We start from the raw sequence: 123,905 nt of genomic DNA, 5'->3' as shown, positions 1-123,905 counted from the left end.
GTGTCCAAATCTAGTTGTCACTGTTTGGATCATGACAGCATTTGTCCATGATCAAGCTCTTAACTTATAGTTAAGCATTAGGCACTTTGGCCAGGCCCATCTCGATGCCAGGGTAGCACACAACTCACCGCTTGCCCTGGGTCCGTCCCGTCCCTCTTCGGGACCCTGCTTTTGGGGGTGCTAGGAAGTAAGGGCAGCTGAGGCTTAGGTCTAGAGAACAGATGCCCAGGAGGAAAATATCATGTAGAGTCAAATGACTCCCAGGTTACAAAAGCATAGCATTTGCTACAGTCTTCCTGTGTCCATACAAAAAGGACATGGCTCTGAATAAACTATGCCAAGGACTCAAGGAGAAGAGAAAAACAGTATTTATAAGTCAACAGAACACTAAGAAAGAAACTACAAATAAACACAGAGGAATGGGAGCACTGTGATGGGAGTAACCCAATAAACCTAAACTACCTGACGCTATATTATCCTACAGTAAAGTTCATGGAGAGGTCAGGTTTTCTCTGTGAGCATGTGAGAGGCTGAAATGTTGCTCAGCTCCCCAAACAGAGGTTCCTCTCCAGTCAGACACAGAAAGACCCGCTGGACAAGGCTCAGATGACAGTACAGTACAGTGGTGTTCCTGCAGAAAGCATGTCTACACTTCTTGACACTGAAGAGGGCCCAGTCCTCCTCAGGCCTTGCTGCTGTGGCCAGGAAGCTCTTCTCGGGGACCATGTGGGTCCCACCGGTGGACTCTGAACAAAACCCAGAAACAAAGGAAGTTGGTTTGATGTAGGCAGGTAGATAGGGAAAGGCCCTTGGCAATGAAAATTGAGATTTAACAGAGTCTCTGGGAAGGAGACTCTTAAGACTTGCAGATTCAAGAAAACAAAATACCCTGAGGAAACCATCAGCAGACCCGAGGATAATGGGCCCCACCCCAGGAGGTTCCCCAAAGAAGGCCATCACCACTCCCAACCTCCCTGGTAACCTTAGCAATGAACTTTTGCCTGGAAATAAGCCCCATGTGAGGGCAGGTTGAAGAAACCCTATAAAAGACACCTTGAACAAAGGAAGGGCGTGCATATGCTGCCTGAGCCCATGTGCTGCTTGCGCCCACGTGGCCGAGCACATGTGTCGCCCGCATCTCCCCTCTTGAGATGTGTACTTTCGTGCTTTCATACCTTTGTGTCTAAAGCTCGGTTATGTGTAAGGGCTTCCTCCACCCTTGGAGAAGCCCGTGTTCTCCCATGAGCGCGTTATTTTCACTATAATCTCTCCCACTTATCCCTTCCTCCTTCCCTCAGAAACCCCTAAATAAAATCTATTTACTTCACTGCTTGTCTACTCCTGAAATTCTTTTCTGTGAGTGAGACAAGAACCCAGTAACCCTGGGTCCCAGGTGTTAGAGGCAGTTGGAGAGAAAGTGACTGTCTTTCTCCTCCCCACTTCACGTAAGTCACCCGTGGGGCCCACGACATCAGGTTGAGAGTGGAGAATGGCATCCCTATAATCATACCCCGCTCCTTCCGTCTGTGGTGATGGAAACTCCTTGGGGAAGACCTGAGGGGGGTCTTGGTATTTTTATAGTCATGAGTTTTTATGAAGTAGACCTAGAATTGCTGAGGTTTGTATCATTGTGTTGGCCCTATCCTAAATCTACCTGCACGAAAAATTGGGAGATATCATCTAGTTCTAAAACAGAAAGGCAAGTAAAGCTGGCAGCCTCCTAGCGTCTCTTTCAAACTGTATATGATACTTTTTTCCTTATAAATTCACTCAATTATGGTTTCTTTTGATCTTAATCTTCACAGTTCTGACATATCCGAATGGCTTTTCTATAGGTATATGAAGCCTGATTTTAAATGATTTTTTTTAAAAAGTCACCACCAGAACACCCCGAATGCTGCTGTTGTTGCTCTGTGTGTGTGTGGGGGGGTGGGCTTGTGTGTGTGTGTGTGTGTGTGTGTGTGTGTGTGTGTGTGTGTGTGTGTGACTCCTAGAGTGAATGCTAGACAGGAAATTAAGAAGAGTGGAGCTAGTGTCTGCTCTGCCATTTATTCGCCATGGAAACAAAAAAAGTGATTCATTTCTCTTAGCTCATGTTCCCTTATCTGTAAATGGGGGTCCTGCCCTTCAGATTTTAGAGTTATGGTGAGTAAGGGATGTGAACGGGCTTTGAATAGTGTGGCCTCCATGCCACGGGGTGGCAATCCTTATTATATTCACACATCACGAGATAATAGATCAACCTTAGGTGAACTCCTAATTTGCTCAGGTTCTATTCAAGACACTGTAGAGTGATAAACATGAATTAGGAGCCATAAGTTAAGTGTTCAAGATAAAAGAAACCAGCACAACAGTATGATAAGAGATAAAAGATAGAGGCTCAAAGAAAATATGAAAGCAGTTGTAAGCTAAAACAGTTTGACAAGTGATAGGGTGTGAGAGATAATCCTCTGATCAGCCATGACGTGGAATGTGTGAAGGGGCCGCTCCCATCTCCTCTGCTCAGTTGGTGGTTCCCGGCTCCCAGTTCCCCACACTACTGGACCTGTCCATCGCAAGCAGAGTCCCTGTAATAATCCCCTGGGCATAAAAGTTGGGGATTTCCTTTCAAGGACCCAGGGCCTGAACCCTGAGTAAGTATCAGGATGGGTCTCAAGCTCATTTATAACGTCCCCAAACCATCATTTTTGCTCTAACAGAAAGTTCGTCTCTATATAGCAGCTCTTTTGGAACCATCCGTGGGATTCTAAAGATCTTGTGGCATTGTGGTGTGTGCAGTGAACTTGCCTTTGCACAGGAGTGGAGAGAAAAGTCACGGGGTTGCAGTACAGGCAGTTACTTGCCATAGCGGTCAACTCAACTTCAAGGGCAGGACCACACAAATGACCACACATGGTTGAAGGTCTGGATGACAAGGAAGTGTGTAGCTGTGTGGCACTGTTACCTGGCATGGGTACAAGTCCTGTCATTTGTTGCTTGTATCTTAACTGCGTCCTTTCATTCTTTTTTGAGGGGCTGAAAGTGTTGAAATATTTCATAGTTGAAAGTGTTGCCCACACAAATATTGGGGGAAATGATACTGGCTAATATGAATATGTAACAATAATAATACATCAGATTATTTTATTTTATTTCATGGATTATTTTAACTCCCAACCAGAAAAGAAAGGGAAAAAATAAGATCAAATCATAATACAAGTTTTGTTCATACTTGCATATGTATCACTGAGCGCAGGGTGGATCTACCTCTGTGCTGGTGAAGTCACTTCTGGTTTTTAAACACGCGTCTATGCTTATTCTGCACATTGACGTCAAATCAGCAGCTACACAGAAAGAACTGTAACCAATATTCTTATGAGTTAGACCTAAAAGCACCGTCTGTCACTTTCTGTCCCGGTGTTTGGTCATAACTCAGCGGCCAAATCAAACTTAAAAGGATGCTCTGAAACAGTCTTTGTGTGCTCCCGAGGGACGAGGAACAGTCTCAGAGATTTGGAATATAAGACACATTTGGAATATAAGACATATTCCAAAAATAATCTGACATGACTTCCTATCCTGGTCTGCAAAATGGATTCCATCAAAAGATATTTCAGTTTCTGAGGTCTGGTGTATCCTCAGTGATCCATGGAGATTATTAAAAAACAACAACTCTGGAGGAAATAAAACAGGAAAACCCTTCAAACTAAAACACTGATGAGGGAAGTAAAGTGGCTTGCCAGGTTTAGAATCAGCCAATGTATAGTGACTACCTACTAGAAACTAGAGACTTCTGATCTCATACATACTACTTTTTTCAAATAAAATTATGTAGAAACAAAATAAAATTTCTATGGCCTGAAGGTATAAATTATTTATGTTATCCTTGGATCTCTTTATTTACATTATCCTTGGATCTCTTTAGTTTGGGCAAATTATATTTGGCTTTAGTGTTTTTTACCAGGTTGCTGTAAACTTTCGAAAAATTGGTCCTATTTATTTATTTATTCATTTATTTATTTATTTTCAGTAGAGCCATAAATAATGATTCAGTGGGATATATCTACAGAACAATCACTTTGCCTCTCCTACCCCCAGGAGGCAAATGCCATTTACCTTCCTACTAGGGAGGCAACTAGAACAAATCACCTCTGTGTGCCCCAGGATCTCCCGTGGTAAATGACAGGACTGATAAACTTTTCCTGCTTCAGATGCCTCTGGCTGAGAGCATCAAACGTTCATCATGGTTTTCTAAACTACTGCACTGTGTCCCTACCAGGTGATGTTTGTTCACCCCCAGACAGATGTGACTTCAGGCTCAGAGGAATACCAGGGCCTGATAAACATCACAGATTGGGGGTGAAGCTGGTGGAAACCTACCTGATTCCAGAACCGCCTTTCAATGTTTTGCTTTTAACCAGAGCCTGCATTGCCTCTATTCAGATGACTTATGTGGAATTGTTAGTTTCCCTTTCCCACTGGGAAAGTGGTGAAAGCACCAACTCAGAATAGTTTTCTTGAGTGAAAAAAGTAGCGTCAGTGACTTCTTATTTCAAGAAAGTGTCGGTTCCATGATCCATCATTTGTGCATTTTAATCACAAAATGGAGAGAGAGCGAGAGAGGAGAGAGAGAGAGAGAGAGAGAGAGAGAGAGAGAGAGAGAGAGAGAGAGAGAGAGAGAGAGAGAGCGCCCTATTTAGTTTGTGTGTTAAGTGCTGAGGAAATTGAAGCCATCTCTTCTGGACTGGAGGGTCTAGTGCGCTTGGATCCGTGTCTTCTGGTGGAATAAACATTAACTCTCCCTATATTGACACTGCAGTTAGTGTCTGAGATCCATGCCTGCTGGTCATTGTTGAGAACGCAGCTCATGTTTTGGTAAGAATGAGCCAGTGACAGTCTGGAACGGAGGATTTTGGACAAACAAAGTCTCTCAAGACAGGCTCTTCCAATAAATGGGGGAAACAGCATTGGTAAGTGTGCCCAGAGTCATGGTGGCTTTAGGGGTATTTTGATCAGTCGAAAGAACAAGGTAATTGACACCCACTGCGGGTTACAGCAGGGAGAAGGGGGACTCGCCACCCACTCTTGGAAACTTCTGTCTTCTGCAAATGTTGTGTTGGAGGAGAGCTATCAGGAAGATCAATGTGCTTACATGGAAATCTCTTACAGGAGGAGAAGGCCTGCAGGATGTGCCTATAAATCAAAATGTGCATGTCTGTCTGTCCTATCAAGGAGACTGTGCTCCAACAGTGTCAATGCCAAGTGACACTCAGTGCTGCTGAGCAGCATTCTCTCTTATTTTCTATGTTAAAAAATGAAGGGGAAGGACCAGAAAGATAGTTCAGTGGGTAGAGCATTCACCTTACAAGCAGCCGACTTGGGTTTAACCCCCGGCCCCCCATTTGGTTCCCTGAGCACCACCAGGAGTGATCACCCTTTACACAGTGCCAGGAAAATCCTTAAGCACTGCCAGATATGAGCCAAAAACCAAAAGAAAAACAGAAGAGGAAGCTTTTGTGTGCCTGTAAGTGTTAAGGCTGAAATCTTTATACTAGAAAATGGGCTGTGTCCCTACAAAGCATGGATATGGATGTCTTCGCGCCATTTTCTCGAAAAGTGCACATATTTGGCAACAGAATCTTTAAAGAGGCAATTAAGTTAAAAAGAGATTACAAGGTCCCCTGCTACTCCAAAGAAAAACTTTTCTTTTTAAAATTGGGTATGACTTGGTAGGTTATTTCCAGCACCTGGAAATCCTATTACTAATAATTTATCCAAATGCTTTTTTTTTAAACATTGTCAGTCCCCTGAAAGAATAGAGTCATACCCAAATCAGATGTGCTTGCCAGTAAACCAGGAGTTCTGAATGAACATGGACATTGACCTAATAGAAGTAGTGTCCTTTAGGAAATTAGGACTCAGGCACGCACAGAGAAAAGAAGAGGCCCAGGAAAACTTTCTTCAATCCTGGGAGAGAGACACCCCAGGGAAACCAATCTTTCGGATCTGGATCTTTTTATCTCAGACCCGGAACTATGAGGAAATGACTCTCCCCAGTCTGTGGACCTTTGTCATGGAGCTGTTGCAAATGAATACACTTGGATTCCCAATTCCCAGGGATACAAGAGCCCAAATCTTCAGTTCCTTCTGTTGAAGGGAATGTGCAGCATGACCTGAAACAGTGTGTCAGCCATCAAGGTTGGTGCTAGGGATTCAACAGTGAGAGTCTAGCACCCTGCTGCTGGACCAGTGTCGCTTACCAGAATCTGGTCCCTCCCTCCTGCAGAGAGAGAACAACTGAACTAACATCATAAGTGTAAGAGCCTCTGATTCCATAGTGCACAGCATGGGGCTATAGTTAATGACGCTGTATTGCATATTTGAAAGTTGCTTGAGAGAATAGATGTTCAAAGTCTTCATCATAAGAATGAAGAGAGAAAAACAAATAATGTGCAGACGTGTGTATTGGCCTCATTTGCTTCAGTGGTCACTGTACAGTGTGCACAAATAACAAATCATTTCACTGTACCCTTGAAATGAATATAGTACTGTATCTCATTAAAATAACTCACAATTCCAGAAATTGTCATTAAAATTATAGAATAGGAAAGAAAAAAAGGAAAAAGGACCCAGGAAATTATCTATTTTATACATAAACAAAAGAACAGATTTTTCCATTGTGTTTGGAAAAACATAAACCCAATCCTTTGAATCTGGAATGGTTGGGTTTTGCCCAGAATCTAGAATTACATATTTGTTGTCTGAGATTCTCTGGGGGCATCCAATTCCTCTCTTCAAACTGCTATAGGCTCAGCTCATGATTTTACATTCCTTGCAAATAAATGTTATGCCGAAATTATTAGGTTTATCAATGTTCCCTGTTCTACTATTACATACCTGCTAGGCTTCTTAGAAGACTGTATTTTCCTTTCCTTATAAAAACTCATTCATTGAAGAAAAGTTAAGATACCTTAGAAAGAGAAAAGTCACCTATACTGTCATTTCCCAGAAAAAAAAATTACCGTATTCATTTCAGCTGTTTTGTGTCAACACATGTTGGCACATGTTTCTGTTTTATTTTCCCATGTTGGGAGCAAAATTGTTTAAGAACAATTTATAACCTCATTTCTACTGAATATTAAGTCACCCTTACTTTAGATGTGGTGTACAGTCATTAGTGCTATTCAGCAACTACATCTAGTTTTCTTAAATTTTTAACTACATGGTTGGATTTTGGAATCTGTTAGGTTTTAGGCAGAGTCATAAATATAGACAGGTCATTGAAATTTAAGTGGATGCAGTATGTATTATTTCTGGGAAATAACAGTTGATTTCTAGAGTGTAATCATTGTGCCAACCCTTTTGTCCTTTCTGCCATGACACCAAGAAGAATCAAGATAATGCCTATTCTGCTAGTCTGTGTATAAAATTGTTATTGCTACAGTGACAAATCACCATGAACTCAGTTACTTGAAATGCAAATAAAAAATATTTTTTTTAAGTTCTGGGGGCCCAAGTTCAAAGACAATTTATGTAATCAAAATGTTGGCAAGGCCATTTTCTCTGGGGAGACTATTGGGGAGAATTTGCTTTCTTGACTTTTCCAGCATTTCTTGTTTGGCTCTTTAAATCAGAGGGACTCTTTAGCCTCCAAGACCATTTGCAAAGTACATGGATGCCAGAAATGTTCTATTCATCGACACCTCACCAATAGTAGTTCAGCAGAAACCCTGTTTACCACACTCTCTGAGGTAAGTATTTAAAGAATAAAAGACAAATAGCACATAGGAATTTTAACAGGTTCAGTCAATCAGATGGGAAACTGATCAATCCTTTGGAAAGTTTCAAAAGTCCCTTGTGAATTAGACTAAATAAGGTGCAGCTTCTTTTCATAATTCTGTTTCTAAAATGATGCACCTCACTACATCTCCCACATACAGAAAAATAACATTGGGTTTACATGGAGGGGAAAAAGATGACTAGAGATGAAAATGAATGAACGAATAGAGCCTTGCCCGGCTGGATTGTGATGGAAAGGGAAAGCATTGCAAGCTAACAGTGATATCGATCACGTTTTATGGGACAGTCTTCTGTGGCAAAATGTCAACAACCTTTCATTGGCCCCTCGTCTTTGCCTACCCCCTTGGAACCCTTGAATGCCATCCATTTCTGTTGTGGGACCAGTTCTCTGCTGAGACTCTGAGCGCTGTTGGGCCAAGGAACAGTAACTTTCCTGCCACCCCATCAATCACCAAGGAGGAACTGACAAAGCACAGCGACCGAGCTTCCGGCCCAGCAGGGACTAAGCATCTCGACTGTGCAAGCACCTGATCTCCACTTGCTAGGGAGGAGGAAGTCCAAGAACCCTAGGAAGGCAGATGTCAGAGGAGACGCGGCCAGGTGGAGAGGGCAATTTTTTCCTCCCATAACTTGACTCCTTCCCACTTGCATCCGCCTCCCCCAGACCTGCTTCACTTTCCAGTACTGCTTCGAACTCCACTGGGCCTTGGCCTCTTGGCTCACCTGCCCCTTTGTCAGGCCTGGAGAGCCATTTGGCGGGGGTGGCAGTGGCCATCTGGGGTGTTAGAATGAGGCTCTTTTTCATGGCATACCTGTCTCTTCCAATCCAGAGACTCTTGGCTTAGGGAGATCAGTGTCTCAGTTCTCTGGGCTTCCTGCCACCAGCTGGGTGTTGCATTAAAGTCTTGGATCTGTGCTTTCATTGGAGATTCTATATGATATTTATGTTGTCTTGGTAATTTTCTTTCCATTCCCAGCATCCTGCAATTTACTTGCTGCCCTCATTGAGTTGTTTTGTTGAACTCTCAGCCTAAAAGTCTGATTAGTCAAATTAAATGATATTTCACATTATCTGAACAATATGGAGTGAGGGGTTGGCTATGTTCCATTTAGGGGAAAATCTAAACCCATATAATGAAGATTATTGCACTTGGCTTTCTGGGTTTTAAAATAGTACTAACAGTCCTGTCGGAATAATCTGAGTTAAGTGTGTGCCACTCACAGTTTTTCGTTTATCTTGGGTCACATGTGCTTTTATTTTAAATAAAAAAGCAATCCTGGGAAAACAACGTCCTCTACTTTTAGACAGAATCTAGGGAGCCTTTTTACCTCCTGGGGCAAACAATCTTCATATAACTCAGAAACTACATGAGTTCAGCAGTTTTCTATCATGGTTTAATTTTCTCTTTGAAAAATGTAGGCAAAGATCAGTACGATTAGAGGCTGACTTGGAACATTTTTAAATCTAAAAGCTATTTGGTGAAGTAGGATCACCACATGGAAACAACCTTTGTAGGGCAAAATGGAGTAACTGCCCAGGTTGGAAAACTGGATCTTTGACTGGTCTCTAGCGCATGGATGATTTTAACAAGTTATTCAAGCTTCCTCACCTTTTATTTCTTTATACTTAAATCAGGAAAAATGTTTCTTTCCTCTTGGACTCATAAATAGTGTAAGCATATCATTGCAATGCCATAAAAATGGGAAAAAATTGCTAGATTGTACTAATTCCTCGTTCTGCTGCAAAGGTTTAATTTAGAAGTGGAAGTGATACAGAGACATCTGAAGTTTTTCACTTGGAGTATATCAGTAGTTTTCTTATCAAATTTAAATGATAAACAAAATTATTAGAGTAATATATAAAAATATACAGAATTAAAAGATCCTGAGTTGTTACTTTAAAATCAGGGATAAGATCTCCAAATTAAATTACTGACATAACCATACCTTAAAGAGATGATTATCTACATAAGACAAATCAGTACAATAGTAGAAAAGTGCTAGATATTTATTAGTAATTTTCTCTTCCTCATATGTACTTAATTAATTATTTGTTTTTGGTTTGGGGGCTTCACTTGGTGGTGCTCGGTCTGACTCTTGACTCTGTGCTCAGGGATGATTCCTGGCTGGACTTAGGTAACCATCTGGGGTGCCAGGGATCAGAGCCACGTCAGCTGCTGTATGCAAGGCAAGTGCCCTACTATCGCTCAGGTCCCAAACATAGCACCTCTTGAGAACTTTCGATGCCACAGAAAAGAATTAGGCCATTAGCATTTGATAAATCTAAAGTCATTGATTGCAGAACCTCCTGCCCTCACACCAGGCTTTCTTCACTGGGGGAACCCTAGGAGGGGGGTGGATTGAGTTTCCCTCCCCGTCCCAGGCAGAACCTTGGCAGCCAAAAACCTCCAGAAGCCAGCCACAGCCATGCTCAAGGCCACTCTCCACACACTCCGATGAGCCTCATGCATGAAGGAACTGATAGAGGAACCCCCGTATGCGGGTCCTGTGGCTGAGATATCCAAGCCTGCTCAGATTGGGACTGGGCCTCCTCCACACAGATCCCCAGTTTTCCAGTAACTTGGAAGTCACACCTACAAACTGCCCCTGGCACCATGTAATCTCATCAATGGCCAAGATCCAGAGACTATAAAACAAAGCTCCCAGAAGAGAGTGACGCAGAATCTCACGTGGCAGAGCCTGGCGAGCTACCCGTGGCATATTCGATAGATATGCCAAAAACAGTAACGATAATGGGCCTCATTCCCCTGAATGTGACAGGGACAAATTGAGACATTACTGGCACCTGCTTGAGCAAATTGCTGAGAAATGGACAACAGTGTTACAGTGATACAATGAAAATTGTTGATTATCGAAAGCACAATTTCAATGAGAAAGTGAGAAGACAAAATAGGAGATTGGGAAGTGAGAACACAGTGAGGGCTTGAGTGACAAGCACCAGGAGAAGAAACAGTTTTCATCTAAAACAAATGAGGGCGAGAATGAGGTCATTTGGAGCTGATTAACGCAGAGGGTAAGAGGTCTTCAATGCAGTTTATGCAGACAGTTTTATGGGATGTAAGAGTGGATGGTTTTGAGGGCTTGGGTGCAAGTGTAATTCTTGGAAAGGAAAGTGGCTTCAATGTTCTTAGAGATATGAAAAAATGGATTATTGAGGCTATGGGGTTTTGAAATAATGATGAAAGAAATTGGATGGATTCACATCAGTTGTACTTGCTTTTCTTCCCTGAAATTGAGCCCAGTGAAAGAGAGAGATTAGGAACCAACTGGGGTGAAATGAAACCATTGCTGGTAGTATCTGGAGCAAAACTGAAGTGGAATCACATGGCCTTTGTTTTATTAAGCGTATTGATCTTTTTGTAGAAGTAAGACATGTTCGGCATGAAAAGGTAAAATGATTACAAAACTTAGAAGTCAACATATGTCTATATGTACCTTCCAGGCTGTCAGTTTATATGCAGATGAATGTGTGTCAAAGAGTGATCATCTATTAGTTAGGATCATGGCAAGAAATAAAGATGACACACTATTCAATCGCAGTCACTGGGAAGCATGTCGCAAAATGTTCATTTCTAGAGGTGTTCTCAGGTAAAGGGAGCTTGAGGAGCATCGGGGTCTGGACACAAAGGAGCTCCTAAGGATGAACAGATATTAGGCAGGGCGGGAGGCTAGGTAGGGAGGAGGAGAAAGCGTTCATGATCTGTCTGGGACATTGGTACCCTCAGGGCCATTCCAAAAGGAAGTCCAGCCCGAGGGGGACGCGGGGGACAGAGCAGATCACCAAATGCCGAGAAGCCGGTCTCTCGCACTGCACCAGTGACAGACTGGATCCGGGGAGGCCAACAGGGTCTTTAAGAGACTGTGTCATTTCCAGGGTGGGGGTTCTCCTTTTCTGCACAAAGACCAATATAAATCTATAGTCTTCTCCCCAATTTCTGAACTTGGGGAAAGCAGGGAAGGGATTCTGAAAAGGCAGCAGGAGTTTAGAGGGAGACAGGAGTAGCAAAGGAGAGAATCTTGAATCACTCAGATAATAGATAAATGGTGCTCCAGGTCAAGTGCTCGCTTTCAAGGAGACGAGCAGTAGCTTGTTGGACGACAAAGTCTTTCATGGCATTTGAGAATGTTCTTTGTTATTGGGGGAGGGGAAGAACAGACATCTGCTAGGTGGTGATGGAAACATCCCAGATAAAAATGCATGTAGGGTTAAGAATTGCTAGAAGGGACCCCCCACACACACACCCCATATGTTTCTTATAATAAAAGCATTTTTTTCCTTCCTCAAACTTTTTTTTTTATTTTCACACTAACTCTGAAGAGTCTAAGACACTTTCCCATATAGGTAACATTAGGGTGGAGCAGTTATTTTAAAAGGAACAAAGGCTGAGGTTGACATGATAATTACTAAAACAAAATCTCAATCAAGATGCTTCTGAATATTCTTTTGGCAGGTGCTTATTGATGCAAATTGAAAGGAAGTTGGCGTAAGCAGATTGCCATTAAAACTTAATTAAATCTAAGACTTAAACATTAGTCTGATCATTTAGCATTTTCAATAAGCCAGGAACAAAATACGCAGTAGCCAGTGGGAGAAGAGAAACTTTAAGTAGCACCTTAGTTTTCTTTAAATATGCTCTTCCAGACCCAGTGAGAGATGAGAAAGGATAAGGACAATATCATAAAGCTTCTTTCATGATAGTCTCTTGTATGCTAGAGTACACCATCATCCTATTCACTGCCTACCCCCTGCCTGCCCCCTGGTTCCCTAAAACTCCTTCCTTGGTGCTCATCGGTGCATCTCTTAGAATTGCAGAGGAACTCAGCAGCTGTGGACAATGTTTGCTAGAGCAAACGTTGCTCTGAATCTACTGCCAGTTGCAGCCCATGCTTCACCAAAAAACATTAAATAAATCGGGAAATAAATAAATAACCAAACAGTCAGGATTAGATTAGTTTTAGGGCTGCCCTGCATTGAATCTGTGCCGTGCTGTCCAGTGTGCCTATGTTTTAGATTCCCCGAGTTGACTTAGATCTTGTGCCAGTCTTTAATAATCCAAACGTAAATGATTGATGTTTAATACTAATATATCGAGCATCATTAGATACACTGCTTTATTCAGAACACACGGCTACGGAGATAAAACACAATATCTCCCTGTCAAGGAGTCTACATGCTGTTTTTAGAAGCAGTTGTGTAAATAAATAAATGTCACACGGAGTGCCGCATGCTGTAATTCCAGCAGAGTTCAAAGTACTCCAGGAGGGAAATCAGGCAGGAAGTGCCTGACTCTATCCAGGAATATCTGCAGAGACTTCTTAAGTGAGACAGCGCAATCGGAGTCCTAGAGAACTTGAGTAAAATGGGCTTTTCAGCCTATTCGATTCAAGGAGTCCCTTATATCTCTTGTGTGGTTGTAATAGCACCTGCTTAGAGTTTTAAAGGAAGCCAGTGAGATTACTTCAAACACATCTTTATTATAAATAATTGTACCTGGGTATGGGTCTCATTCTGCCAGAAAAGGGACACAGCTTGAGGAACTTTAAAATAAAAGCTGCTCTGATTAAGTTATATTTAGCCTCTATTGAATAGAAGCTTGTGTGCGAGAACTGATAAACGTGAATTATTAAAAAATACAACGGCAAAGACCTTCACCCCCTCGGGCTTTCTGTTTGAGTAAGGGAATTGTGCGAATACAAGAACAACATTTGTGTCTGCAAAGCCTGGAGAGCAGCTGTGTGCAGGCCCAAACGAGTCTGAACTGGGGCTGAGGTGGGAATGCTCTGCTCGAAGCCGCACAGAAGTTTCCCCAAGAAAGAGAGGATTTCTAGCCCAGTGCTCCACAAGGTTTCCCAAACTCGAGTAACAGCTTTGTTCCAGGGGTGGATTGCACAATCCGCGCGTGTCCTGAGGAAGCCGGGAAAGGATCATGTTTATAAAGTGGGTGTCCATGGCCGTGTATTCAAGCTGTACGAAATGCAGCGAAGAAATGGTGCCATGCTAGAATCAGCCATGACCTTGATGCCATTATCTTCGAGATTTCTAGACCACAATGCTAAGCCATGCAGATCAATGATTCCTTACGTGTGGGAGGAGAGGGAGGGAGGAAAGGCATCACTCCCTCCCAAATCCTTGTGAAACAAGCACTATTAATGAGTGAGCGTCTCTATGCAGCTACTTCTAGGGATTCTACATGGCTGGCGGAGTGACTCTGCCAATGGGTATTATTTCAAGCAGGGATGAAGTGAAGAGGACAAGGGTTTACTTTTGACTAAATGTAAGGAAAGATTGAGGCATTTTGAGGTGTTGATTTCTGTCATAGTGTATTTAGTGACTTAATAAGAAAAGGGAGAGACCTTGTAGGCCAGACAACAGACATAGATAAAGCACAGGGGTTCTTCGTGTCAGCAGAAACTTGAGTTTATACAGTGGTGTCAGCGGTGAAAGGGGTAAACCCTGTTGGTCACAGTTCATGGAGCAGATTCAAATGATTCAACAGAATAGTTTTATAAAGCAGAAAGTAAAAAAAAAAAGGCATATCAATGAATATAGCATTACATTTCTGGACAATAACACAAGAGACAGTGTATTAATGCTAGGTAGATTGGCTATTTGTTTGGCATTGAACTTTTAGAAAATGGAATAATTTTCTTTGTAAAGACGGTAGTGTTTGAAGTGCCACCCATCTTGTCTGTGTCTCTGAGTCTCTGTGAAACTCCTGATGGGAATAAAATGTAGCATCTGGTTTCTGTGTGGATGTTGCTTGAGCTAAGAGGAAAGCAAACATTCCCTGGGCTACAAAAACATACAAGGTACAGTTTTCTGAAAAGCCTTTCCCTAAAGCCAAGTTTTACTGCCTGTTGCCACAAGAAGTGAAATTGTGTTTTCCTGTATAAACTTAATAGATAGCTTGCTACTATTTGGAGTGGAAAGGCACATTGAAAGACGCATGAACTAAATTCTGCTGCTGAATCTTATGCACTAACCTACTTCACTACCGTGGAAACCGGAGCATATTCTGAGTGTCAATAACTGAACTTTTTAATCTCTACTCCAATAGTAACTTCATTCGTTAGCTTGGTACAGGTCATTGAAGCAAGAACTAAATGCAGTTGCTACATAATCTCATTTTGTTTTTCCTTTGTGACCACAACCAGTGGTGCTAAGGGGCTACTTACAGGCTTAATGTTCAGGGTTTCTCCCCAGTGGTGCTCAGTAGCCCGTGTACTGCCAGAGATTGAATCTGGGCCTCCTGCATGCAATGCATGCATTCAAGCCCCTTGGGGAATTTCTTCAGTCCCACATAATCCTATTGTTTAGCGTGTTGAGGAACTACCATGTTGTTTTCAATAGTGGCTGCCACCTCCTTACCAAGCTTCAGTGTTTTCTGAATTTTTTTATAGTAACCTGACTAATAGATGAGGCAATACCTCATTGTGGTTTTGCTGTATATTTTCATATTAATGAGATTGAGGATTTTTAAAAAATATTGTTCATATGTATATCACTTTTGAAGAATATCTTTTCCTATCCTTAACCTATTTTTAATCAGGCTATTTGATTTTTTGTGTCATTGTTGTAGCTTTATGGATACTAATTTGGCAGATATGTGATATGCAAATATTTTCTTTTATCCCATCTATTATATATATGCATTCTGTTGACTGTACTTTGATGCACAGAAGTGGAGTAGATTTTTTTAGTTTTTAATTTCTTTTTCTTTTTCTTTTTGGACAAAACTTAGTTGTACTCAGGAACTGCTCACAACTTAAAAGACTCTCCTGGCGGTGCTCCAGGAACAGAGGTGCCGGGGCCTGTCCCCAGGCCTCCCCCATGTGAAGCCCGTGGCCAGCCACAGGCTTTGGGAGTTCCTGCTACTCCGTGGTGTCTCCACTCTTGGTGTCGTATTCCAGGAGCCCTTGACAATCCAAAGTGATGATGCTTCCCCTGTGCTTTTCCCCTAGTGCTTTCATAGACTTAGATCTTAAATGTAGGTCATCAGTGCATTTTGAGTTGTTTCTGTGTGTGTTTGAAATAATGTAAGAGTGTAACATCATCATTTTTTCATGTGAGTGTTTTTTCCAGCACCATCTGTTGAAGAGTCTGCATTTCCCCATAGAACCGCATGGACTCGTGTGTGAAAACGGTTTGACCATCTATTGTAGCAGGTTCTTTCTCTTTCTTTCTTTCTTTCTTTCTTTCTTTCTCTCTCTCTTTCTTTCTTTCTTTCTTTCTTTCTTTCTTTCTTTCTTTCTTTCTTTCTTTCTTTCTTTCTTTCTTTCTTTCTTTCTCTCTCTCTCTCTCTTTCTTTCTTTCTTTCTTTCTTTCTTTCTTTCTTTCTTTCTTTCTCTCTTTCTCTCTCTTTCCTTCCTTCCTTCCTTCCTTCCTTCCTTCCTTCCTTCCTTCCTTCCTTCCTTCCTTCCTTCCTTCCTTCCTTCCTTCCTTCCTTCCTTCCTTCCCTCCTTCCTTTCTGTTTCTTTTCTTTCTGGAGTGGTGTGAGCCACACCTAGCAATGCTTACTTCTGGCTCTGTGTTGAGGGGTTACTACTGTATGTATGAGTCAATGGAATGTATAGACTCATGTGTGAAAATCGTTTGACCATCTATGTAGCAGCTGATGCATTCAGGGGACCAGCATATAGTAGATTAGAACAGAGACTTCAGGATATACTCATATTAGTTTAATACTGATGTTTATAATTGTAACTAAAATTACACATGGAATGCTATTGATAACTATATTATGTCATCTGGGATAGACTAAAAGAAACCATACCTCAGTGATAGCTAGCATATCATCCAGTCCAACCAGAGTTTCTAATCATAATGCTAAAATGAAAGAACGTGAAGTGTTCTTGGAAAATGATTCTAGCACTGAAAATACGTAAGGTCCTGGAGCACATTATTTTGGCAGAAGTAAAGACGGTGATAAGGAAACCCAGAGGCCCACTGAAAAGCATTTCCAGTTACCAAAAACAATTTGAACAGCAAAATTTCCAAAGCAATATTGGATCATAATCATAACCAACATATTTAATAAATATCCTTACATCCTTACTGACAAAAATAAATCATTCATTAAATTAGCTCAGGAAAATACAGAAATCTTTACAGAAACAAAATGCTGAATTTTTATTTTACTTTACTCTGAAGTGGTATTTCTCAACCAGCAGTCAGACAGTCCCTTTGTGGACCACCAAAATATTCCAAGAGGGGGTCACAGGTGAAAAATCACGTAAATGAGGGACCATGGCATAAGACTGAAGGACAGGGGCCACAGGAAGGAAGGAAGGAAGGAAGGAAGGAAGGAAGGAAGGAAGGAAGGAAGGAAGGAAGGAAGGAAGGAAGGAAGGAAGGAAGGAAGGAAGGAAGGAAGGAAGGAAGGAAGGAGTATAAACTGTGCTGTGACTTCCTCTTGAAGATTGTCAAAGGACGGAGGGGACTTGAGTAAGTTGCTAAAGAAGAAATGTACCTCGAACAGGAACAACAGCCGGGACGGCAGTTTTCACTGATGGGGAGAGACAATGGCTGGCTGTCTTGTGACCATCCTCCGAATCACCCACTGCCCTGGCTAACCAGGAGACGAAACGGAGACCCGTGGCAGCAGAGGAGCAGAGTATAACACACCTGACCAACGTCGTCTCCAGAAATGTGTCAAGGTCATCCCAAGAAGAAAAAATGGGAACTCTCTCACAGCCCCAGAGAAGCCGAAAGAGATATACAGGACAGATATGTCTACACATATGTGACCTTTGGGGATGGCCTCTGGGGGCAGGAAAGGGCACTAGGTAAAAGCAAGGAAGTGCAGACATTAGTTAACAACATAATGCCAGTTTATTATTGTAAAAATAATCATTCCAGTAGGAAACAGTAGTACTGGAAAAACAATGTTCACGGTACATTAGAACTCTACTATCTTCTATGTAAATCCAAAATTTATTTTTTATTGTATATTTAATAAATGTAAAAACACTAAAAAAATAAGACATAATTAGAAACCCTTTTAATTTCAAGATAGGAACATACAATAATTATATATGATTTATTTTGCACCTTCGCAAGCTTTATTTTATTCATATTATATTTAGTAATTAGCCAGTGAACATCTCATTAGAAATAACCTAAAAAGTGCACAGGTTGGCCAGGCAAATTACAGTTCATTCGCTTGTGACATTTGGGGTCAGCAACCTAAATATTAAAAAAAAAAGAAGGGGGGAAGCTAACTTTGAGGCGAGGAGAAGAGTAAAGGTCAGTTCTTAAGCCTAAAAGTTACCACATTTTAATCTGGAAATTTCAATCTGACCTTGGCAGGAACATCTTTTTAATTTCTCCTCTGACCGCTGTGAATGCCCGTCATTCATTCATTCTCCTTGCTGCCATCCTACTCTTCCATTTCGTGTCGGACAGGGTAGAACTTCAGAGCTCCACAGGTGAATTCCCGAGAGTGAAAACTCCTCCTCGTGCCCAGGAAGCACAGGCCCTGGGAACAAGGAAACGCAACCCGCAGGGAAGGCCCCAGCACCCCAGCGCCCTCCCCAAGTGCCCGTCCCGCTGCTGCTCGCGTGGTCCACCCGGGCTTCAGATGCCGGCGCTTGTGAAATCAGTGTGTGTATCAGCAGCCTCCACGTCCCGTAAAAACTACCTTTGCTCCCGTGTGTTTGCTTCTAATGGGATGATCAAGAGGATGTTTTCCTCTTACCTGTTTGATCCCTGATTACCGCCTTTGTGGAAGCTGCGCTTTGCTCAGCAGATTATGAATGTGGCTGATGCCTTCTGTTTTGCCAAGTTAATGTCAGGTTCAAAAAGGGAGACATTAGTGCTGACTCTTTGTGTAATGATCAGACAAAAGACAGTTCAACTAATGGGAAAAGTCAGGCAGTTGCTTCTTATTATTTTTGTTGTTGCATTGCCATTTTGTGACTTCTCATTGAATTGATGTTTCTATTTAGAAAGTAAGTTCTCTATTCCTCTCTGTAAGAACTAATGTCGCGTGTATGTACACATATGCGTGTGTGAGAGAGAGAAAGAGAGAGAGAAAGGGAGAGAGAAGGACAAAGAGAGAAAGAAGGAGAAAGACTTTTATTAAAAAAAAATAAGCAACCCAGGGTATATTACAATTGATTGGGATGTTCTGAGATTTTCTTCATTTCCTAAAAACCTTTGCAGAGAAAACCTTCTTATTTTATCATGCTTATTCACTAGAACAACTCATGTTCACTAAATATGAAATTAAACTGACACATCATAGGCCTCAAAATTCATAGCATACCTTAAGAGTACTCTGGATCGTTCTATGGAGTTCAGTAAATATACCATACCTACAGATGTGCACAAGTATAGATATAAATGTAGATGATCAGTCTGCTATCATGATAGCAGTCTTTTTATTAGCCTAAAATCTTGTCTCCTATTATCCCTCTTTCCATCTACTTTCATTCCCTGGCAACTTCTCCTTTTATTTCTCCATTGTTTTCCCTTTCCAAAATGTCATCGAGTGGGAATTGTTTATTATACGTAGCTTTAAAAAATTGGCTTATTCAGGGCTGGAGCCATACATAGTACAGCAGGTAGGGCATTTGTCTTGCACGCGGCCGACCCAGGTTCAATTCCCAGCATCCCATATAGTCCCCTGAGCACCACCAGGGGTGATTCCTGAGGGCAGAGCCAATTCCTGTACATCGCCAGGTGTGACCCATAAAGAAAAAATAAAGTGGCTTATTTACTTAATAACATGTCAAATATGTGAAATATGAAATATGAAAATAAACATAAATTAAACATACATTTGTATTTATATCTCTCCATCACTCTCTTCTGGGAGCTTGGTTTTAAGTCTCTGGATGTTGGCCGTTGGTGGGATTACTTGGTGCCTGGGGGCAGTCCCTGGGTGGGACCACCTAGCTACTGGAAAATGGGAAATCTGGGCACAAGAGGCCCAGTCCCGATCGAGCAGGCTTGGAGGTCTCAGCCCTGGGTCCCACACGCCTGGGTTCCTCTGCTGGTACCTTCATGCATGAGGCTCGTCCAAACATGTGGAGAGGGGCCTTGAGCATGGCTGTGGCTAGGCTCCTGAGGTTTTCTGGAGCATCTTGCCCACATTCCTGGCTGTCTTCCCCGGGGCCCCACGGAGTGGGTGGGCTCCACCTTCCCTCCCCGCCCCAAGCAGAGCTCCCATGGTCAAAGACCTCCAGAGCTTAGTCACAGCCATTCTAAATATCATTCTAAAATATCAGGGCTGGGAAGAATAGAGACGTTACTGAGACTGCTTGAGAAATTCGATGATCAATGGGATGATGATGATGATATACTTACATTTGCAACTTTAAAGAATAAAATCAAAGAGAACTAAATAAACGAAGTAATAGTCCAGGCTCATGGATCTGAACTCTCAATGTTGTCAATATTTCAATTCTTACCAACATGATCTATAGATTACTTTCTATAAATTATTTCAACTGCCACCAAAATCCAAGTTATTTCATGTATTTTGGCTCAATAACTATAAATTTCATTTGGGAATGCAAAAGAGATCAAGTACATTTAACAGAATAACGAAGAAGAATACGTTTGGAGGACTGATGCTACTGTATTTTAAAACAATAAAACAGTGTTGGAGAGAGGGTTTAAGAAACTTAGCTCATAGTCCACATGAAGAAAGCCTGAATTTAATCTTCAGTACCACGTGGTCTTCAGATCACTATTGGGAACATTCCTGATCACAGAATCAAAAGTAACCTTGAGCATCACTCAGGTAGGTATAGCCTGGATCACAAAACAAAGACAATAAGACAGCAATCAAGAAAAAAGTGCCATTGCAAAACAAATAAACAAACAACAACAACAGCCCATGTCTGCAAATTATCATTCCACACACTCATTTTCTCTATTATGAGCTGAGAATTGGTAAAATGTACTCACTTTTGATTTATTTTGAAAATAATATTTAGTATCATTACAAAGATTTATTTGTAAGTTATTGCATATTTTTAAAGTTATTTGTAATGCTATTGCATATTATTTTTCAAAAAGTGGTTGCTCTCACATATAAGAACAACCAGTGGAATGGAATGAGATCCCATATATAGACTCTCATAAATATATTCAACTGGTCTTTGACGAAGGGGCTAATAAAAAGTCTTTTAACCCTTTTGGACCCTGCTGCGGAGCGAGCATGATGGAAGAGCCCAAGGAAGCGCTCTTGGACTCCAAACAGCCCACTGAACTAATTCCGGCATGGGACCAGAGAACCCACGGTGCGCTGAAACAGTGGGAGCCGGGCATCCCCCAATTCTTTTAACCTCTCTCTCTCTCCACACCTCCCCCCTGAGCACAGCGCAGGATCCGCGGTTTTCCTGAGCGCAAAATGGTGACGGCGACCCAGCTGAAACGGGAGGCGCGCGCGCTTGCGGGAGGCCCCAGGGGGCGGGGGCGGCGACCCCCGCCCACAGCAGATAGATACTTAAACCCACCTCCCCCACGTGTGCTTCCCTTTGGACCCTGCTGCGGAGCGAGCATGATGGAAGAGCCCAAGGAAGCGCTCTTGGACTCCAAACAGCCCACTGAACTAAATCCGGCATGGGACCAGAGACCCCACGGTGCGTTGAAACAGTGGGAGCCGGGCATCCCCCAATCCTTTTAACCTCTCTCTCTCTCCACACCTCCCCCCTGAGCACAGCGCAGGATCCGCGGTTTTCCTGAGCGCAAAATGGTGACGGCGACCCAGCTGAAACGGGAGGCGCGCGCGCTTGCGGGAGGCCCCAGGGGGCGGGGGCGGCGACCCCCGCCCACAGCAGATAGATACTTAAACCCACCTCCCCCACGTGTGCTTCCCTTTGGACCCTGCTGCGGAGCGAGCATGATGGAAGAGCCCAAGGAAGCGCTCTTGGACTCCAAACAGCCCACTGAACTAATTCCGGCATGGGACCAGAGAACCCACGGTGCGCTGAAACAGTGGGAGCCGGGCATCCCCCAATTCTTTTAACCTCTCTCTCTCTCCACACCTCCCCCCTGAGCACAGCGCAGGATCCGAGGTTTTCCTGAGCGCAAAATGGAGACGCCGAGCCTCTCTCTAGGCTTCTTCATCTTATGAGCACCATAAAAGGGTAAAAGTTTGTAGTGATATTTCTGGTTGTACTTTTCCTGGACTTTATACAGAAACCCAAAACTGCGCGGCCGCTGTCGCGGCCGCGCAACCTAATGTCATCTTAGCATCAGCAATATGTAATATGTCCCTTTTTAATGGGTCGGACTTTTGTGGGAGATCCTAACAAGAATAGTAAGTCTGTTGCTGAAATATTGAAGGCAATCAAAGTGGTAGCCATCTCTCTAGACTGAACTAAGCTATATCCCCACGCCGGCTGAGAAGAAATATCCTTCTTTCTCGGGAAGAAACGCGGCGTGGTGTCAAACATAGTGTGATGTCCATTAAGCAAACAGACCTGGTGGCGTGGGAATGGGATATAAGGGGAAAAATTATGTACATGGAACAGTGGGACGCTGGTGGAATCTCGAGCCGGAGCCGATACCAGCGCAAGACCTTTGGTTCCAGAAACTGCTTGCAGACACTCTACTAGTCTATCAACTAAGCCAGAGCCCCACGCCTGCCGATGACGGGAAATAACCATCCTTTTCGGTTTTTTTTTCCCTTGTCAGGCAGCGTGGCGATTACCAAACAGGCGTGAACTCGGTGGCGAGGGGCAAGGGGGAAAAAGAAAAGTTATGTAACAAACAGCGGGACTTAATATCTCTATATTCTTAGCAGTGGAGAACTATCAAATGCCTCCTTGGCAATAGGACTGCTTTCCTTTTTTGGGGGAAACCCCAACAATGGTAGTGAGTTGTGTGTTGAAACATGGAATGTAATCGAGATAAGGCATAAACGAAGTGGAACTTATCATGTACAAGGGTGGGGACTGGGGAGGTGGGAGGGGGTGGCAGGTATACTGGGGGGGTTGGTGATGGGAGATGGGCACTGGTGAAGGGAAGGGTGTTTGAGAATTGTATAACCGACATAATCCTGAGAACTATGTAACCCTCCACATGGTGATTCAATAAAATTATTTAAAAAAAAAAAAAGTCTTTTAACAAATTGTGGTGGATTGCTGGACCATCTCCAAGCAAAAATGTGAATCTAACAAAGACCTTACACCCCTCACGATAGTACCTCAAGCTGAATCATAGACCTAAAAGTGTAACATAGAAAAATAAAACTCCTACAAGATATGCAGGAAAAATCAACATAAGCTTCTGCATGCAGGGTTGCCTTTTCAGATGCAACACACAGATGCAGAGAAAGAATAGAGACCCTGGACTTCTGAACATTTTTGAACTCCGGCTCTGTGAACAACAATGTCAAGAGAGTGAGCAAACAAGATACAAGCTGGAGTGAAATGCTTGCAAACACACGGGATAAAAGGCTGTGACTGGAAAACGTACAAAGAACTCTTGTAACTTAGCAAAAAGAAAACTAACATACCATGTGAAAAAAAAATAATGCACCATAGACATCAGCGGACATGCTGCTAAAGATAGCAAACAGACTACGGTCAAATGGTGCACGTATATACCATCACGGAAATAAACATTTTTCCTTTTTTTTTTTTTTTGCCCACCAAAGCATTAAAAGGTGATCTGGATAATTATGCTGTCATTTTCAGGCCACAGAATGCAAGAGGAAGAGCCACAGCCAACTAGCCCGAGGCATTTGTGCCTGTTCCTTTATGGACCAGGTCAAACCATTGAATTTATCAGACATTATGTGGGTCCACAGGTTGGGTGTTCCCCACCCTGATCTACACAAATGACATGACTTATAAACCATAAAAAGATCTGGAGAAATTTAACTTTTTGGTTAGAGAAAAACACTTGATTCTTATACACTGGGTCTGTATTCTGTAATTTTAGCTCTTATAATTGATTAGGTTTTTCTTTTTATGTCAGTTCTTTCATTTTTTCACAGAAGATGCTTTCTTCTGTAAATGAACAGTTTAATGTTTTTTCCTCAATTTCTATATTTTCATCTCCTTTATTTGTATAACCATATTATATTAGCAAGGATTTCCAATCTGACGTTGAAAAGGAGTAGGGAGAGAGGGCAACTTTGCCATGTACCTGATCTTAGCACAAAAGTTTCAAGTTTCTTGTTAATTATGATGTTAAGCGTTGGATTTTATAGTCTTTACAGAGATGACACGTATTCTACTCAAATCCTGCCCTGCAAGGATTGTTTATAACATTAGCTCATGCTGAACGTGTCAGTGATTTTATCTCCATCTTATTGCTATGATGATGTGTTTTATCTTCTTTTTATAATACATTATTGATTACATCGATTGATTTTTTGACCATTACTCCAACCTTGCAGACCAGGGTCATGTTACTAAATTGCTTTTTAAAAAATATATTTTATTGAGGGTTTTTGCATTTACGTTCATGAAAGATACTGATTTGGAGTTTTATTTCTTTGTAATGACTGTCTGATTTTGCTCTGAGAGTAAAGCCACAGAGAATGAGTTAGGGAATGTTTTCTCTGCTTCTGTCCTGTGTAAGAGATTGCAGAGAATGGTATGATTTTATTCCTAAATTTTTGGTAGAACCCATCTGGACCTGTTTTTATTTTTTGAAGGTTAGTAATTAAGAATGAGTGGTTTAACAGAATATTCAGATTACATCATCTGTTTCTTCTGTATGAGTTTTGGCTGATTGTGTCTTTTGGGGAAGTGGCTTACTTAATCTGGGTAGTCTAATGTGTAGCAGAAAGCTTACATTGACCATGTACATTTCAATGTTCACATGCTGTATGTAAAATATGGAATTGCCTCACCTCTAATGTTTATGATGTATCATCACTTCTGTTGTCTTTGACTAGAGGCTTATCATGTTTAGTGTCATTTATTTAAAATTTTAATATTCTTAAGAGACATAGCTTTCTTTGTGGTGATATATTATATGTTACTTTATATCATATTATATAAGAGCCTGGCAAGCTACCCGTGGTGTATTCGATATGCCAAAAACAGTAACAAAAAAAAAAAGTCTCACAATGGAGATGTTACTGGTACCCACTCGAGCAAATCAATGAGCAACGGGATGACAGTGACAGTGGCAGATGTATATTTTACATTATTATATAAATTTATATCAATATATTTCTAGAATAATAGATATAATTCTTCGCACTCTCCTGAACCCTGCTAACAATCTTGCCTTAGACAATGCGTGGCTCAGCACACCAGGCACGGAACTCTACACGTGATTCCTGCTGGGTACCGCTGGTTGTTTTGCAAAATTCGGACAGAATGGTGTCTGCAGGGCATGGAGAAACTGTGGCTGCAGCCTCAGCGTGGCTGCCTGCCCCAAGTTGCAGTGCCATCAGACATAGAGCCATGGCAGCAGTGTGCACATCCATTGTGGGGTGCTGTCAGACAACCACCGGGTGACCTGGGACTCGGCACAGGTGTTCGACCTGGCACAGACCCTCCACGGTAGGGTCCTGCTCTGCCAGCTGCTCAACTACCTCCGGGCTCACTCCATCAACCTCAAGGAGGTCAACCTGAGGCCACAGATGTCCCAGGTGCTGCCCAGAGATGCAGGCAGGTGCATATTTGTCAGTGTGCAGATTGTTACAACATGACAGTTGACCAAAAGCTTACATTCGGTAGACTGGGAACTCCTGTAAAGGTGATTAGAGGCCGCCCCAAAAGCCTCCGTCCCTCTCGGAGAGCCCGACAAGCTACTGAGAATATCCCACCAGCATGGCAGAGCCGGGCAAGCTACTTGTGGCATACTCGAGATTCCCAAAACATTAACAACAACGGTCCTCATCCCCTGACCCTGAAAGAGCCCCCAGTATGCCATCGGGCTACACTAACATTCGACAGGGATGAGTAGAAACATTACTGGTGCCTGCTTGAGCAAATTGATGAACAACGGATGACAGTGATACAGTGATACAGTGATACAGTGACAGAATTTTCAATTGAGATTCTGTGGTTTACAATGCTATTGATAATGGGTTCTTGTGCATAGAATTCCAACACTACACCCATCACCATGAAGCCCCTCCCTCTACCAAGGACCCGAGCATCCCACCCATAAATATAATTTATTTACTTATTGTTATCCAGCTTCTCGCCATGATGAGGCAGTGAACTATCATGGCTTGATGATGGCTTGGCTCTTCACATGCTACCTGTCTGAATGCAAGTTTCCATCCCAATGGAAAACTGGCAGGACCATTCTGTTGTACAAGAAGGGAGACATCCACTACAATGGCAACTATCTGCCTGATCTGCCTGTTGTCTATCGTCCGCAAGTTATTCACTCAAGTCATCCTGAATAGAATTGGCAGAACACTAGATGGAAAATAACCATGCGAGCAATCTGGGTTCCGAAAAGGATTCAGCACGATCGACCGTATCCACACAGTGACCAAGCTCATTGAAGTTTCGTGAGAGTTCAAGATGCCGCTCTGTCTAACGTTCATTGATTTAAAGAGGCCTTTGATTCTGTTGAGACTGAAGTGGTCATCGAAGCCCTAGCCAAACAAAGCATTCAAACTCAGTACATCAGGAGCCTCCATGAGCTGTATTATGGATTAACCACCAGGATCTCACCATTCTACATGGAAATTATTACTGACATAAAGAGAGGGGTTCGGCAGGGCCACACTGTTTCACCGAAACTCTTCAGTGTCACCCTCAAGAATGTCATGTGATAATTGGAATGGGAAGGAATGGGAGTGAAGATAGTCAGCAACTACACCACCTCTGCTTTGCTGATGACATCATTCTAATAACACCAAAAATAAGCAAAGTGACACAAATTCTGGTCAGTTTCAACCTGAGTGTGGAAAGGTTGGACTGCAGCTAAATCTCACAGAGACAATGTTCATGAGAAATGGACTAGTTCCTCATGTTCCATTTTCTCTCAATGGAACAAACATCTCCAAATGCAGTGGCTATGTGTACCTAGGTCAAGAACTCAACATGATGAACAATTTGGCACCAGAGCTGCACCAGAGGAAGAGAGCAGCGTGGAACGCCTTTAAGAGCATCGAAGAAGTTGTTAAGAGGACAAAGAACCTCTGGCTCTGGGCACATCTTTTCGACTGCACCATTTTTCCTGCACTAACATATGTCTCAGAGACCTGGGCCCTACGAAAACAGGATGAGAACACTATTCAGGTCTCCCAAAGAGGAATCAAAAAAGCTATGCTTGGAGTATCACGTTTCACTCAAGTGAGAGAAGGAATCTGGAGTTCTGACCTACAATGATTGTGAATCAGGGACGTTGCCTGGTTTGCCAAGATGTTGAAAATCAGATGGGCCGGACACATAATGTGATTTGGAGACAACCTCTACACTAGAGCTGTTACTGGCTGGATTCCATGGGACGTCAAAAGACCGCATGGCTGCCCACCTATGAGATGGTCAGATTTCTTTGTCAAGACCCTGAATAACGTTTTGATGCTCTTCATGTTCCTGGAATGAACAGATGCCATTGGGCTACACTAGCATGCAACAGGGATGAATGGAGACATTACTGGCGCCTGCTTGAGCAAACTGATGAGCAACGGGATGACAAGGGCTACAAGTGATTGTTATCATGAGCATGGTATCCAGGATTGGTCTGGGTACATGTGGGACTCCAGGAGGTTGAACTCATGTCCATGGTTTTAAAGTTTTCTAAGATGCCTACTCTGAGGAACTAGGCTGATCCTCTGGGCCCTTAATGATCTTTATAAAGAACCTGTGAGCTTTCTTTACCTTTAGTTGGTAGTTCGGCCTGCACCCAGGGAAACCAGCTGTGAAAAACCCACATGTGTTGGTGTGTAAACTTCTTTGCTCGGACATTACACATTACCGGATGTTCGTGGGCTCTCTGAGCGGCTCTCTCTTTTGCTGCCAGCATTCGGTGCTCTCGAACTTCTTCCCCATCCTGGAAGGCTGTTGCCTTGGACAGACGAAGGAGGAACAAGGGCCAAGCTGGCTGGTGATTAGTTGCCATTTATTAAATCTCTCTTCACTCCCAGAAATCTCCAACCCTCTCTAACTCACTATACAACTCTCTCCATGACTCCTGTCCAGTCTCCCCAGCCACTGTCACTCAGCCCTCAGCCTTCTCTCTAACTCGCAACCCTCTCCTCTAACTCTGTCTCTTCTCTCCATCTCTGTCTCTTCCTCAACCTTCCTCGAACTCTCTCAGCCTATCTACTCCTCTATCTCTCTCTCCCCCTGTCTCCCCGCACTTGCTCTGAAATAACTAACCATGCAAAGGGTATTGAGAAGAGAAAGATAATATTTACAAGTCAGAGCCTGATCAGGAGACAAAGGTAATTGACAGGTTGGGGGAGCAATCAACAAACACAGCTCCCAGCAGCCAGGGAGGGAGGGCAAACCAATATTATTCTACAAGAACCGATTTTGGTTTCTTTCGTTTCTGAGGAGTCTTGGAGTTTTCTCCAAGCCCAGAGATTCTCCGTTGAAGACCATCTCCATTTCTGTTGGAGCTGTTAGAGCATTTGCAAAGCCCAGACGCACTTCAGGTTTCTCGGGCCCCCCATCTCTCTGCTTATCTTGCCCAACGCTCTTGCCTGTGGTCTACTCCATCCGTTGCTCTCCAGGGCAAACTTAGTGGCCTTGTTGGAAATCCCCCATCCAAGCGTTCTCCCTGCCTTGCTGGCGTCTGGTTCTCGTGCTTGCTCTCTTTCAACAGCACTTTTCACCTTTCCTCTGCCTGGAAGTTTTTCTGATTGTGTAGATTTGATGTACAGGCCAAAGCCATTGGCCACTTGCCTTGGGTGACAGTGTGTGGGAAATGAGCAGCATCTGGTCACTCTATGGGCCTAGACTCTGGCCTTTCCTGGGCCTGCGGGCAGATGTGGTGGCTGCCGAGGTTGGTGTGGGCAATCCATTCCCCAGGTGCCTCATGCTTTGATAATGCCCACGGGGTCACTAACCTGCTTCACTTGTTTCTGCTGAGGCAGGTCTGGTTCCAAGGGCTCTGGCTATTTGGAAGCAGATGCTCCCAGCCCCCCCAGCCCAAAGCCCACAGATCTGCCAGTATTCATTGTGGCAACCCGGACAAGTACCTGTCGGTGAGTCTGCCCGGTTCTTGCCCGGACCATGTCATGTTTATACCCGCCTCCAGCAGTCCCGGACTTGTGGTCGAGCATTTCCTGCTACGTCGCTGCTGTCTCTGCTCAGGGCACAAGCCGAGCTGCACCCAGTCTCTGTGACTCTGGTCCTGGGGCCAGCGCTTGTTCTGTGTCTAGTTCAAGCGCTTGTTCTAGTGCGTCCTCTCTCACTTATGGCCAAGTCGTGACTTCCAGACTCCTTTCCTGTGGAAAGGGAAGCTGGGAGTCCCAGTGAGATCTCGTTTCCGTTGTGCCACACAGTTTTCATGGAACTATTGGGGGAAGGCGGCCAGCTGGGTGGACAGCACTGCACTGCAGAGGCCGGCCTGGTGGGAGTCTGACACTCCGATTGCCGAAAGTATGTGATGGACAATCTCTGTTCTTAGCATCTTCAGTAGGAAAGAAAGAGCTGAAGTGAGACTAAGATGCACTGGCTTCATCTGTGCCTCAGATGCGGTTGTTTATATTCAGGAGAGAGCTCGTGTCTTTCACATAGTAGGACTCGAGTAAATATTTATCATTTCCCTTCCACAGTTCCTTTTGAGAGGATACTTTCCTAATAGATGAGAAATAGGCCTCAGGTAAGATGAGAAAGAGAAAATTCAAAGTTTGGATCTGTCCCGCCGCCACCCCCCAGAGTGGCTCCTGGTTTTCTCCATCTCCCAGGGTTGTGCCCCCCCCACCTGGCACCCCACCATCACAGTGGGCATGGCCTACTTCGGGGCCAAGCAGTGGCAGTTATTTTCCCCTTTCCTGGCATTCTGGACTCACACCTTCATTTTCATCCTCAATTCTGTGACTGTAATTGTATGACTGAATCACAAGCAGGAAAGTTTGTGAGTCTGTAACTGTAACTCATGGTGATTCACTAATAATTTTTTTTTAATTTAAAGTTTGTATCTGATACCACCTCACACCACAGAGACTAGCACACATCCAAAAGAACAAAAGCAACCGCTGTTGGAGAGGATGTGGGGAGAAAGGGACCCTTCTTCACTGCTGGTGGGAATGCCGACTGGTTCAGCCCTTCTGGAAAACAATTTGGACGACTCTCAAAAAATTAGATATTGAATTCCCATTTGACCCAGCAATACCACTGCTGGGAATATATCCCAGAGAGGCAAAAAAGTACAATTGAAACAACATCTGCACATGTATGTTCATCGCAGCACTGTTTACAATAGCCAGAATCTGGAAAAAACCCGAATGCCCCAGAACGGATGACTGGTTGAGGAAACTTTGGTACATCTATACAATGGAATACTATGCAGCTGTTAGAAAAAAGGAGGTCAAGAATTTTGTAGTCAAGTGGATGGGCATGAAAAGTTTCATGCTGAGTGAAATGAGTCAGAAAGAGAGAGACAGACATAGAAAGATTGCACTCATCTATGGTATATAGAATAACAGAGTGGGAGACTAACACCCAAGAACTGTAGAAATAAGTACCAGGAGGTTGACTCCATGGCTTCGAGGCTGGCCTCACGTTCCGGGGAAAGGTCAACTCAGAGAAGCGATCACCAACTACATTGTAGTCGAAGGCCATGTGGGGGAAGGGAGTTGCGGGCTGAATGAGGGCTAGAGACTGAGCACAGCGGCCACTCAACACCTTTATTGCAAACCACAACAGCTAATTAGAGAGAGAGAACAGAAGGGAATGCCTTGCCACAGTGGCAGGGTGGGGTGGGGGGGAGATGGGATTGGGTAGGGTGGGAGGGACGCTGGGTTTACGGGTGGTGGAGAATGGGCACTGGTGAAGGGATGGGTTCCCGAACTTTGTATGAGGGAAGTATAAGCACAAAAGTGTATAAATCTGTACCTGTACCCTCACGGTGATTCTCTAATTAAAAATAAATAAATTTAAAAATAAAAAAAAATAAAAACAAATAAAGTTTGTATCTGATAAGTCTTGGAAAGTAACATTGAACTACAGCTCTTCAAAGCCTAGTTTGCGTTCTTCATAGAGCACATGGAGTTTGGGGAAATAAATGTCCATTTTACATATATGTCTTATAAAGTTTATAAAGTTCTTATATACTTGATGCTGGAGAGTGAGCAAGGTGCTTGTCTTGAAACAGGTGACCTGGGTTCCAGCCCCAGTACCCCATATGGTCCTCTGAGCACTGCCAAAAGAGATCCCTGAGTGCAGAGCCAGGAGTGTGCCCTAGCATTTCTGGGTGTCGCCTATAATCAAAAAATAGACAAATAGTTTCCATTTACTTTTACATATGAGTCAGAATTCATAACTTTTTTCTTTCATATGTTATGGGAAATACTTTATATATATGCTATCTGACTCCAAAATTAAGTTTTCTTACATTAATTTTGTGTATGCAAAAAGTTGTGTACAAACTTTGTGCAAAGATATTTGTTACAATATTCTAGCAACAAATGTTGGGAATTTGGTAACTGAGTGCACACAGTTCTCAGATTTGTTTCCTGGACATCATTAAGAAATACAAGCAGTTATGGATGGGGAGGAGCATTCAGACGGTAAGGAAGCGACATTTGTTCTTATAAAGACATAATGCCAATCAACTGGAAAAACCTGGAGGTTAAATATTTGAACCTACACCTCAAATATCCACTTTACAACGTGGTTAACGGCGGCCAGAGTGATAGTAGGAAGGATACAGCGCTCGCCTGGCATGGGATCGACCTGGGTTTTTCTTCTACACTCTGTGTGGTCCCTGAGCACCCCAGGAGCGATCACTGAGCACAGAGTCAGACGTAAGCTCCGAGTACCTGAGCAGATGGCACAGAAACAAAACAAAAGGAAGTGCTCGATATCACACAGGAGAGGCCTCACGGGGGTAATAGCTGGGCTTGCCTGGCACTCGGCCAACCCCGTTTGGAACCCCAGCACCGCAGTCCCAGGAGCTCACAAGGACTGATCCGAGAGCACCCCTAGGTGTGGCTCAAGCTGCCACCCCCCTAAAAATTGATCAAATTTAATAGGGAAATAAAAACTAAAATCACAATGAGATATCACCACATATCATGAGAATAGCTAAAACTAAAAAAGAAAGAAAGAGAGAAAGAGAGAAAGAAAGAAAGAAAGAAAGAAAGAAAGAAAGAAAGAAAGAAAGAAAGAAAGAAAGAAAGAAAGAAAGAAAGAAAGAAAGAAAGAAAGAAAAAGAGAGAAAGAGAGAAAGAGAGAAAGAGAGAAAGAAAGAAAGAGAGAAAGAAAGAAAGAAAGAAAGAAAGAAAGAGAGAGAGAAAGAAAGAGAGAGAGAGAAAGAAAGAAAGAAAGAAAGAAAGAAAGAAAGAAAGAAAGATAGAAAGAAAGAAAGAAAGAAAGAAAGAGAAAGAGAGAAAGAAAGAAAGAACGAAAGAAAGAAAGACAGAAAGAAAGAAAGAAAGAAAGAAAGAAAGAAAGAAAGAAAGAAAGAAAGAAAGAGAGAAAGAAAGAGAGAAAGAAAGAGAGAGAAAGAAAGAAAGAGAGAAAGAAAGAAAGAGAGAAAGAAAGAAAGAGAGAAAGAGAGAAAGAGAGAAAGAGAGAAAGAAAGAAAGAAAGAAAGAAAGAAAGAAAGAAAGAAAGAAAGAAAGAAAGAAAGAGAGAAAGAAAGAAAGAAAGAAAGAGAGAAAGAAAGAAAGAGAGAAAGAGAGAGAGAAAGAGAGAGAGAAAGAAAGAGAGAGAAAGAAAGAAAGAAAGAAAGAAAGAAAGAAAGAAAGAAAGAAAGAAAGAAAGAAAGAAAGAAAGAAAGAAAGAAAGAAAGAAAGAAAGAAAGAAAGAAAGAAAGAAAGAAAGAAAGAAAGAAAGAGAAAAGTGATGGTACCAGGTATTTACCGAGGAGATTGCACCACTTTACCTCCCGGATTCCTGGTGTGAAAATAAGATGGCATCAGTCCTTAGAGTGCTGGAAATTTCTGGAAAGGTAAAGTTAACCAGACATCTCCTATCTAGCGATTTCGCATTCAGGAGCACATGCCCAAATAACGGAGTTCGTATGTGAATTATAAAGACTCACACATGACTATGCACAGCATTTTTGTTTGCACTGAGCAAGAGACTAGAAATCCCCTAAGGAACTGTCCTTCCCCGGGACTGTGCCCTGTTCATCAAGCGGGACATCCCTGCGCAGCAAAGGACACGATGACCGGCCACTGCGGGAGGCCGGGCTGGCCTGGGGCATCACTCCCCACAGCCGTGCGCCGTGCCTGCGAGGTGCGGCCGCGCCCCGGGCCTGGCTGTGGCCTCTGCTCCCCCTGGCCTCTGGCTGACTCCCTTTGCTGCTCCAGGTCGGGAGAGGCGGTCCTGGGGCCTCACGGTGCCGGGTGAGGCAGGAAGCCGCGGTCCCTTCTTGGAGAGCAGACGTCTCTTTCCCGGAAAGCACCTTCTCTCTCCGCAGGGCGCCCACCTGGTGCCCGCGGGTGACGAGGCCAGCGCAGACGCGTCTCCTCTTGTGCCATTGTTCCTCACTGTCCCGGAAACGTCCTGAGTGGATTTTACAGAATCTTGAAGCTATTTTTGTTTATGGATAGCTCACTGTTGGGGAGGGGAGTGTGTGGGGGGGTAGGGGGATTGGAATTCCAAATCACCATGTTTCCACTCCCGCCCCCCAGGATCCTCAAACTTGTTTGTTTAGTAAAGGTATAAGTTACACAATCAATATATAAAAATCACTACTTTCTTATACAAGCTGTGAACACTCAATAGTTGGATTAGTTTAAAATGTCATTTAGCATGCAATTGAAAAGTAGGAAATATTTAGAAATATATCGGATAAGAGGTGTACAAGACCTGTTTACTAAAATCAATCCAACTTTTGCTGATATTTAAAGATCTGAGTCACTGAAGACTATGACTTAACCATGGTCGGAATGAGGAGAATCGCTAAAATGTCAGGGCTTCCCGAGTTGATAGGGAGAGTCAATCAAATTCCAACCAAAGATACCAGCAAGCAGTTTCTTATTTTGTGAAATTTTCTATCAAGGTATAAAATTAATATGACAATGTAACATATCTAGAATAAGCAGAACAGCACTGAATAAAGACAAAGTTGTCATATTAACATTACCTGATTTTAAGCAGTGTTATGTCCATAGCAATGAGTATCAAATTAACAAGTAGAGCCAAGCAAACAGATCAAGTGTGAAGCACCACTCCATACATACAGATATAGATGCTGATAGGGATACACATGCACATGAAACTGTGTTTTGCAAAGTTTAAAATCAAATGGGGAATCATCTTTTCAACAAATGGCACCGAAACATTTTCCCAATGTCCATATTAAAATGTGACTCTCAGGTGTTAACTGGGGAGATAGTTCAGAGGTTAAGGTTCATGCCTGGCGGTTCTGTGCCCAGAGCCCTGCCCTGGAGGCCTGGCACATCGGCACTCCAGGGCATGAGCAGCACTGCATCCTCAGCCCCCGCCAGCTTGTCCGAGCATCCCTGGGGTGGCCCCGGGATTCTCAAGCACCATTTGGGAGTCTCCCTTAACAATTCAACTCCAGTGCTGGAGCAATAGCGCAGAGGGTAGGGCATTTGCCGATGCAGCCGACCCGGGTTCGATTCTCTGCATCCTATGTGGTCCCCCTGAGCACGGCCAGGAGTAATTCCTGAGTGCATCGCTGGGTGTGACCCAAAAAAGCAAAAAAAAAAATTCAACTCCATATTTTATCAGTGAAAATTAACATTTCATATCTCATGTGCAAAAACCAGACCATAGACTAATATACAGCAAATAAAGGAACACAATAGAATAGAACATGAAACCACAGAACTTCTAGAAAAAAGCAGAGGAGAAAATCCTCATGTGTGATTAGGCAAAACCTACTGACTACACATCAAAGCTAAAGATCATCGAAAATTGGACTGCACCAAAATTAAAACTGTTTTGTTATTTTTTTATAGGCTGCATCTGGAGGTGCTCAGGCCTTTAGTGCTCAGGGTTCACGCCTGGGGATCAAACTCAGGCCAGCCGGGTGTGAGCCAAGTTCCCTGACCTCTGTGTTATCACTCTGACCCAAATTGTTTTCTCTTCAAAAATATGGTTAAAGAAGGGGGGGCTCATTAAATTTATACTTAAAGTATCTGATATCTTATTGTAGTTTTATTTTATATCGTATTCGATATGCCAAAAACAGTAACAAGACTCACAATGGAGACATTACTGGTGCCCGCTAGAGCAAATCGATGAGCAACGGGGCTACAGTGCTGTAGTGCTATTTTATATCCATACAAGTAGTGGGAGGTCACAAACAGAGTTTCCCGAGAATGTAGTTTATTCTGAGCCCTCACTGTGAATGATCCGGGTCTATCGAGTGCCCACTGTGCTCCAGCATCCCCAGCAGGAAGACTGAGGGGGAGAATTCACTGATGGAGCACAAGTGTGTGTGTGTGTGTGTGTGTGTGTGTGTGTGTGTGTGTCCTACTGCTCCTAGTTGTCTCACAGCTTAAGCTTCCTGTCAATAAAAGATCAACCTTTCCTTGATGGCTTTTAAAGTACCTTGCATGTCATGCCCCCCCCCCGCCAGAGGGCTAATACATTATCTGCACTGACTAAAATAATATAATGCCTTACCTTATTGATCCTTAAAATACTTCATTCAGCTACAATTGATGATAATGAGTTTGGTGATATACTAGAAACCCCTGTTCATCTTCCGTCTGGGCCCTTTGGACTTAAACTCAGATCTTGTCAGAGAAACTTGGATGAATGGCAGCACCTTTGACCAACCTTTTCTCTTCACTCAAGCTTCAGAGAAAGCTGAAAAAGCATCCTGTCCAAAAGCAGCTGCTGGCCACTCTGCCACTCTGCTCTATGACGTAATTTAGTGCATTACGTCATACTCAACTGACAGCCAGAAGGGCTGCTCCTGCCAGGTCGGGCATCCTCGTCCTTTCTCCCTCCTTGCCCCACCCCAGTTCTTCCCCTGCTTCCCGCTACTAATCAAGGGAGAGACAGAAAGGGGTCAATAAAAAAGCAACTTAAGATTTTGACATGTTGTAGCTATTTGATACAAGTTTCATAACATACTAAAATAATTGATGCACAGTCCCCAGATGGGTGAGTGAATTCTCAGAACTTGCTGCCCTCCCTTGCATTTCAAGTTTTTGTTAGTCTTTGGTTTTGAGTCACACCTGATCAGGGATTACTCCCAGATCATGCTCAGGAATGTTTCCCGGCAATGCTCAGGGGACCATATGGGATGCCGGGGATCAAACTTGGGTCAGCCATGTATAATACAAGTTCCCTGCCCACTGTAATATCACTCCAGCCCCACATTTCAACTTTCTATATTATAATTTTATGATATAAGCAAAAATATTGAAAGGTTTTTTGCCTCCTCATTATAAGAATTTTGAAAAAAATTCTCATGCATATTTTCAAACATTACATTTTATGCTACTTTTTGTTAAGAAATAATACTTAATAAGTATTATATCAGATTAAGATGGATTAATAATTAGGTTATTTTTCACAACTTGTTAAAATGTTTTAATTTTATCATGAACATTTAATTAAATCATGGATACCTAATTTGTAAGCAACCACACAAAACTCTACTTGTTTTTATCCAACGTGAAAGGATTGGATAAAAAGAAAATTTCAGTGGCATTTAGAAATATAAGTACCCTATATATGCTGGTTGTTCCAAATTTAGAAGATTTATCATGAGTTCAGCTTTCTAAGAATATATGAGGAGAGAGAGAGGATGGAAGTCCTACAGGACTAAGACTTTCCCTGAGCCAACACTTAGAATGTTCTAGTTGTTCTGGACCTTGTAACCTGAAGAAGTATGCTCTCATAGATTTGTGTCTTGAGGATACTGTTTTCTGGGGAAATAGTAAGGAGACCAGGAGCATCCGTGCCTTTTCAGGCTGCTTAAGCAGGGGTGGGGCTAGACCCCTATGAGACCATTATCCCTTGAGTCCATTATCCCTCTGGCTAAGGCCAGCTAACTGCAGACTCAGAAATTGCCTAACCCTCAAACCCCCCACGTTAATGGATGGACTCTACGAGTCAGGGTTTAGTGGCATCCCAAGAACCCAGCCTCCCTTCATGAGAGGCCTGTTTGTTCCCAAGCTCAGTGCTCTGCATAACCTCGAGACAGAGAGAGTTGGCGAGTGCACTCCTGGCAGGAGAGAGGGGCATTTTCCCCGGGGGTCTGTCCCTGCTGCCCATCTGCGGGAGACTGCTGGCTGTGCAAGCAGCTTCCTGGGGGAGAAATTTCGAACCTTCTCAGAATGCCAAGGCAGCTGCACAGTTTTACTGCAGTCCTTACTTCTTTGGGTTTGCCCTCAACATTACAGCAGGGAAATGGCACCCCTCCCCTTCATCTCGTGAAGCCAATGGGCGGTCCACGGTGCAACCAACTCTTCGAGCATATCTGGAGAGTTTTCCCCAGTGTCTTATGAGACATAGAATCCCGAATCCCTGGTATGTGCACCTCTACACAGTTGAGGTGCAAATACACGTATAGTCCATCCCTGTTGCATGTGTATTAGTCTCTGCTGATAAGGGTCTACCACCTTTTGCAATGTTTCTTGGCTTATAGGTTGGTGCTCATTTCATTTGGTTTAGCTTGGACTTAACCAACCGCAAGTGTGGAGGTCCTAAGGAATAGAGCCACTCTGGAATAGCTCCCCCACCCCCAGCCCCTTCCAAGTCAGTCTCTTTCTGGCATCTTCTCCTCCAGACTCTCTGCATAGCTGCCCTCCTCAGACAGGGAGAGCCTGGCTGGGATAGAGAAGGGACAACTGAGTCAACGATGGTTGGAGGGATCGTTCTGGATGGGAGATGTGTGCTGAAAGTAGATAAAGGACCAAACGTGATGTTCTCTCAGTATCTGTATTGCAAACCATAATGCCCCAAAGTAGAGAGAGTGTGGGGGAAATTGTCTGCCATAGAGGTGGGGAAGAGGGGGAGGGGGAGAAAGGGTACTGGGGACATTGATGGCGTAAATGTGCTCTGGTGGAGGGATGGGTGTTTGATCATTGTTTGACTGAAACTCAAAAACTCAAACATGAAAGCTTTGTAACTGTATCTCATGGTGATTCAATTATTTTAAAAAATAAAAAAAAGAAAGGGAGAATCTTATGTCTATCAAGGGTTGAAATTGCAGAATTCCATTTTTTCTCTAATATTTTAATGTAGTAATTAATAAATATGCTCTTCTCTTCAGGCCATGTCTCCCTGACTTAGCAGAGACAGAGAAGTTTTAAAAATGCACCAAATCTGGGCTCTTACTAGCTTCCCCTAGGGTTACCAGATACCTTCTCACAGTGCTCCTGAGGGCACCAAGCTCCCTGGCAATGCGCCCTTTGTTGTTTGTTTTCCCAGTTGCTTTCATCTTGTTCTGGCAGATTGAAGGCTTCAATGGGTGATAAACAGTGCATTTTACTAGAAATAAGACATGAGCTTTAATTTTCAAGATTTCTAATTTTCTCTGGAGTCTTTACAAAGGTTGTTTTTCTCACCTGGTCATTTTTCCTGTAGACGATCTCATATTTCCCCATTCTTTGGTGAGAAGAAAAGTCAGTGTCTCTCTTATTTCTGAAAATTAGAAAAAGTAAGATTATGTCTCTAGGCTCAGTTTCCTCCTTGTACACAAATGAAATGGATGGAGAGCGGCCTTGGAAAACTATTCTACTAGCAAGGTTATTCTGCATAACCCACGGTTTTCCTTGATACCACTATTCATCATCATCATCATCATCATCATCATCATCATCATCATCATCATCATCATCCCATTGATCGTCGAATTTCTAGAGCAGTCTCAGTAACGTCTCCATTTGTCCCAGCCCTGCCTGAGATTTTAGCAGCCTCTCTTTACTCGCCCTTCCCAACGATGCCACATTGGAGGCTCTTTCAGGTCAGGGGAATGAGACCCAGCATTGTTACTGATTTTGGCATATAAATACACCATGGGGAGTTTGCAAGACTCTCCCATGTGGGCAGGAAACATTCCATAGCTAGCCAGTTTCTCCCAGAGGGAGAACTAGGCTTTAAGATATCAGGAGCTTCCAGGAGCTTGGTTTTAAGTCTCTGGATGTTGGCTGTTGGTGGAATTACACAATGCCAGGGGCAGTCCCTGGGTGTGACCGCCTAGCTACTGGAAAATGGGAAATCTGGGCAGAAGAGGCCCAGTTCCTATCCAAGCAGGCTCAGCCAGCCCTGGGTCCCACACACCTGGGTTCCTCTGCCGGTACCTTCATGCATGAGGCTCGTCTGAACATGTGGAGAGGGGCCTTGAACACGGCTGGGCTAGGCTCCGGAGGTCTTCAGCCAAGGGAGCTCTGCTCGGGGCTGGAAAGGAAGCTGGAGCCCACCCCTTCCGAGGGGCCCTGGGAAAAATAGCCGTGCGGGCAAGAGATACTATGCCATGATTATTTAGATTAATGAAGGAAATGTACAATATCCACATGATTTTATCCTATAAGTCATACTTTTGGCCAAAATGTATAACAAAGATTCTACCTTAAATATTTTAAAGTAATTTAAAAATAGATGCATATACTTAATTAGAATTTTAAAAAAATTGTACGTATGCAAAAGTTAGATGTAAGGTGAAGAACAGACTTGCTGTATTTAAGTATTATTGCAATATTCTCTTAAATTATAAAAGCATAATTTTCAAGATCTCATGATATAAGATATATGATATTTCTGCCCACACTTGCATAATCGAGTCTCAGTGAAGTCATCAAACACCCTACATAAATACAGCTTCTGTAGAAGTAAGAGTATGTTGCAAATAAATAGCCAAACAAAACCTTCCCAGTAGTTAATTGTTCACCATCTCCTGATATACCTTTTTTTATCTCTCAAAATATCTTAGAACGTATGGTTTAAATGAGCTTGGAATTTTAAATTTTTTCCCACACATTTTATGAGTTTAATTAGTATTCTGCAAAGTCCTTAAATATTTAAGAGGGGTTTGGTTATGGGAAATCTGTTATCTCCTTCAAAATCCAGGGACATAAAACCGTCTTTAAACACATTTAAATGAAATTTAAATGCTTTAAAAATTGCAACCCAAAGTGTATGTTTTTAAGAGCTGTGAGTAATTTAAGAGGCTCGGTGGCTTTGTCGTGAACAGATGCAGGAGAACAAACTGAAAGGGAGCACATCTAACAGTGAAACAGCAGATGATGAAATTATGTATGTATTTATAGGACTTACATTGTTCACTCGCTCTTTATATAACTACCTTTTCACTTTGAGGTTTTCTTCATGGTGTATGTTGTGATCTTATCTGTTTGCTTTTCTTTTCTTTGGGGACAATGGGTTATTTAGTATCTCTTTTTAAAAATGTGTTTAGGGTTGTGCATCTTAACTGCCTTTTCTAGTCGCATTATTTGCTTGGTTTCCTCCCTGTAACATCTCTCCCTTATAAAGCAAACAAAGAAAATAATTGGGGGTTTGGGTATAAGATAGGAATCATGTGATGTGAATGGGTAGGGGAGATGTATCTTAAATAGATCTTGCCAGAATTTCTAGCTCCTTGTTTTTTCCCTTTTTGCATTTATCATAAATGTAATACTACTAAGTGTGACTTCTAGAAACTGTTATTTATGGGAGGCCTTTAGCGTGAAGATACTCTCTGTGGTACTTTATGTATTTTTTCTGTATGATGTACTCCGGGTCCACAGCAACTCAGAAGACAGATACGAGACTTTCATTTTGCACAGATGAAGAAACTGAGCTACAGAGACCAGAACTTTTTTCCCCATGATCCTTTGGACCCTGCATGTCAGAACTGAGAAGGTGGTTGGGGCGAAAGAAGCTCTGTGCAGCAGATGCAGCTGCTGGCCAGGAGCACGTGGGCAGCACCCGGAAGAAGAGTCCATGCTTTCCAAGGGGTAGAGGTGGTGAAGGAAATGGGATCCGAATAGTGACATGGTTCTCCAGACAGACCCAGGACAAGCCAGGCATCAATCCCTGGACTTGACATGCAGTAGAGGTATCTTCCCCACAGCCCTGGGGGATGCTGCTGTTAACCCCATTCCAGGGTCACAAAACAATGCCTGAGTGATAGGACCACAGGAAGATGCTGGCCTTACGCGCTTCTCCTCTGGGTGGTCCCTGGCACCGCATACCATCCCCCGAATGCAGGAGTGATCCCTGAATGCAGAGCTAGAAGTCCCGAACACAGCCAGGTGTGACCCTCCCCGCCCCCCCACCAAACCTCAAACAAAACAAAAGCCAAGATCACAACACTAGAGTCAGGAAAATGAGGTATCTCGCTCAAAGTCACATCGTGACCTCATAGATGCAGGAGTATACAATTAAATCTGGGATTCCACGTTCTTTGCTCAATCTTCTGTTCAGTATCTATGGTTCTTCCTTTTGAACTTCTGATCTTGTCTCTGAAAATCCTCCTGCTTGATTAGTGATTAAAAAAATAATTCCTAGTGTAACGTGACATTTCCACAGCACAATAATTTAAGATATCATGTTTACAGACATATTCATTCCAACTGTTTCAGTGTTTGTTTGCTTCAAGCTTTCCATAAATAGTAGAAAGGGACTGGATGCAGGTGTAAATATCTTCTGTATAAATCAAAGCTCTCACAGCAAGTTTTCCCATTGGACAAGAATAAAAAGTATGAAATTGGGACACCAAAATTTTTCACTCTTTGTAGTGCTAAAAGAAAATAGAGCAAAGAAAATATAAAGTTACATACAACCGAGAGCCCCGTCAGAAGGTCAGATTGACTAATACAGGTAGTAGCATGCAGGCCAAATTATTTCATGGTGAGCCAGAAATACCAGTGCTAAAGGGAAAAGTCTGAGTGAGAAGATCTTGACCATTTTTGAAAGTTTTGTTAGACATCTGAAGGAGAGGACCCAAGAGTTGCAGAACTAAACATGTGGGTGGAAAATCACTTGTTTCTATTTCCGGTCAAAGTTAAAACGGGCTCATTTGATTGTGTGTGACTGGACTGCAAGAACAAAATGTGATGGCCTTAAGCCAGAGAAATGCCGTTTCTTATTTGGCAATATGGAAGCTCAAGTCCCAGTGCCAGGCAAGGCAGTTCATTTGGAGTCTCTTGGCCATCTATCTACCTGTGTCACACGTGCTATCTCCCTGTGTCACACGTGGCCTCTCTGCAGGGGGACAGAAGACAGTCTTTGCTGTTTCCTAATCACTCTCACGCCATCATGTTCTTCTCCCACCCCGTTTACCTCCCCCAGACGTCATCTCCCAATACCATTCTATTGGCGTTTAGTTCTCTCATATCTGCATTCAGAGTGATACTGACATTCAATCCAGATCATTCTGTCCCCAATCCCGCCACCTAAAATGTATGTCTTTCTCACACACTGAGATACATCAATTTCATCTCAACATCCCCAGTATCTTCTCTGCCATCTAAACTCTAAAAGCTCACCGAAATCTCATTTAGAATAGATGAGACTCCAAGTGTGATTCTTTCCGAGGCAAATTTCTCTGAGGCTGTGAACCTGGGGGAGCAGACGAGGCTGTGCTCCTAGGGAAGAGATGGCAGGCACAGGAGGAAGGGTGAGGAGAGGGCATAGTTCCCCCGCACGTGCCATGCTTGGCGGGCAAACGCCATTAGGTCCTAAGGCTGGGAAACAATCCTCATTGGTTCTTTCCCTTCATTGCCCTCTGGGGTGGCACCAACTTCCACAGGGTTCAGCCCAGTGGCTCCCAGAGATCTCTGTGCCATGGGCCTGGGGGTGAGGTGGTGGCACATGTGAAGTGCGGTGCATGCTGCAGGTGACCCTGACGGCTTCTGAATCCCTTCTGGAGGAGACCTCCTGTCCCCCGCATGTCACTTCACATTCTCGCTGGCTGAATATGAGGGCCCGGGCAGCGCCCGCCTTCTCTGTCCCCTGCGGTGCCAACCAGCTGCCTCTCGTATAATCCCATCTCAGCTCCTGACTCTGCTCGGATGCCTGATCAGACTCACGGTCACAGCCAGAGTCTCCATACCCAACTCACGTTCAAGCACACCCTAGTATCCTCTTTGAGCAAGCTTTCTTACTCCTCTTTGAACAAGCTTTGTTATTTTTATACAACATAGATAGACTGAAAAAATTTCAAACCTGCAAGTCTGGTTTATTTCTTTCTCAACCTTGCCTTCCTCGGTTCATCTCTATCCTCTCACATTTCACTTTGAAATGAACAGGAAGAACCTGAGATTTTCTTTTTAAAAAAATTTTTTTTATTTATCGACTGGATCGATAACACAGCAGGGTAGGGCATTTGCCTTGCACACGGCCAACCTGGGTTCGATTCCTTTGTCCCTTTCAGACAGCCCAGCAAGCTACCGAGAGTATCCTGCCTGCACAGCAGAGCCTGGCAAGCTACCCGGAGCATATTAAATATGCCAAAAACAGTAACAGGAAGTCTCACAATGGAGATGTTACTGGTGCCCACTCAAGAAAATCAATGAACAATGGGACAACAGTGCTACAGTGCCTTATTTATATTTTGCTTTTTGGATCATACTTGGCGATGCACAGGAGTTACTTTTGACTCTTCACTCAGGAATTACTCCTGGCGGGGACCATATGGGATGCTGGGAATCTAACCCGGGTTGGCCACGTGCAGGGCAAATCCCCTACTTGCTGTGCTATTGCTCCAGCCCTGAACCTGAGATTTTCAGTACTTAGAAATCAGAAATCCTGTTATCATTAAATACCAGGAGCCAGGCAGCCAGGTTCTTTAACACTCTATACCAAGGATTATCCATCCCCCAGTGTCCAGAGACCCAAGGGTCACTCATCCGCTAGTGTTCAGGGACCTGAAGGTCACCCGTGCCCCTTTGTCCAGAAGCCCGAGGGTCACCTGTCCCCATGTCTAGGAGCCCGAGGGTCACCTGTCCCCCTTTGTCCAGAAGCCTGAGGGTGTCCTGCCCCCCTGTGTCCAGGAGCCTGTCCCGCATTTGCATCTGAGACCCCACCAGAAACGCCTCCCCCTCGGGCTCTCCGTGCTGACCTCACGGTTCTTTCCCTCTCTTCCCGTTACTGAATCCCATTGCTGCTCCCACACGCGGAGTCTCCAGCCCGCAGCACTCAGACCCACCTGTGGGCCGCCAGCTACGCTCCCAGGGACGGGGGGACAGGATGCACAGTGCTCGCTTCTCTCGCCCTGGAGCTGGGTGCTGGCCTTTGGAGTGTGACTTGAGCGGGCTGCCTGGCCTGGCTGTCAGGGGACGCCTCTCAGTGTCCTCAGGCAGAAGGAAAAGCACGACCCTGTCATGGCACCAGACTCCTTGACCTCCTGGGAACTAACCATGATCCAAAGGTGCCCCCCACGGAGCCCCACGCTGCACGAGAACTGCGCCGAGGCTTCAGCATGAACTTCTCGGGAGCATTACACATGCCATTGCGTGTACATGTAAACACGCACATACATTTACATGAATGCGTATGTGTGGATAGGTTTATATGTATTTATATATATAATATATTGTAATGTACACATGATAGACACATAGATTCATGTATATTTTTATAGAATAACTACATCTAGTCTAACTACAGATGCAAAAATGACTCTGGTGGATCACGTATAAAAATAGAAGTGATGACATCTCCTTCACTCCTTCCTTAAATATAGCACATGAACTGCTTTGGAAACAGCTGGCAGAAGTGTGACTTTTTCTTCGGAGAAACAGAGACTGAGCACAGTGAAACCAGCCGTTTGGGCCTAATCAGTACCCTGGAGAGGCTGGCACAGGCGCTCTGACCTATTACACCCCCGTCTCCTTTGAGGAGGAAGAACCGAGTTCCAGAGGGCTCTCTTAAGTCTGAAATTCAGCATCCTCTGGCCACATCAAAATGGCGCTGTGCGTTTTCCCAGGAGTATTATGGGTGGTTTCTCTCCCAGCATGCGTGAGTGCAAGTCATCACGGGTCTCTACAAATATCCACCTCCCAAAGTGGGTCTATTCGCCTGTCATTGACCTTAGCAGTACAGCCCACGTATCAGACGGCAGAGGACGTTTGAGTGTAGCACTGTAGAAACTTCTGTGTCATTTAAACGATAGCCTTGTTTAAACAGATGATAGAGCAGAAAGAAAATAGAGTCCAAGTGGGTTTGGAAAGAGCAAAGGGAACAGAAGCACTGGCGTTTTCCCTCTTTACCCAAATCTTGTGAAAGTTCAGGTATTAATTTTTGTCATTGTCATTTAAGGAAGTTGTCATGGCCAGATATATGTAGCTAGGTGAGAGAAGTTCATGTATGAAACCCTAAGTCCATGGAAAGAAAGGAGGAAGGAAGGCCAGGAGGGAAGAGGGAAGAAAGGAGGGAGGAAGGCCAGGAGGGAAGAGGGAAGAAAGGAGGGAGGGAGGGAGGGAGGGAGGGAGGGAGGGAGGGAGAAAGGAAAGGAGGGTGGGGGAAGAAAGGGAGGGAGGAAGGGAGACTTTTCTGAAGAGCATCATTAAAGACTGGCACCAAGGAAAGCATGCTGTTAACTGGGAACTGAAACTCTCAGTGCTTAACTAATACCCTACTGAGATTTGTGTGCAGTGTTTAAATTTAGATATGTTTTTACAATTAAAAAAATCTTAGTAGAACTGAATTTCTATAAGGAAACAATAGTGAAACCAATATCAAATAAGCTAGAATACCAAAAATTATCTTCCCAGAATATAGCCATCATATTTCTTGGGAAGTAAACAGAAAATATATAGTATTAGTTATACATAGCATCTGTGCAGAAATTTTAACATCCAATCAGCTATACACTATTTTGAACAACTATATGTACAGCACACACATATATTTAAGTTACAATAAGTTTTAAATATGAATGAAAGAATATGATCAATAAATGATTATGAGGCTTTTAAAATCATCAAACTAAGTTCTTTTGACTTATTTTATTTTTCGTGTTGGTTTTGGGCCACATCACTCAGTGTTCATACTTACTGCTGGCTCTGGCCTCACCCCTGTCAAATGCCTTTAACTCCTATACTACATCTCTGACACCAAATGAAGCTTTGAAGAATTGAGAGATGCAAAACATATTAATAAACTACTAAACAAAATTTAAGGATGGGAAAGCTTGTAAAATGTGTTAAAAGACAGAAAGTCATATTAAAATTAATTATTTAATAGTCATTGGAGAAATTTTAAAAACTCGCACTGGTGAGAAGTGGAGTTAAAAGAAATACCTAAGACATAGTAGCACAGACCATGGTTGGAATCGCTGCAATTCACCAGTGTTCACATCTTGGAATTCCAACAAAATCAAAAAAGAGTGCAGGAGAGGGAGAGAAGGAAGAGGAAGCAAGAGGAAGGAAGACAAAGCTCTGTGTCCTTGAGTAAACGCTTGCCAGCAATGGGACAGCAGGATGGGACTGGACAGTCACACACCCTTGAGTGGAGACCACATGTGACATGAGTGCCAGTACCACAAATGACTGCTGGCACCCACGAGGAAACTTGGCGAGCAAGCGTTCAACTGTTTCTGTCATCTTCACCAGAGACAGAATGGATGCAGATAACTGCTTGCTTTGATTTCTACACTCACCCAAAGTACCGTTTCATTCTGAGCTTGCAAAGCAGGTGACTTCAAGGAAAATCTGAGAACCACGTATCTTTAGGTTTGGGAAAGTAAAGTCATGCAGGAATCTGGCCCAAAGAAAATTATTTGAGAAGAGAAGAAGTCTAACATGCAAAAAGCCTGTTGAAACATTTGTAAGGGAATTGAAATTAAGCCCCTAATCAAAGAATACCACATTAGAAGAATGGATAACAACAGAAGGAGACATTAAAGAAGAGTATATAGATTGGGAAGGGGTCAATCAGAACCTACAACTCTGACAGGTAACTAAACTAAAGTGAGAGTAGACATATCTAAAAAGTATAGACTTTGTTAAATTATGAAGAAATTCATAGTCCTCAAATACCAATAAATACTGCAAAAGCAAGTAAATAAAGCTAGAAGAAATTGCACCATCAATATGAAGAGACTAGGAAAGAAAAGTGGAAGAACACAAACAGGAAAATAAGTGCAAGTAAGTGGAAAATAATAAGGAAGAACTATCTGTTCAAGCAGAACACAAAGAACAAAAAAGAGAGAAAATTAAGACATTTAGAGACTTTTAGAATGATAGAAATAAAACAAATCAGCACAAATGTGTTAAATAATCTAGACATAAAACAAAGATTTTCTGAAAGGCTTAAAAATAGAGCTAATTGCTATCACCACATACCCATTGGTTTGCTAATAATTATTTGGGTTCTATTCTAAAAGTAGTAGTGGAATGTAGATTTATTTCTTTATAATCTATTTTGTTAACAAGATAACGCTAGTTTCATGAGATGGGATCAATATGTAGTTATACCGTTATTTGCTTTTCCCTGCTCTGGCAAGTCTGTGCCATGTTGGGATTTTCAGGGCCAAGAGACAGTGCTGCTGAAGCACTTCCCTGCACACTGCTTACCGGCTTTGATCCCCGGCATCCCAGGTGGGCCCCTGAGCCCACCAGAGGGATTCCTGAGCATAGGGCCAGGAGTAAGCCCTAAATGCAGCCAAGTGTAACACCAAAATGAAACCAACCACACTAAATTGTGTCTGTGTGTATTCTCTCACTAGAAAATTCCAGAAAAGGCAAATGAACGTGATTATTTTAATTGATTTTTTTAAATCTCATTTTTTTTATTTTGCTTTTTGGGTCACACCCGGCGATGCACAGGGGTTACTCCTGGCTCTGCACTCAGGAATCACTCCTGGCAGTGCTGGGGGACCATATGGGATGCTGGGATTTGAACCTGGGTCGGCCGCGTGCAAGGCAAATGCCCTACCCGCTGTGCTATCGCTCCAGCCCCAATCTCATTTTTTTGAAAGATAGATTTTTCTCTATGGATTAAACATTTTTAATCGTGTACTTATAATCCAAATATAACACTGTAGAACTGTTGTCCTGATGTTCATCGATTTGCTTGAGCGGGCACCAGTAACGTCTCCATTGTGAGAATTGCTACTGTTTTTGGCATATTGAATATGCCACGGGGAGCTTGCCAGGCTCTGCCGTGCAGGTGGGATACTCTCGGTAGCTTGCCCGGCTCTCCAAAAGGGGCAAATGAATCAAACCTGGGTCGGCTGCTTGCAAAGCAAATGCCCTACCCGCTGTGTCATCGTTTATTTTTTCTTGGGAGGGGATGATTTGGGCCATACCTAGGGTGCCCAAGGATTAGTCCTAGAATCTGTGCTCAGGGATCATTCCTGGTGGTATTTGGAAGACCATATGCGATTGAATGAGGGTAAGCCATGTGCAAGGCAAATGACTTAACCCCTGTACTATCTCCAGCCTCAAGATTTACTATTTTAGAATGATTTGGGGCATTATATTTTCTAAGAAATAAAAATTTCTATTTTCAAATTTGACATGTGTGTGTGTATTTTCTCTTACAAGTATCCCATCTTACATTTCAAATGTGCTGGTTCTATGTGGTCCTTGGTCAAAATTTGCTTATTTCTTGTTGATCTATTCTAGCATATCTTAATTTTAATTGTATTTTTTTTCCTGCACATATCTTTAAAATGTTCTCTCAAGTTTTATTGGTTTTATTCTCTTACTGCAAGAACAATTTCAGTTAGGATAGAGAAATATAATCTAGTTATTATATTTCTAGCTTAGCTATTCTGCCGCTCATTAGTTTTGGGGAAAGTTCTGTCAATCTTTTGAATAGTGGTTTTCTCATTGTATTATAAAGATCGACATCATTCTTCTTATGTCATCAAGTTTAGACAAGAAAGGCCAACTCTTATTATTCAGTTGGGATTAATAGTTGCCAGTTTAAAACATGAATTTTGGAAAACCATGTAGAAGTTTATAAATTAAAATCAGCATAAGCTCACTTACAGAAATCACCTCAAAGTACTTGATTAAATTTTAATTACTCTAAACACCCCTCAAAGTTTTTTAGTACCAATTAAAAATTATTTTGTGAAGTTTATATTCAGAGTATCTTTATTACTTGTCTTACATGGGGATACTATAGAAATAGGTTAATTCCATAAAGGAGTTATATAAAGTTACTTAACTATAAAGGGAATAGTTAATTTTCATTTTATAAAAGAAAATTAAATGTTTAGTCGATAAGCAAAGATGCTGGCATGATGTTTTTGCAGATTCCTTGAAAGACATTTTATTAAAATACCATACAAATTAAATTCTTAAATTAACATTGATACCCCTTCCTTAAGGGAAGCATATTTAAAATTAAATTTGTGTGTGATTACCTCAAACATAGCCTTATTAACAGCCACCTAGATGTTTGTGGGTTTTCATGCATTAAATTTTTGTTCAGATTATTCACGGTTTGTTAATTGGTGTGATACTTGATGAATATTGATGGTGCATATTGTGGAAATAATTTCCATATGAAAGGGGGAAAAGCATTTCCTGCCCAGGCAAAACTCTGGAAATTAAAATAAAAGAATTTGGAAAGCCTGAATTTTGAATATGAGCTGACCCTTTTCATTTATTTAACAATTAAGAATTCTCTGTAACCAAGGTCCAATGTATGTATGCCATATTATCACTGAACTCTTTAATGTGTCCAAGGTAAATTAGGAATTTAATTGATTCTTTAGGGACCTGTTTAAATGTCTAATGTTGAGGTTAAATGTGTGCTTTGTTTAAATGAGATATTCAGGTTTTATAAATGTCTACTGGACTTAACTTCCATTTCTAAAATGACGCATTGGAAGGGTATTTACAGTGCTCATCTTACATGTTTTATGACAGATACATAGATTTAGCCCTTATGCTTATATAAGGAAAATCAATTCACAAAATCTTTAGCTGGCTCATGATTATCACATATCAAGCTGAGAAATCCACAGATCACTATATTTATAATTTTTATTACAATTAATATACATTCAAAGAGATTAAGAGTCTTTTCAATGTTCGTTTTATAGAATAACACATTAAGTGTTCAATAAACATTTAAAAATTACTTTTTTAATATTTAAGGGAAAAAGACTGAGATTGTGAACTCTGGGTCATTTAATCTTGATCTTCCTACTATACAAGCTGGAGGACCCTAAAGTGGGTAAGAACTGAGATTGAGCTGCTTGCTCTTTTGAAAATTCCAATGTCTTATAATCATTTTATCTGTCACACTTGCAAGAACAAAGAAGAGATGATATGACCCAAGTCCAACAACCCTTTTCTTTGCTTGGTATTTTCTGAGATACCTTCTTTATAAGTGCTCTACTTGGAATCTCACGCTCGCCCTGTACTCTCTCTAACTAAATAATTCTTGTGGAAGAGAGAGTGGATAACACTGAAATAAAAGGATTCATGGGGAAATGAATGAATGTTAAGTACATTCCCTTATTCCTTTTTTGGTCTATTTTCATTGCTTGCCCTTGTTTTCCCTGCAATGCAGCTTTCATTGGTTCTGCTACCTTCTTTGTGAATCGTAGATCAGTGCTTCACCATTTGGTTCACTTTCCCTTCAACCAATAAAAATTAAGTAATCCTAGGATATACCCAATGCGGCCACTACAGTTAGAATCAATGGCAAAGTAAATTCTCTTCTCGAAAATGAAGTCTTTAGAAGTATTGGGCCTTTAGATTTTAACCGTATATGATATTCTGGTGAAAACACAACCGTGTTTTAAAAATAGACTACTAACACAGCCAAAAAGACAAATGCGTTCCACATATCCTAAAATGATGTTGGTTAGAAATAATTTTGGCACTCAGATACCTTTTGAATTTCAATGTCCTTCCCTGCTCCCATTTATTTACATGGTATCAGGCCAATTATTCTTTGGAAGCCAACTTTTCCCAATTCCCTCGTCCCTTCCCAGTAAGCTCATGAAAATGTAGTCACGGGGATCGGCAGCCCCCAAACATGGCCTTACACCTTCTAAAATGGACCTGCACAGAACTGCTGGCGACTACCTCGCCTGCCAATAGCAGAAACCAAGCAGGCACGTGGTTCCAAGTGCAATCATCTTGAAAGGGAAACGCCTTTATTTTCACTGTAGAGTAGACACTTACTCTAGATGTGGATTTGCCTTATCTGCTGGAAACTCTCACAAAAGTTGCCTTTTCTGCAAACACAGAGTGGTTAGTCTCTGCCATCGTGTTTGGTTCTGACATGGTGACTCTATTGGTGCCTAAACCCCCCTGCGATGCATAATGTCGGCTTACTAAAATGACAACTTTCTTATCTCTTATGATTGTGTGATTCCCTTAAATAATTCTTCTGGTTCTGGTGGTGTCATTTGATACTGTCATTGGGCTTCTTAATGGTGCCTGGAGATCTCAGGCATCTGACGCGAGGCAGTGGTCATTGTGACGGGACTACTCTCTCCCCATACTGTCTCACAGTTTTTCCTCTTCATGTGTCTTCCCTACATATCAATTCTTATAGATCATATATATTTTAGATGATAGCTCAAGTCTTGAAAAGAACACACCAAAAAAGGGAAAAAGTTATTACATTATTTTAAGGTTTAGACCCAGAATGACCTCAGCTTATTTATAGCAATTATATTCCAGAAAAATTTAAGGGAAGGAAAAGTAAATTCAGCCTCCGGAAGGGAATAAACAATGCTGGTTATTGAACTGAGGTGGGCCACATGCAAGGCAAATGCCTAGGCCCATGCTGTATCTCTGGCCCCCGTAGCGCTTCTGTTTGAAAGCATCGTGTTAGCCAGAGAGATAGCAGGATGGGTAGGGCACTTACCTTGCATGTTGTCAACACCCACTTTGATTCCTGGCACCATATGTGGTCCCCCAAGCCTTCCACGAGTGATCCTGGAGTGCAAACAGGTGTGGCCCAAACCCCAAAATCAGGTGGAATAAAAATAAATTATGAAAAGCACCATGTTGACAGAAGAATAAGAAAAATACAAATGAGCTACAGAGTATTATACAACTTATATAAGTTAAAAGAGCATGCACATATCATAACAATACCACAGATATTTTGTGAATGACATATAGATATACATATGTATATATGTATATGTAAATGAATGTTTATAAGTTCTGTGTCAGTGTGCATGTATTTATGTAAGTATGATTTATATCGCTCCACCAACTAAGCGATATAAATCGAGAGAGTCTCTTGCCCGTGCACCTGGCTGTCTTCCCTGGGGCCCCTTGGAGGGGGTGGGCTCCAGCTTCTCTCCCCTCCAGGAGCAGTGCTCCCAAGGCCGAAGACCTCCAGAGCCTCGCCACAGCTCAAGGCCCCTCTCCGCATGTTCAGACGAGCCTCATGCATGAAGGTGCCAGCAGAGGAACCCAGGTGTGTGGGACCCAGGGCTGAGACCTCCAAGCCTGCTCGGATAGGGACTGGGCCTCTCCCACCCAGATTTCCCATTTTCCAGTAGCTAGGCGCTCACACCCAGGGACTGCCCCCTGCGCCGTGTAATCCCACCAATGACCTACATCCAGAGACTTAAAACCAAGCTCAGAATTGCAGTACAGAACTGCAACTACAAACCAAACTGCAGCACAGACGAGCTGGGACTGATGAACTCCCCTCCGAAGTAGGTACAATCGTGCTACCCTCTGAAGTCCAAACCATCCGCCTTGTTGCATCCCATTGACTTTCTTGACTTGTGTTTTGCTTGTCTCCGACTTGCTTGCTGGAAACAAAGCTTCAGGTAGGTCCAGGGCTGGGGCAGGGAAACTTTGTATCCTAAGATAAGCATCTTGCTTCTTCATCTCTAAGAGTTTTGAACGATCCCCCCAGCTTTCCTGGGTAGTGCCGAAACTTCTGCAATTATTTTGCTAGTACTTTTCCACATTTGCATTTGTTCTGCTTTTTATTCCTCTTAACAAGTGAAATATTATCAGGAAAAAGAACAGTCCTCTTAAGAGAAATGTGGGCTGTAGTTCCAACCCACTGAGAGAAGCTGCCTTATGCCTTTGCCTTAAACCTCCTCATCGGGAAGGTCATGCCTGGTGATTGCTTGGGACAAACTTTACTTCTTAGAAAATTGAGACTTTTGTCATCAAGAGAGAGAACGGTTGCAGTGGAGGGAGAGTGACGCTGGAGGGGATATATGTCACTCACAACAGTTGGGTGACTCTCTGGCAGTTTATCCTCAACAATTTAAAGCTTATTTTCCCCAATCATCTGAATACCTGTAGAGGGTTTGCCCACGTATGACATGGTGAGTTGAGAGTGAGAAAAGCCTAAATCTCAGTAAGACAGTCCCTGAGAGAGTGTGCCCCCGGCCTGGGGCTGCACCAGCCTAGGTGGGTTTTACAAAATAATCCCGAGTTCCAATTAGTTTTTATACACCCTATTTTTTGTCTTATGGCTCACTTTATTTTTTGAAACATCCCTCCAGCCCATTTAAAATGAGAGTTTTCATGCTAAAAGGCAGGTAACAAAATTTCAGCAAGCCCAAGAGAAGTACCAGAGATTTGCTCCTGATTCCATCCTCGCCCTCCCTCCCCGCCCCGGCAGCACTCGGTGTGTCTGAGACACAGCTCGGAACGGCAGAAGAACACAAGTCTGCAGAACAGGCCTGTCAGGAACCTCAAACTGGCTGCTCAGGAGCTCCGTGAACCTGGACACACGCAAAGAAAAGCCTTGGAGACTCTCCGTGTTTGCCACAGGGAAATCGGGAAACCGTGTCCCTCCACCAGGGCAGAGGCCAGGCACGGCGGGGACTGGATGGCGAGTCTTCGCCGCTTTCCTCCTCCGCTCCCCCCTAATATCTCCTGGCCCAGCCTTCATCACTGGCACCTGAAAGGAAGCTTATCGTGCCGCTCACCATTCACTGCCTTATCGCCCTCTCCCTCTCAATCTTTTGAAATAAAGCCTTTATCATTGCCCGGAAGGGGGTGGGGAGGGGCCCTGGATTTTTTAACACTAAGAGGAGTGAGCACTGACTGTTAGAGATTTTAGAAAAGGTGGAGCCTTTCCACACTACGCAGAAGTGCTGTATCGATGACACGAGGATTTCCAAGGGACATGTCAAAGAAAGGGGGTTTCCTCCCCGCAACCCCCACCAGGGCCTCCATCGTCTTCCTGGCTGAGAAAGAAGGCTTCAGCTCTGGGCCGTGGGGCGGGCCTGCATGGCGGCAGCCAGGACACCTGTCGTCCTTCCCTCACAGCCGCAGCTCTCAGCAAGCCCCATGGGTGCTCAGACCCTGGTCCTAAGGACCCCCGCTTCCAACACAGGGAAAGGCCTGTGGACTCTGGGGGCCACTCTCACTGTCACTGTCACCATCCCCGTATTCTCTGACAGTCTCCCTGTCACTTTCTATTCGCTGTCACTTTCCCACTATTCACTGACCACTACCACTGTCCACTGTTGGCCATCACTATTGCACTCTTTGCTGCCACTGTTCCACTCTCCATTGCCACTGCTCTACTCTGCCACTGTTTGTGGCTCCCGGGGCCACTACTCGCCCAGAGGGAGTGTTCTCCAAATACTCTCTACCCAGGAATTGGCCACCTCACTGGGTACCCATTAGACTTTACTCAAAACCAAAGCCTGTGCGGAGGTCACCTCTCAGGCCACTGCTGCTCTGACTCTGGCCAGTTAGCATGTTGTAATAACTCTGAAGACAAAGACTTCGGAATTCAGAAGCAATATACACACTTCCTGTATTTTGGAGATGAGCAAGGGAACTCCCTTCCTTTCCCATCCCTTACGTCTTCGCTAGCAAGGTGGTAATGCAAAAGTTAGCCCTTCAGCAATCTCATCAGCCCTTTGCTGAGCTCCCTTTCGGGGTGATACTTGACTCACCTCTAAGCAAGCCCTGATACATGAGTTCATTCTTTAATCCATCACCTTACCTAGGTAGTGCTGTCTTTCTAAACATATTTTCGGCCACACCCAGTGTGCTCAGGGCTTATTCCCGGCTCTGCACTCAGGGAATCAGCCCTGGTGGAGCTCAGGGACCATACCTAGTGCCAGGGATCAAACCCAGATCTGCCAAGTTGGCAGCATACAAGGCAAGTTACTGATTATCCAATGTACTGTCACCCCTGGCCCCTGCTTTTCTAAACCTTTTAAAGTTAAGAAAATTGAAATTCAGACACAGTGATTTACCACAGTATCCCTACTGGCTCAATAAATGACTCTCATTCAGCTGTATCATGCTACGCTTCAACGAGAGAATCGCATTCCCACTATCCTTGTAAATGTAACATTTGTACATTGGGATTGTATCATTGTAGCACTGTCATCCCATTGTTCATCGATTTATTCAAGCGGGCGTCAGTAACGTCTCCATTCGTCCCAGCCCTGAGATTTTTAGCAGCCTCTCCTTACTCATTTTTCTCAATGATTAGAGGCTCTTTCAGGGTCAGGGGAAGAAGAACTGTTATTGTTACTGTTTTTGGCATATTGAATATGCCACGGAGAGTTTGCCAGGCTCTGCCATGCAGGCAGGATACTCTCAGTAGCCTGCCGGGCTCTGCGAGATGTACGCACACACACACACACACACACACACACACACACACACACACACACACACACACACACACACACACATATCTCCCTCTATGACTTTATGGAAAATGGGTCGGGAGTGTCTTACGATGTGTTGTGTGCCTGCTTTGCAGCTGCGCAGTCCAGGAATATGTTCACTCATGCATGAGGCTTGGCCCGAGCGTGTGGAAAGCGGCCTGGAGCATGGTGGCGGTTGGGTAGTAGGGGTCAGCTGCTGGGCATCGGTCCCTTGGGTGGGGAGTGCTCTCACCTGCCCCCCTCTGCGGCACCCCAAGTGGAAACAACCTCTGGCATGGAGTCCGTGGCATGGTTATGGGAGCCTCGGTTTATGCTCCCTTCCGGGAGAAGCAACCGTGAGTTCTGGAGGGTGGTGGGTGAGGAGATTATCTGGCGCCAGCAGGGTGGCTTATAGGTGTGACCTCTGGGTGGCTGGAGACGGGGAGAAGAAGGCGGATCTCTGCTCCCGGGTCTCGGAGTGCCCAGAGTCCGAGATCGCAGAGTCCTGCATTAGCTCCACTACCCAGCCGCCGTCACACTCCAGGCCGCTTTCCACACTCTCGGGCGAGCCTCACGCATGAGCGAAGTCCCAGGAAACCCAGGTAATGCAGGTACATTGGGATTAGTGACAGAATGTCCAGGTTTCCATCAGAGTCTTTTGCGTGTCCCCTTACTGCAACTCCAGAATCTTGGAAGTGACTGTCACTTCTCTCAGCCGTCTGCACATGAAGGCCAGTGGCCGTGACCTCTCAGAGATGGAGCTGAAGCTTATTCCGAAATAGTTTGATAATATCTTCCCTGGTATGTTGACTGTATCATTATAGCTGAGAACCTACCCAGACCACACATGTTCCTTTGCCCATCTGGCCACTAAGGACATATTTGCAAATGGCTATTTTGCCATGGTCATTTACAACTTGACCTTGGCTTCTCCTACTATCTTGAGGGTATCACACAGTATCACAGTATCCTGTTAATCACCGATTTCTCGGGCGGGCTCAGTAACATCTCATTTCGTCCTTTCCCTGAGATCTTAGAAGTCTATCTCGACTTGGCCCTCCTAACGATGTTGCACTGGGGGCTCTTCAGGGTCAGGGGAATGAGATCCAGCTTGTTACTGGATTTTGCGTATGAATACACCATGGGGAGCTTGCAAGGCTGTCCCATGATCTTGAGGGTAGGTTGGTCTTAATGTTGGATCTGTGTAGACTCATAATCTGGGTAATTCATAGCAAATTTTGTGATGCTGGCGGGTAGAATTTAAGATTAATGCACTGGTCAGAAGTTCATATCCTAAAATTGAGGTAACTAGGTAGTCGAACTGGTTCTCCTGACAGGTAGCTTAACATTAGGCAAATTGCTCAACATTCCTAAGCCTCAGTTTCCTAGTGTGTGAGTTGGGGGTGACAATAACATGAACTCCATAGGATTGCAGTGGGCAGGGTGGGGGTAATGATTATCACCACTACAGGTCACAGTGATCCTGATGTGATCATTTTGGAAACAGAGCAAGTGTATGCACAGAGGCTGTCTCATCAAAGCTCTTCATTCCTGTAATAATTTACACTCTCTAGTGGGCGTTTGGCCCCCTGTTTCAGATAAGCTCCCTCTTTCTTTTGGAGACCCCCCACGAAGATTCCTTAAGACCCTGTATGGAATATCAGAATGTCTCAAAGATCCCATGAAAGAGAAGACATGCTTCCACTGCAAGGCGCCACACGGTTCCTTCCAAAGTGAGTGTTTGTATGATATCCATTCCAGGGCCATTGACTTGGTCTTTCCAAACACTTTGCTCTTTGGAGGTATTATTTTCAAATTCTGATTAAAATATTGTAAAAGGATCCTCCTATCTCCCCATTTTCACACACCAAAGAACAACTTTTATGGCTTTTCTAATTCTATCAAATTTCCCCTTAGTTCTTAGTTCATGCCGGAGATGCACTGGGGCTCATTATGCAAATGTAAGTGACTTCCCAGCAACCCAGATCACCTCAGGTTATACTAATGAGTTCTAGATAAGAAAGAATGAACAGAAAATTGCATCAAGGGTATTTAGGAATAACTGCCCAACTGAAAAAATAATGATGTAAATTGTAAAGGGGAGCTGTGGAGAGATTTAAAAAATTATCATTTCACATCTTCAATTGTTTTGAAAAATAGGTTCACCTACTAATGTGTAGTACACCTGAATTGTGTGCATGAGCAGGAAGTATTTCAGAGTGCTAAGCCATTCTGGTGTGGCTAAGGTATGATGTCAATGAGAAAAAGAATTTTGGTTTTCTGTATCATCTGTCATGAGAAAAGGAGCATGCAGGCACCCCAAAGTCTTCAAAGTTGTTAACTGCAGATATCAATGAAGTGTGATTTCGCTGGAACTACCAAGCATTGGAACCACTGTAGACATGAACTCTTCTTATAGTGACCAGCCACGCAACACACCTAGGAACCATCCTCGAAACACAAGGATTCAGAAGATATGAGTATTTCAGAGTCAGAAAAGTATAAAGAGTGGTGTCAAGCTTTACTCAGAGAACAAGAGATTTGTCAGACTCAGCCCTCCGGAATTGCAAGTTTTGAGAGTCATCTTTGCTCTGTCCTTTGAGATATGTTAGGAAAGGCACCGTGTGAGAGACTTTCAGCAGAAGGAAACGTCCTCAGTAGGGTTGGGGCACACCCAGTGCGAAATGATTGAAACACTGCAGAGGGTCAAGAGTAAAAACCCCTTCCCTCCACTCCCAGCCACTCTGCAGCCACAGTAAGAAACTGTAGAACTAGGAAGTCCCAAGCTCTTCTGGATCCCCCAACCCCCAGTGAGATGTGTTCCACCACCACTCCCTTGGAGTCCTACCTTCTGTGTTGATTTGACTCCTTCAGCAACAGGACTCCGGAGTGACATGACTGGCTGGACCTACAGTGGCCCGGGGGTGTGGGAATAGGCAATTCAGTCTGTTGGGCACCGTTCTGGAAGGCTTGAGTGAAGAGCTTCACCTGCCCTGCTGTCATTCGAAGCACCAGAAGGGCCTGATCTAACAGAGGATGGTTCCAAGATACAAGTCCTCAAGTTAAGCTGCACTCTCTGAAGGGAAGGGAAAGATGCCAAGAAAGATCCCTCCGTCCACACCAGAGTGAAGGTTTCTCTCCATACCAGGTGCAAAGGAGAATAGGGTCATTCACTCTGGCAATGCCAGCTTTGTGGCGATCTTTAGATCACTGAAGACCTATTAAAATTGGGAGTGGTACTTGGTGTTTGTCGCAGATAGTGAATTTAACTACCATCCTTACCAGTAAATGTCATGCCAGTATTGAGAAGATGGTCTTTCTAAAGAACTCTTTCTCCAGAGTTTTCTCTCCGGAATTTGCGGGCAGGTATATTTAGGCACAGGGAGTGAAGACAGAGGTAGATTAAGGTAAGTATTATAAACACACAACTTATTATCTTTTTAATTTTAATGAAATTAAAAAAAACTTACAATAGGTATAATGAAGCTACACATATGAGAGAATTGATTGATGCCTGACAGAGGCAGGTGTGGGAAGCAGGGAATGGGTGAAGGGGAGCAAAGGTTCAAGCTTCTAGGCAGAAAATAAGCTCTGGAAGATGTCATGTGAAGCATGGGACAAAAGCTAATAAAACTGTATATTTAAAAGTTGTTCAAAGAGCAGGCCTTAGAAGTTTTCATCACAAGGAGAAATTATTGGCTGTGAGGTGATGGCTATTCACCAGGCTTTACTGTGGAATCATGTCCCAAGACATATGAATACTGAGTTTGCATTGTAGCCCTGAAGCTAATTTGTTGAATATATGTTGATTACAAAAAGAGTGAAAGAATATAAAGCATACTTGGTGATGATCACTGTATCACTGTCATCCTGTTGTTCGTCAATTTACTCAAGCGGACACCAGTAACGTCTCTATTACACTCGGCCCTGAGATTTTAGCAGCCTCTCCTTACTTGTCTTTCCCAACAATTGGAGGCTCTTTCAGGGTCAGGGGAATGAGACCTATTGTTACTGGTTTTTGCATGTTGAATATGCCACAGATAGCTTGCCAGGCTCTGCCATGCAGCCAGTATACTCTCAGTAGCTTGCCGGGCTCTCTGAGAGGTATGTATATATCTTTTACTGTATTTGGGATATGAATACGCCATGGGGAGCTTGCAAGGCTCTCCCGTGCAGGCAATAGACTCTTGGTAGCTTGTCAGGTTCTCCAAGTGGGAGAACAAGGCTATGAGATGCCTCTGGGAACTTGGTCCTATAGTCTCTGGATGTTGGCTGTTGGTGGGATTACATGATGCTGGGGCAGTTTGTGGGTGTGGCTGCCAATCTACTGTAAAATGGGGGGTCTGGGTGGAGAAGGCTCAGTCCCAATCTGAGCAGATTTGGGGATCTCAGCCCTGGGTCCCGCACACCTGGGTCCCTCTGCTGGTCCCTTCATGCATGACACTCGTCCAAACATGTGGAGAATGGCCTTGAGCATGGCTGTGACTGGGTTCCGTAAGTCTTCAACTGTCAAGGCTCTGCTTGGGGTGGGGAGGGAAAGGCAACCCCTCCTTGGTGATGATAAAAATAGCTAATATTTTAGGGGGGGGGAAGCAGAATAGTCAAAAAAATCTGATCAAGTTTTTCTTCCAAAGTTAGCTCAAAAAGTAAAAATTATGAAAAATGAAATGACATTGAAAATTTTTAAGTCACAGATTTAAAGTAAAATTTTCAAATAATTTATAAAATATGCTGTTGAGTGTATAAGTGTAGGCCTAGATTGCAGTTCTTAGAAAGCCTTAGATTAATATCCATAGTGCTGGACAAAGTGACTAAAGGCCACCCTACAGTCACATATCTAAGCACCTAAATTACTGTCATTTGGAAAATCCAATTGTAAGGAGTGAATTCAGGTGAGATGAACTCTGAAGTGCTTTCCTGAAGGTATTACTTCCAGAGTTTTTTAAAATCAAGAACATTAATTGTAATTATGTTATTATTCATTATTGAGGATGAATCAAGCCAGAGATGTGAGATCCAAGAGTGGCTCTGAATCATCTCTAAAACCATGGGCATGTGGAAAGACAGGACTGCTTAGCAGGAACTTGGAATGTAGGGGTTGGGATATCATCGCTGACTTTACCACAATGCCTTCGGACAAGGCATTGCCTTTGTTTGTTCATCTTCAGGTCCCTTCTGAGAAGTAGCCTGTAGTCCAAGGTCCACCACCCTCAGCGCTGTCAGGGCCACTGTTCCAGTCTTGCACGCCTCCAGCCTCACCACCTACGTAGGTTGCCAGCCACCCTTTATTACTTAGCTCAGTATCAGTTGGCCACCTGCCCCAACTGACCTTTGACAACAGACCCTTGACCTTTCTTCAAGTGACAACTGTCTATTCCAATTCTTCAGCTGCATGTTGTCAGTTTAGGAAGTTCTTTGTCATTATGATCTGTTTCCCCACAATCAGTATAATGGGTGTATAATTACAGATGTCTCAAAATGTGGGCCCACAGGGGAAAGGAAACGAGATTATGGTAGACACATCACAGAAAGAGGATAAATTTTAAACTTCTCACTCAGTATTGGGATCCCTTTGACATATTCTCAGCACAAGATTTTTATACTTAGCAAAATGGAAGAGCATATTCTTGGACAACTATTGCCACTTCTTCCTTAAACAAAATGAATAGTGTCCCCTCTGTCATCCAAGTGTCCAAGAAAAGTTTATTTGATATATTTCAATTCTTTTCCAGTTAACATAAGGTCTCGTCCTTGACTTTAAGAAGCTCTTAAGTTAGTATGGAAAACAGATGTGAAGAGAAGCAATTCTAGCATTTATATTTACCAAGCACGGTATGATTAAAGAATGAAGCTCTGTTGTGAGGCCAGAGGTTGCCTAAATATATTACTTCCAGGGACACCTTATGATGACTCGCACATTATGTCAAAACTTCTACCAGATGGCATTCCAGATGTATCCGAGAGGGATAGATGCCAAGTACTAGTGTCGAGGAGCCACATGCTTGAGTCTCTTTATACTGGCAGGACTTGGTGACAGGACCTGGGACACTGCGAGGCTGAGAACATGCCCAGGTCTCGAGGACACAGAGCAGGGATTGCGTGGTGAGGGAGGCGCTTTGCTGTAGGGCCTTCCTAAAATGGAAACGGAATTTGTTTGCATTGTGCTATTACTTAGGCAAAAGCAAAGTAGGAAAACAATATCCAGAACTAATTAAATACAGACCCTATTTGTTGGAAGTTTAAATGATTTCACCAAGGGGGCTAGAGCAATAGCACAGTGGGTAGGGCATTTGCCTTGCACGCGGCCAACCCGGGTTCGATTCCCAGCATCCCATAGGGTCCCCTGAGCACTGCCAGGGGTAATTCCTGAGTGCATTGTAGGTCAAAAATCGAACTATCTCTGTAACTCACAATGATTTAATAAAATAAAATTTGGGGGGAGGGAATTTTATAAATAAATAAATAAATAAATAAATAAAATGGTTTCACCAAGCTAGAAACTCTCTGGAATCTGAAGATGCGCCTTGAGTGGAGTAATCTTGTCATACTGCCCTCCATGCCAGAGTCATGGAAGAGGACTGGGGAGACAGAACAGGATCTGCAGAATGTATATGTATCTTGCATGCACTATACACTCATTGATCACATACCTTGTGTTAAAAATTATGGACTATGTCACATTAAAATAAAAGACCATGGAAAAAAGTCGAACATAAACGCATCATAGTTATTTCATGGCAGTTAAAGAATTAAAGTTCTGCTCCCCAGAGAGGACAGATCAGTAGACAGCAGATCATGAACTTGAACAAACCCTTCCCTGCCTGGTGTGCACATATCCTGCGTTCCCAGGAAGCCATGGGAGCAGAGAGGCTGTGAGAAAGAGCCATTGGAACCACAGGGAAATGCGTCCTCAGGCACCCTGAGGCAACTCCTAGCTCTTCGCTGTGTTCTCCTCATTTAGATTTGTCCTTTGGGGACAAGGTTCCTAGAATTTCTTTGTCCTCCTCTTAATTCTCATTGGCACTATCTCCCTTCCAACAACCCAGAATTGAGGGTAACTGTGTGAGGTTCCCTGTGATCCTCAGAAGGCAAATTTATTCGTTGACCCAGAATCCCTTACTCAATTCTTACCAAATTCTGTTTTGAAAACCAGAGTTGACATCCACTTCTGTTAGTTGTTGTACTGCTGGTTAAGTAGAATGGCCACTTAAGCTTTTCCATGTGGATCATGGTTAGTTGAGGTCTGTCCCACTCTATAACTTCCTTCCTGATGTAGGATGAGAATAGAGGTTTGGTTGGTGTCTCTTCACAGAGATTCTACCAACAAATCGAACCAGTATACTCCGCATTCACAGAGTTCATAAGTAGATCTTTACTACTATCTAAAAACTAAGACACTGATGATTACTATAAATGTCAAACATGTTAGGATAATTGTTGAAAATGTCCTTTTAAGCATTTGGAGGAAGAAGTCATTATCAGTAAAAGACATACTTTAGTCTGCTTGTATTTAATGTAATATACACATGTATTTTATCCAAACTACTCTATATCTGTGCTCTATAGCTTCTCTTGAAATTTCAATACTTTAATCACACTTTGTAATTAATGTGAGAAATCAACAATAATGTGTTTCCATTATGTATGTGGAATCCCTCATTCCTCCGGAATATTTAATGTATTTTAATTTTTAAAAAAATCCCTGACTACTGTGAACATACAGTTCTTCGCTCTAATTTTACAGATTTTTTTTTGCTTTTTGGGTCACATCCAGTGATTCTCAGGGGTTACTCCTGGCTCTGCACTCAGGAATTACTCCTGGCGGTGCCTGGGGGACCATATGGGATGCCAGGGATGGAACACAAGTCGGCCACGTGCAAGGCAAACATGCTACCTACTGTACTATCACTCTTGCCCTTTAAAGACCGATTTTTCTCTTTATTTAGCTCCTTTTTCAAAAATATAATGTCTTGTTGAGATTTGGAAAGTTTTATTCTGCTAGGCAATTAAACTGCTGCCAATCAACTTATCCTGGTAAGAGGTTGGTTCGGTGGTTAATCAGGGTTACACTTCGGAGCTTTGCTTTAGTTTTGTCGCATTAGGTGTGAGACCCTATGGGCTCCCACGCCTCTGTCTCTCAGCACTGAACTGTCATCCATCTCCCTAGCCCATGGACATAGACCGTTTGAAGTTTAAAGTTTTGGCCATTTTATATCCTTTAAAATGCTTGAAGGCATCATCAACATGTCAACAGTTGGAGCTTTGCCCTTTGGGGCTCCATTCTCTGGGGATCCTGTCCTCTCAATGCCTGATCACTGTGCACCTCCACCTTCATTCTTTCTCGTACCAGCTAACCTGAGTGCAGCTTCCTGCTTTCCCTGGCCCACCCCTGATGGGGGCTGAAGGCTGCCCTTCATGCTGCACCTCTGGGCCCCAGCTCTTCCCTGCAGCCCTTTTCTCCTGTTAAAGATTTAAGCCCTTGGGGGTGGGAGGTGGGCCTTTAGTACAGCTGCTCAGGTGCTAGCCAGCAACCTGGCTTGGACTCTATCCCCAGAACCCCATCTGGTCCCCTGAGCCCTGCTGAGAGTGATCCCTGGGTGCAGAGCCAGGAGGAAGCTGGCTCAAAAAAAAAAAAAAAACACCACAAAGTTCAACCCTCTGTTTTACTCACACCTGATTCTGGTCACTCTCAGGCACCTGCAGAGTGCAGACACCTTTTATATCTAGGTGTCCAGAGGAGGAGAACCAGACCAATCCGGGCTGCTCGGAAATGACCCGACAGTGTACACCTGACTTCCCTCCAACCTGCGGGGATGAGCGTCTTCGTGCAGGAACAGCGAGAACGTGGCAGAACAGGCTGGCCTGGCTCTGCTCATTGTTTTAACCTGGATTCTGCCTGTGAGTGCAGACTAGCTGCTTCCCCTCCAAGCCGCATCTTCCTTCTCTCTAATATCAGCCGTTTCCCTTGGGGGCTTCCTTCCCCGAGGCTTCGCTGCCCGGCTCACCACGGAAGGCAGCTGAAGCACAGGGGCCTTCACATTCCGTAGCAGGCTGGGCCCCATGGGGAAGGGGGCGTCGAAACCCATGTGCTCTTGATGTCCTTAAATGATATTGCAGAGCTTCCCTCACTTCTTGTTCCTTAACACTGGCATTGTCTCCATCATGGGATGGGGTGGGGTGCGGAGGAGAGAGAGAGAGAGATAGAGATAGAGAGAGAGAGAGAGAGAGAGAGATAGAGAGAGAGAGAGAGAGAGAGAAAGAGAGAAAACAGAGAGAGGAGAAAGAAGGGGAGAGAGAGAAGAGAGAGGGAAGAGTGGGAGAGAGGGGAGAAAAGAGAGAGGGAGAGAGAGAGGAGGGAGATAGAAGAGAGAGGAGAGCGGAGAGCGGGGGGGAGAGAGGGAGATAAGAGAGCGAGCGAGAGAGGAGAGAGGAGAAGAGAGATCAGGTAAAAGAGATGTTCTCCAGTAACTAACTGCTAGCAGAGACCAAGGAAGGGGACGCGGGCAGTCTCTCTGCTCTCAATTTTGTTAAGTCTTCTCTGAGAAATAGATTAGAGAGGTGGAAACTGGTAGATCTTGCGAACTGACTCCATACTTCATGGTGAAAATTTGAGAGGTTTAATGAAAAGAAAGATGTTTCTGTTTGTCCCTATCAGAGTAAGGGGTGGCGAGGCGGAGAGGGGCCCATCGTCCACTCACCGTCTCTGCTTCGCTGCAAACGCCATTTCCTGACCTGTGTGCTGTGGTACTTCTTAGTCCTCTTAGTCCCTTGACAGAACAAGTTAGAAGGACTCTTCTTTTAAATCACTTATGAAAAAGCGGCGTTAACGGCATGGCACATGTGTTTCCCATAAGCAGTATTAGGTGACAGTTCTACTCGTGAAGTACTGAATGTTGAAGCTGATGGACCAGAACCTGACGTCATTAGAAAATTCACACTCTTAACATTCTGAACCCCATGTCCACAAGGTTGTTTATGTACATGAAACTAAAACGAGGGGAGAGTGGAAGGAAGAGACGTATCTGCAGACTTACACTGGCTTCTGTGCTTAAGTTTGGGCAGAGGGAGTTAAGAAGACCTTGGCCGGAGCTCTGGCCTGCTGGAGTGGCTGAGGAGGACCCTCGCCCTACCCTTCTCTGAAGGAAGGAAACAGCCAAGGGACTTCTCTAAGGTCTTCCCAGGGAAACTGCCACAATCAACACACTGCTAAATACTGCCTGGGAGGGAAAGTACTTCTGGAAGGAGAAATAGAAATGTGCAAAAAAAAAAAAAGTGTGGCGTGAGAGAGGGGAGTGTGAGAGAGAGGGAGAGAGAGAGGGATAGAGAGAGAAAGAGGGAGAGAGAGATAGAGAGAGGGGGAGAGAGAGGAAGAGAGAGGGAGGGAGAAGGAGAGAGAGAGACGGAGGGAGAGGGAGAGAGAGAGGAATTGGGAAGGAAAACAGAGAGGGAGGGATAATGGAAGGAGGAAGATGGGAAAGAGGATGAAGGAAAGAAGGACTGGAAGGAGGGAGAAAGGAAGGAAGGGCGGGTGAGGAACAGGGTTGTGTAACTGCTGTGATGCCACAGAGGAGAAGTGATATCACGAGACAAGCGTAACTGAAAGACAAAGTGTCCTTTTTGCCATAAGATAGTTGGATGTAAATCATGATTCTGATTCTTGGTTTAATTAGGAAAATCGTGTCTCTTCCAATTCTTAAAAATTTTTATTTTATTTTATTCCCCCTCCAACACGCTTTCCTTCCTTGTTGCCATCATGTTGATGACTGAGGGTCTCAGACCGGGCACTCACATGGTCCGTCACAGTGCTCACCAATGCCTGCACTTCTTTATTGCAGCGTGCACTGCTATATTCATCGCATCTGCTTTTGTTTCGGGATCCGAAGTCATATTTGTGGAAATCTTGGCCACATGCTTGCAAAGCAAGTGTGATAACTTACCCGGTGCTTTTTCTCTGGGTGTTGGCAATACTTCTTTATTCTCTTAGTGTTCGTCTTTGGATTTGTCAAAATGGCAATGAGACCCACAAATCTGCATATATTCCTGTTATTCTGAGGATCATAGCAGTCACCTGATGTGGAATATGTGCCACCATACCTGGGGTGGAGTCTAATCTGAGAGCGAATATCCAGATTCCCTCCTGTTTAGACTTACAGCTTTTGTGCTTTTTCTTCCTTTTAGAAAAAGAAAAGGCAGATCCAAAAATACATTTGACTCCACTGTCTATACAGAGAAATTGCTGTTTGTCCAATATATAATTATCCTGCATGATACAGATTTTTGCTAAAGTCGTTCCAGCATTTTATGTCCTTCAAAAAGAACCAAGTTAAAATTTCCCTTCCTAAATTGTTAAGATCAGGTTGAAAACCTGCTGCAAAACATATTTTTGAAATTGTGCTCTGGCCAAGGTTCAGAGCTGGAGAGAGAGCTCCAGCTGTCAGTGCTCCAGGCTCAAGTGACATTTCAGGTAGGATGTGCTGTGTGAGCTAATTTACCCACCCATTCCTTTTGTCAAAGCGCTGAAAGGCTTAATAGCAGCGTTCTTGTGGGATGGATTCAGCTGGGCTCGCCCTTCTCTAGCTACATTTAACTGAACACTTATTGACCTAAGCAGTGTTAGTGACATAACCCCAAATAACTCTATCAACAATCCTCTGGGCCGAGAGTGTTTTCTCTTTTTCACAAGAGAGTCTGCCAAGGCTTGGTCAGTTTTCCCCAAGCCGCTTGGCCAGCAAGGGGCAGTGCTTGATTCGGAGAGGGCCCTCTTATTCCTACAAGCGCTGATGTCACACATGCCCTTCTCCCGAGCAGGGCCAGGGAACTCCTCTGGTTCCTTTCCTGGGTAAAGACAGCAGAGGAGCTCGGCATGTGCTCCCAACTGCCCCTGGATGAGTGAATCTGGGCCTGTCACGTGTCAGGAGGGAAGGAGTTCCTGCCACGGTGCCTTTGTCCATCCTATGGGCTATGAGATAACTGTGTGTGAACACTGATCTCTAATACTTTTGTTTCTGGAGCAACATTAGGTGGGAGCCCCACATTTCCCTGTCCCCTGTCCTTTGCCCCCCACTTCCTATCTGAACACCTTGATGGAGAGCCCAGGGCCTCTGCTTCCCAAAGTCCTCACTGTGAAGTTTATCAAAGCGTGTGATCTAAGGACTCCCGTGGTGAGCACAGGGACCAGGGAAAGGCTTTGTCCACATCATTCAATAAATGGTTTCAAACAAGAGTATTTTCGACCAGGCAATTCAATGTTCAGAATAGACATCAGGTAAAGTTTCCAGAGAAGAGTAGAAAACTAGGAAGTCTGCAAGCAAGGAAGCTATTGCCCATGTACACAGTATGTTTGCTTGCACCCTGCCCTCTCCCCTCGTGTCTTGTGACCCCAGCCCCTGTGGTGCCTAAAACTTTCATGTCTACCAGTGTAATCTTGAAACCAAGGTAAGACTGGACCCTTCCATGTACAAGTGTTATTTTCAACTACTTATACCATCATCAAAGAAGTATTCATCATCAAAGGATAGATAAAGAAGAGGAAACTAGAAAATGCCTCCTAGAATAACCACAAAATAATCAGTGGAGAATTTCTAGTTAATGGTTTACTTGATCCAGTCTCTTATGGTCATGATTTAACAAATATTTTTGGTGGGATAAAATAGCAAATGAAACTATAGATCTATCCTCTCAAAGTGAGTCAGGTAGGCACTTTTGATGTGGTAGCGTATGACGGTTGATAATGCAGCATTCTTTCTTAGTCCATAAGAGGGGCTCATGACTCTGAAGATTAGGGTGTTGCTTGTTGGTGGAGCTGGTGAGGAGAAAAAGGCCCTAAGGCAAATAGGGACTTTCTGTGAGGGAAGCAAAGGAAAGAAATCCTATGGAGAGAATAAAGTGAGTTCAGCTTTCCACAGACTGACTTTAAGGACTTAAAATACACACTAATAATAGGTAACATTTCTCCTGAGTGCTGATAGAAAATGTGCCACACAAATTTTTTTTTTTTGGTTTTTGGGTCACACCCGGCAATGCACAGGGGTTACTCCTGGCTCTTCACTCAGGAATTACCCCTGGCGGTGCTCAGGGGACCATATGGGATGCTGGGATTAGAACCCGGGTCGGCCGCGTGCAAGGCAAACGCCCTACCCGCTGTGCTATTTATTGCTCCAGCCCCGTGTCAGACAAATTTTAAATGTCCCTGGAACTCTCAACAACCTGATGAGGTAGATATTTCCCATTTTTATACAAGGAAATTGAAATAAATATGTGGAACTCATTTGTTGATGGTAATAAAAGCCACAGAGGGCTGAAGATGACCCAAAATATATAGAAAATGGGAAAAGAGGGATAATAAAATATTCCAAAGAATACCACAAATAGGCAGAAAATGATCAATTGAAAAGGTGAAAGAAAAGTAGGAAAGTGTCATGCAGCTGAAACGAGGAAGAGGTTCCCATGCTAGAGGTGTCTGAGGCCATACCAATCACAGGCGTGAAATAGAGTAGCTTCCATCTTGCAGGGAGCCCAGGAAAGAAGATCAAGTAAGGGGAAGTGGTGGTCTGGAGAATGATATCCCTTAGAGTGTCTCACTGAAATAAGGGAGTGAGATAGTAGTTGTGGGTTTGCGGGGCACGGAAGGTGTGAAGGCATGAACTGCACGAGGAGAGAGGCTGCAGAGGGAGTGACTGGCTCTAACTGGGGCCTTAGCTGGATGGGAGCAGGAACATTTCTTAGTGTAGCAGGAAAAAATGTTGCCTGTGGACATGGGAAGGTTCATATATCTTGTGTCTCTGCCACCTCTTCTACTTGTGTAGATTGTATTTTCCAGCTTCAATCAAGTGAGGACTTAATCAAACGAACCGTTCAGATTCATTTGATATTCTCAGAGTCATTGGCTTGTTTTTGTTTTCTTCCTGTTAGTCTCAACCCAACTATTCTTTACAACAGAAAGCTAATACTACTTTTAGGAATCAAGACTGAGTGAGTACAAAATAGACATATTCTACCACCTCACTTTTCCAAAGTGGCCATTGTTCCTTAGCATTGTCGGATGCTAACAGGATGACTTATCCACACGAATCTGCTGAATTTGGTGGCTGGCCGCTGGGAGGAGGTGAAGTTTGGTGACATAGGTATAACTTTGGAACAATCTCATCTATACCGTCTTGGTTCTTGTATTGGAATCCTTTTTTTGTGCATTACCACCAAAGTTATTTTCAGAACATCGTATGGATTTTTCATTGAAACATCTGTGTTAACTTTTATTATCCCTGGTCTGCTTTGTAATTTTGGAAACAGATATAAAGCACGAGCAACCCAAAGCACAGTAATATAGTGGGAAGCATCCTTCATAAGTCAATTGAGGAATTTAATAATCTCTTTAGAAATAAGCTCTGCAGCTATGAGAAAAATGTGTGGGTTAAAGGCCTTCCAATTAAGAAAGGTTTCTCTGTGGATTTATAGGCTGGTGGTTCACTCTTCCTGTTCGTGTTTCCATAGCAACTGTCAGGTAGATTTTCTGCTACTTGCTAGGAAGTTGGAAATGTTGAGTCTGGTTGAGCCTTTTCAATTCAGTGAAGCTTAAATGAAATTCTTTGCAAGGAACTGGCATTTAGCCTGGGTCATTTATTCATATCTAGAAGAAAAATCAATTATAGTAATCAAATGTGCAAATTTTTTATTGGGATTATTTTTGGTACATATTTTGTGCTGTAATCTATTTTTAATGCCGGGGTACTAAACGTTTGAAGGGCTGCAGCTGGCCTCTTCGCTATATGATGGCTTGTGGCTTTAATTACAGCCCAAGACATCGGAAGGCATGCCTTTTTTGGGTCTCCGTTTGCAAGCTATAATCACCCCTGGTGATATTCAGAAGCAAACTAGGATCCAGGAGTCTCATTTGGTTGAGACACCTAAGCTGCACGGAATGTGATACACAAGCTTCCCAGCTTTCCTTCTCCTTCTCCCGTTGGTTACTTGAAATTAAAGCCTAGGAGAGAAATGATTTATGTACTGGAACTTAAAGGGCTGGAAGTAGAGCAGCGTCATTTTCCCTTCAGTTTATACCCACTTGGGCGTCACAGACGACGTGGGTTCACTGCAACCCACGTTGACGGATGTCTGGCAGCTGCATGTAGGCTGTCTCCTGTAATTCCCGAGAAAAAGAACCAAACCACCCAGAAGGTGGGCAGTGTGCTGCTTGCCGCGGTGCCTCGCATGGCATACAATAGATGCCACGGGAAGGACAGGCAGCGAAGGGGCATTACTTAGTGTGTCTTTTGTTAGCGACTTTGCTCACTGGCACAGAATCAGCTGCTTCTACAGAAAATAAGGCACAAGTCCTCACTTCCCACTGTGCTGCTATTTATACCCTGGCACCCCTGTGGACATTTCTTATAAGATATATTATTTACAACAATGGCTTTGCATGTTTCAGCTCATTTCACCCCCTCTTCTTTCCTCATCGTTTGCATGCCACGCCTTTACCTATTATAGCTTCATAGTCACACTGAGATTGACTGTTGGCAAAAATACACAAGGAGGGGAGGGAGGGAGAGGGAGAGGGAGGGAGAGAGAGAGAGAGAGAGAGAGAGAGAGAGAGAGAGAGAGAGAGAGAGAGAGAGAGAGAGAGAGAGAGAGAAAGAGAGACGAGGAGGGGTGGGGTGGGAGAATTCCTTTTTTTTTTTTTTTTTGATAGAACTGAAATGTCTTTTACTTACTTGTCTGGTCTTATTTTCTTCCTCTTTGGTCTGGAAACTGCTTTCTTCTATTTAGCTAAATAAAAACTTTCTGTGAGGACATTTGTAGCTGAAGGAAACTCACCCTCTTCAGTCGTCATACTGGGAAGTGGAACTGAAGTCCCTCCACTCTGCTCTCAACTTCATTTACTCGCAAAGGGCAGTTTCCTCTTAAATAAATGGTACTTGGAGCTGTGTGGCTCCGTCAGAAGAGGTTCCTGCTCCCAGCAGCAGAGGCAGAGCAGAGTGAAGCGGGCAGCGTTTGCTGGGCTGCAGTGAGCGGGGCAGAAGGACTTGCTCAGAGCTGCAAATATATTCAAATAGATGCACCAGGGAACACTCGTGTGGCCAGAGATCCTTCTTTCACTCCGCACGATTCTCAGCACGCAGCCGTCCCGGGGTGAGCTGGGGCGCCCAGCCATGGGGAGCAACAGACGTTTGGCTTTGGCCGCTCCTCCACAAAGGATGCACAGGCCCCGGCCGCCAGGGTCAGGCACCAGAGCTGAGCTTCCCTCCATCTTCCGCTCTCCCTCCACCTTCTTCTCTCTCCCTCCATCTTCTTCCTCTTTCCCTCCATCTTCTTCTCTCTCCCTCCATCTTCTTCCTCTTTCCCTCTGTCTTCGTCTTTCCCTCCATCTTCTTCCTCTTTCCCTCCATCTTCTTCTCTCTCCCTCCATCTTCTTCTCTCTCCCTCCATCTTCTTCCTCTTTCCCTCTGTCTTCGTCTCTCCCTCCATCTTCTTCCTCTTTCCCTCCATCTTCTTCTCTCTCCCTCCATCTTCTTCCTCTTTCCCTCCATCTTCTTCCTCTTTCCCTCCATCTTCTTCTCTCTCCCTCCATCTTCTTCCTCTTTCCCTCTGTCTTCTTCGTCTTTCCCTCCATCTTCTTCTCTCCCTCCCAGCAGCCCTACTGTCAGCACACAGCCAGGCAGGGCACCTGCTTCCAGGCCTGTGTGTGTGTGTGTGTGTGTGTGTGTGTGTGTGTGTGTGTGTGTGTGTGTGTGTGTGTGTTGGGGCAGTGAGAGTGTCCGCCATCCCTCTGGCTGATCCCAGCTGAATGGGCATCATGTGGGTTTTCTCCAGCAGATGGGCTGTTCCTCCCGGTGGCCCTTGAAACTGATGTTCCTCACCTGCTCTCCAGGCTCCTGCTCCATACTCTAGCGACCTCTGACCTTGCTGAAATTCTCCCTCCAGGTCTCCATTTCTTGACTGGGGCCCATCTATTCACTTCATGGTGAGATGCTTCACTACCACCCCAACCCTGACTTTCCTCCCTCTGAGGGCCCCGGTGTTCTGCTTGGAGCTGCTAACCTGAGACAATGGGCTATGCGGCCTTTCTTCCTCCCCCTTGCCTCCTGTCCACACACTCAGCCCCGTTATACTACCCCGATTTTCCTGGCTGGCTGGACTGAAGGCTGCTTCCCTGCCTTTCCGTCTGGCCAGGCCCACCTTCCTTTCCTCCGTGCCACCACGGCCGGCTGTGCTGTCCTGACACCTGCCCGTGAACTTCCCCCTCAGCGTGTGCCACGCGGCCTCCCATGCCCGCTGAGACTTGGCTCCAGAGTCCGTTCAAAGACTGGTGAACTCATGCCCTTTCCGAGAAGAGCAGCGTCACTGAATATCTGGGAGCTGCAGATCAGAGTGTCCTGGGACATGACCTCGCACCAGTGAGAATGACCTAGATTAAAAAAAAATTCAGAACCCAGAGCAGTAGGAACGTGGTGAAAGAGGAAACCCACGCACAGCCCGTGTGGTTTTATTAGCCCCCATCTCTGTGGGAAACTGTATGGAGGCTTCTCAAAAATATACACAGCCAAATGCCCAGGTGACCTAGCAAGCTCACTCCTTGGCATTAAAGCTGCCCACACACCTATGCTCATTGCGGTGCTGTTTACAGTCATCGAGACTTGGAAACCACCCACATGGCCAGCAACAGAACAAAGAGGGTGTGGTTTATGCACCACAGAACACCACTCAGCTGCAAGAAAAGATGAAATCTTGAGTTTCACTCCAACTTGGATGAAACTGGAGGGCTCCATGCAAAGTGAAGTGAGTCAGAAGAACAAAGCTCAGATGATCTCACCATCTGTGGGGTATAAAGAAACACAGCAAAGGAATAGACAACCCCAGTGAAAACAAACCCACGATGGCAGCAGCCAACAGAAGAGGCTGCCATGGGGATTCTGAGAACAGTTGGGAAGGGACCTAGAGATAGAGGCAGAGGAGTACTGGCACTCTAGATGAGGGTATTGTGGGCACATTATACATCCAAAATATTAACATTTAGACTATTATAAACCAGGACACCTCAATGAAAATTTTGGATAAAGAAAGACAATATCAGGATTCAAAAACAGCCAATGGAACAAGAAAAAGTATTTACTGAACACCCATCTGATAAGGAGTTAATAATAAGGATATATAAGACCTTGGTAAAAATTTACAAGGGAAAAAAAAACATTCAACTCCATCAAAAAAGGGGGAGAAGAAATGAATGGAATCTTCCTCAAAAATGAAATATAAATGGCCCAGAGGCAATGAAAAAGTGTCCTACATCACTAATCATCAGGGAGATGCAAATCAAAATAATAATGAGATAGAATCTCACACCACAGAGACTGGCACACATCAAAAAAGAACAAGAACAACCAGTGCTGGCGTGGATGTGGGGAGAAAGGGACTCTCATTCATTGCTGGTGGAATGCCGACTGGTCCAGCCTGTTTGAAAAACAACATGAACATTCCTCAAACAACTAGAAATTGAGCTTCCATAGGACCTTGCAATATGGTTCCTGGCAATATACCTTGGAGGCCCGGAAACACAATGCAGAAAAGCCATCTGTGCTTCTATGTCCATTGCAGCACTATTCACAGTAGCTGGAATCTGGAAACAGTCTGAATGCTCGTGAACAAATGACTGAATAAAGAAACTATGATACATCTACACAAAGGAATACTATGCAGCCTCCAGGAAAAAATGAAGTCATGAAATTTGCTTATACATGATGGACATGGAGAGTCTCAGGCTGGATGAGATCAGCCAGAGGGAGAGGGTCAGACACAGGGTGATTGCACTCACTTATGGCATATTAAAGAAATCTAGAGTATGAGACTTATAAACAAAGATAGTAGAAATGAGGGCCATGAGGACTGACAGCACATGGTAGGAAGCTTGTCACAAGTGGGGGTGAGGGAGTGCAGTTGGGACAGAGAAGGGGCCACTATGACAATGAGAGTTGGAAATGATCACTCTGGGCAAAAACTGAGTGCTGGAAGGAGATAAAGGGGTATGCATAATAACCTTCAGCATCTGTGTTGCAAACCACAGTGCCTAAAATGAGGGAGGGAGTTTGGGAAGAAGGGAGGGAGGGAAGGAGAGAGAGAGAGAGACAGAGACAGAGACAGAGAGACAGAGAGAGACAGAGATAGAGACAGAGAAAGAGAGAGAGGGAGGGGGAGAGAGAGCTATCTGCCGTAGAGCATAGAGGCATAGAGGCAGGCTGAGAGGTTGGGGGAAAAGAAACTGGGGATATTGGTGGTAGGAAATGTGCACTGTTGAAGGGACAGATGCTGGAACATTGTATGATGAAACCCAACCAAGAACAACTTTATCACTGTGTTTCTCATGGGGATTCGGGGGAAAAAAAATGTTGGGGGAGGATAAAGAAAAAAAGAGGCTCTTACATCCTGGCATGTCCCCCCCTGGGAATCTTCTTTCGGAGGAACTCTCAGGCAAGTTTCTACCCTCTCTGGGCCTCTGTTGTCGCGTCTCAGAACTGGGCATATTCTGGGCATATTCTACGTTCATGAGATTGCTATGAAAATGAAGCTGGTTAATACATTTTAAATGCATTCAGTGTTGGTGGAGAGCACTGAGCCTGCCAGGCGTCCGTTGTCCTCCTCTCTCGGGATTACCTGTCCGGAAGTGCCCCAGCCTCAAGGCCAGGCAGACACCAGGCACGTGCTGAATGCCGCCCCTGCCACAGAGGGCCGCTGTGCCCTTGGGGAGGTTGGAGTTGACAGGAAAGTCAAAGGCACCTGGTAGGAGGGTCAGGGCGTATGACCAGCTTGGACTGACCAAGCCAGAGGACGCGACAGCACTGACCTGTGGTCTTTCTCTGTCTTTCTCACCAACAGTCTCTTCCCCGTCAGATGCAGCGCCCTGGGCTCCTTCCTCCCAAAGCAGCAAACAGAGACACTGGTGCAGTCCCCAGAGCCAGGACACAAGTCAGGGTGAGAGAGAGCTGCCCCGTCACTGCTGCAGGGAGGTTGGTTGGCTGAAGGGGGCCAAGCCCAGGCACCTGACACCAAGCCCTGAGTGGGCCTTTGGGGAGCTACTGGTGTGTCGGGGATCCTCTGTCCAGCCCCTGGCCTCCTTTTCCCAGTTTCACCTTTGGATTTTTCTTGTTCCTTCCCTCCCGAACGGGCTCCCAGTCCCGTGCTCTGTGCACAGTCTGCACCGGTGCAAGCTCCAAATTTATTTTGTCTGCCCCTTCCAGATCGGCTAACTGGGAGATCAGAGCTTTCTGCACAAGAAAAGGCTTCCTGGCTGCTCGCGTCTGCTCCTTTCATGTCGCTGGGCCTTTCCATTCGTGGCGTGACCCCTGCAGCCCCGCAGAGACGGGACGAGGCACACGGATCACCAAAGTGCCGTGGCCCCAGCCGCCACTGTGCTTCCAGGGCCTCTATAAAAAGCTGAAAAACCTGGGCCTCTGAGATCGGCCCCCTGAGACGCCGGCCTTGGCTCAAAGGTACGCTTTCCCCGTCGCTTGCTGACTGACCCCGTCCCAGTGTGCCTTTCAGTAGCCGGCCCACAGCTCTATATTTAGGACGAGGGCCAGCCAGAAGGACGAACTTCAAACACTTCTCCGCTGCCTCCTGAGAAGCTTCCCCCGGAGTCTGGTCTTGCAGGCGAAGAGCCGTGTTCCTCTCAGCCGCTGCCCCCCACACCTTCCCCGGCGGCCTGATGCTCCGTGACCCAGAAAATGCACAGCACGACGGACAGTTTCTGCTGTAGCCGAGCACCGGCTTCCCTTCCAGCCGCCACCCAGCTGCGCGGTGGGTCCTCTTGCCAGCGAGGGAGTGGGGGCCCGGGCCCCCTGGACGCTAAGAGGTAACGTGGATTCTGAACTCACATGGGTGCGCTCTTCTCCCACGTGCCCACTCTAACTGGACAGTCGGTCACAGAGGCCAGACTGCCCAGTGTCTTCATCCGCAGTGGTGATGTATGAGACTCCTGTGAGCACTGGCCTCGCAGAAGCTGAGCTGCTGCTCCTGGTGGGGACAGAGAACTGGGGTTGCCCAGAGCCTTTGGCCGCCACCCTTCCCTCAGCCCGTCAGCAGATGCCCTGGCTCCGGGGGACGGCCCCTCCATCAGTGTTAACTCACGGGCCGCAGCACTGGCGTTCAGTGTCCAACACGCTTACCAGGCACCAAGGCCTTCACGCCCAGGAACACCAGGCACCAAGGTCTTCATGCCCAGGAACACCAGGCAGCGTCCCCGCCTGACTCGGGGCCCTTTAAACCAGTCACAGCATATCCAAGCGCCCAGATAAAACACATGCGAGTTCAGAAGACCCCACTGAAGGGCACTTGTTGGTGGCAGCGGCACAAACCGGAACCGGAACCACTGTGGCTGGCTTCCACCTCAGCCCCCGGCTGTGCCTCAGGCAGCTCACAGAGGTGTTTGCTTGGGCAAGTCCCCAAAGGACCATGAAAGCAGCTGGGCCAGAGAGTTGGGACAAAGGTCACTGTCGGCATAGGTGAGTTTGCAGATACAGACTTGGAAATAATGAAGATCCAATAGTTTATCAGGGAAGCTACAGGGGTGGGGTGCAGTGAGGCGATGGGAATCTCAAATTGGAATCTCAGATCTTAAACAAGAGGATCCTGGTCTCTGGGGACGACTCAGGTGGGTCTAGGTGGGCAAGAACAGAGGGCTGTGACCCGGGAAGCTCCACGCCCAGCTCCAGGAACGACACTTCATGGTTCAGAAGCAGGTGGATGCCTTGACTCTCTTCTGGAATTTGGAAGATGTTTGGAATCGTAGGTATGTTCCCTCCACATACCTTCATGGCTACACTTCTGATTCTCTCACTCATGCGCTCTCTCTCTCTCTCTCTCTCTCTCTCTCTCTCTCTCTCTCTCTCCCTCTCCCTTACTCTGTCTCTCTCTCGCTCTCTCTCTCTCTTTCTCTCCACTCCATGCCTTGTAATGGTACGAGAGCGGTGGGTAGTAAGTTTTCTTTAGGGAGAAGAGGTATGATTGGTAGATGAGAGCAGCAAGACTGCTTCCCACGCCAACCCTGGCATCCTGTAAGAGTACCGCCAGCCTTGTTCATTCTGTTGGGACCAGGAGTGTGAACTGGTTTCTCATTGAGCTGAAGGGAAGGTGGGGAGAGTCCGGTGTTCTGGCGTGCTCTTCGCGGCCATGCCATCTAGAGATGTATGTGGACAGCAGGGATGGTGTTTCCAGGCACCTGCCCTATGGGCAGGCCAGACGCCCCGCACAGCCTCTGCCTGCTCTCACTGCACAGACGCAGAGCTTGGTCAAGCCAAGCCCAGACCCATGCCATCTCTTCTGACCACCCCAAGCATCTATTAGTTGCTCGCCTCGCTCCTCTTTCAGCACTCAGGAAGTGTTTTCTTAGCCCCAGAGACACAAGAACACCCCAAATTCCAGAACCTTCCGTGAGTTTTGCATCAGCCCCTCCCTGAGCAATACCCACTCTCTCTCTTCTGACATTCTTATGTTCCTTCTCCCTGATGTTTCCCATCAAGGAGCCACTCACTCAACCCTCTGCTTCCGTCCTGTGATATTTCCTGTCACGTAACTCGAATGTCAGAGTGTAATTGCCTTAGCTAGCGCTGAGAAGAATGTATGGAGAAGAGGACTTAAATCATTCTTTTTGCTTTGTTTTGCCAAATCTTTTGTACAAAACTGTGGGCTAGCTCAGATGCCAATGACTCAAAATGAGATAACCGTGAAGTATCCAATAGTTCCGTGCATTTTTTTTTTACTTTGCTCCTTCTTCATCGTGTCTCTCTCTAGGGCCCTGTTCTAGAGAAGACTTGAAGAAGGGTAGTAAGTGGCTCTTGGATTTCCCAGATTCTTTGGGATCAAAAGGGACTGTGAGAAATTGCTCTCAGAGCAAAACCTGCCATGTCAGCATTGATATTGATAAGGCCGTTATCCAGCCCAGCCAACTCTCCTCAGTGCCCCTTTCTGCATCTTCAGTCAGAGAACGAGATGCTCAGCACATTCGAGAGCCAGGTCTGTCTCCGGCCCTCACACAGAGACACCTGTTTCCAGCAAGCCTGGGGGACGGGAGGTGGTGCTGGAATAGACAACCCCAACTAGTTTTCAAATGCCTCTCTGTCTTCAAAGGTTAAGTAAGATGCATGTCATCTGGGAGGCCATTATCTGAATAGATACTGAGCGTCTCAACGCAGGGGTACCCGTCCCAGCCCTTACCCCATAATTGCTAATGAACACGGGAATCCCCCGTGCCTGTCATTTGCTAGTGAAGTGAGGTGTTTGGTGGGATCGACGTCCTCATCTGTGCCATTAAATTCAATTTAGTGCCTCCTGCTTTGGAGGGGAGTGTAACCAGCACATCTGGCCCCATCTGCTCCAGCCCTGAACAGTGCCCACCGGAGTGAAGGAATGATGGAATGCGTCTCCCTGAGCTGAGGCAGATTAGCAAGCAGCGAGTTCTCTGCTGGAGAGGAAGCAACCTAGGAGCTGTGCTTCCTTCCCTACAATGGAGGAACGGTGTTTTCTCTGTAATTCCGTGTGGTTTGAGGCTTAGTATCCCCATCCTAGGCCATGCTGCCCGTGCCACCTCATCTCATCATGTCAAACGTGCCACCCCAGCTCCAAACTCCAGTCTTCCCGGCTGTGGGGAGTGGGTTGAGAGCTGTTAGGAGCAACCATCCTCCTTGTGTTGAATTTGCGCTTGTCATTCTAGAGCTGTCTTAGTTTTCTCCTCAAGTTTTGGCTTCACAGGCTGAGGAAGAAGAACTTTTGCAAAGCACATGCCTGTGAGAGGCCGAGTCCAGTGGCTCTCAATAGCAGCCTTGCAAGTGTAAGGCAGAGAGCACTGTCTTGGGACCCCCAGGTGCCCGTGACCAGGGCTAGGAATCTCCCCAGGCTGCTGTGTGCAGGTCTTGGTCCTGCAAAGAGGGGGAAGGGAGTGGGAGAGCCTGCAAGGCCTGGAAGAGCAGGAGGCTTGCAAGGACCAGGAGGCACTGAGCTTCATAGGAGGGAGGGACAGCAGGGAGGCACTTCAGCTTTCTCTGTAGCCAGTGGGGGCCATCTAAGAGGTGGGAGAATGATGCTCATTGTGAAGCTCCAGTGCTCCGTCATCACTCAAGGGGGGCAGGGAGGAGCCACAAGAGGAGAGCACGAGAGAGAGAGTGCTCCCATGGTGGCATTCACAAGAAATGAAATGTCTGCGGATGTCAGATGCAAAAATAACTAGGAAGAAAAGTCCTCAAGGGCTAGAAACGTATTGGATGGTTTTGGAGAAGCAAACACCATCCTGAGGAGAAGGTAGAGGTTGGTCCTGCTGGTCCTGGTGGGTGGAGCCCCAATTGTGGTTACAGGGGGATACAGAAGAAAAAGAGCTGGGGGGGGGTGAGAGATCTAGTTTTTGCATGGAGCCTTTAGTGCCTCAGAAACATCTAGATAGAGCTAAGTATTGAGGACAGATCCCTATGGCTCGAGAACGAAGAGCAGCGTGGAGTTCTGGAACGTTCTGAGCACGAAGTTGCCCGACAGCTCCCCTGATTTTGTATCTGCTGCTTCAGTTCAGTATTTGAGAACCATCTTAAACTCCCAATTCTGGTTTGAGGGCTCCTTTACCAATTTCTTCAGGGGTTGATGTTTCTGCAATGATGCCATTTTAAATCACTGATTTCTTATTTTTTTCCTAACAACAAAGCACATTCATTTGTGATTGGGAGTAATGTTCTTAAGTGTTTGGCATTCACAAGGTAGTCTTCATATTTCCAGGTTTCTGATAGTGTTCCCTAAAAATAAATATGAGTTTCAGATCCAAGTAGCAAAAACAAAATATTATTCACCCAGCACTGAAAAGTTCCACATTATTTGGAAGTATGTGTCACCTGATGGCTTTTGTGAATAGTTCAATGACTTTTTATTGAGAAAGACTCTTCCATTCACATTCTAACCTGCTCTTTCAAATGTCTTAGGCGATCACCAAAATATTGCTCTAGACATCTATGGAAGAGTTTATTGTAAAATATTTCAGCTTCTTCTTATTTTTCTTATAATAAAAGAGAATAAGTGAATATATAACCCTGTTGCTATGGTAACTAATGTTTTTATATATTGAGAAAGAACAAGAACATTTCTAAGTGTGTTTCCACCCTGATGATATATGTCTCCATATACGCAAGGCCTTATCTTTGGAGTGACTGTAAGCCCAGGAATTTTAAGGAGGGTCGCTCTGCTCACACCCTCACATCCTGTCTCCTCACAAAGATGAAGGAGTCTGTGCGAGCTCTGGAGTTACAGTTTGGTGGAGGAGAACTCTACACATTAGGCCAGAAGGGGAGTCATCGCTTGTATTTCAGAGGATCCTGAAGGATGATTATGCTTTCATTGGTTACTACCTTCTAAAAACACTTCACATCTTTCATAGATTTCAAATCAGAAAATCACTAGTAAAACCCCATCAGCCAGAGGCCTGGCTCCACAGCGAGCACATGGCACATTTATTCCTTCTATGAGAGTTGTTTATGGTCGTTTTCTAAGTTTACAATCTGAACTAGATGACTAGTTTAGAGGAGGTGACAGTCACATGCCAGATAATTATAGAAAATATGTAAAGTGATGCCTGCCAGGATAGAGATCTAAATCAGGTGCCATACAGAGAAGGGCCCAGGAGCAGCCTAAAGGCGGCAGGAAGAACTGGAGGAGAGCAGGAGTCAGGGAGGAAGGTGGTCTCTGATTCAAGTCTCGAGTCTTGGCACAGGGACAGGAGGGCTTATAGAGATGCTGAGCCAACAGTGAACAAATCGATGAAGGTCCTTCAGAATGTGCTTACAAGTTTGTGTGTGTGTGTGTGTGTGTGTGTGTGTGCGTGCGTGTGCATGTGTGGTATAGAAAATTAAAATAAAAACAGTTGCGTGCTTAGATAATGAGAGTGCAGTTCAAACTACACCTGCTGAACTTGTCTTAGACATCAAGCACCTTAAAATACCTTATTATCTTGATCTACAATGAGACTTAAAATACTGATCTATAAAAGTATCGTTCATTTAAAATTTATGATGAACACATTTAAATGATCAGAGAGTTTAAATTATTTAACTTCTTGTCTATTCAACTGAGCATTTCAAGTTAATTCCTCTGAAACCAGCAACAACCTGATGGATAACCAAAATTAGAACTCATAGTACTTAGAAGAATAATCAGTGTGAGGGAATAAATACTGTTTCTCTCTAATGTTTTCAAGGTTTAAAGCAAAGAATATTTAAAAGAGAGTGAAAGAATTAAAACTACAGCAAGCTGACTTATTACAAAATCCAATACTACTGACAGTCCATTGTGCAAAGCTTTTATTTTTATTTATTTATTATTTAAAAATTTTATGCTATAAAATTAGTTGCCATAAAATAGTTGGAAGATGTATGCTAGAAAAAGATTTATATCCCTTAATCCCTTATATGTTTAACTGTAAACATACAGTTCTCACAATTATTAAATTATAATCTTCTTAAAAACTGGCTAATTCTCAAAGTTGTTTTGTTTATGAAGAAGATGACAAATATATTACTCAAGGAGGTAAAAATTAATGACACGTTTTTAAGTAGTTTTTTAATATACTGTGTACTCCTTAAAATATCTCCAAATTTTTAGGTAACTTATAGCTCTAAGGACATAGTCTATTTAAATGGATAAATACGTGCTTAAATATAACAAAGATACAGTTCCTAGGATTTTCAATAAAGCACTATTAGTAAAGTGGGAATATTAAAATATTAAATATTAATATTAAAATATTACTCAAAATGTCCTAAATAGGTGATAAATTATGATATATATTGAACATTTGTTGTGATGAATGAATAATTTTATTTACTCTTACTATTAATCACTGTATCACTCTCATGGATTTACTTGAGCGGCCGCCAGTAACGTTTCCATTCATCCCAGCCCTGAAATTTTAGCAGCCTCTCCTTACTCATCTTTCCCAACAATTGGAGGCTCTTTCAGGGTCAGGGGAATGAGACCTGTTATTGTTACTGTTTTTGGCATATCAAATATGCCACTGGGAGTTTGCCAGGCTCTGCCGGGCAGGCAGGATACTCTCAGTAGCTTGCCTGGCTCTCTGAGAGGTATATATATATATATATATATATATATATATATATATATATGTATATATATTTCCCTCTATGATGATGTGCTTCGCGGTCCAGGAATATGTTCATTCATGCGTGTGGAAAGTGGCCTGGAGTGTGGTGGCAGTTGGGTAGTGGAGGTCAGCTGCCAGGGCTGGGTCCCTTGGGGCAGGAACTTGAGCACGTATTTAACCATTAACCTGCCCCCCTCTCTGGGGCGCCCCAAGTGGAAACAGGCTGGCACTGAGTCCGGTGGCGTGGTTATGGGGGCCTCATTTTGTGCTCCCTTCCAGGAGAAGCAGCTCTGAGATCTGGATGGAGGCCAATGGGGGGATTATCTGGCGCCGGCAGGAGGTGGTTGATGGGTGTGACCCCTGGGTCTCCGGAGACTGGGGGACGCAGGCAGAGGATCTCTGCTCCCGGGTCCCGTTGAGCCCAGAGTCCAAGATCACAAAGTTCCGCATTACCTGGGTTTCGTGGGACTTCACTCATGCGTGAGGCTTGGCCCGACCACTACCCAGCCACGCCCACGCTCAGGCTACTCTCCACACGCTCAGGCCGAGACTTACGCACGAGTCTCTATGTGTCCCAATAACTATAAGTCTACAGGTTTAATGTATGTTAGGTCAGACTATTGAGAGAACCATCTTTCTTTCAAGCCACTTTATCCGAAATCAAGGAAGTCACTCCCTAAGTCTTAAAAAAATAACTTGCTTGGGGAGCCAGAGTGACAGGACAGCAGGAAGACTCTTGCCTTGCATGTGGAGAACAGGGTTTGATTCCCAGCATCCCATATGTTCCCAAGCACTGCGTGGAGTCATTCCTGGGTGCAGAGCCTGATATAGCCCCTGAGCACCACCAAGGGTGACCCAAAAGACCAAAAATGAATAAACAATTTTTAAAATCTTGTTTTAAGTCATCTAAAGTACAGTTAGTGCCTAGCAAAAGTTCAGTGCTCTTTGTATGTATCAGCCCCAGGTTTTATCTCTAGCACTGCATGGCCCCTCTCCCCTCGCACCTCAGGGAGCAAACCCCCCCACACTGAACAGAACAGGTAACTTCTCCAGCATATTAGGGATTGCCCAAGCCTCCTAGCCCTCTCTCCTCTTACTATTAATAGGATAATTTTATTTTCTGTATAGAAATTTTATCACACTGTAGTAAATAACTTTTAAAATATTCCCAAGCCCTTCAACAGCTCTCACTGACTGCGGAGAAGACTGAGATACCTCCGTTCCGACCCCAGGTATCTGGACTCAGGCCCGTTAAACTCACTTATTTGTCTCAGTTCTGGTTCCACAACTGCAAGTTAGGAAATAATTCTGACTCTTGAAACTGAAAGAGCCCCGGCTGAACGCAGGATTTAGGAGGACAATTGACTGACCTTCTCAAGGAGCCGGTTTGAGGGCCCTCTCCTCCGTCACTTTCCCTCTGAGTCCTGAGTCCTCTTCCGTTTCCTTCTCTTGTTGAACACTGCCCTGGTCCTTCTCTGACTTGAACATGACTGACAACGGCAGCCAATCATTGTTTCTGCCCTGACCCTCGCCTTTCTCTATCCCACCGCTCCTCAGCCCCTGTGCCTTTCAGAGTACCGGGGAGAAACTGAGGCTGAGATGGTTCGCTTCAGCAAGTCGATTGATTGCCTTGGCAAAGGAGACGTTACGTAGTCAACTGTGGTACAAAGCTCACTTCACGTGTAACGGAGCTCAGCCTTGGGGAGACAGTGGCAGGTGATGGGAGACAGTGCTTTGCACGTGGAGAGAGACAGCTTTCTGTCAAGCTTCAACTCACGTGACCTTTCCCAAAATGCCTTCACAGGGACCAGAAAGAAAGTCCAACTGCACACAACTGACTTGCACAAAACTCACCCTGGTATGATCCCCACTACCCCATGTGGTTCCCTGAGTGTGGCGAGAGTTCAGTCAGGAGCAAACCCTGAACACTGCTGAGTGGGTCCTATAACAAACAAATAAATTTTAAAAACCTGATGTCTTCACGGGTCTGGGGCGATAGCACAGTGGGTAGGGTGTTTGCCTTGCACGCGGTTGACCGGGTTCGATTCCTCCGTCTCTCTCGGAGAGCCTGGCAAGTTACAGAGAGTATACTGCCCCCACAGCAAAGACTGGCAAGCCACCTGTGGCATATGGATATGCAGAAAACAGTAACAACAAGTCTCACAATGGAGACCTTATGGTACCCGCTCGAGCAAAATCGATGAAGAATGGGATGACAGAGCCACAGTGCTACAATGTCTTCACAGGCCAGGTAGCCCAATTTTAATGCTCTGTTTTGCATTTCCACAGCATCTTGCTCATACCTCAAGCCTGCGTCAGTTCATTAAAAGTAAAGTGTCATCTCTATCAATTGAACCCTGATGTGTTCGTGGGCCGTCTGGGTGGCTCTCTCAACACCCGCATTCAGTGCTCTTTGCTGCTGTGTATGGACAGGGTCGGGACAACTGTTGCTGATGGGCTGGCGAAGGAAGAACGAGGACCAAGCTGGTTCCTGATTAGTTGCCATTTATTCAATCTCTCCTCTCTCCCATCTCACACACTCTTCCTTCCTAGCCCCTCATTTCTCGATCCCAGCTCTCCGGATTCTGACTCTGACTCTGACCTCTGGATTCTGATTGACTGCTTCTCCTCCACCGATTCCCTATCTTTTTTCTGCCTCTCCCCCTCTTGTCTCTCCACCCCTTGCCCTCTGGGCCCACACTACACCCAGTCTGGTAGCAAAATCAACATAAGAAAGCCCTTCCTGACTGCCCATCAGGCTCCAGAGCAGGAAAATCACCCAGGAGTATTCTTCTTCTCCTAGCATCTTAATTAATATCTTATCATCATCATCATCCCATTGATCATCGATTTTCTCCAGGGAGTCTCAGTAATGTCTCCATTCATCCTAACCCTGAGATTTTAGAAGCCTCTCTTTACTCGTCCTTCCCAATGGTGCAGCATTAGAGGCTCTTTCAGTGTCAGGGGAATGAGACCCAGCATTGTTACTGGTTTTGGCATATGAATATGCCATGGGGAGTTTGCCAGGCTCTCCCATGTGGACAGGGAACTCTTGGTAGCTTGCCAGGTTCTCTGAGAGGGAGAATAAGGCTGTAAGATGTTGCAGTTCAGTGCTTCCAGGAGCTTGGTTTTACAGTCTCTGGATGTTGGCCGTTGATGGGATTATACGGTGCTGGGGGCAGTTTCTGGGTGTGACCACCTAGCTACTGGAAAATGGGGGATCTAGACGAAAGAGGCCCAGTCCCCATCCTAGCAGGCTTGGAGATCTCAGCCCTGCGTCCAACACACCTGAGTTCCTCTGCTGGTTCCTCCATGCATGAACATGTGGAGAGAAGCCATGGGCATGGCTGTAGCTGGGTTCTGGAGGTCTTCAGCTGCCAGGGCTCTGCCCGGGCTGGGAGGGAAGCTCAACCACCTCCACTCTACGGGCCCCGGTGAAGACAGCCAGACACGGGGGCAAGAGACTCTGCCAACATCTTAATATAAGTTATTTTATGTGGGTACAGTCAGAGATATACATTGAGGCTTGTAGGGCAGTTATCCTGGAAACATCTCCCCACAGACTCAGACCACAGTGCTCAGGCCAGATTAATCATTCCCAACACTAGCAGGGCTCGGATCTAGTTATTACTTTTTAGATCATGACAGAATTTGTCCATGACCAAGCTCTTAACTTATAGTTAAGCATTATGGCACTTTGGCCAGCACCATCCTGGTGCCAGAGTAGCACATAGCTCACAGCTTGCCCTAGGTCCATCCAGTCCCTCATCAGGACCCTACTTTTGGGGGGCTAGGAAGTAAGGTCAACTGAGGCTTAAGTTGTGGGAACAGATACTAGGGAGGTGAATATCACTGAGAGTCAATTAACTCCCAGGTTACAAAAGCATAGCATTTACTGTCTTCCTGTGCCCATACAAAAAAGGACATTGCTCTGAATAAATTATGCAAAGGACTTAAGGAGAAGAGGAAAACAATATTTACAAGTCAACAGAGCACAAAGAATGAAGTTTCAAATAAACACAGAGGAATGGGAGCACTGTGATGGGAGTAACCCAAATAAACGCTAGCTTCCTGGGGCAAGGCAAAGATGACAAATCAATGTTATACTGCAGGACCCCACATTTTCATCACATAAAATTGTTAAACAAATGAAAAATTAAAGAATTAATCTGTATATAAGTGAATGATAGTTTGAGATTAAATATAGACCAGGTAGATGAGAAATGGAGCTGGATGACTATTTTGTTTTGTTTGGGTGCGGATAATTTAACTCAGTGCTCTTGCCTACCACTGGGTACATCCCAGGATCAAGGTAGGGATCCATTGGAGGAAATGCGAATTAAATTAAATGAAGTGTTATGAACTACTTTTTATAAATACTAATATAAACACATTATGATCCAGTTTTAGAAAACAGAAAAAGTTAGCATTAAAAAATAGTTTTCATAAGTTTAAATTGTGCCACTGGGACTATAAGGCTGATTCAACACACAAAATTCAATCAATGCATTTTATCTTAATAACAAAATGAAGAGAAGGAAAATGTAATCAGCTCTCAGTGAACCAGGAATAGAAGGACATTTCACCTTAAAAAAAGATATCTAGTGTATGCTAAAAGTGGAAGTATTGAATTAGAAAAATGAGCATTTTATGCTAAGACTAGGAAAAAGATAAAAATAGTCAACATTATTCTCATAGTCTTAGTGTAATATGACAAAATAATCTATAAAAACATTGAGAACTAATAATTGGTCTTTGAAAAATCATAGCAATCTAGGCTGCTATACAAAAGTTAATAACATTTCTACATTGAAATATTGATATTTTCAAAGCTTCAAAGTAGCATTTCTAACAGCACCAAAGAAAATCTACACTTAGGTATATATATTTTTAAAAAAGATAAATATGAGATCTTCATAGTAAAAACTACTGGGAAATAGTTTCATATGAATTAAAGCTCTACATAAGAGATCTATCTTGTTTCAAGAGTATTGAGAAGACTCAACATTGTTGAAATGTCAGTTCTTATCAGGATGAGTAATAAATTTACCCAATCCTAGTCAAAATATTGCCAGTGTTTAAAAAAATTAACCAATTTTGTTTCAAAATGTATATATAAAAGCTAAGAGCATTCAAATAAATATTAATAAATAACTAAAAAACACCAACAACTATGACAAAGATCTTGTATCCAAAAAGCACAAAGAACTCTCAAAACTCAACCAGAAAACATAAAATAAAATTCCAATTTAAAAACTGGGTAAATTTTTTAGCAGACACCACCAAAGGAGATATACAGATGGCAAATGAGCTCATAAACAGATGCTCCAAATCATTAGTCATTTGGGAAATGCACATTAAAACCACAATGAGATTCCATTATAAACATATTAGAATGGCTATTATAAAAAAACTCAACACCAAATGCTGACAATGATTTGGAGCAAGTGGAACTCATATTCTGCTGGTGGGAATGCAAAGCGGTGTGGTAACTTTAGAAAAGTTTTCCAGCTTTTTGTAAAACTAAACATCCATTTACCATGGAAAGGTCCTTGATATCTACTGCAACAAAGTGAAGACTACTTTCCCACAAATAATAGCTTAAATTCCTCGCACATGCAAAGTCCTGGGAGTTCAGGATTACTCATTGCATCTTAAATTGCCAATATTTTTTTTGTTTTTGTTTCTTTTTGTTTTTTTTGTTTAATTTTTCATTTTTTTTATTGAATCACTCTGAGATGCAGTTACAAAGATTTCATGTTTGAGTTTCAGCATACAGTGATCAAAACACCCATCCCACACCAGTGTATATTTTCTACCACCAATGTCCCCAGTATCCCTCCCTCTGCCTCTATAATAGGCAGACAGTTTCCTTCTTACTCTCTCTCTACTCTGGGGCATTATGGTTTGCAATACAGATACTGAGAGGCCATCATGTTTGGTCTTTTATCTACTCTCAGCACACATCTCCCATCCCGAGTGATCCCTCCAACCATCATTGACTTAGTAATCCCTTCTCCGTCCCAGCTGCTTTCTCCCCCAGCTCATGAAGCAGGCTTCCAACCATGGAGCAATCTTCCTGGCCCTTGTCTCTACTGTCTCTGGGTGTTAATCTCATATTAGGTTATTTTATATTCCACAAATGAGGGCAGTCATTCCATATTTGTCCCTCTCTTTCTTTCTGTCCATCCACACATAAGCAAATTTCATGACTTCATCTTTCCTAACAGCTGCTATAGTATTCCATTGTGTAGACATGACCAAAGTTTCTTTACACAGTCACCTGTACTCAAAGTTGCCAGTATTTAATCTAATAAAAAATTTAAATATAGATAGAATTAAATTGACAAGATAGGATTTGGCTGCAAATTTTCCTTAAACTTAATCATGGTAAGATAGAAAGTTGAATGGCAGTCACTGGGCCCTAGAAGGAGGGAGTGATTGGGAACTGCTGTTTATGAGTCTAGAGTTTCCATTTAGAAGAGCAATAGTCATCACAGCAGTTGTTGGTGACGGGTGTTCTGCATCATGAATGCCTGCAATGTCGTTGAGTCATACTTGCAAACACTTGAAATACATTTTCCTGTCTTCTTTGCTGTAATAATTTTTTAATACATAATAGAATGCCAGCATCTAAAGGTATTTAGGTATTTTCAAACTAGTTTTTTTAAGTAAATTTGTGGGAATTTTGTCTTTAGGTATTACATCAGTAAAAAAAAAATCAGTGTTTTAAATTTTAGATAAAGATTACCAGTAAACAGCAATTTTTGGTAAAGATCATTGGTAGATTCCAGTTAAGTTAAAAACAATTTCCCAGTTTTTTTTCTCAGAATTCCCAGTTTTTTTCTCAAATTACATGATAGTATGATGAGGATCATCTATTGCATTTTTCAGAAACAGACTGGGATCTTGTTATATAAATGTGCGTTGATTGTAGTTTCCTGCTTATCCAATGACACAAGGTCTGCCCCAAGGTGTCTGTGAGTGCTTTCAGCAGTACACACCTCGTTTGCAGGAGCAGATGTGATCTGTCTGCTGTAATCTCAAGATTAGGCTTCTGCCATGTGGTTTGGCAGGGCTGGGATCCCACCAGTTTTCTTCTCTGATCTCAAGAAATCAGACAACAGGTTAGATGTTTAAACTGGGAGGTACCATTAATGTCCACTTCTTTTCCCTGAGCAAAGCTAACTGAATAAAGATTCCTGAGCCCCAAGTTCCTGTAAGTCAGTGAAATGGAACCTGCTTCCAACTCCCCAAGCAATGGTCTTCTCCCATGGAAATGGTGAAACTATCCTGTCTACCATTTCTCTCATTAGAGCCCGGCTAACTCAACTCTCGGTAGTTCTACTGAAAAAATTAAATTTTGAGGAACATTTGCTAGTGCAGGTGATCTGGTCCATCCGAGGGAGCTGGTTCATTACTTCAGAACTAGGGACAGAGTGTCTTTGCCACACAAGAGCTGGTGCCCTCAGCATTTGTGTCTCTAAGCAGGAATACCCACAGAACACAGTGGTTAGACAAGCTGTGGGCGTCCATCTAATATACCCAAACTCCAAAAGTGGCATCATTACTTTCTTTGCCAGAGGATTTATTTATTTATTTACTTTATTTATTTATCCTCTGAAATACTTATATCAGAGGATCCTTTGGGGATTTTGTTGAGCAGACTTTCCACTGAAGATGTGATTTGGTGTTGCTGGTCCGGCCTCAGCACATCAGAAACTCTTGCTACCTAACGCTTCCTCTTTCTTGCTCCATTTTCTCTCCCCTACCCCCAAGATGAAATCTTGCATGGTCTAAGACAGGAGTCAACTGAAAGTGATCTCCAAAAATCCTGTTCATTTTCGATAGTTCCATTGGAGTTTGATACCCCCCAGTTTGTGAACTCCTATCTTCCAGTGCATTAAGTCCACTGCTACACTGGGAATACTTTGCTCTGTGAGGGCACAGATCCAACCTCCAAAGTTATATTCACTCTCTTTTAAGGATTCTCCTCTAGTTCCTGAGGAGGTATCAAGAATATCTACTGACAATTAGCATCTTTACAAGGTATGGCTCTGCATAAACTGTTCATCAAAGGAATGTGAAGACTTCCCTTGAAAATCATACACAGAAGATAAGTAGACAATTACAGTCTATCTGGCAAGTATGGGTGTGGCACAAAGACAGCATGTGATATGGAGCACAATTTTAGACATACAAGAGAACAGCAAAGTTGGGGCAGCAGATGAGGTTGACAATTTGTGTCAGGAGTTAAAAACACAGCAGAAGTTACAGGACGATGCTCAAGTCTCCGAGTTTCAGAAAATCAGCCTCATATATATTTCAAGGCCATGCATGCTATGATAGAATCATGGCGGCTAGGAAGAAGCATGCGGAAGTTAGGTCAAGACAGCAAGCTATTGGGTTATGGCATATTCAGGAAAGAAGATCTAAGGATATCTAAGATGTTTTGAAATCTTTTAACAAGTCTGTTTAAAAATTATAGATTCTTAGCTCCAAGTAGTCAATAGAGACAAGGATTGGGCAATCTCAGAATAACCTGCACTGTCTTTTCATTTCTTAAGTTAAGATTATTTAATGGGATGCCAGAAGACTGGTAATGACATATAAACACAGAGTGGAAATAAATACTAAGCTAACAAGAGATGCAAGAGATGTGTGTCTCACACAGGAGGAATTAAGGAGGATCTAAGGATTAAGACTGAGCAAAACGGTCTTTACTTTCTATCTTTTTGGTTTAAGGACACATTTGTAGTGCTGGGACCTATCCCAGCTCAGTGCTGGGGGGTTGCCCCCTGGGGGCAATGCTTAGCACCACGCAGTGCCAGGGATCAAACTGGGTGTTTCCTTAAGCAGAGAATGTGTGCCAGGTCTTTGAGTTACCTCCCTGGCCAAATGAACCTCGTGAATTTCCACTCACCAATAGGATTGAGGGGTAGAATTTAAATATCTTATGATAAAAATGTTTTATCCTCTTAGGACATTTCACATGTTGACTTTCCTGATTATGGAACCAGGTAACCTCTAACCTCTATTTCATTCTATTTTGGGAGAGTCTGAGGCGATTTTTCTAACTACAAATTTTATTACACACACTTCATTTATTTTTCTAATAAATGAACTAATTTATTGATATATATGCCTATGTTCCATATTAAGATCATATTATACTAATGTCCTGTGTTTATCACTTCAAACTGGCGTCACAGGTCTCAGAACTAAGCAAGCAGCTGTTAAGCTATGAACATTCTTTAACTCTGGAGTTTGTGGGACAAACTAAGGCGTTTATAAAGCCAAGATTCAGATTCATCTTTTGGTCTGGAGAGATAGGACATTAGGTAAGGTGTGGGCCTTGCACACGTTCAGTGTGGGTTCAATCCTTGGTATACTGCATGTGGTCCCCCTGGGTCCTCGAAGAGTGATCCCTGAGTACAGAGTCAGAGTAAACCATGATCACAGTTCGGTATGCCCCCCAAATTAAAGAGAAACAACAACCAAAACAAAAACATTCATCTTCCCCCACTAGGGCTCACATTAGACTTTCCTCCCCTCAGCAGTAACTCCTCTGGTATGGAGTGACCCATATTTTTCACTTCTAAGTTATCTTGTGTTCCAATGCAGTTATTGAGCTGTGGCTGTTTCAATTAGTCATTCACTAGTTCCACCAGGCACGGAAGCTGGAGGTGCTCCAATGATTCCAACAGGCTCTAGACATTCTTGTACCAACCCCAGTCTGACATAGGGGTTACCTTCATTAAAAAAAAAAAGTCAGTTTATTGTTTGTGGCACTAGAGGATCCTTTTCTGACTGCTGAGAGATTGGTATATAGTTTCTAATATGGCTAAGCCACTCTGAATGACTTAAGTTTAGTAGAATCCTTTTTGTACCTCCTGAAAGAAGTGTTCCGGTTCCATGAAGAACCAAGATCTCTAACTCAGGAAAGATCTGGAGTTTCAGATATTTCTGAAATACAGGAAATTCAAGCACATAGTGTCAAGTGAGTTTATTGGAATTGATGATGGATGTTAGTAACTCCTATTTCCACCCCTCTAAGTGAGAATTTGCTCGTCTAGAATGGGAAGGAAGCTCATCATTTTCTATGATCACACTTGGTCTCTGCCTCTGCTGCCTTGATATCTCATCTTTTGTCCTAATTGAGCACCCGCCTTGCTGGTGGCTCATCTGTTTCTCACCGCAGAGCCTTGAAGACCAGGAATCCCTGGTTAAATTCTGGCTTTGCTGCCTATCACAACCATTTTTTCCATCTTGCCTCTGACATGAGTGCTCTCATGCCACCCTGAATGTTCTAGAATCCTCTCATCTCAGTCACTGGGAGACCAGATTCAAAGCAAGCTCTGCCATTGAGCTACCAAACTAACTTACAAAGAAGGGTTTTTTTTCCGACTTATAAAACAAAATCAAAAACAAAAAGAGGTATGTTGCAAGAGAATGTCTGTAAGATTAGAGCACCTGACTAAATGTGGAAACAGTGATTCATTATTTGCCACAGAGTTGTAAGTGCTTCTTATCATTCTCTGACATAGAAAAGAGATGGGTTTTGAAAATTTTCCTCCCCTGCTGAAGCTGTGAAGTTGCTACCTCTTACTCCCTCTCTCTCTCTTCATTTACTAGCTGAAGAATCACATTTTCTTCCCCAAGTAGCATCTAAGTGGTAGCATGTATGGGTTATAAAATTGGTTAGGTATGGAGTGTGAAGGCAATTTTAATATTGAATTTATTTAGTCCAGCACATTTCTTTTGTACATATAAATGTAACTTAAACAAATCAATTCCATCTGATTAAACTTACTTTACATGCTTAATGTACCATGGACTCTCTTTCTCCTCTGGTGCTTTTTCCAAAGACCACAGGGAGAGCATTTAGATGTTCGTTTTGCATGTCATCCCAGAGCACATAAAGTCCAATAGATTCCAAAGGAAACATTGCATTAAATTAATTCGACTTCAGCTTCAAATGTTCATCATGTATGATAAACAAAACTGAAAGAAATGATAAGATGTGGTGTCACATTTCATTTAATATCTAAATGCACTCACAACATGCTAATATCTAGCACTGTAGGCTTGTGTACTTTTATATGGCATACCTCCTCAGGAAAAGAAAAACTCTCAAAGAACCTGGAATCGGCAGATAGAATGTGAAGTTAAAAATTATTTAGAGTGGTGATTCTCAGCCTTGATTGCACAGGACAGCCATCCAGGGAGACAGCAATATTTTCAATTCTCTTCTTTCACCTCAAATCAATTTGTTCTGAATTTCTGTGTGAAAACCCACACATAGATACTTTTTGAAGCTTTCCTAGGTAATTCCTTAGGTAATGTATAAACAAAGTTTAGATTCTCTGACTTAAAGAGTAGTTCTCAAAGGTATGCTTCATACCTCTGAAATATCTGCTAAGACTCAGATTAGAACTCCTGTAATCTGTGTTTTACTTTTGTTGCTGTTGCATGATTTTATTTTATTTATGTATTTATTTATTTATTTATTTATTTTTGTTATTGAGTCACCATGTGGAAAGTTACAAAGTTTTCAGGTTTAAGTCTCATTTATACAATGCTCAAACACCCATCCCTTCACCAGTGCACATATTCCACCACCAAGAATCACAGTATAGCTCCACTCCACCCCCCCACAGCCCTAACCCCCCCACACAGCTCTAACCCCCCACCCCACCTGTGTAACTGGTAAATTTCACTTTACTTTCACTTTGATTACATTCAATATTTCAACAAAACTCACTATTATTGTTTGGAGTTTCTCCCCGCTAAAGTCGGACTTGCTGAAAAGGAAGCATTAGATAATTTGTTTTCCATTGCTGAGAATGAAGAGGTATGAGGTCGAGTGACCGCACTAGCGGCCTCACGGTTTTGGGTTTCTGTATTTTAGTATTTTAGTAACTAAGTCCAGAGAAACGTCTGCCAGAGATTGCATCATTGCAAACATGTACTTCTCGGTTATATTATATTCCACATATGAGAGCAATCTTTCTATGTCTGTCTCTTTCTTTCTGACTCATTTCACTCAACATGATACTTTCCATGTAGATCCATTTATATGCAAATTTCATGACTTCATGTTTTCTGACAGCTACATAGTATTCCATTGTGTAGATGTACCAGAGTTTCTTTAACCAGTCATCTGTTTGGGGGCACTCTGTTTTTTTCCAGATTCTGGCTATTGTAAACAGTGCTGCAATGAACATGGAAATGCAGATGTCATCTCTACTATACCTTTTTGCCTCTCCGGGATATATTCCCAGGAGTGGTATTGCTGGGTCAAATGGAAGCTCAATTTCTAATTTTTTGAGAATCGTCCATATTGTTTTCCAAAACAGCTGAATTAACAAATTCGTTCTTTAATCTGAAAGTTTCTGAATCTGTACTTTTAGAATTTGCATTTCAAACAAATCCCCAAATGATATTCTTGCTGCTGGTCTGAAGACCACTCTTCAAACCATTACATTGAAAGAACCCAGTCGATCTCAGATAAGAAATAACTTATATAATATAAACATTAATAATAGTCCTAAAAAAAGATGCAAGCAAAACCTCTCAGCAATTCTATGGGCAAGGAAAAAGAAAGTGGGAGGTGTAAGGGGAGAATTTATCTCTATTTGTGATTCTGTAAGAGAAAAATAAATAAATCTAAATAAATATTACTAGTGCAGAAACCTGAAATTCCATACAAAGAAAAAAATTCAACAAACTTGACAATTCAAATGTAAGAAAAGGCCAAGAGATGCCAAAGGACCCATTTGTTATTTGAAATATCTTGGGTAAAACAAGAAAGGGAGAAAAATTATCAACCAAAAATTTTATAATTTTGACAGAAAGTAACAAATTGCACGTGAGTTTCATTATCAGAATAGACAAGCGTGACAATAGAAAAATGAACAGTAGAAAATTTGCCACTACTCCTGTTAAGTTTGGATTTCTCTTGGAATCTAGTACACATAGTTGTATTCCCTAACTTCTCCAATAGCTATACTTGAATATTTGAACATTACACCCGTGTCCTACACATCTGAAATATTTATCAGGGTATAACTAAACTCAAAGTGAAGAAAATTCATTTTTGACATTTCTTCTGCCCTGACCTGATACCCAGAGCATATAACAGTGTCATATGTTATCTATGTGTATACTTACATGAACAATAAAAACCCAAGTGTTTTGTTGTCGACTAATGAATTCCATGCAGTGTTTAGTTTATGGATATGAAGTTGAGATATAGACCTTAAATACTCAGATATAGACCTTAAATACTCATCTGTGCTTCTTTATGTTGAATTTTAGAACTTCATTAAGTTTTTCTATTTCACAATTTGAGTTATATTTATTGTATGTATAATTTTGTGGAGTGATAGCATAGCAGGTCGTACGTTTGCCTTGCATGCAGCTCACCCGGGTTCGATTCCTCCTTCCCTCTCAGAGAGCCCACCAAGCTACCAAGAATATCCTGCCCACATGGCAGAGCCTGGCAAGTTACCCGTGGCGTATTCGATATGCCAAAACAGTACCAAGTCTCACAATGGAGACATTACAGGTGCCTGCTCAAGCAAATCTATGAACAACGGGATGACAGTGCTACAGCGCTACATAATTTTGTCTATTTCTAAAATATCATGCTATCTGAATTACTCTATCTTGAAGTTGGATAGTGTTAATTCTCAAATTTTGTTTTGTCTTCAATATTGTGTTGACATTTTCCCTCTCAATTTATATTTTAGGTTCAGTTTATCAATATCCACAGAATAACAGGAACTACATTAGAAGTTTAGTAAATATGGATCTCAATTTGAAGAAAACTGCAATTTTGACAGTATTGTACCTTATATCTTCATCCATGAAATCTGTCTCTACCTATTTCCTTACCTAGCTTTATAAACTATGATTTTGTAGTTTTATTCATATGATATTTTTTTAGATTTACACCAACATATTTGATTTAGTTTCAGTGCAAAAATAAATAGCATGATTTTTAAATTTTAAGAGTAACATATTCATTGCTGGTATATAGGAAAATGATTGACTTTTGCATTTTAACTCTATAACTTACTAGAATTGTTTATTAGTTCCAGGATTTTTTTTTGTCAACTATTTACATCTCACACAGATATTGACTCTCTGGGAACAAAGACAGCTTCAGTCTTTCACCTAGTATCTGTGTTTTTCGATATCTTTTTCTTGTCTTATTATACGAGCTAGGATTTGAAGTTTTGGGTTGAAACTCAGTAATGCATCAGATTACTTATCATTAGTTTATGAATTTGTATGTTTACTTTTCATTTTTTTTCTTTAGCAGGATGTGGAAGTTCCTTTCTATTTCTGGATTACTGATTTTACTATACTGGATATTGTATTTTGTCAATTTATTTTCTTTATCTATTTCTATGATTATGTAGCTTTGCTTATATATTCTATATATGGGATGTATATCTGTAATTCATTTTAGAATGCTAGATAAGTATTGTTTACCTAAGATAAATCCCACTTTATTAAGATGCATATTTTTTAATTAGTTGAGTTACATTGGTAGGTTTTTTGAGAATTGTTGAATTTATGTTTATAGGAGATATAGGTTTTATGATTTTCCTGTTATTCTTTGCCTAAGTTTTTCTATTTAGATAATTTCCTCATAAGATGAGTTAGGGGGTATTTCCTTTCTTATATTTTGGAAGGAATATTAGATAACTGAAAAGTTTTTATCCTTAAATGGTTGGCAAATTCACTCTTTTTTTTTTTTTTGCTTTTTGGGTCATACCTAGCGATGTACAGGGGTTACTCCTGACTCTGCACTCAGGAATCACTCCTGGTGGTGCTCAGGGGACCATATGGGATGCTGGGAAGGGAACCTGGGTTGGCCGAGTGCAAGGCAAACACCCTACCCACTGTGCTATTGCTCCAGCCCCTGGAAAATTCACTTTTAAACTCATCTGGTGTTATTGATCTTTACGGAAGGTATGACTTACTGATTCAGTTTCTTGATATTGGCCTATTCAGATTGTATTGTATTTCCTGTGTGACTTTTGACAGATTAACTTTTGAAGAATAGTACTTTCACTTATAAAATTTATGGGAATAGAATTGTTCACAGTGTTCTCTTATAATTTTTATGTTCATATAATCTAGTCATATATTTTCATTTCTTAGTTTAGAAATTTGTGTCTGCTCTATTTTTTTCTTAGTTTGGCAGAAATTGATCAATTTCATTGATATTTTCAGCAAACAAAACGTTGGCTTCCTTGATTTTTTTCTCTGTTATATTTTTTGGTTTTCAATATAATTTATTTCTGCTCCTATTATTTATTTTTTCCATACCTTGGATTGTGTATTGTGTATTTTGTTGTGACACCTTGGATTTAATTTGTTCTTTTTCCAGCTTTCAAAGGTGGAAACTTAAATTGTGGATTCTCGATCATCTGTTCTACTCTATTCAGTACTATCCCTATCCCTTCAAGACTGCTTTTACTAGCTCAGATTTTGATAAGTTTTCATTTAGTTTAAAATATGTTATGATTGACTTTAATAGTTTTAAACCAATAAAATATTTTAGGTCGCTCTTAATATATTGAATGATATTCTGTTTAGTCTGTGCTTGACATGAATCCCTGTCTCCTCAGCCTTGACAACAGATGTTCCTCAGTGTCCTCTTCTGTGTTATGAGGAGAAGTGAGTTGGCTTTAGTTTTTCCTCCTTCTACCTTACTGATAGGATGGAGTCGAGACCCCATACTCCTTAAATGCAGAACTGGAAATGGGGCCATGTCTTTCTTTGTCTTTTCATTTTTTCAAAAATGGCAAATTCAGTGGATGAGACATAAGCAGTTACTGAGACAATAAAGCAAAGACCACATGTTTAGATTAAAATATAGGAGTTTTGCTTTCTAAAAATGTAGCACATTTTCAGGTACATTTCTAGCCACATTTATTTCAGACTTCTAGAACCTGAGAAGAACAAACAAAATTTAATTGTTATTAGTTACTCTCTGATCATTGAGTAAAATAATCTGAATCAAAATCTAAACATTAGAACAATTAGAAATAGGTTGTGTTTTTAATTTTGGTTTCTAGGAGAACATTATGATTAACATAAATACAGCTATAAATACAAGATAGCTTTGAGAAGAGAGGATGAACCATATCTGGTAATTTTTGATATCATGTCACGACTAAGAAATTTTGAGGCTTTCATTACCACTTACCAAAAAAATATCATGATAGGGAAAGTTGGAAAAAAATCACTTGTAGTTGTTTTCCTGATGCAAGAAGTAACCCCTCTCACTTCATTAATTGACATTAATTGACTAAAAGATTCAAAAATACAGAAGGGAGGAACCTACCTCCCAGGGAAAGGATATTTAATTAGTAGAAATTACTTCCCAGCTTTAATTTTTCAATTTGGAGCCTTTCTAAACACCATTACACCATCCTAACAAGAATGTACAGAAAATCAATGAACTGAGAAGCTTAATGTAGTGTAACATGACAAAAGTTGAAAATATTGTGCAATATAGTATTATAGTGAACTAATCCGACTGAATTTTTTTCCTTGTTACTCCAAACCCTTTTAATGCTTTGGAGTTCTCTGATAATGAAGCTTTTAGTTTAAAGTAATTTCTATAAAGTAGAAAGGGATTCCTTGAGGAAATGACTTCAAGTCCTTTTTTGTTATTGTGAAGCAGGATGAATGGCAGGTAAAGTATGAAGATAACCCCTGAGAGTCAGAATTCCTCCACAGTCAATTCTCAGTGTGGAAAAGCAAGAAATGGTGAAAGCAGGAAACAAATAGAGCAGAATGCATTTAACTTCGCCAATGGGTTTGTGCAATGCCTGAAGCGCAGTAAAGTGTATATTTTCTATTTTAAAAAGTAAAGTTTGTTATTAATTTGGGGAGCAAGAGTTTGACTTTTTTTATTTATTTGCTTTGAATTGGAGAGTTATCAAGTTTAGCTTCTCTCTAAAATCAGAATGCTTGCTATATTACCTCGTGAACTTGTCTAAATAACCAGATATTCCTCGACAAACCATTTCCTTCAATGTGTGCATATACTGAAATAACCCCTCCCCAAATGTGGAGAGAACATGGAACTGTTCTGTTCAGAAACTAAACCTCAGTCCAGCTGCTCACAGTCCTGTGTCCCCAAGCCCCATGTCTCAGAGTGTGAGATGGTTTCCCCAGCCCCACCCAGTAGGACAAGAGAGTAGTTCAATTAGCTGTTCTTCTTTGGGAACTGAAGAGCAAGATGCCAAAAAGGCTTGTGGAAGTCTTCATGTATGACATAGCATTGATTAGAACATACTCATCATTGGTGTCTCTGACAGGCCCGACATGCGTAAGCGTCTGGAGGTTGGGTTCCGGCAAAGAGAATCAGAAGTGGAGGCGTGTGCAATGCTCAGCAGGTCACTGTTTCAAATTGCAACCCACAGTGGGATTTGCCAGGGGCTGGCATATGTAACTCAGGGCAGGGGCGATTTCCTAAGCCCTGGACAAGTCAAGGAAGACTGAAGCAGCATATGTGCTCGGGGAGTCGTGAAGCAAGGATGGAAGCAAAGTTCACTTGGACTCACTTGGTCCAAGTTAAAGAAATCAAAGAGCAACCTTGACTGTGAAGAAATGAAGGACCTCCTGGGAGCTGAACTGTGACCTGGGTATGAACGCGGAACCTAGACTAGATGTTCTCACTGCTCTGCCTGTATGTATAGAAGGCAGCAGAGGTGGCAGAACATTGGCTCTAGATTCACTGGATCACTGGATCACTGTCATCCCATTGTTCATCGATTTACTCGAGCAGGCACCAGTAACCTCTCCATTCGTCCCAGCCTTGAGATGTTAGCAGCCTCTCCTTACTCGTCTTTCCCAATGATTGGAGGCTCTTTCAGGGTCAGGAGAATGAGACCTGTTATTGTTACTGTTTTGGCATGTCGAATACACCACCGAGAGCTTGCCAGGCTCTGCTGTGCAGGCGAGATACTCTCGGTAGCTTGCTGGGCTCTCTGAGAGGAGAAATATAGAGAGAAATATATATATATATATATATATCATCATAGAGAGAATATATACTCTCTATGCACATCTCTATGATGATGTGCTTCACGGTCCAGGAATATGTTCACTCATGCATGAGGCTCTGCCCAAGCATGTGGAAGGTGACCTGGAGCATGGCGGTGGTTGGGTAGTGGAGGACATTTGCCAGGGCTGGGTCCCTTGGGGAAAGGAGGGCTCTCACCTGTCCCCCTCTGGGGCACCCCAAGTGGAAACAGGCTGGCGCCAAGTCAGGCTCTAGATTACAGAAGGATAAATGGCAGGGGAGAGAAATGGAGTTGGAGAGCAAGAAGAGAGTCGAGAAATATCTTGGGGATAAAGGACAGGGCCTTAGACCTCATGTAGGGTGTAGAATCGAGGTCATCTGTGTGCCTCTGAACTGCTAGATCAAACACTACTGAAAGCAGAACATCTCAATTAAAATAATTAACTTGAAATATATCTGTCAAGGAGTCAGGTTGGTGATGGAAGGAGCTAGAGATCTTTTTTAAAATTATTATTGAATCATGGACTGGAGCAATAGAACAGGGGGTAGGGCATTTTCCTTGCACGCAGCCCACCCAGGTTCGATTTCTCGGTCCCTCTCAGAGAGCCCGGCAAGCTACCCGTGGGTATCCTGCCCACACGGCAGAGCCTGGCAAGCTACCCGTGGCATATTCGATATGCCAAAAACAGTACCAACAAGTCTCAAAATGGAGACATTACTGGTGCCCGCTCGAACAAATTGATGAACAGTGGGACAGCAGTGCTACAGTGCTACATTGTTGAATCACCATAAGATACAGTTCCAAAGTTTTCATGTTTGAGTTTTAGTTGTATAATCATTGAACACCCATCCCTTCACCAGTGTACGTTTTGCACCACCAATGTCCCCAGTATTCACCCATCCCAACCATTTTCCTGCCTCTATGGCAGACAATATCCTACATACTCTCTCTACTTTGGGGCATTATGGTAGAGCCTGGCAAGATACCCGTGGTGTATTTGATATGTCAGAAACAGTAACAACAAATCTCACAATGGAGACATTACTGGTGCCCACTCGAGCAAATCGATGAGCAATGAGATGACAGTGACAGTGACAGTAACAGTGATGGCTTGCAATACAGATACTGAGAGGCCATCACACTTGGTCCTTTATCTACTTTCAGCACACAGGAACTAGAGGTTTTTGGTAGAGGGACGTGGTCAGTGGGTGGTGGGACTGGAGGTGAGAACATTATGCCAAAAATCTCATTGTAATGAACTTTGCAAAATATAGCGCCTACATTTTTAGAAATTATTTTTGTTTAATTTGATTTTATTTATTTTTTATTAGTGAATCACCATGAGTTACAGTTACAAACTTATGAACTTTCATGTTTGCATTTTGTTTATATCTCTCCACCAGTGCCCAGTCCCCTTCCCAATGTTCCCAGTATTCCCCCACCCTCCCCACCCCCCACCCCACCTCTGTGGCAGGGCATTCCCTTTTGTTCTCTTTATCCTTCTGGGTGTTGTGATTTGCAACAAAGGCACTGTATGGCCATCGTGTTTGGTCTATATTCTATTTTCAGTGCGCAACTCCCATCCCGTGTGGGTCCTCAAACCACACTTTAGCTGATGTTCCCTTCTCTATGCGAGCTGCCCCTTCCTCCAGCATGTGGGGCCAGCATCCAAGACTTGGAGCCAACCTCGTGGTACTTATCTCTACTATTCTTGGGTGTAATTTTTTATTCCACAGATGAGAGCAATCTTTCTATGTCTGTTTCTCTCTTTCTGACTCATTTCACTTAGCATGATACTTTCCATGTTGATCCATTCCATTGTGTAGATGTACCAAAGTTTCTTTAACCAGTCATCTGTTCTCGGGCACTCGGGTTTTTTCCAGATTCTCTCTATTGTAAACAGTGCTGCAATGAACATTCGAGTGCAGATGTCATTTCGACTGTACTTTTTTGCCTCTCCAGGATATATTCCCAGAAGTGGTATTGCTGAGCCAATAAAAAGGGACACTAGGAAATGGAAACATATTCCCTGCTCATGGATAGGAAGAATGGACATTGTCAAAATGGCAATACTCCCCTAGGCACTGTACAGATTCAATGTGATCCTATAAGGATACCCATGAAAATCCTCAAAGAAATGGAGCAAACACTTCTGAAATTCATATGGAACAATAAATGCCCACGAATAGCTAAAGCAATTCTTGGGAAAAGGACAATGGGAGGCATCACCCTCCCCAACCTCAAACTCTACTATAAAGCGGTAATAATCAAAACAGCATGGTACTGGTCCAAAGGCAGATCCGCAGATCAATGGAACAGGGTGAAATATCTCTACACACAACCCCAATTGTATGAACATCTAATCTTTGATAAGGGGGCAAGAAATGTGAAGTGGAACAAAGAAAGTCTCTTCAACAAATGGTGCTGGCATAACTGGAAAACCACTTGTAAAAAAATAGGTTGACATCTGTCAACCTATCACCATGCACAAAATTCAGATCAAAATGGATTAAAGGCCTCAACATCAGACCAGAATCCATAAGGTACATTGAAGGCAAGGTTGGCAAAACTCTCCATGACATTGAAGCTATTGGTATATTCAAAGATGATATGCCACTGACCAACCAAGTGGAAACAGAGATAAACAAATGGGACTATATTAAACTAAAAGCTTCTGCACTGCAAAAGATACAGTGACCAAAATACAAAGACAATCTACAGAATGGGAAAGAATATTCACCCAATACCCATCAGATAAGGGGTTGATATCAAGGATATACAAGGCACTGGTTAAAATCTACAAGAAGAAAACTCCCAACCCCATCAAAAAATGGGGGATGGAAATGAACAGAAATTTTCTCAAGGAAGAAATACAAACGGCAAAAAAGCAAATAAAAATGCTCTTTATCACTAATCATCAGAAAGATGCAGATCAAAACAACTATGAGATACCACCTCACACCACAGAGAGTGGCTCACATCCAAAAGAACAAAAGCAACAGGCGTTGGCGTGCATGTGGGGAGAAAGGGACCCTCCTACACTGCTGGTGGGAATGCTGACTGGTTCAGCCGTTTTGGAAAACAGTATGGTCACTTCCCAAAAAATTAGAAATAATTTCTTATAGAGATTTTTTAAGTGAATCTACCTTTTTTTTAATTTGTAATTTACATTTTTTAATGCATCAGATATTGGAGGAAATTTTTTAAATTCAAGAAAGTGAACAAATCTGGAGACTTGTTCCTGTGAGCTATTCCGAGACCCTCTCTCTGAGTTCCTGGAGTCACTCGGCCCTGTTGCCTTGTGGCTTTGTTTACCGTCCTATGTCTTCTTCCCGTTTGACGGCCACTTCTGTCCAGGTGAACACTATTTCAAGTAGTTGCTTTCGAAACCCTGATCTGCACAAAGCTAAGTGACTATCAGGTCTTTATCCATATATTGGCATTCTGGGGTATTTTTAATTAAAATTTATACCTTGGACAACTAAATATTTAAAATGAGATTTTCTTGGTTCTTCAAAATTGCATGGTTTCTCTGACTTCCTCTCAGACACAGTTTTACTTTCTTCTTGACTTATGGCCCTTCCCTTCTCTCTAACTAAAAGATAAAACTGTCAATTCATTGTGAAAAACATTGGTTTATTTGTTAGTTGTTTCCCCGGTCACCTCACAAAACTTGCCTAAAGGCCTCCAACTTTCAATTCTAAAGAAGTCGATCAAAGTGCTTTTGTTTTTTTAAACATAGCCATGTTCAATCCAAGAATTCTGGAGTCGTTTGCTGATTCGGTGCTGCCTATGCCCGCCACAGCCACAAGAAGGGCCCAGTCATTAGCAGAAACCTTCCTGGGAAGGTTTACTGGAGGCTTGGGTGGCTATGCAGGGGTTAAAATTCTCAAACTAGCTAATTCAGAGTATCAGCAAGGGCCCAGCAGAAGGCAGCAGAGTTCTTGTAAGCACTGAAGTTCAGGCATCCAGGGGGGCCTCAGAATGAAGAGTTTCACTTGGGCAAGCACTTCTCACGTACTTCCTGCTCGTGCAATAGTGCCGGGCACGGCGAGCCCCCAGAAGCAAACCTGGGAAGAGCACGGAATACGAGAAATGTCGCTGGTACCCATCTGTCTCTGCCTCTTCTCTGCACAATTCTCGAAGCGAGAGAATATTCTCTTCACATCTCTCCGGCTGCTCAGTAGAGAATGCTATTTAATAAGTCTGTTATTTAATTTGTAGGTGGAAGAGCTTCCACAAAACAGGTATGAACACTGCGAGGGCGACCAATAGCCATGTGAGGCAGGCTAACTTTTGTGTTTATTTGGGGGCGACACCCTGTGGTGCTCAGGGCTTACTCCTGGCTCTGTGCTCAGGGATCACTCTTGGCGGGCACAGGGCACCCCGTGGGATGCCGGGATCAATCCAGGTTATAGGCAAATGCCCTACCCACTGTCCTACCACTCCAGTCCAAGGCTGGCTGACTTCTGTCACACAGAATATGAAATCGAAATATTAGCAGCGCGCACAAGTCCAGCTGTTCTTACAACCAAAACTGCAATATTTTTGATGTAAGGGAATGAAGAAAATCCTTTGCTCTGGCGAAAGAGCTCATCACTTACATTTAATACAAACTCTCGTTTTCCATAATCTAATTTCACCTATGCTCATCCTAGAACATCGACATAGCACCAATTTAATATGAAAATATTTCAGTAGTTCTTAAGCTTGTGGAAGAGCATTTGTGTAATCGCGAGGTGCATCGTAGGCTGCATGCACATTCCCTGACTTCTGTGAAAATAGTTCTGTCTTACTGTATCTCGTATAAGAGAAGGACATACTATATTAGACATGGCACAGTAGTCATATTAATTTTAAATTCATTTCAGGTAAAATTCCCATTTTACTAAGCTTGGCTGATTTTCAGAATTGCTCCAGTGTAGTCAAATGTCATCAAATAAAAGTTTATTTATCAGTTATTCACAGGGACTTTCTATTGTGCATTGGGTATTATCTTTTTTTGCTGTTTGTTTCCTTATGAAAAGCAGTAATTTATTGCACACTTCTTTTGCAAACAGTAACATCCTTCAACTTTTCTTTGCCTCCTTATGCCTATAGGGCTATGTGTGGACTTGAAATTTATTTACTAGACGTGAAATATGAGTACTTGCATGGTTCTTTCTTTAAATGTATTTGGTTATAGTTTGGGGGATTCCTAATGTGACCTAAAAATCATACTCTTGATAATAAATATCCCTTTTGTTTGTTTTTGACCCTACGCAGCGGCACTCCAGGCTAAGCCTAGACTGTGCTCGTGGAGCACTCCTGAGCATGTCGGGGGACAGACGTGGTGCTGGTCAGGGTACGGCCAACACCCTGCCCGTTACACTGTCTCTCCAGCCCTAAACGAAAATATTCCTAAATGGGAACATTGAAAATATTCCCATGATCCTATTACATAAGATTTCCACAATTGGATAGAAATTATGGGCATGCTGAGGGCAGGAATACAGATTATTGATAAGTTTTATTTAAGAACATCTGGACATTTGAAAGATGTTGTATATTTGCTGAATGACAGGGGTTGCAACTAATTTGAATTAACCCAGTGTCTGAGGTATTTAGTAGAAAGCTAAGAAACCTGCGAGGGTTACAAGGTAAATCAATAGTTGAACACTTGTAGACAGGGCAGGGAGAAGGGGATTTACCCGTGGACTTTGGCCAGAAAGTCGAAGCAGTGCAACTGCCTGGCAGAATGACCAGGGGTGACACAGACCCCAGGAGGGAGGGCAGATGTTCTTAATACACCTTAGCAGGAATGTAGGTCAAGTATTTAGTCCCTTCTGATAAGTCTCGCTGAATCCAGGGGCCCCTGGAGCAGGTGGATGTCCCCAGAGGTTTTCAGCTGCTTGGAAGTAGCAGAAGAATCTCAGTGACTGTGGTTGGGATCTACCAGAAGTGTGTGTGGGGCAGAGGGTAGGTACGATAGAGAAGAGACCAGTGTGACAATAATAGCAGAAATGACCACACTGGACAAAAATTGAGTGTTAAAAGTAGGCAAAGGGATATACCTAATAACCTTTCGGTATTGTTATTGCATGGCTGGGGTGGGGTGTGATGGGAGGGAACCTGGGGACGCTGGTGCTGGGAAATGTGCACTGGTGGAGGGACGGGTGTGGGAACACTGTATGACTGAAATCTGATCATGAACAGCTTTGTAAGGGTCTATCTCACAGTGATTCAATAAAAAATAAATAAAAAGTTTTTAAAAATCTCAACGATGGAGATTTAAGGAACTCACAAAATGCAAAGCTGAGAGCTTAGAGTTATATTCTAAAAATTTTAAGCAATGCAGCAAGGTAAGAAGGCAAGAATGGCAAGGGCTGTTTCTCAGTTTCCCCAGCCCTCCTGTGGTGGGTCTCGCTATTTCAAAGATGTGTTGGACTTGGATCAGAACTGCAGGTCCAGGCAAGAAAGGGACTAAAGACTTGAAGAGAGAAGGGCTAAACAGAGAAAAGCAATTCTGTGGATAGATTTTGATTTAAAAGGGTGATGCTTGTTTAAATGTGATGCTTACGAGTGCTGAGAGATCTACTAGCTATTCTGTATAGACAAGGTTGTGTAACTCTATCAGAGATTAAACATATATACAGGATTATGTAACATCCATAGGATGAATTCAAACTGTTTCCCAGAAGTTAATTTTTTTATTAGTGAATCACCGTGAGGTACAGTTACAGACTTACAAACTTTTGTGCTTGCGTTTCAGTTATATAATGTCGAGTGCCCATCCCTCCGCCAGTGCCCATTTTCCAACACCAATGGTGCCAGCTTCCTTCCCACCACCCCCACTCCCTCCCCCCACCCGACTCTGCCTCTGTGGCAGAGCATTCCCGTTTGCTCTCTCTCTCTCTCCTTTTGGGTGTTGTGGTTTACAGTACAGGTATTAAGTGGCCATCATGTTCGGTCTATAGTCTGCTTTCAGCCCCACATCTCCCATCCCGAACATGCCCTCCTAGCACCCTTTACTTGGTGGTCCCTTCTCTATCTGAGCTGCCTTTCCCCTCCAGCATGCAAGGCTGGATTCTAAGCTGTGGAGTAATCCTTTTAGTACTTATCTCTACTGTTCTTGAGTGTTAGTCTCCCATTCTGTTACTTTATATTCCACAAATGAGTACAGTCTTTCTGTGTATGTCCCTCTCTTTCTGACACATTTCTCTTAACATGATACTTTCCATGTTGATCCACCTATATGCAAATTTCATGACTTCATCTTTTCTAACAATGCATAGTATTCCATTGTGTAGATGTACCAAAGTTTCTTTAACCAGTCATCTGTTCTTGGGCACTCGTTTCTTTTTTTTTTCCAGATTCTGTCTATTGTAAACAGTGCTGCAGTGAACATATAAGTGCAGATGTCATCTCTACTATACCTTTTTGCCTCTCCAGGATACATTCCCAGAAGTGGTTTTGCTGAGTCAATTGGGAGCTCAATTTCTAATTTTTTGAAAAGCGTCCATATTGTTTTCCAAAAGGGCTGAACCAGTCGGCATTCCCACCAGCAGTGAAGGAGAGTCCCTTTCTCCCCACATTCCTGCCAACACCAGTTGCTTTTGTTCTTTCAGATATGGGCCAGTCTCTGTGGTGTGAGATGGTATCTCATTGTTGTTTTGATCTGCATCTCTCTGATGATTAGTGATGAAGAGCATTTTTTCGTGTATCTTTTGGCCATTCATATTTCTTCTTTGAGAAAGTTTCTATTCGCTTCATTGCCCCATTTTCTGATGGGGTTGGATGTTTTCTTTTTGTTGAGTTCAACCAGTGCCTTGTATATCCTTGATATCAACCCCTTATCAGATGGGTATTGAGTGAATACCCTTTCCCATTCTGTAGACTGTCTTTGTATTCTGGTCACTGTATATTTTGAGGTGCAGAAGCTTCTCAGTTTAAGGTAGTCCCACTTGCTTATATCTGTTTCCACTTGTTTGGCCAATGGTTGTAACCTTTAAAGATACCTTTAATGTTGTGGAGGACTTTGCCAACCTTGTCTTCAATATACCTGATTGTTTTCCAGAAAAACTTAACCTGAGAGAATCTTGCATAGAAGTAGTAAGGACATTGGAGATTGCCACCATAAATCCCAGTGGATGTTTTTCTTACCAATTAACCACTAATTTCTCATTTTAATCAGCAAAACCCATAGTGATAGAATGCACATTATTCAAATCTATTTACGACTTGAGTAATACAAGCTCAGTGAGAATTTGCTGGAAAAAAATATGTTCATTAGAGAGTAGATGTATATTTCTGTTTCTTCAGTAGGTCTTAAATTTTAATTATCCATGTTCGTGAAACAGGTGACATTTGTTACTGTGAATGCTGTGGCTTAGGAGCCTATTTAAATTTTTTATATTGGTAGCCACTTAATCCCATTTATTTAGTAAGTGATTTCCTTCCCCAAATAGTTCTCCACGTGTGGTGTTTCTGTCCATTCTGGCCCCTCCGCTGAGGACCATGTAAGTGTGGCCTGTCCCTATGCTCTTATCAAACAATTTAAATTTTTTTCAGTTTCACAATAAGACTAGTAAGGTATGAACACGTCCATATACACACCCTTTCTCTTCAAAATAGGCTGGTACTTGTTTTGTCATGGAAATTTCGGATGGGATGGCCAACTTTATTTAAAACTAGAGAAAGTTTGCTTTTGCGCTGCAGTTATATTACAGAATAACTGTCGGTGGGTTTCTGCCAATATATTATGTTTCCTATTTATGGATGCAGAATTGAAGAGAATCTCCAAAGATACCAGAACAGCACGTCTGGCACCTGGCCAACCACCGCATCGGAGAGCTCTGGGCGAGGCTCTGGGTGAGTGATCCAGCTTCCCACCGAAAGACGACCCTGTGCCTTTGCCCCACTTGCCTTCTCAAGTTTATCTCTAGCTATTCTGTTATTTCTCTTTCACAAACAGAGAGTATGCCCATGAGTATGCGAATATGTGGCTATTTCTACTTCTTTAAAAACAAACCTTCTCTTAACTCCTTCTACTCCCCCAACTACCACTCCACATACATGTTTCCATTTCCAGATGCCACAAAACTATTCACAGGGTTTTGGCTTACAAAGACAGACCTGCAGATCAAAGGAAAAGAGTCGAATATCCCGACACTGACCCTCAAATATATGATCACCTAATCTTTGATAAAGGAGCAAGAAATGAAGTGGAGCAAGGAAAGCCTCTTCAACAAGCAGTGCTGGGAAAACTGGGCAGCTGCATGCCAAAAAAAAAAAAAAAGAACTCAGACCTCTTTCTAAAGTGAGGGACAAAAGTCAGATCAAAATGGATTAAAGACATGGAGAGAGACCTGAATTCATAAGACACAGGGAGTAAAATGTGAGCAGAACCCTCCATGACATCGAAACTAAAGGCATCTTTAAAGATGAAACACCACTGACCAAGCAACTGGAAACAAAAATAAACAAGTAGGACTACTCCCAGCATTTATTTTCATTTTTGATTTTAAGCCACGCCCAGCATTGCTTAGGTTTACTCCTGGTTTTATGATCAGGGAAGGAATTGTGGGTATTTTTGAGGACCTAGGGGACCTGATATGGTGCTGAAGACTGAACCTGGGTCAGCAGCATGCAATGAAGTGCCTGAGCAGCTGTGTTATTGCTCCAGCCTTGTCGAAGCATTTTTATCATGTTTATTTCAGTCTGATGTCCCTTAAATAAGTTTCACTCAGGATTTCTCACCTTTCATTAAGACTATTTATTGCCTTAAAGTCATGAAATTTGCTTATAAATGGATAGACATGGAGAATATCATGCTAAGTAAAATAAGTCAGAAAGAGAGGGGCAGGCATAGAAGGACTGCACTCATTTGTGGCGTATAGAATAACATCACATGAGGCTGACACCCAAGGACAGTAGATACAAGGGCCAGAAGGATTTGCCCAGAAGACAGCTGGAATAAAGAAGGGATCACTAAGAAAATGATGGCTGGAGGAATCAGTCATGATGGGAGATGTGTGTCGAAAGTAGATAACGGACCAAACATGATGACCTCTCAGTGTCTGTGTTGCAAGCCATGATGCCCAAAAGTAGAGAGAGAGAGTATGGGGAATATTGTCTGCCATGGAGGCAGGGGGAGGGCGGGAAAGGGGGGGTATACCGGGGATATTGGTGGTGGGGAATGTGCACTGGTGGAGGGATGGGCGTTTGATCATTATGTGATTGTAACCCAAACATGAAAGCTTGTAACTATCTCACGGTGATTCAATAAAATTTAAAAAAATAAAAGACTTTTTGTCAATCTGACCAGTGAGCTCTCTCTACATTGATATTGGATTCCTTCTTAGAATATTGACATTGAGTTCACTTGAAGTTCTATTTTTCTAGGAAATGATTTAATTTTCTCAATTTCAAATGTATTAGCATACAATTATGCATTTTATCATCCTACAATTCTTTTAATGCCCCAAACATGTATGGGGATTACTATGTCTTTTATTTCCACCTTGTCTTACAAATAATTCTATTTAAGAAATGAACAGTTTTTCTTTCTTGGTCTTTGGTTATCACTTGCTCTTACTGTCATCAATATTATTTCATTTTACTTTCTCTTTTGAAAATAAAATGTTACTATTTACTATGTTTGTATTAGTTTGGGGCTGGAGCAATAGCACAGCAGGTAAGCAATAGCAGCTGCCTTGCACGCAGCTGACCCGGGTTCAAGTCCTCCATCCCTCTCGGAGAGCCCAGCAAGCTACCGAGAGTATCTTGCCTGCACGGCAGAGCCTGGCAAGCTCCCTGTGGTGTATTCGATATGCCCAAAACAGTAACAACAAGTCTCACAGTGGCGACATTACTGGTGCCCGATCGATCAAATCTATGAGCAATGGGATGACAGTGGTAGTGACAGTGTATTTGTTTTCTGTGTTTACTTTATGGAGTGCAGTTTCAACTACTATCAATTTGCTGTCTCTATATGCATCCTTATACTCTTTTTTTAACCTTCATGAGGGTGAGAATTGGGTTAGCTGACTGTAAACCTTTTCATGGGGGGGTGCTCCCAAGGAGTGCTTAAGAGTGCTAGAACTCGGTCCAGCAATACTTGGTTGGTGGGACCAACTGGCTGAGGGCTTGGCCCCGGCGATTCAATGCTGCTCAGGTCCATCCTGTCAATGCCCTCCCAAGTGACACCTGGCAGAGCTTGGAGGGCCATGTAACACGTATGCCCTAGACATACGTGTTTTTAACATGTTTGGTTTTACATATAACATTGTTGTTTACTTGTTCTCTTATTAATTTGAAATTTTTTTGCTATTTTCTGACTTATGAGCTCCTTAGGCACATAGTTAACTTGCAAACACCAGGTTTTTCCATGATCCTTTAGCTTACTGCTCGTGTAAAATTCAGAAAATATGCTCTAATTTATTTAATGCCTTTAATACTTTTTGAGATATGCCTTATAGCCAGGCAGATCAAAAAGTTGTCTGCATCTTTTACATGTATTTTAGTGGAATCTGTATTCTGTACAGTGTGCGGAACTGTGGGTGAGACACTAGATTAAATTTTATATGTATAAAGTTAATTTTTTCTGTTTTTGTGTATTTTTACTTGTTCTAATAATTGTTAAGAAATGTGTTTTCTTCAAATCTCAAATTGTGGCTGCAAATTTAACTTTTTCTTTGTGTTGATGTCTAATTTTGTTTCAGATATTTGGAGCTAAGTATTAGGTACCTACAATCTAAAATATACTTTTCTGGTAAATTGAAACCTTTTCCACTTTGAATGAATTCTTTGCATGTAATAATGTTTTAGCCTACAGCAACTTTATTTTATAAAGAATTAATCAAGATGTCTTGCTACATAATTTTAATGTAGTCTTTCTGTATATCTTAGATGTCTCTAGTCAGAAGCTCGGAGTCAGATGTCAGTTGGCTTTTGTATTCCAGCCTGAAGAAAGTTTGATTTTTTAAATCACAACATCCAATCCATCCCCATCTAATAAAAATTATACTTAGATATTTGATGGTTTATAGTTTTCTCACTTGTTCATGATTCTTTTCTTTACAATGTATTGATTAGTTTTACTATTCTCCCTATCTTTAACATCCATTAGTTAAAGTTGGGGGGAAGTTTTTTCTTTCTTTTAATATAATCAACTTTTTAAACTTCATTTAGTGTTGTGGTAAAAGTAAAAACCTCAGCTTTTAAATAGCCATTTCCCCTTGAGAGCAGGTAGGATTTGTGATGGTCTCCTCTGATTTCTGCCTTGTAGGCAGGAGGGATTTTGCAGACGTAATGAAGGTCTCTAATCATTTGACTTTAAGTACTCAAAAGTGAGATTATTCTGGAGAGGAAGGAGGGAAGGCTGGCTGACGTAATAAGGTGAGCCTTTAAAAGAATAAAGAAGCAGTCACAAAGATAAAGAACATGCATTAATAGGAAAAGGATTTAAAAGGCAGATTACTAGCTGATTTTGCCACAGCAACAATGAAAATCAGAAGTTATTGGAGTTATATCTCAATGTGCTCAAGAAAAGAGCCCCCAGAATTCTATACAAGACAAAAATAGCTTTCAAGAGTGAGAGGATGATAAAGAAAAAAGAGTTTCAAGCAAGCAAAAGGGTGAGCTTTCTATCAGATGAAATCATTAAAAGAAAGTTCACTAGTATATAAATACTAGAGGGGTGACATGTTTTGGTTAAATGGTGTATGTGCAGAAGAAGAAAGAGAAAAGGAAGTGCTCATATGTGAATAAATCCACATGCTCATTGATAGTATAACATAACAACCTCAAAGTCTTCTAACGCTAAAACCAAAACAGACTAGTCCTTAGTTAAAAGTTAAAAATGCTAAAGTTGCATCCTTTGGATGAAGATATATGTCAATTAGTTTTAAAATATGAGAAATGTCTATTAAGTGTTCCAATGTAATTGCTGTATTTTTCTACCCTTACACAACAAATTAGCACCAAGTCAGGAGCTTTCAAAACTATGCAAGTTAATAACTTATATTCCCATGACCCAGAAGTTCAGGATGCTTCAGTGTAGGGGGAAATGGTGCTCTTATCACAAGTGTGTGGCGCTCTGAATGTCTCCAAAGAGGAAAAACGTCTGAGCCCTTCTCTCTGCCATATATAAAAGCCACTGGCAGCGGGCGATGCAGTTCAGTAGCAAAGGTAAATCATTAAAAGTCCAGAGGAAACCATCAGAGAATCTCTCCGTGAGGCAGGCAACAGTTTCTTAGAATCTAAAACATTAATCATGAAGGAAAGTGTAAGTAAATTAGACAATACTAAAAGAGCGTCTATTGATGAGAAGGTAATAGTGAGAGTGTAACCGTGAGCTCCAGAGTTCTTGAGACGGGGTCCCACCTCTGATGAGGAGACTGTGTTAGGGGGTTGCTTATTGTCAAACACTTTTCTCACATGACTTGGGATGTCGCTGTACAATGCAGCAAAACCTTAGTGTCACCCACAGTGCCTGTCCCCAGCAGAAGTCCAGCCTCGTCACCTTCCCTCCTGTCTCCAGATTCATTCTAAAACCAGTGCCTTTGGCAGGAGACTTATTGCCATTGGGGGTGCATTTTCTAAACATATTTTTGTTATTTCCCTGTTTCAAATAGTCCCACGCATTGTGTCAGAGTCTTTCATGTTCTAAGTGCAGCTGCTGTTTTGTGCCTTCGTAGGGAATGTGTAATCAATAAGCTTGCTAGGGAGAGCAACATTAATGGCATATTTTGTATTGCTGGCCAGTAGTTTAGTATCAGTGAGTCAAGAATATATGTAAAATTATGTTTTTTCCAGAGAGTACAAAAGATAAGGTGGTTTATTGATCTATTAGCACAGTGTTATGACCAGAGGCTTACAGAAACTGAACCATAAGTTAGTCCTAGGAGCAATTGCTTTGCATTCCTTACTGGGCCTTCATTATGACTTGACAGAACAACCAACTCAAATAGTGAAAACTGGATGTACTTGTAATACATATGTTTTATAATACATATATAGAATATACAAAAACTTATAAAATAAAGTGACGGTCAATCCAATATAAACATATACAAAGACTAAACAGCTACTTCATTAAAAGACCAATCCATTTACACAGTTGAATACTGATATTTACACATACACGCACTAACATACACATATATCTAGCTTTGCTCTGCCCCTCTGTTTCACTTACAAAATGATCACCTACTACTTATATAAATAAAAGTTGTTTTTAAATAATAATTTTCTATTTGATGAACTCCCAGTGCAAAAATGTTTGCTGCTATTTTAGTTGTTTACTCTGCAGGCAACAGAGCAAACATGTCTAATAAAGCCCCACTTGTATAGTGGGAGCGACAAACACGGCTAAAAACCACCCAGTCGATTCAATATCACTTGAGCCCATACTTTATTTGCAGAGCTAAAAACATGTCTTAAAGTAATCTTTACTGAGGTCCCTCTAAGTGCATTTTAGGATTTCAGTTGAGAGTCCTAATATTTTCTGAGGAAATATGGGCATGAAAATTGAAGTTCTTGTGCAAGGAAAAAAAAAGAAATGAAAGAAAAAGAAAAAGTGTCCAAAGGATTCTTTAAAAAGATGATCAAACTCTGTCCAGACAGGGTTGCCGGGATAACTTTGGTTCCTCTTTGTACTTCCCCCAGGAGTCTTTGCTGCTCTGCTCCAGTCCTGACCCTACTCAGCCCCGGACCGAAACTATTGCCCCTCTGCTCAAGCCTTCTCTGCCTTCTCCTCCAGGAGCAAACCTTTCTGGTGCTTTTAAAACATTCCTCTCTTTCCATTCTGTTTTTGCAGTATGGTTGTTAGTGTGTGTATAATATTTCTTCCACCCCATATGATAAATATCCAGGGCAAAGACACTGTGCCTTAATTACCTATTTGGATCCTGAGAATTCCAATCTCAAGACTTGAAATGCACTCGAAGCCTTCTTAGAGACTTATGGAAAAGTTAACTTTTCTATATGTTTCGGTTTAATCATCACTTCCTAAGCCTGGAAACAATAAGGGAACGGAAGTCGGGAATAAGTAGGTCATAAACAAACAAGGGTCCCCAGCAGAGAGAGCAGTAGTTGGCAGTGGCAGTCAGGAACAGAGTGGCAGGGGCAGAAAGCTGCCTGCCCACCTGCCGTGGCACTTTCCCTCCAGGCCTGCTCCTCCGGCCGCTTGCTTCCTTGTGTGGCTTTTGCTTTTCACTGTCCTGTTTCCCTGCCCCTTGAGCCCCACCTGGGTTGGGCTTGTTTCCTGCAGAGCCAAGTGGAGCTTCCCACGGTCTGGGACTCAGCTGCCACCACTATACTCCTGGTCACGGAATGAAGGGTTTCATAAGCTCCATGGGGAGGCAGCCCTTCCATGTGCTAGGAGACAGACATCCTCTTAAGTTTCCATGGGGAAGCTTAGATTTTCTTTTAGGCAGGGAAATGGAATGATAGTACCATTGATAGGGTGCTTGCCTTTACCCGGCCAACTCAGGGAACCCCAGGACCCCATATGATCCCCCAATTCCGTCAGGAGTGATCCCTGAGTGGAGACCCAGGAGTAAGCCCTGAGCACCACCAGGTGTGATCCAGAAAAAGAAAAAAGTTCTTTGGATGAGCTGAGAGATAGCACGGGGTTAAAGGGTCCCATCTTACACATGTATGACCACACCCCCAAGCCCCACAGTTCCATGGTCCCTGACACCACACTTGGTTCCCCACGTACCACCCAGAGTGAGCGCCCAGCACAGAGCCAGGAATATGGCCCTCATATTTGTTTTGATAATCAATTGATCAAAATGACGTTCTCGTGTCCATATTGACGCTTGAGGACATGAATCTGGCAGCGTTCATGGATGGCTTACCAGTGAGGACAGCGCCTCTGAGATGGAATCCACTGACATGAGCCACGGGGATCCATTTCCTACTGTTTATTCAAAAGATAGAAAAATATCTTGTCTTTTCCGCTCATATAAATAAATGTTACTGGAAGTTGGGAATTTTGAAATGGATAGTGACTGGTCTGCCGGAAGAGAGAAAATTAAATAAATGACAGCAACTGGGTCGAGAGCCCAAGGCAAGAGCAAGATTAATGTTGGTGGATGATGCTGTTGCGAGCTGCGTCTTCTCTCCGCCCTGGGAGGCTGCCCTGGAAGTGCTCTGGAGACAGCTGTTTTCCCCAGCAGCAGCTGGAGCTTGGCGGCCCTTTGGGCAGCATCAGATCACTCCGTGCTTGGTCCCTGTGTCTCCGGGGAGAGGCTAGTTAGAGTCTCCAGCTGCAAACAAAAGACAAATGAAAGGAAAGGACACACGAGAGAGGGCGGGTAATTTAATGGAGCCATCCAAATTGTTTTAAACCCCCAACCTCCAGGGGGGAAGAGAAGCCAGCCTTCCCGAAACTCCGTCCTACACTGTGCATGTGATCGAATCTGCAGCTGATGAAAGATTCAGCATCACTAGCTCCGGGACTGTGACCTGCATCAAAGGCCTGGAACAAAGAGCTGGTGGTCTCAAGGAATGCAGGGAGTGAGACCCCCATCCCCTGGGGCTCCAGCTGTGCTTCTCTTTGATTCCGGGTAAAGCCATTCCCAGTGACAGGAGGTAGAAATGTGCGAGACTTTCATCCAGGTGGTGCAGAAGAAAGTCCTTCCATGCACCTTTCTTAGCACAGTTCCTAGAGACTCTCTTCTCTAGCACCTTCCACCTTGAATTCTCCCTCCCAACAGCAGCCACTAAGAGACACCCCACATCCCAAGAAGCCATCTTGAGGTCAATTCCAATGGCCTCCCTACCCCCTCTTCTCCTATTCACCAAGTTCTTTAGGTTCTATTATCCTACTGGGTCTTTTTTATGTTTGAGGGCCACACGCAGCTCAGGGTTAGAGGAGTTACTCCTGGCTCTGTGCTCAGGAATTACTCCTGACATGCTCAAGGGACCATATGGGATGCCGGGGATTGGACCAGGTCAGCTGTGTGTGTAAATGCCCATGTTGTACAATCGCTCCAACCCCCCTTAATGGTCTTTACTCTCAATTCTGTCCTCTTTGTCATTTTACTGATCTTGCTATAATATGCACCACCCTAACCCTTTCATTTTCTAAAACAAACTACTATCTTCTGAGTGGCTTAAGCAACCCAAGTAGCAATTCCTCAGATTTAGGGGCTAGGTCTAAAGTGTTGGCAGATTCTGACCCTGAGGACACATTTACTGCTCTGTCTCCACATAAAAGAGGGGCAGGAGAGCTCCCTGCATTCTACTCTATGAAGTCATTAATCCTATTCACAGGGCCAGGGGGATGGTGTACAATCATTACACAAGATACTCCTTTATTCTCACCTTGCAATCCATTCCCTACACTTAACCAAGGCATATAAGTGATCTTTGAGATTGACTTGTTGAAACCCTTGTGAACCCTTAGATAAAGTGTCCACTCTATTAGAAAATACACAAAATCCTTAATCATCGGAGTTCAAGACTGAGCTACTGCTCATCACCACTATTGCAAACTGAAACCAAAGAAATTCAAAAGATCGTCAAAGATTACTTTGAAAGCCTATATGCCACAAAACAAGAGAACCTAGAAGAAATGGATAAATTCCCGATTCCTATAGCCTCTCAAGACTGAGCTAAGATGATTTGGAATACCTGAATAGACTTATTACTATCAAAGAAATTGAAACAGTAATCAAAAGTCTTCCCAAATACAAAAGCCCACGTCCAGATGGATTCACTAGCGAATTCTTCCAAACATTTGAAGAGGACCTACTTCCAGTCCTTCTCAAGCTTTTCCAGGAAATTGAAGAAACAGAAACTCTCCCAAACAATTTCTATGAGGCTCATATCACCCTGACACCAAAAGCAGACAGACACTACAAAAAAAATTACAGGCCAATATCACTGATGAACACTAATGCAAAGATCTTCAACAAAATATTAGCAAATAGAATCCAACGACTCATCAAAAAGATCATACACCACAACCAAGTGGGATTTATTGTGGGCATGCAGGGATGGTTTAACATTAGTAAGTCAATCAACATAACCCATCATATCAACAAAATAAAATATTAAAAATGTATGATCATATCAATAGATGCAGATAAAGCATTTGACAAGATCCAGAACTTGTTTATGATGAAAACTCTCAGCAAAATGGGAATTGAAGGAAGTTTCCTCAATATAGTCAAAGCCATCTACCAGAAGCCCACGACAAGCATTGTGCTGAATAAAACACATTCATTGCCCAAAATGGGTTGACTGTTACATGTTCCAATCTTTGTGGCACAGACTTCATTTCTCAGCTCATACAGGAATCTCCAGGCGTCGCTTGATAAGAACCATTCATGACACCTTTATTCTGCCCTGCTGTCTGCCCTGGGCTCCGAGGGTCCTCTGAGGCAATCCTTGTCTGGCCACAGTGGGGACACACGTGACCCTCCTCAGACTGTTTACTGGAAGCCAGGGACCATGTCTTAGATATTTATCAGCAGCATCTCACACCATCCCTGATATGTAATCGGCATTGAATAAATATTTTCAGCAAAGTGGGATTGAATTGGGCTGGATTACAATCTGGCTGCTAAGGGAGTGAAAAGACTCCAGAGCAAAGCTGCAAAATGGGGTTTGCTCAGAGACAAACTCTCTTCCAGGAGAGTTGGGGGCCAGTGCAGTGCTGGAGGTCACAGACTATTGTGCTCACTTTGGCCGTCAAAGCCTTGTGGTGGACGTGAGCGCTATTGCTTCCAAATCGGCAGTCCTGTCCCAGGGTGTCTAATGTGTTCCTTAAAGTGCTTGGAGAGGCAAAAGATCAATACATTGACAAGGAGGTCGGTTCCATTCCCCCAAAGGTAGAAAGGAGAAATTCTCCCATTCCAGTTAGATTACTTTGCCAATATCCAGAGTTACTCTAAGGATACGCAGTAACTGCTTGTCTTATCTGGTTTGACTAGAAGGTATGTCCTTTGGCCGAGCCCAGTGTCTGCCTGCGCGTCGGCGGGCAGTCCTGCCTGCAGAGCCCTTTATGCCTCCATTTTGGGGAAGCCTCTTCCTCCCTTTCCTCAAGCCTGACATTTTCAGTGACATCGGTTTCCGGTTCCAGAGCATCATGCTGCAAAATAGAGGATTTTAAATAGCAAAAGAAAGAATATTTATGCTCTGGATTTCCTCTGTTGACTGACGTCTATCATCACAGCGCTAACCGCTGAGCGCCCTCATGCACAGGTCCTCACCTGTCCTCTGCAATGATGCTGGTCCGACGCTCTCTTGGAACCTGGCCACGCTGTAGCTCAGGGAAGGTGGCCGGGCATCAGCCATCAGCCACACTCCGGGGCTCCATACTCTCCAGGGAGCTGGCGGGTCAGAATTCCTTCCACAGTCCTACTGCTCCCACCCTGAGGGAGAAGCTTCCTGCTTGCCCTCAGCCGTGCTCCCGGGTCTCTGAGAGAGGGGGCCGTCTCGGGCGACTGGGGAGTGACCACTTCTTGGCAGTGAGGAGGGGGAGTGGGGGAGCTTATCCAAGCCATGCCAGGCCACAGAGATTGGAAATGATCCAGCCCTGTACCCCATACACCCTGCCGTTCAGTCAGGCCCAGCACGACACCACACAAACACAACCAAAGGATTTAGTGTTTTCCAGTCAGTCAATTGTCAAGTAAATCCCTAAAGAGGAAAGCAGGATAAGTTAGCAAGCCTTTGTATAATACTGGTGTGTGTGTGTGTCTGTGTGTGTCTGTGTGTGTCTCTATGTGTGTGACTTTGCCAAGCCAGTGCCACCAGCTGGGTCTCTAAGAACCAGCAGGAATTCATTTCTCTCTCTCTCCTGCCTCTGAGGCCCAGGGTGGCCTGCCGGGGGCGATGGGCACAGGTAGTCCTCTTTTCCTGTCCGCCTGTGCTTCCATTTGGCACAGGAGAAAGGGTGAGAGGGGTTGTCTGTGGTCCCCAGAGTCCCATTCACCAGCACCCACTTCACCTCCAGCCCCCTCACTTCGGGAGTCCGGGCTTCAGCAGACGAGTGGGGAGTCCCGGTCAGCCCGTAACGGTCGTGACGTGGTTTGGCTAAGTTGGCTGAGCTGCACTGACGTGATTTGTTCCCTGGAACCTGGAAGTCCTCAGAAGGGGTCCACCGAGTCTTTCTTGTTCCCACCGTGGAGCCAAGCATGGGCGTTCCTCACTTCCCCCCTCCGCAGAGGCCCGTTCTCCCTCTGCCCCACACGGTGCTTCTCTGTGCTCCCGTGGGCTGGGCTGTGCCAGTCATTCCTCAGCTGGCCCAGGGACCAGCCTCTCGCCTCCCAGAGGCCAATCACATGTTTCTCTCAGAACATCAGAAATGTGCTCACGAACACTGACTTTTGGGGTGGATTGGGGAGCACCCCCTGCTTTTCTCAGGGCTCCCTCCTGTGCACTGGGGGTCCTTATGGGGTGCTGGTCATCCCTCTCTTTATCACTCCAGCCCCACAAAGACTCTTCCCTGGGTCTCCCAGAAGGAACCATTCCATAGCTGTCAACGGCATTCCCAAAACACCAGAAACACGTGCTCCAATTAGATTACCCGCATTACAGATATGGCTTGCCCTCGGTCATCCCAGAGCACATGGGGAAGTGTGTTCAAGTTACGTGTCTATTTCTTCAGCCCAAAAATATACTTTAAACATCTATATTATTATATCAAGAATACATGCAATGAATGAATATATTTGAGATCACATGTATGAGATGATTAATACCATTTTATCTTTTCAAATACATGTAGGATTAGGGTTTTAGCTAAAATTCCTACTCAGTGTAGTATGTTGGATTCATTGAACACACAGGCAAGCTTATTTAGAAAACTTTAGAATAACAAATACCTGTAAGGTGGGATATATTCTGTTTCCAAGTGGAGTAGCACTGTAGCTAGCATTGCCATCCTGTTGTTCATCAATTTGCTCGAGCGGGCACCGGTAACGTCTCCATTGTGAGACTTGTTACTGTTTTTGGCATATCAAATACTCCAAGGGGAGCTTACAGGCTCTGCCGTGCAGGTGGGATACTCTCGGCAGCTTGCTGGGCTCTTTACGATGGACAGAGGAATCGAACTCAGGTCGGCCACGTGCAAGGCAAACGCCCTGCCCGCTGTGCTATTGCTCCAGTCCTCCCAAGTGGTGAGGTGATTTGTAAATCAGCAAGTCAGGAATATCCTAGTTCTGATCAAGAACTGAACTCTTTGGGGCAGTGGAGAGAAGGGGAGTGTAATATAGGATCGAGTGTCTGTGGGACTCTTCTCCCTAGGGGAAAAGCATATTTAAGTAGGATGACTAGTTATCAGAACATAACTAGTTCATTCCACTCTCGTGGAAAGCAAAAGACACTTTTTCAAGTGCTCTGTGAATACATCCTCATCTATTAAGTATCCCTTAGAGAAAGTCAGGCATTAGTTCTATTTTTTGTTTTATTTGCTCAAGTATTTTTTTTTCAAATAAGGTTTTTTAAGGTTGAACACTGAATTGCAAATATAACATGGAACTCATGCTTGTGAAAGTCTACCTGTATCTGGACAAAATCCAGTGATTGATTCGCCATGCCAGTAAACAGCTGTCTACAGGTAAATGGTCTAATTTCACCTTTATTTAATGGTAGGGTATTTTTCAAGTTATTTTAGTTTTTAAAAAATGTACAAGGAAACTAAAAGTTAGAGTAAAACCTTTTTTTTTTTCAAACTGATGCCCTATATCTTCCTTTATTCACTAATCTAATAAATCTCTATGGAATATTTTTGATGTTCAAGATCAAGATTTGGGAAATAGGAATCAGGCCTAAAACTGCAGGAGGAGATGACAAAACAGAGGGGGACCTCTGTCCTGTTTGCCAGGCTCATGGTAGAGAAATAGAGCAGAAAGCAAAGAATGTAAACGAGAGGCAGAATTCCACACAGACATTGAAATGGATGAACACAAAATCCTACAGGGCTAAAGACTAAATTGTTCATGCTTATTTCAGTAAACTTGAGAGAGAAGGTGGTGCTCATTGGATCATTTGCATTAGATCTCAAAAAGTTACATGAGTCTGTTAAAAAAACATAGATCATGACTGGCAAAGTAAGAGGCTAAGCAGGAAAATGTAGAGTACTTCCTTGACTCCCAGAGCATACATATAGCCACCCAGTGAAAATCTATATGATTTTGCTGTGATGAAGTTCCTAGCTTTCCACAAAATCTCATAAGAAACTCTCTCCTTTTATTTCTTAGAGTAGCATGTTGTAGTTTTCTTTATACAAGTCCTTTACCTCCTTATTTAAGCTGATTCCAAGGTACTTGATTTTCTGAGGCACTATTGTGAATGGGGTATATTTTTTAATATAACTGTTCTTTTTCATTATTTATATGTAGAAAAGCTAAATATAATTTGTGTATAGGAAATCTACATATGCATTATTTGTGTATAGGGGAAAATTGGGTATTGATTTTGTAACCTGCCACTTGACTACACAAATCTATTGTTTCTAGGAATTTTAGGTCACATCTTTAGGATTCTCTAAGTATATAGGTGTAAAACATACCTGGTGAAGGGACAGTGTTGGAACATTACATGACTGAAGTCAAATCATGAGCAACTTTGTAACTGTATCTCACTGTGAGTCAACTTAAAAACTAAAATGATAAATAAATTAATTAATTAAATAAATAAATGGAAGAAATGAGAGATTAATGGGGTGATGAATCTTAAGCAAAAAAGCTTGACTTGTGGCTGCATAAAATAAGACTATAGGAAAGACTCTTAAAAGGTAAAGAGTGGACTTTACTTTGTGTCCTTTGGTTGTGACTGATCAAATTGTTTAGAATCTATGGAAGTTAGAAGTTAGAATCTATGAAAGATTTTGCAGGGAAAACTATTAGTGGTGTTTAGAGGACAGAACCAGACTCTAGAAGAGTAGTTGGAAATGCACCGGAACGGATCAAATCAGATCTGAAGAGGGTTTAAATGGTGAAGGATTAAAAAATGTTAAGGAAAATACAAATCCAGAGCATTTCTAATGAAATGGATATAAACGGTGAAAGAGAAATGGATGTCTATTCCTGCCAACTGGTAAATTCTATAAAATGTATAACACAGAAGGGGAGCCAGTTTCAGAGAGAAGATGATGATTTGGTTTGGGGTCTGAATTAATTTGGTTCCTAAACTAACTTAGGCCAACTTGAGCAACATACCTGAATCTGCAGTGAATCTTCAGAGGAGAGTTGCATGGCTCAGTGACTATTTCCTGGTCATAGCTGAGCTCCACTGCGGGCCCGTTGGCATGTATGAGGGTATCCGCACTCTGGAGAGTTGCCAGGGAGGTATCTCAGTGGTAGAACACTTGCCGTGTGTATGAATCTCTAGGTTCCATCTTATTATATAAAATAGATAAAGGGAGAAAAACAGACTACTTTTATCTTGCCCACAGGCTGTTAGCGTGAATATT

General features: G+C 43.1%; 1 long non-coding RNA gene across 3 annotated transcripts; it reads right to left on the bottom strand.

Moving 5' to 3' along the window:
• Positions 1-17,779: 17,779 nt before the first annotated feature.
• On the bottom strand, positions 17,780-71,600 carry LOC129407134 (uncharacterized). Of its 3 annotated transcripts, none has more exons than XR_008631442.1 (4): positions 71,032-71,600; positions 39,079-41,536; positions 38,364-38,439; positions 17,780-20,560 (listed from the first exon to the last, which is right to left on the bottom strand). It is a non-coding gene; the product is annotated as an uncharacterized LOC129407134 (long non-coding RNA). The 3 variants fall into 3 exon arrangements; XR_008631444.1 differs by lacking the exon at positions 17,780-20,560 and adding an exon at positions 30,631-31,115; XR_008631443.1 differs by lacking the exons at positions 38,364-38,439; positions 39,079-41,536; positions 71,032-71,600 and adding an exon at positions 27,662-29,006.
• Between the last annotated feature and the right edge of the window lie 52,305 nt (positions 71,601-123,905).

Source organism: Sorex araneus, chromosome 9, assembly GCF_027595985.1.
Source record: "Sorex araneus isolate mSorAra2 chromosome 9, mSorAra2.pri, whole genome shotgun sequence".
Taxonomy (NCBI): domain Eukaryota; kingdom Metazoa; phylum Chordata; class Mammalia; order Eulipotyphla; family Soricidae; genus Sorex; species Sorex araneus.
The sequence above is the reverse complement of the archived record's forward strand: the minus strand, read 5'-3'. Positions and strand labels throughout refer to the sequence as shown.